General features: G+C 38.4%; 2 protein-coding genes across 5 annotated transcripts; one reads left to right on the forward strand and one right to left on the reverse strand.

The window, feature by feature from the left end:
- The first annotated feature begins 7,843 nt into the window (after window positions 1-7,843).
- Window positions 7,844-101,251, forward strand: SNX24 (sorting nexin 24). Of its 4 annotated transcripts, XM_071802169.1 has the most exons (8): window positions 7,865-8,057; window positions 41,445-41,625; window positions 55,290-55,373; window positions 61,406-61,514; window positions 93,434-93,524; window positions 94,707-94,739; window positions 95,650-95,714; window positions 100,277-101,251. In XM_071802169.1, exons 3-8 carry the CDS (start codon window positions 55,311-55,313, stop codon window positions 100,345-100,347), a joined length of 432 nt encoding a protein of 143 aa, XP_071658270.1. In that variant the 5' UTR covers window positions 7,865-8,057; window positions 41,445-41,625; window positions 55,290-55,310; the 3' UTR covers window positions 100,348-101,251. The 4 variants fall into 4 exon arrangements, with proteins under 4 accessions (XP_071658269.1, XP_065716892.1, XP_071658270.1 ...); XM_071802168.1 differs by lacking the exons at window positions 41,445-41,625; window positions 100,277-101,251 and adding an exon at window positions 96,616-100,269 and having other exon boundaries at window positions 7,844-8,057; XM_065860819.2 differs by lacking the exon at window positions 41,445-41,625.
- Window positions 101,252-102,825: 1,574 nt separating this feature from the next.
- PPIC (peptidylprolyl isomerase C) lies at window positions 102,826-112,094 on the reverse strand. Its single transcript, XM_065860574.2, has 5 exons — window positions 111,912-112,094; window positions 106,634-106,747; window positions 106,051-106,144; window positions 104,283-104,467; window positions 102,826-103,405 (listed from the first exon to the last, which is right to left on the reverse strand). Exons 1-5 carry the CDS (start codon window positions 112,077-112,079, stop codon window positions 103,277-103,279), a joined length of 690 nt encoding a protein of 229 aa, XP_065716646.1. The 5' UTR covers window positions 112,080-112,094; the 3' UTR covers window positions 102,826-103,276.
- Window positions 112,095-139,600: the final 27,506 nt, after the last annotated feature.

Raw genomic sequence — 139,600 nt, forward strand, 5'->3', positions numbered from 1 at the left:
CTACTTGGATTTTCTTGAGTAGAAAATACATTTGCATTCTGTAAGAAATCAGAGCAGCTAAACATTTTTCTGAAATACACAATATAAACATGGGACGTGCTGCCCTGTCGTTTTAGTAACATCCTGAGTTTGTCAATGGCATGTATTAACGGAGGGTATGAACAAATTTTAGAAAAATGCTAATCATAGAAAACACAAAAGAAGCTGCAGGATAAGCCCATGAATTTGTGTTATTTGTGGTCAAGCATAAAGAAGCACTCAATATTGTTTCTGAACAGAATGGAAACCTAAATTCAGCTGTAAAATCATACAATCTGATTTGTGCAACAAAATTAGTGTAAACCTTCCAGATTAGTGTCTCCTATTGTTCCTGTACAGAGCTGCATTGACTCAGTATTTCTAGGAATTTTCAAGGAAAATTCGTACAGAAACTGTTATTAAAAAAAAAAAAAATATTTATCAAGCTTTTATCAAGTATCTTTTTAAATAGTGAAATGCTAAAACCTTAAGCTTGTTACCTTGTGCATCAGTGTACATTGAGTAATTTATCTTGTAACTGCTTTTTGAACAGCTCAAGTATACATCAGGTTTACAATAAAGAAATTGATATAGGCATAACACTCTACTAAGTGTTATGATATATTTGACTTTGGCTTGCTCAGTGCTAATGAAAATTGACCAACAGCTCAACATTAAACTTCAAATTTGTTCCAGTGAGAATGAAACTGGATACTTGCAGAATTAAATACTCCATTTGGACACACAGAGCTCAAAATGGATAAAGATACTGTCATGATCCTTTAAGTGGTTTAAACAACATTCTTAACTCCTGATTTTTTTTTTTTATTTTGCATCTATCAGGATTAGAATTCAGTTGAATTATAGATCAGATTTCTTCTCTGATAAAAGAATTAAAAAAACTTTCACATTAGTCTCCAAGCAGGGATTAGTGTGACTCTCTTTGTCTATACTGGACAACTGAAAATGAGTTCTGTAGGTTTTCTTAAAACCAGAAGCCTGTTAGAGAGCAAAAGGATAATAGGATTTCTGGAGTTCACTGTCACAGAATGTTGCTAATACAAAAAAGTTGTATCCTGGTGTGCTGGTTTGACTGAAAATGAATTAATTTTCCTTCATGCAGTTAGGAACCTTTATTTTTCATATCTAGCTTGGTCATTTGGATGTAGTTTGAGAACAAGAGGATAACACCCTGGGACAGAGTTAAAGCTTTTAATTGTTGTTGTTTGAGAACCAAGGTCTTTCAGAGCGCTCTGCCTGCTCGTGTGAGGCAGCTGGGAAGGGGGGCATGGATGGGGCAGAGCTTGACTGACATCCAGACTGATCAGTAAGAATGTTCCATGCCATTAGCATCATGCTTTATATTTAAGGAGAGTCGGTATCTTCCAGATTATTACTGGCTATGTCAGAGCCAGGATGGAGCCTTGTATGGGAGAGTTCTGATTGGGACTTTCTTTAGTTTGGCCTTTTGCCATCCTGCAATTTTGCAGAGGCCTCTGGGTTTTTCTGCCTTTTTCTCTCTTCTCTCTCTGGGATCAGCTGTTTGGGACCAAGGTGGTGCTGCCTTGGACTGGCTGCTCGGTGCAGACGGAGTTCATGAGGAATTGCATTGAGTGCCTTTTATTTCATATTCTATTTACATTTTATATATATTAGTAGCAGTATATTAGTGTTATTTTGTTTACTTTATTAAACTGTTTATCTCAATCCATGAGTTTCTCCCTTTCCTTTTGATTCTGTTGTGGGGTGGGAGGTGTGGAGGGGCGAGCAAGCAGTTGTCATGGTTATATTGCTAGCTTGGGTTAAACCACCACACCTGGGCTGCATCAAAAGAACCATGTCCAGCAGGTCAACAGAAGTCATTCTCCCTCTACTCAGCTCTTGTGAGACCCTACTTGGAGTACTGTGTCCAGCTCTGGAGCTCCCGACGTAAGAAGGACACAGACCTGTTGGAGCGAGTCCAGAGGAGGCATGAGGATGATCAGAGGGCTGGAGCACCTCTGCTATGAGGAAAGGCTGAGAGAGTTGGGGTTGTTCAGCCTGGAGAAGGGAAGGCTCCATGGAGACCTTATTGTGGCATTTCAGTACCTAGAGGAGACCTATAGTAAAGCTGGAGAGGGACTTTCTCAAGGGTATGTGGTGACAGGACAAGGGGTAATGGCTTTGAAATGAAAGAGTGTAGATTTAGATTAGATATAAGGAAGAAATTCTTTACTATGAGTGTGGTGAGGCACTGGAACGGGTTGTCCAGAGAAATCGTAGATGCCCCATCCCTGGGAGTGTTCAAGGCCAGGCTGGACAGGGCTTTGAGCAACCTGGTCTAGAGGAAGGTGTCCCTGTACATGGCAGTGGGGTTGGAACTACATGATCTTTGAAAGTCCCTTCCAACTCAAACCATTCTATGATCGCAAGGTTAATTTGAGCAGAAGACCCAGATCAGCTGTCACATTTGCCTATCATAAAACTCTTGTTGTTTCAAGAATCTTATTTATTTTATGTTCCCCTACATTATGGAGATAGAAGGTTTGCTTGTTGTCTTTCCTAGTATGATTAACATCTGTATTAGCAGATATTTCTCAAACCAAGTGGAGGTGGTGTTGAACTATTTTCTCTGTGGAGTTCCCTACAGGAACTTGTACTAAATTTGTGTTGCTTCCCTGAAACTCCAAGCCAGTGAACCAGTGAAGAATCACTAGCATGAAGAAAATGAATATTTGCAAAATGGCCAGATACATTTTTAATGTTGTATAAAAGACAAGGTGCTACTGAAGTCTAGTTTACTTTTTAGGTTAAAATAAACACTGTAGGTGTTTACAACAATTTTAAATCATCCCCATTCTTGTATCTATCACATCCACGGTGCTTTTTGAATTAAAAATATATAATGTGATGTGGCTCAAATTGAAGATATTTTTACCTTTTTCTTAAATGGACGTTCAGACTACAATGTCTCTGATTCTTTAGTCACTGTCCCTTTTAAAATGGCATATTCTGCTTCCCTATCAATTATTCCCACTGAAAGCCTAATATGGCAGTTCATGTTTCTGTGTCTCAGGAGTTCATGCCCCAAATATGTCAGTTTCTTTCAAATTATGGTGGATATGAGCTTCTGGCTAGTATATCCTGTGCACTTAACAAAACAGCCAACATCCACTAAAATTATGTGTACAGTGAAATGACTGTCTTAAAAAGAAAAAAAACAAACAACAACAACAACAGCAAAACAAACCTTACATTTTTTTTTCAGTCCTCCCACTTCAGAGTGGAACAAGCTGTGTAATACTTCAAATCTCTGGCAAAATATGAGTCTATTACAACCATATAATAAAAAAAAATCAATATTAAAACCTATAAGGAGCTGAAGTTTCAAGTTGTTAAAAATCTTGCTTGTTATCTGCTAAGGGGATTCTTCCTTTTTTTAGAAATTCTTCTCTTCCATAGCTGAGCTTGCTAAAAAGTAAAATAACAAATAACTCTTGACTTCACTGCTAAAACACTACCATTTTGTTGGGGTTTTTTTCCTCCAGATCAGTGGGAAAATTACTAGCATAGGGAAGGGATATAAAATAATCAACACCTGTTTTCTGTCATTAAGAAAATATGTCATGAAGAAAGACGATTTCAGAAGAGTATGCAAAACAGCTTAGCCAGAATCCTTCTTGCAGGATATTTGTATGAAAACTAAAGTAAAAGAAATATGCAATGAAAATGGAACAGCAAGAAAAGACTTTCAGATAAACCATATATCTGTTGTTTACAGAGATCAAGATAAGAGGAGCACAAGGAAGGAAGGTAGCACAAGTCATGAGAGAAGAAATGTTTTATCTTTGCCTCATATCTGATGTGGAACTTCCAGGGTGTGCTGGTTTGACTGAAAATTAGTTAATTTTCTTCATGCAGTTAGAAACCTTTCTTTTTCATAGCTAGCACAGTCATTATTTGGACTTAGTTTGAGAACAAGAGATAACACGCCAGCACAGAGTTAATGTTTTTAATTGCTGTGATCTGTGAGCCAAGGATACTCTGAACGCTCTGCCCACAGGTGTGAGGGAGCGCGGAAGGGGGGCATGGATGAGGCAAAACTTGACTGACATCCAGATTACAGTATTCCATCCATTAGCATCATGCTTCATATTAAATGAGAACTGGGATCTTTCAGTCTCTCGATCCTTCTCTTCGCTCTCGGAGACCTGTTTGGGTGAGTTCTGTTTAGGACATTTAGTTCGGCCTTTTGCCATTTTGCAGAGGTCTCTGGACCTTTCTGCCTTTTTTCCTTTTTTTCTGTGTGATCAGCTGTTTGGGATCACATGCAGTTTCCTGGGACTCGCTGTTCAGTGTGGACGGAGTTTGTGAGGAATTGCATTGAGTATCTTTTATTTTCTATTCTATTTTATATATATTTTTACTAGTAGTGTATTGGTATTTTGTTATTTTATTAAACTGTTTTTATCTCAACGCAAGTTTCTCCCTTCCCTGTCGATTCTCTCCCCTATTTGGGTGGGGGGGTGGGAGGTGAGCAAGCGGCTATTGTGGTTACGTTGCTAACTCAGGTTAAACCACGACACGGGGTAGAGGAGCACTTCATTGTAAGAAAATCTGCAGTTATCTTACATTGTACTAACACATTGACTTTTCCACCCTGACCCACCCACTCGTGCACTAACACATGTGTGCACACACTCCAGGTGTACAGAAAATTACCTCCTCACCAGCTCCAAATATTATAGCTGTTAGAAGAAGTACTGTCTGTGAACTGTAGAAAACTGACTGACCTTTCTGAAGTTGTGATTCTGCCTGTCCAAGTGGTCTTTTTTTGTACTCACTGGCTGATGAAAGTGCTTCATGATGTTTTGCAAACAACTACAGTACTTTGAAAAAAATGTAGCCACATCTTTAGAGGAGGAACACATGGACCCATTAAAAATAAAATGTTGTAAAATTTTATCAAATATGTTGAATTTTGCTACTTTTATGAGACCAGTATCTGTACCAGTATAGTGAGGTAGAAGTTTACTTAAAACCAGTCTGTCTGGTTGCAACTAAAAAAATTAGCAAACTGAGTTTATGACATTATTAAGGACTATCTTTTTTTAATCTGGCCTCTTGCTTTGGTGTGTACTTTACTTATCACTTCGATTAGAGTTTTTAGATGCATTTTCTTTACCTACTTCTGTTCTGGAAACTAGCCATTCAGGAAGTCCTTGAATCATGATAATTACTTAGTGGAAACTGATCTTTCAGAGCTGCTTGCGTTTGTTCCTTTTCCTCTCCCATGAATCACTCTAGCATGATGAATACTGAATCTCCCCATAGGAGGAATTGCACAGAGTCAACTTTGGAAAAAAAACAAAACCAGAAGTGGCCAGTAAAGAGGGAGTTTGGTTTTGTTTTCAAAATTATATTGCATTTTTGGATAGTCTGAAAGCTTGATTGTGAAAATGCCGCAATCTGATTTAACTATTTTTAGGTGTGGCATGCTTCACTGATTGGTCCTGATTTGAAACAGTGATGATTTGTAGTTTCTGTGATCATGGAAGGTTAAGCTGGAGTCTAATGTCAGGTAACAGTTAAAACTGGAGTATATTTATTCCTACCTTTTACATTCTGGATCAAGTTAATTTAAGAATAAACCCTGATATATGAAGACAAACACCCACAGTTCCTAGAGGATCTTCTGGGGCCTATTCAAGAGATGAACTTGAAGGCAAACTATGTAATTGTTACTGGTAAAGCTCAAGCCTTTTACAGTTTTGCTTTTAAGATACTAACATGATTTTAATGCAACAGTTCAAATCAAGCCACATTTAAAGTACATTCTCTTTGCTTTGTTGTTTATGGGAATCATTGTATCATTTGTGCCATTAGCTTTCAAAACCAATAATTTTGGATGGTTTTTCATGCATGGTGATAGCATTTTATGAATTACTGTTTCTTAAATTTTTGCTCCTCAGTGTATGAGACAGAAAGACAATCCTTGGTCAGTCAGCCATGTGGAGAAATCCTATTTTTTCTTTAGATGTAACTTTAAAGATTAGCAAACTAATGATGATATATTGTGCAAATTAAGTATTTAACATTCCAAAACATATTGATGTATTTGAATTCAGCTCACCATGTAATCTTCCTTGTTCCTCTTGGCTGATGCACAGTCAAAAGTTCCATTATGTACTATTGAATTTGAAACCAGATTAATGTCTCAAACCTTCCTTTGTTAATAAGTTATATGATGTTAGGAAGAAAACTAGCTTTTTGCAATTATTGGTTATTAGATTGCAAACAACCACAAATAGTGCCCCTACAAAACTCCTCTACTTGCTTCTCATCAGTATAAATGCATTACAGCATAAATGGTGTAATAAGACTTGTCCATCCATTTCGTATTAGGGGAAGAAGGGAAACTAAGCTTAAAGACTGGAGGCTTAACAGAAACTAGGGCATCATAATTATGCTCTAGCATTCTCACATTTACTAGACTGATGGGCTGCCTTTCCCTGGGATATTTGTAACATAGAGTATGCTTTGGGTAAAAATCAAAATCCTTATTCACACCCTTGAATTATCACTCTCTTCTCAAGACTTGGTTCCTGCAGCGAGAGTACATGGGAACTCAAAACCTGTTCACACTGGTCACCACGACCACAGAGCAGTACTGGGACTGTTCTGCTGGTCATTGGCACTTGAGGACACTGACACAGGATCAGCACTGTGCACAGGGGAATGACCGAAGACTATTTTGCTTTGATTTCAGGTCATTTTTTTATTATGTATGGTTGTTACTTTGCTTTAGTTTAGCAAAATGAACTAGTGTTAGTTGCCTTTAGTGCCCTTGTTTTTAGTCAAAAGCCTTCTATTTTGTAATGAACTCTTCACGTCACAGGTCTTTGCTTAGAGCAGAATGAAATTAAATTTAGAAACACTGACAAAGAATAACCACAGTTGTCAAATAAAAGTAATCACTTGGTTTGTGTCCATTTTTGAGGTATGTTTTTGCATTTGACTCTGCTTATGTGAAATCAAACCCTGCATATGCATGAACGTACAGGGTAGCTACTCTGTAAAAGATCAGTGAGAGATGGTGAAGTTGCAGATCTTATTATCATTCAGCCTCTGAGACTCTCCAGCATCTATAAAACCTTACATGGTGAGTTTCAAGTTACAGCCATCTAATACAGCTGCAGTTTCTTGTCATTTTGCAGTGCTTCCAAAAGGTCTGAAGCTTAAGGTTAGCAAGTGCACGCGAAGTGTGATACCCTGTGCAACAGCACTGCCTACTAAATGCAACTGAAGATGGTGAAGTAACGAAGAGGCACCTTCCAAGGAACAGCCACAATATATGCCACTTTCCTCAGCGCTGATTTTTCCCCCCTTTATTTCAGGTATCAGTTCAAAAGAGGCATTACAAAAGGCGCTGTATTTGTACAGCTCTCCGGAGTTTGTTGACCAGGCGGGCAAGGGAATTGGTTTGAGCCGTGGTGTCAGTTCAGGGCTAGACAAATTCACCCCTTTGGAAGTTAACTCTTTTTCTCCCCGTTTTTCTCGAGTCCAGAGCAACACTGCTGCCCTGGCATATTAAAGCAGGTGCTCTCAATCGTTGTTTTTGAAAATACGCTGTTTTCAGAGAAACCTCCGTTCTCCTCACGCCACTCCCAGAGCCGGGCAAATCTACCCCAGAGCCGTGACGCCAGCGCAGCCGCCCTGCCAACCAGCCCCGTACCCACCCCGGGGAAAGGCGGCTGGGCCAGGCGGGGCGGCGGCCTCGCCGCCATCTCTCCACAGGCGTTTCCAGCGGGCTGTCCCGGCCGGGGCCCGAACAGACACGCCGTGGCGGCCGAAGCTCAACGGCCGGGCCGCGCACCCCGCCCCGCCCCGCGTCACGTGCGCGGCGTCACGTGCCGCGTGCAGATGGCTGCGGCGGCACCGCTGGGCGGGAGCACGCGGGCCTGAGGGGGAGCCGGCGCCCCCGGCCCGGCCTCGCCGCCATGGAGGTGTACATCCCCTCCTTCCGCTACGAGGAGAGCGAGCTGGAGCGGGGCTACACGGTGAGGGGCGGCAGGGCGGGACACCCCCGCGCCTCGGGGGGGCGATGTGGCGGCGGCGAGTGGGGTCTGCGCGGGGGGCCAGGCCGCCGTGCAGGTGCCCGCGTGAGGGCCCCGAGGCGCGGGGCCGCCCTGCTCTGCCGTGAGCCCCTCGGCGCAAGAGCGGTGGCCTCGGCCCGGCTGGCATCTCCTGCCCAGCGCCCGCTTCGTGATCTGGAGCGATGGCGGTAGCGACAGTGGGTGATGCAGCGTGGCCAGCGGGTGCAGAGAGGCAGCGCTGCCCCGGTGCGCGGCCCTGCGGAGCGGGGCCCCTCTGCGCGCTGGGTCGGGGTCTGGGCTTCTCAGCACAGAGGCTGGAGCAAGTCCAGTGCGGGGCTAAACGTGATGAAGGAACTGAGCATCTCTTGTGTGAGGAATGCTGAGAGAGGTGGGACTATTCAGCCTGGAGAAGAGAAGGCTCGGAAGGATATTATCACTGTGTACAAATTACCTGAATGGAGGAAATGAGGAATAGAGAGCTAGACTCTTGTCATTGGAGCACAGTGAAGGAACAAGTGTCAGTAGGCACAAATGAAAATAAAAAAGAATACCTTTTAGACATAAGACGAAATTGTTTTGTCACCATGATGGTGGTCCAGCACTGGCACAGGTTGCACTGAGAACTCTGAAGTTTCCATCCTCTGATGTTCTCAAAACCTGACTGGACCTGATCCTGGGCAGCCTGCTTAAGCTGACCCTGCCTAAGCAGAGGAGATAGTCTACACAATTTTAAGACCTCAGTGGTTTTCTCATCCTATGGAGCTGTTTGGCTGTAACACTTTTCCATATGTTGCATGGGTGGAGGCAGTGATTGCTCTGGTGGATGCCCAAGGTGTCTGACTGAAGGTGGATGTTTGAAGCTAGTATCTTTAGTACATCTATTCATTCAGTAGTTCTGAGCTTTTAAGAAATACCAGTAAAAAAATCTGGTCTTCTTGCATTGCTAGAAGATTGGTCCATGTAGGCATAATTACATGAAGTGCATCTATCTGATGCTAATGCTGTATATTCTTTGGTCCTCAGTACTGGCAAGTATTTACAAGCCTTGTAAACCACTTTAGATACATTAATGTGGGAGTGTAACTGCATTAATATTTCTGCCTCTTAATTGAACGTAAATGTAAGAGGTACTCTACAACATGACTGCATGATTTTGGGTAGTGAAACTGGCTTTAGAACATTCTGACTGAGTGTGGTTACAATAGCACAGACTGATCCCAACGTGTCCCAGTTGGGCAGGTTAGTTGAAGTGACAGTGATTTCTAAGATGTGCATATCACACAAATAGGATTTTTCATAACAGTATATATTTTTAGTATTTGTTTTTAGTGTGTTTCTTATTTCTTTAGTAGTACTTCTCTCAGTGAATCCTGCTATCTAGAGGATTTGTGTTTGTTTGGTTTGTGTTTGTTTTTGTTTTGTTTTTTTAATTTCATAAACATTAAGCTGTCTAAGCTTCAAAGAAATCAGAAATGAAACTGCATCTTTCTAGAAGTCTTTCAAGAAAATGATCTTGGAAGTGAAATTGTGTGATTATGACAGCAACTGTTGGTTATTACAGCACTGTTCCTCTCAGGTCACTACTGATGAATTGAACTCAAGTGTCTGAAACTTGCTGTAGCTCAATAGTTTGGTAGTTATTCCTGTGTGATTACTTTGCCTCTTCAATCAGATGATGGGGGGTTCTGTACAACTTCCCATACAAAAATTGTCATGCCATCAGATGCATCAGTTCAAGGATTTCCCTGACCATGAAACTGTACTAGAAGTCATAGCTAAAGTTCTGTGGGTTAGTCATGCTTGTGCAAGAGCATATGGAAGTCTGTTCTGATAATAACATGGTGTATTCCATTTATGCCTTAAAGAGCTTATGGACTATGCATGAGCAAGGCTTGTTCTAATGTAATTGTCAGTTTGTTACGTTGCTAAATAATTTGTGTAAGTATTCTTCCAAGCATAGACATTCATGGCCAGTGCAAATGAGTACACTGTAATCTCTCCCTCCAGCAAAACTGAGGTTAGTGAGAGTTTACCATTCCTCTGTACTAGTTAGGCATATACTTTGTAGGCAGAGATATTTACCTAAGAAAAAACAGAAACATAGCAAGTGATTTTCATTGAGCAAAAAGTGATTTCACTTGGAATGTTGAAGCTTATGAATGTTTCCATGTCCAGATAACCTTATCTCTCATTCTTTTAAACCTCATTATGTGGGGCTTAACAGTCAAAAGCCATGGAGTTGGTAGATATTGCGATAAAACATCAGTGTTGCAGGGTGTCAAAGACTTCGTGTTAAGTAGATATTTCACCACTTCTGTGCTACCTGAATCTGATTAATTAGAAAAGTTAAGTGGAGGAAGTGATGCTGTGAAGTATAGAATCTCTTTGAAATGTAATGTTCAAATTAAAGGGAATGGGTGCAATCCTGGACTAGTGCCATGTATCTGAGTAAAGTATGTTTTTTATGTGAAATTATGTAGGTAATTCAATTTCAATTATTTTGCATCATCAGGCATATTTATCTGTTGAGGGTTTAGATTGCAGGGTGACGATAAAACCCTGGCAGATGTATTGTTAGCCTCCTCTCCTCCCCACTTGCCCCTTTTGCCCCTCCCTCTCCCCTCTTCCTACTAAGGACAGGCAATCGGGAGGAAAAGAAGGACAGAGAGGGAGGAGTTGGGAAAATTAAAAATGTTTTACTAATGCTACTAATAAGAATGGAGAAAATAATATAAAATATACAAAACCAATCTTGAAAGTCTCAACAGCTGCAGAGCCGGCACCCAAAGTCCTGGATTGGACTCTGCAGCCAGCCGGAGCTGGATTCAGTCTCTCATTAGGCCTCAGTTCGCAGGGACAGCTAGCAAGGTCCTCTCCTAATGTCGGCCACAAGGAGAAGGGATGGAAAAGGCAAAGAGAATGAGATCATCGTGATCTCCCACTTTTATATGAAGTATTCACATGAATGGAATGTTATACACAGTTGGTCAGTTTCTTGGTTACCTGTTTCTCGTTGCCCCTCTCACAAGATGTGAATCTGTCCTTATCAATAAGTTAGCATTCCATTGCTATGTTTACTAAAACATGTATCTGGTTCTCCAGGAAAATGCAGCTAATATGAAGGCTTTAGCTGACAGGCAAATTCACTAAAAGAGAAACTTGTTTTTTAACAAAACCAGGACAGTATAGTATTCACATTTAAAGCAGTATGATCAAAGAAGGTGTACCCCTCTCCTGATGAACATGACTGGCAAACTGGTATAAATGAATTAGGAGAAGGCTGAGGTACTCAACAAGTCTTCTTATCTTGGTCTTTACTGGCTTTTTCTCTTCCCACACATCTCAAGTGGATAAAGGTCAAGGAAGGGACTACCGGAGCAAAGTCCTTCCAACTGTTTGTATTAAAGATTGTTTCTATAGATCCGTTCTCAACAAAAGGAGGGTTAAGGTGAATCTCCACCCTCTGGTGAATGCAGGCAGAAACATTTGACAGAGGAGGAGGAAAAGGCTGAGGTACTAAGTGCCTTCTTTCCCTCAGTCTTTAAGTCATACCAGTTGTACTCCAGGTACCCAGCTCCCTGAGGCAGAAGACGGGGATGGGGAGCAAAATGAAGCCCAGATAATACAAGGGGAAATGGTTAGTGACCTACTACACTATTTAGACATGCACAAGTCTATGGGGCCGGATGCGATCCACTCAAGGGTTCTAAGGGAGCAGGCGGACATGCTCACCAAGCCACTTTCCATCATTTGTGAACAGTCATGGTGAACCAGGTAGGTCCCGGTTGACTGCAGGTTATCAAACGCAATGCTGATCTACAGGAAGGGCTAGAGGATCTGGGGGATTACAGGCCTGTCAGTCTGACCTCAGTGCTGGGAAATGTATGGAACAGAACATTCTGAGTGCCATCACACAGCACATACAAGACAACCAAGTGATCAGGCCCAGTCAGCATGGGTTTGTGAAAGGCAGGTCCTGCTTGACCAACCCGATCTCCTACAACAAGGTGACCCACTTAGTAGATGGGGGAATGGCTGTGGATATTGTGTACCTAGACTTTAGTAAAGCCTTTGACACCATCTCCCACAGATTTTTCCTAGAGAAGCTGGCACCTCATGGCCATCCAGGGTGTAATCTGCAAGGAATAAAGAACTGGCTGGATGGCTTGGGCCAAAGAATTGTGGTAAACAGAGTCAAATCCAGTTGGTGGCCAGTCATGAGTGGTGTTTACCAGGGCTCAGTATTGGGGCCAGTTCTGTTTAATCTCTCTATCAATGATTGAGTGTACCCTTAGTAAGTTTGCAGCCAGCAGCAGGTTGTGTGGAAGTGTTGATCTGCTTGAGGGCAGGAATGCTCTACAGAGGGATCTGAACCGGCTGGATTGATGGGCTGAGGCCAGTTGTGTGGCACAGACAAGTGCTGAGTCCTCCACCTGTGTAACAGCAACCCCAGGCAATACTGCAGGTGTGGGGAAGACCTAGGGGTGTTGGTTGACAGCTGGCTGAACATGAGCCAGCAGTGTGCCCAAGTGGCCAAGAAGGCCACCAGCATCCTGGCTTATATGAGAAATTGTGTGGCCAGCAGGACAGGAGAAGTGATCATTCCCCTGTACTTATGCTGGTGAGGCCCCACCTTAAACCCTGTGTTCAGTTTTGAACCCCTCACTATAAGGACACTGAGGTGCTGGAGCAAGTTCAGAGAAGGACAGTGAAGCTGGTGAGGGGCCTGGAGCACAAGTCTGTTGAGGGGTGGCTGAGGGAAGTGCAGTTTTTTAACCTGGAGAAGGTAGGCTGAGGGGAGACCTTATTGCTGTCTTCAACTGCCTGAAAGGAGGTTGTAGCATGGAGGGTGTTGGTCTCTTCTCCCAAGTAGCAAGTGACAGGACAAGAGGAAATGACCTCAAGTTGTAACAGGAGAGATTTAGTTTGGGTATTAGGAAAAACTCCATAGAAAGGTTTCTTGAGCACTGGAATGCTGCCCAGGAAAGTGGTTGAGTCACCATGCATGGAGGTATTTTAAAGATGTGTAGATGAGGTTCTTAGGGACATGGTTTAGTGGTGGACTTGGCGATCTTAACCAGATTAATGATTGGACTTGGCCTTGAAGGTATTGTCCAACCAAAATGAACCTAAGAAAAGATCCATTTCATGACCAGCTGAGTAACCTGGACGTGCATAAATCTGCGGTACCTGATGAGATACATCCCAGAGGCCTGAAGGAACTATAACTGATATTTTGCTGCTTTTTTTTTTTTCTCTTTCCCACAAGTGCTAACTTGCTCAGAATTCAAATGTTTTGTTGGAATAGCTGAAACAAGGAACTATCAGAGGTAATATAGTTGGTAGCAGAAACAGATGATGAAGCTTGGGGTAAGCAGAAGATTGCTCACATGCTGGCTTTCCACCAGCCCAGTAACTTGTTGGAGCTTACAGAGAGTGTCTTCTGCACTGTGACTGTCACGGCTGTTGCAGAGAAAGAGGGCTGAAGAAGGGTTTTTTGACAAGTGTGGTGATGGTTGTCCTAGTTTCTTCGCTTGTAACAGTAATAATGATGACCTCCTACATGAAGTGAGAGACTGGAAGGAGACTCCTTCCTCTCTGCAATGGCTCTGCAAGACTACCAAAACACGCTTTCCTGATATCACTGGGTTTCTGGTTCCTTACCTTGAGAAGAACAGCATCCAGGTCCTCTTTGATTCAACTTACCACTGTGTATTCTCACTGCCTGGAAGGGAAAGACAGGAAAAGAGTGTTGTCTTTTTCTTTAAAGAAGCTCACTGCCAACTTACTGGTTTGGTTTCAGCTTGCTTTCCCTCAAATCTGTTGTTCGAGATTTTCTTTTGCTTCTTAGTGTGGCTAGGTAGCACAGGGAAAGGGGGAAGGGCAGAGACTTATCAAACACTGGCTAGCTTTAGAAGCAGAATTCAGTTCTGGGAAAAGGGTGGAAGTGACTTGCCACAGAAACTAGAAACTTCTCCCTAGCTTCAGAGGAAAAACTGCAGAGAAATTAAGAAATAGGAGGGGTTATGTCTTGACCACTGAAAGATCAGTTGAGAGAAAGAAAAGATTATAAAGAAAAAAAGAGCAAAAAGTCTATAATGCAACACTTGAAATATATCTCTGTCAACAAAGTATTAATAAGTGGGAAACATGCTCCCTTCAGTCTTTATTTCAGAAGCTCAGCTTTACAGAAACACTCTTCCTTTGATATAAAACCTTGAAAGCCTTTTGTCCACCATCATCATCCCCTCAAGAAAAATACGGAGTAAACTTGCACTTGTTCCGGTTCTGTTTGGGGTATACAGAAAATGATGACAAATGGAATAAGGAAAATGTCTATTTTCCTTGTGGACAACTAGATTTCATTGTCAGTTTAAATTGATGACACTAGCTTCCAAACTATTGAGCCTGTGCTAATAAATGCAACAGTTGTTCATAATTTGGCAGTGAATGACCTTTAAATGTAGAGGCTTACTAAGGATGTCCCTAGGGAACAATTCAACTTCAAAATGACACCCATGTGTTCTTGTTATCATTTAAATATGCTCCCTTTGTCAATAACAGAATAACAAATACTAGTCAGATTTCTAATGTTGATTCAGATGCTAGGAAACTTACTGAATAAATTAGTGTACATTTGATTTATATTGACCAAAAAATTTTACAGTGGTACATGGCAGGTCAAGGTGACATACATTTATATGTGTGGTAGAGCAGAGGTCATACTTGACTGACATATGTGCTTACTATATTTTTAATTAATTTAATTTCAATACTACTGCCCAAATTGCTCCTGGAGTTGCTAATGTTGTGTAAGTAAGATATGACATGTAGGGTCTTGAAGTACTGTGGATTTTTTGAAAGTCCATAGACTTTGCCTCCATAGAAGAAGCGGTTTAGTTACTACGCTATACTGTTGCTTATGGAAGTATAAAACTACAGGGACTTAAAGTTTGGTATAGCTTTTGTATTTCAGCATTCTTTACTGTCAAAGCAAATGTGCATGGAATCAAAAGAGGAAGTTGTTACATGTTCTTCCATATGAAACTTAAGAGTAACCCACAATAGCAAGTGATACATGTGAAAGATAAAGGTGGTATATTTATAAGTATTCTAGTTTAAAAGTATGGAAGGAGTAATATGTGAATGATTTTATGTAAAAACACTTTCAAGTATTACTATTCTAACCCTTTCACTGAGTCTTTGGACTGTGTGAACTTGGTAGTTTGTGGAAAATCCAAAGAGGCTCTGTATACCTTGAGTATGAAATCTATCAGTAGGAAGACTTGCTTACCAGTGTGGCTTGTACAAGCTTACCACATATTACCTTGTGTCACAAGTCTTACTGAAATCAGTAACAGACCAGTTACTCCAGGTTCAAGGTAGTTAAACAGAAATATTAAATCAATTAGATCAGTTATACTATTTTTATTGTCTTAGTGTCTTCATAAAGAATTTTTAAATGTCCTGGTTACTCCACAAGGGAGTCAGAGTGGGTCTGTACAGATGCTTTTCTCTCCTACATGGGAAGATGAGGATAAATATAATTGAACAGGTGCCAGTGATTCTGTAATGTCAGAAAAAAAGCTATTTTTACCAGTTTCTTTCAGTTCCAATGAAGGAACCTGTATTAATGGAAGAAATAGATCTGAAAATTTAGGCCAAAGAGTGATATTACTGAATAAACTTTATTCTTTTTTAATTTGTACATTTGTGAGCAGTCGTGATTAAATTTCTTTCCTCCAGTCAGTTTTCCTGTTGACAGATTTTAAATCAGTGATATGAAACTGCTTGCTTGATATCTAACAGGAACTTCAAGAGTATGAAGTTAGACACAGAAAATGTTGCAGTGCATGTGAAGGCAGCTAAGACAGAAACTGGAAAAACTTGAAGACAAAGTGAAAAACTGAGTGCATACACAACAATCAGTTAAAGCCATTTCATTCTTGTGTGTTTAATCTGATTTGGGATGTAGACAGGTTACACAGAGACCTATAGCTCCAGTAGTCTCTAATTGTTGTGCAATTGCTCAAAACTCGCCTGATTTACAGTCATGAAATCCTAGTGGAAAGGGCCATGTAAGATTTCTCTGAGCAAGAAATCACTTTTGATGTATTCCTGAGGGGGGTCAGCAGTGGGATAAAGAAACAGAAGCATGATTGCCTATATCAATTTACCATCTGAAAGACAAGAAGTTGACATATTCTGTCAGTAAACCATAACTGCAAAACATCAGTTACCCAGTTCTCTCCCAAGATGTGCTGATTTGTGGTTTTGACGAGGAAGTTACATTTTCAGAAAGATAGGGGATAGCAGAGCATTCGAACATGTATCACAATAAAGATATATTTGAGTTCCATTGAATCTTTGAGAGAAAGAGCAAAACTTTGTTAATAATATAACACTACCAATGGAATTATTTCATGAGATTATTAATGCTTGGCTGCTTCTGCTGGTGTTTGCTGTCTGTTTAGTATCAAGTTGTGATACTTGTAAAATCTCGTCAACAAAGATAGTGGTAAGCATAGGTACATTTTTTTGCTTCCCAGGAATGAGAACACAACAGGCTTTCAAACACAGCATGAGGGAAGATGTAATAGGTCTCTCCCTTTTTTTTTTATTGCTGTAACATACATTTTAACTGATCTTTGAATTTTTAATGATTGATATAATTCACTGAAGGTTTAATTGTTAATTAGTCATCGTTGTCATGGCATTTATGAAGTTATCTTGGCATTTCAGTATATGATACCATTTTTATGTTAGGTGACTGGTGAGTCCTGAAGAAGCCAAAGATGTGTTTTTCATCTACAGCAGTGACTAGGTTATTAGTTTATATTAATAAAGTTCGTATTACAGAAGGATTTTTAGAAAGCTGTCTTTTTTAATAATAGGTATTTACTTTTAGAATAACTGGAAACTTTAAATGACAATTCTTCAAACCACTACAGTTTGAAATTATCCGTTGGAAAATACCCACTTATAGATTTTCATTTTTACAGTCTTTGTGAAGAATGTTGTCTTTGCTGATAATTTACATGAACACATTCTTCTTGCCCTTATCTATCGCTCTTTTTCAGTTCCTTCATGAATTTTTTATATTGAGGAATTTGAAGGATTGCTTATATGGGGGCTGAATATGTGTAAATCTTGGTGGTTCTTGTAATTATTATCTTTGAATTCACAAGAAATAGGAAAGAAATCAATGAGACTTTATACTACAGCTTAGTGACCTAATTGTATTTCTTATGCAATAGGCCACTGAAGACAAAATTTAGCCAGTCTTGACCGAGCTCTGCCAAGGTGGATAGAGGTTTTCCTTGTGCACTGGCAGTGAGGAGAACATAGGGAAGACAGACTTGCATGGCAGAGCACTTGGTAGTCAAATTTCAGTGCTACATTTGGGTACAGTGATGTACTTACATGAGGTATGCACTATGAAGTGTGCTAGTGGAGGCTTTATAGCTGCTGCATTTTGAATGCTCTCATTGTGAGCAATCATTATTTCTCCTCTTCACAGGAATTATATGAAGACTTATATCAACTCTTTGGTTTTGGTTTTCTATAAGCCTGTACTTTGTGTGGCTTGCAGAGGGCTACAATAGCATTTTGTAGAGCATTTTGGAATGAGATTTTGATGACAAAGCAGAGGTATCATCATTGCCTTTGAAAGTGGCATTGTATTTTTAATGGGAAATGAAAGGGGAAGTGTGTGTAGTCTGTTAACAAATTTTTTATTCTTAGATGTCCTGATGATAAAGATCTTGTAGCCAGAACATGGATACTCTCTTACCAGGAGCAGACTAATAACAACAACAACGACGATAATATTTCAACCTATTTATCATATTATAAACATTTCACAGTTCATAAACCAATAAGCACTGTGTGGTTGGGATTTTTGTTTTGTTTTGTTTGTTGTTTTATTTTGTTGTTGATTTGGTTGGTTTGTTTGTTTTTAAATGAAGTATTTGGGGCACAACAGCAATGCTTGAATACTTTTAGGCATTAAAATAAATGAAACAGAAAGAGCATACTGTGAGAAAGGAGCAGCATGTCCATTCCAGGTTCTAAACAAAATATGACTCCTCTCATTCCTCCACTGCTTGTGCAGTGAGAGCTCCACCTCCTGTTCAAAACAACTGTCAGCTCTAAGAATGTATGAATAGGAAATCTGAGAAGATGCTTTAGGATTTTGAAGCTGCCATCAGTGTAGCTAGAGTAAGTAATTCATAAGAAATAGCAGCCAAACCTCCACTGCATCTTCCATTTAGTATGTATAAATATTTATATGTCACACTGTTTGTGGGTACCTGTTAAGACCAGGGCCTGTAGGTTAAATTAGTTGCTGAGTTGTGTACATCATACAAAAGAGTTTCAAAAATCAGTCCTGAAAGGGATGGATTACATTTGGTAGTAGTTGTTTGTGTGGTGAGATGCTGTGAGAAGTAGTGTCTATCCAAACATTGTCTGACTACTTAATTCTTTAATATACTGGAAATTATATATAACTTCTGTGAAAGTATTTTCTCCCACTGGTCTACCTCAAGAACTATGAGATAAGAATCATCTTCATTATTTTGTTTTTTATATTACTTGTTTCTTCCTGGGGTGCATTAGGAAAAGTGTGCCCAGCAGGTTGAGGGAGGTTCTCTTGCCCCTCTACTCTGCCCTGCGGAGGCTGCATCTGGAGTACTGTGTCCAGTTCTGGGCTCCCCAATTTAAGAAGGACAAGGAATTACTGAAGGGAGTCCAGTTGAGGGTTACGAAGATGATTAGGAGCCTAGAGCACCTTTCTTATGAGGAGAGACAGAGAGCTGGGTCTGTTCAACCAGGAGAAGAGAAGGCTTTATGTGTTTATAAATATCTCCAGGGTGGGTGTCAAGAGATTGGGACCAGACTCTTTTCAGTGGTGCCCAACGATAGGATGAGGGTCAACAGGCACAGACTGAAACACAGAAGCTTCCAGCTGAATATGAGGAGAAACTTCTTCACGTTGAGGGAGCATTGGAACAGGCTGCACAGCAAGGCTGTGGAGTCTCCTTCTCTGGGGACATTCAAAGCCCATCTGGACACATTCCTGTGCGATGTGCTCTGGGTGAACCTGCTTTAGCAGGTGGGTTGGCCTAAATGATCTCCAGAGGTCCTTTCCAACCCCAACCATTCTGTGATTCCTTTAGTTGATTAACTTTTAAAAAATGGGTTCCCTTTTTATTCCAGGGCAGGAGGTATTTATATGCTGCAGTATCTCCAAATTGGAAAATAATGAAATCTGAGGCTCTCCTATCATCTTTTACATCAGGACAAATGAATAATTTTGATTATGTGGTGAAGCAGTCAATTGTTCAACAGCAAGTTTGTATTGATTACAATTAACTGCTTTCATGAAAAGTGACCATATATACTAAAGCTAACTTCCTTCTGGTCTTGCACAGGACTCCGTTTCTTTGCATATAGATTCCATGCCATTCTCTTTACTTAGTAATCAAGTTCTTTCCAGGAATATGACTCCCTGGACATGTGTCTTACTTGCAGCCAATCTGTCGTGGTGATTACAATCTAGCTATCTTGTTTTGTTGATATGTGGGAACATAAGGAACGTGTCTTCAGTTTAATCAAAAAATGAATGGATTTCTAGTAATGTCAGGGAATGTTATAGAAATATTTACTTTGCTTGGAATATGTGAAGAAATGGATATTCAATAAAAAAATGGCAAATGAAATTTGGAGTTGAATGCTATGCTGTTATGGGATCAGAATATATATTAGCCTCTTGCTTTTCTCTTTCTTGAAATTCTAAGAAAAATCATATTCCCCGATGACAGATGCTACACAAAAATCCAAACCACTCCATTCTTAAAAACAAGCCAGAGAACATTTAAAAGCTAGGTTTTAATTGAAGATCCGTGCTCTTTCTAAAAGCCTAAGCCTTAACTTCTGTTTTCACATTGTGGTGAGGGAGCATAAGAAGTCAGTAATTACCGAAAACATCTATTTTTGGTACTGAATAGAAAATGTCAGAGGCCTTTCCTTTTGCTGAGCACTCAGAATGTGGATATGGATGTGTGACTGGTAGCAGTACGATCTTTGCACTATTTCCTCTGCGTGTTTTAAAAATTCCTCTCCAACACATAGATTACAAAACTCAAGTAGATTCTGAAATATGGCTGAGTATGCTTTAAAGAAAAAAATAAAATAATAATTCCATATTTCTCTTCTGTGTCAAAATCTGTTCCTTTGGTTGTTTCAGTTTTACCTTCCCTTGGCAGAGATGTTACGATGTCAGACTTGTGTTGCCATAATTTTTTAGTGCCAGTTGGGAAGAAGGAAAACATACTTTTAGATGTGTTGTAAAACAACTTGGTAAGAATTTGTTGATAGTGCTAGTGAGGACAGTAATTGCCTCCTGTCAAATAAGGCAACCCTTACACTGGCCTGAATTAGAGACAAAGTAGGGGAATAGACTCTGAGTTCAGCACTTGTAGCTAAGAAGTCCTTTAACGTTTTCTCTGTACTTTTTGGTGCCTACTTCCTGCTATATATTTATCTGGAAAATAAACATAAGGAGAACACATTAATGGGGGAATCAGAAACAGTTTTAAAGTACTTGGTATAATTGTTTTCTCTATGTGCATTTAGTCTTCCTATTTGCATTCTTCCTTTACTATCCAATGGTTTGTATTAACTGCAGCTTTAGAAAACCTCTAAGCATAGTTTTAAGGCTGAAAAAAATGCTACCATCTGGTTTGTAATATGGAACTCTAAAGTAAAAGCCTAATTTTTTCCTAGACCATGGGAGGAAGAAGGGAATTTCTTCTGAAAGAATAAATTGTTCTATACACTAAGAAAAGATTACTAGAACTTAGTTCCTTAAACCACAAAAGCCACTGCTTTTTCTTCAGCTTTCTAATTTTTTTTTTTTTTAATTTAAAGTGTGAATGTTTTTAGTGTCATAACTCTTTTTAAATTTAGTGCCCGGGATAATACCATTAACAGTGAACTTTCCTAACTGCCTAGGTTTTTAATGCAGTTACTTTAGTTTTGAAGTGTTTGGTGTCTGGGAAAGAGCTGGCAACATGCTGCACATTCAAAACTATTTTTTGCTACTGACCAACTAAATTGTCAAAAATTGCTGATTTGAAAGGGGTAAAAACTTGCTCAAAGTAATCACAGATATAACTGTTATCTGTTACGGACTAAGAACTTAACGCCCCATTTCTCAAATGAGTTTTTACAATAACAAGATATCTGTATCACAGTCATAAGTGAAAAGCTCATGAACTTGCCTGCATGGCTATTTCCAACCTCTGCGCTTCTAACAAGTTGTTGCTTATAAAAGTGGAAAATGGACCTGATAAAAATGTTTAGTCTGCAGGCCTGTGTTTTATTTATCATATCACAAAAGAGCAATGTTTTGTTGCATCATGGTCAAAATAGAAGCGACCTTGCTTGTTCATGAGTGCTCGAAGCCTAGAGATAAGAGGTAAAATAATAGAGTACAATAGAAAGAGTGTAGTGTAATTATTTGTGGCTTGTCAAGTGAAGCCCTCTCAGGCCCCAAGTGATTCAAATCTGGGAACTCTGCACAATTCTGTACACTAACTGTAGCCAGCATCAGAGAAATCTCAGCCAGCTTCTCCGACAGTACTGAAATTGCATCAGTTTGTCATGCACTGAGCACGCCAGCTTCACACAATATCATTTGCTTGCAAATGGGCCTGGCCCCAACGCCCTGAGACACATTCTTTGGTATCTGACTCTTGGCCTGTGATTTGTCATGTCTCTAGTGCTATCGGCGTAAAGTAATTTTAATAGATTCTGATGGTTTGCTTGTGGAAGGTAAAGAATGCACTACAGATTGTGTCAGGTAGCTTTCTATGGCATGTAGCATGGTAGAGGCCCTCATGATGGTGATAGCCAAACAAAGAGTATGGAGAAATGAGAACCCTATTTTGAGTGGTATTTAGCGCTCCCCCTCTCAACAGCCTGCTGTGGACATCCTTGCTAACTCAGCAGGTTCAAGAACTCAGCAGAACAACAAAGCAGTGTTATTTGTGCATAAAAATGGAACATATAGTTAAAAGTCAGTGGCTTTGTTTCTCCCTATTCAAAAAGGAAAGTGTGTAGGACGCCTAAAAATGTTAGTGAATTTTCAGGGACTAAATTGCATGTCTTTTTTTCTTGGTGTTTAACTCTCTATTAATTGTTTGGAGTTTTAAGTATTCTCTAAATAAAATCACTGTTTTTTTAGCAAGTATGTTCTTTAAAAATGTAAAACAAAAAAAGCTTGTATAACTTATACTGAAATGTATCTTGCATGGTATTATATAAATATGGTCTAGAATATAGATTCCTGAATAACTTCTTCAGAGGTTTTAATTGCAATAGTTATTTGACAATCATTGGGTTACTGAAGCTTTGTTTGGAATAGTTTTATTGCATTATGAAGGAAGTATGTGGCATTTTTTTACTCTTGCTTTGACACCATTGAGATGAGATTATTTTGCCATTGACAACTCTGATCTTTGCATCAATTTTTTCAGCTGACTTCCTTAATTGATTACTGCTTTGGTGTTGGAGCCTGCAGCATAGCTTTCCAGAATTCTGCTGACACCAATCGATTAACATGAAGGTGTTAATGTTAGTGATTTCATCTCAGAAACATTCAAAACCATGTCAGTAATCTGTTCTTAGAAACTGCCAGATCATTGAATCATATTATTTTGAACATGTTAGTTTGGGTTAATAAGGATATCTCTGGAGAGCCAAAAAAATATTTTAGCGAATCCTGTCGGCAGAACTGATGTTTATTCAATTGTTGTACTTTAGTATAGCATACAAGCACATGCCTTAATATTTAACGGACTGTTTTAAAATATGTTCTTATTAATATTTATGGTATCTCTGAGGAATTTAAAAAAATGCTTGGCCACAAAGTTTTTCTTTTTAGTTTCACCTAGGGAATTTCTGACAGCAGTGTAACTCTGAGCACCCCGCTAGCAAGTCTGTGCAAGTCTGCCACTTTCTTTCCCACTGTACCTTCCACATTTGCATAGCTAAGCAAAATTTTAAAATGAGCCTGCATTTTTTCCTTTTCTGTTCTAAATATATTCAGAAAAATACTGTTATGTTATACAGTTCCTCAGAGAAATTCCAGGTTAGGATCAGAACTCACTGTTCAATATTGCACATAAAAAGAAAAAGGGAAAGTTTCCATTTTAAGCTTAATGCAGACCAACTTTTAAAATATTTTCTCTTTTATTTCTTGGTGGAGTTTTCTGTAGAATGACTTCTTATAACAATGTGCTAGCTTATGTGTATGTTATTTGTGCATTAGTACAAACAGCTGTGTCACATTTCCTAGTTAAAAATATGTGTTTGGTTGTGGAAAGTACAAATTAGTTGGATTCAGTGAGCATGCTGTTAACACAAGTTTTATTTGTACTGAAGGCACGCTGAATCAGTTGCCACTAAGCAAACATCAAAACCAACAATGTACTGTGGTCAGTGTAATCTCCTTATATTCAGATAGGGTCAGAACACAGACATGCCATGCACACACTTGTGATTGTACATACGTGGGTACAGGTACGCAGAAGCATATGCATATGTCAACAATGGATAGATTGATTGAGTGTGTTTGAGGTCCTGTATGAGCTGGTGTTTTAGTGACTTGGATGATAGAATAAGAGTGTCCTTATTTAGATTTGCCATCAATGCCAAGGTGGAACTGTGAACAAGCTGGAGAACAGGAGTAGAATTAAAAATAATTGTGATGAATTTGAAAGATCATTTAAGAAAAGGAATTGGGGCACCAATTCAGTAGGAACTGGTGCCAAGTGCTGTATTTATCAGAAATACCAGTAGAACAGAGTAAGATCCAACAGACGAGGTCACAGATATTCCTGAAAGGATGTGGGGCTTATTGAGCATTGCATAGTGGCCATGTCACTCATGTCATGCTGTTGGAGAAAAGGCAAATGCATGTTGGAGTTTCAGAAGATGAATCTAAACAAAAGTCAATGATGAGAAGTGTACACTAAGCAAGGAGTACCACATCTGCTTTCAGGAATGTGAGTGTATGGGAAAGAGCACCCACAGGAGAACGCAGTGTAGGAGGAAGTATGACGTATTACACTGCTTTCTGGATCTCTGATCAGAGCGAAGAATGGCATACACCAGGGGCTGTTTAGATTGGAAAGAAAACACTGAGCACCAACTCCATAACAATTTTCAGTAATATAAAAGGCTGAAAAAAGAAAGGAGGGGATCGGTCTGTGGATGCTAGATACAAACCCCTGGTATTTCACTGCTGTTCTTGGCATTAGCAGAATGTCTGATGCTAATTGATTAAAAAATCCCTAGTATGCAAGGAACATGGTCACTAACAAGGACTATGATTACAGTGAAAAATTTTTGTTCTTCATGGCTCAGGCAGACAATTCCTGTATTTCTTAAGGTGGTAGTAGTGTGAGATAATGGTGGGCAGTGTGATAATTAGGGAACAAGGGTCAACATTTACGCAGTCCCGAGTTAAAAACGTCATTTTTACCTTCGTCATTACAACAGTTCTTAATTTCTAGTTTGTAGTAAAACATTATTCCATTTACAGATCATGAACAGACTTGCAGAAGAGCATTGGAGACTAATTTATCGTTCCCCAGGGAAGGCAAGATAGTAGCAGGGTAACTTGTCTCATAGCTGGCATACACTGATTGTCAGCCTTTTGAAAGCCACTGTGCTGGATCACCCAAGCACTGGAGACAGAAAATTTAACTGTGATTACTGGCTAAGGTCCAGGACTCATGACTGGTTTTAACCTGAGAGCTCAGTGTGTCCACAGACTGCCCAGCCACTAGCGGGGGGCAGTAGAGACAAGGTACCATGAGAGCATATTCTGAGAAGGAGCTGAGTGTGAAAAGCCCCAAATCAGCCAAATATGCTCTTACACTCATGCAGTCACAGTGTGGCTTTGCAGTGCTGCACAGAGATCAGGGCTTTGAAAGTAATACAGATAAAAAAACTGTAATTTGATCAGAGCAGCCTAGGGAAGTAGTAGTAGGTCTGGTACTGAAGCTGGCTTGGTACGAGCTTTGGCGTTGCGCTACTTTGTGTACTACGACAGAGAGGAAATTTTAGTTTCTAGTGGACATAGGTCCCTTTTCTTGGTGTAGACAGCTTGTAAATGTAAAATGTCCCCTTTCATAGAATCATAGAACAGTTTGGGTTGAAAGGGACCTTTAAAAATCATTTAGACCAACCCTCTGCCGTGGGCAGGGACAGCATTCAGTAGACCAGGTTGCTGATTAGGTCCAACGTGGTTTTTAGCACTTCCAGTGATGAGATGCCCACAACTTCTCTGGACAACCCATTCCATTGTCTTACCCCCCTCATAATAAAATTTTCTTCCTTAAGTCCAGTCTAGATCTCCCCTCATTCAGTTTAAAAATTTTGCCCCTTGTCCTGTCACTACAGTCCCCAACAAAAATCTCTCTCCATCTTTTTTTATAGGCACCTTTTAAGTACTGAAATGTGCCTATAAAAAGTGCAGTCTCCCCAAAGCCATCTCTTCTCTGGGCTGAATAACCCCCAACTCTCTCAACCTGTCCTTATAGGAGAGATGTTCCAGTCCTCTGATTATCTTTGTGACCACCTCTGGATTTGCTCCAACAGGTCCGTGTTCTTCTTATTTTGGGGGCTCCAGAGCCAGGTGTAGTACTGCAGATGGGGTCTCACCAGAGTGGAGCAGAGGGGCAGAATCAGGTCCCTTAACCTGCTGGCCACACTCGTTTTCATGCAGCCCAGGATGTGATTTGCTTTCTAGGCTGCAAGTGCACATTGCCAGCTCATGTCCAGTTTTTCATCCACCAGTACCCCCAAGTCCTTCTCCACAGGGCTGTTCTCAGTCTGTTCTCAAACCTGTATTGAGACTGTGGGTTGCCCCAACCCAGGTGCAGGACTTTGCACTCGGCCTCTTTGAACTTCATGAGATTCACATGGGCCCACTCCCCAAGCTTGTCAAGGCCCCTCTGAATGGCATCTCTTTTTTCAATCAAATCAGCTGAATCACTCAGCTTGGTGTTTGGTTCAGTTCTGTGTTTAGATGGCACTTAACAGGCCTGAGATCAAACATGAGCAAGACTGATCACAAAAATGCTAGAATGCCTGCTCACTGAATAATGCCAAGATCTTCAGAAATAATTTTTTAATTATCTCTTGAGGCATTAAGCCCGAAGGGATTGATTGTGATAAGCATGATTAGTATTATTTCTTGAATTCCCTGACTTTGGGGTGCTTGACTTTTAACCTCAGTGTTCTTTTGTTGTATTTTTCTTTCTGACATAATGATATCTAAATTTATACTTTTACAGTGGATATTGTAGTACTTTGTATTTCAGTGAAAACAATAGCAAAGTTTACTGTATAGTTTTGAAAAAAGAAAAAAAAAAAGCCAAGTTACAGGCTTCTTAAATGTTTTATAGCATGTTACTGTTGTGTTATTTTTTTTCTTTTATTCTCATCTGTGTAATGTTCTAAATATTTAAATATGTCTCCCAAAAATAAAATCTCTATAAAATGTTGAGCTCCTGTTGAAGGCTCTAGGGATTTGGTGTGCGAAGTTAGAACTGGTTGAATGCATTTTAAAAATAACTTTCAGCTGTAATTGTTTGCTCCAACAACTTTCACTAGTGGTCAGAAGTAAGAGGCAGAGTGGAGGCCAGCCTGCTGGTGACCACTGAGGAGCTCTCAGGTCCACTTTCTGTCTCCAGGTTCCAGCTAGCCCTGAGCAGCTGAGACAAGGGATGTCTTTGGTAAACTCCCTGTATGAACACATGTTGAGCAACCATGGACTGACTTGGTTTAGATGCAGTGGAAACTTGCAATCGCTGCAGAGCATTTTTAATTTGCAGGGATTTTGAAGCAGAGAGAGAAGACTGGACTTCAGTTTCTGTTGCTTAAGCTTTCTAAGCACAGGTTTATTTCAGGAGTGGGAATTAGCACTGCTTACTCTTAATAGGTTCTTGGAATTAATCCTGACCAAAATAAAGTGAGAGGCAAATGTTTGTTTGGTCAATCTCCTGCACACTTTATGTTACAATCATATTAAAAAGCCAAATAGTCAAAGAAATGCACTTAGGATTCACACTTAGCATAAGCTTTGATGTTTTCTAGTTGCTTTTGATCCTGATTGGGTACTGATTTCATACATAAGGGTGTGTATGTGTGTCTAATATTGGTATTTATAAAAAATAAGAAAACATTTGGCATTTCAAATAGACAGACATACTCTTTTATTAATCTGTGAGTGTAGTCATATTGATGTTAACATCTTGAACTGCTTTTGCTACAACATCGTTAAATTAATAGAATTGTGTATTAGGTGACAAAGCCTGTGTATTACAGAGCACATTATTGGTTACCTGGGATATTAGTTAGTTGTATATTAAAGCAGACAGTATTAAGACACATAATTAGATATTTTTATGGCCTTACTTTTTATGTATAGAAGAGCAGCAAACACAGTCTGATTCTTGGGGGCTTATTGTTGTAAGTGCTATTCATGTTTTGTTGGGAAAGTACAGGAAGTATACATTTTTATCATTTAAAACCTCTAGTAGACTTATTTCTTCTGGGTGTTTTTTAAGAAAATTTTTGGGAAAAATTGAAACTCTTCATTATAATGTGGATCTCAGCTATAGATACTGATACGTGGTAAGTGTGCTTTACAAGCCATTCACTTGATTATTTTATTATTTATAATAACAAGAAGAATTAATGTTTAGAAATCCATAGAAAGCACTGGAGTATGTTTGCCTTTATTGAGTCATTAGTAGTAGTCATTCTGTAATTTGAATAAGGTGTGCATTCTCTCTATCTGAGGATTGTCCATGTGATTTAGCTCAGGTTGACTCTTTGGATTGATGTTTTTTGTTGGTTTCTGTCTCTGCTGGGGTGCCAGGCAGACCAGTAGGGGTCACTCGAGGCATTGAATTTAGGAAATAAGTAAGTAATTTTAATTACTTTTTTTTAGTTGAAAATAATAAGTCCTAGAGAATAATTGTACTCATTATTTTTTTATATTATTCTATGGTCTTTGAGTTGGGAGTATCTATACAAAACACATAGGACAGTTAAAATTTTATAAGGTAACTGCAAGGCGTGGAGGTCAGAGACTGGATGTCTAAAGATACAGTTTCAGAATGTTCTGACTTTGAGAGTCTTTACAGCTTGCTGAAAAAATGAGTGTGCTGAAAAGAAAATGTTTTTGGTTGGATCTGCCATATTTCCATGTCCTGATACAATAAAAGAGACTGGAAAGTCTAGTCAGGCAGGTTAATGGGCCACGTAAGTGCTTCAGTATTTTCTTCCATTTCACTCAAAAACAAATTTTAAGACCATTTTAACAAGCCTAGAAGAATAATACCAAGCATGTTTTTCCTTCTAAAATACACATCTATTGAATGAAATAGGTGGCTGATAATATCCTGCTCCTTCTAAGTCAGGCAGTTAATCATGCAACTAGTTGATAATGTGGTCACTGTGAATATAAGATCCATCTGTTTCCAGTTTTTCTGTAGTGGCAATGTTGTGAAATATCTCTTTCCCTCCTGCTCGCTCCTTAAATCTGTGTCTTAGGATTTGAAATATTTTCTATATAAAGTTGAAGAAGGATGAAGGGACATGAGCATCTTAATTCTTCCTTAAATGAGACATTTATCTGGTTTTATATTAAATACGAAAACTGGGATTTATTGTTTGTAATACTTTAGTTACTGAGCATTCTTGATGGGGGATGTGTTGTATATAATGAGATGGAACTAGCTATGCTGTTTATTTTCATATCCTTCCCATGATCTCCTCTTTCACACTTACTGTAGTAGTTTCTGTACATGCGTTATTCTGTGCCACAGCTGTGCCTTCAGGAGCTCACACACAGATCTTGAGCCTTATTTCAAAATATTTTGAAGCCACTGGGAACCTTCAGTGTAAGTGGTTTGTGGAGGAAGCCCTGTTTTTCAGGAAAAAACACCGCAGTCTGGTGCCTTAGCCGAGATCCAGGACCTGAGACTTTAGTTTCTGATTGAGGCAAGTCACAGAGGTCTGGTAGTTTGCTTCAGAAAAGCATGGACAATCATGTGGAGTCAGGTGAAGCTGAGAAAGAGAGTAAGAGCATATTTGTAATACTCATAGTCTTTGCTTCAGAGGTTGCCTGTGAGGATAAAGTCATTAATTTCTGTAATACTGGTACAAGAGCAGATGGGAGCTGAAAAAGGTAGTAACAAGATAGTAGACAACAGCATTGCTTGGTTTTCTGTGCCTGCTGAGATTTGCTTAATTTGATTGATGGGCAGTATTTGAAAACTTGTGGTGATCACTTTTGCACACATTCCACTCAGACAAGTGAATCAGCGATTTGGACAAGTGTATCTTTCTCCCTGTTTTCAGTGAATTGGTTGAAATTCTGGTTATATTGGTAATCTGTGCATTGTAGTAAAGAATATCTTTGTTCCTTCCTTTCCTTAATGATTATCTGTTTACTAAGATTTGTCTAACACAGGAGAGGGGATGGTGGAGAAACAACTGGTGGAAAAGAGTATCAATCTTTTGCTTGTATTCTTATTTTATAAAATAGATAATTTTGCTTGATTTAGTAGTCTAGAAAGTGATCTACAAGCAGAGAAGCGTCTTCAAATGACTATGATATGTTTTTGATTGGAAGAGAAAAATCTAGTAATCCTGCAACAAAAAGCTATGAGCGTATTTTAAGCAAATGATACTTCAATTAGCAACATTCCTTCAGCTTCAGTGTATTTTTTTAGTGTAGCATGAGACTTCTTTTTCCTTCTTCTAGTGTTTTTTGTATCTCCAGTGAAACCATTGTAGCCTAAGTGAATCACAAGCTTTTCTTGATTCTCTTTGCCCACAGATATACTAGTTTTTCCAGTCATCCAGGCCTAACACACAACACCTTTATATTTAGCCTTTATTTCTTCAGAACTAATCTTTGAAACAAAAGCTTGGTCTCCTTTTCATTGCAAGCACACTTTTGTCTTTTATTATGCTTATAAAATCTCTAAAAGATTGAACATGAATATTCCCACCTCTTCAATTGATGAGTATATAGTAAAAATATGCATTGGCTCAAGTTAGTGGTATGTTGCTGACATGGTAGCGATTGAGATTATTAGTTTCAGTTGGGTAGAACTAAAGTTACCATGGCACGTGTTACTTAATGTGGCCTATGTATGATTTATTCTGATGGCTAATGATAAATAAGTACTGATAATTGGGAGATTATACTATGTTTCTTTTAAAAGGGGTATTTGGTTAGGGCAAATGATTGTTGTATTACTCAGTGATCAATGGTATTATGTTTTTCAATTTTTTCTTCATAAAGCTATCCCTTCTGAGGTAGATTGAAATAAGGCTTTCCAGGAGAGTTCAGAGGTTTGATATGAATTAGGAATATGACAAAATGTCAGCACACTGAACTACACTTTCAAACAGCAACTTGGTAAACAAGATACCAGAAAAAAAAATCCATTTGCTTCTTCATCCATGGGGGAAACATACACTTGTCTCTCTTCAGAATATGTCCAAAGAATGGTTATTGGAGTATGTTGACAAGATCACCACATTTGTATGTTCAGACCAAATAAAGAGAACAGGTTACAGGATCTGAGAAAATAATAAGTCTTTATCACTGTATTGACTGAAGCAATGTTTCTCAGGTTTTGAATGAGCGTATGATTCTTTTTTTTTCTTCATGTGCTGCTTTTCTGTACACACATTATAAATTTTGATTCTGTTGAGGCTTTTTTTCTTAAATCACAGATGTAGTAATTTACCTTTTCTAAACTCAAACTCATTTTCAGGTGTACTTAACATAAAAAAAAAAAAGTTAAAACTTAACTTAAAAATTTAAAAATTAGTTTAACAAAAAAAAAAAAACAAACAGAAAAAGAAAGAAATACAGTTCACAGGCCCAGACAGTAATATGACTGAAAGTTGATAACATTCCAGCCACCTAGGCAGGGTGAAAAGACTCGTAACATTGTACGGCAGTAAATGTCATACTGGTTTTGGAAGTTACTGCTTGTACACTGAACTTGGTAGAGAACACAAATCAGTCATTTTGCAAGAGAAGAGTAAAGGAAACTGAAGCTGGAGGAGGGACCAAAAAATGACATGGAAGTGCACTGCAGACATTAACATAGATCCTCAGTCTGGGACCCTTGTGAGTGATGTGCCTTCAATGCAAAGAGGAACCTCTGCTCAGAGGAACCCTCTTAATTCATGTGTTTTTCGGTGAAAAGATCTGGTTATGTGATGCAGGTTGTTGTGTCTCATGCTTTGGGATTCAAGGTAGTGGAGAAGGAACTATACATTACTACAAATTAGTAAACATTGTGTTTGCGACTACGTGCATTTTTCTTAGTCTTTCAGGGTTCCTTTAAAAACGTTAGCTTCTTCTTTTATTGTAAACCTTTTATAAGACAGCCTATGGCACTAAAATCTATACTTACCCACTAACAAAGAAAGATGCCTCTAATGCATAATGAATCAAAATATTAGTTTTTCTTTTGACTTTGACTTTAACTCCATTGAGTTTAACTAGGAAATCAGACAAGTCATTGCTTCAGCTTAATGTGCCTGTCTAGAAAGAAGCAATGATACTGCTACAGGCATGCTTTGAGCAATGGGTTGGGAATTTACTAGGTTCGTATATCCCTGTCATAACGAGTCAGTTTCTGTTCTTTTGAAGTCAGATGCAGTGATGTAGGCTTTCTGTGAATTATTCACAGAAAAGAAAAAGTCTTCTGTCTCTTCTAAACCAGAAGGAAATGCCTGTGATGTACATTTTCCTGTCGTGAAATAAAGGAATGCTAAAATGATGCTGTAAGTATGAGCAAAGTAATTAGTAATTTAAGATTTTTGCATGTTACGGTTAGGATCTGTTTCAGGAACATGAAAGCTGAATCTAAAAGGAATTACATAGTAACATTATCAGATGTGGAAGTCATTTTTGTTATCTAAAGATTGGAATACCAAAGTGTGTTTATGATAATTCACTTTCAAATTCTGTGCATCCTCTATGCATCCATATGTCAGCAGGTGCTCAGAGAGTCTCTATTTCTAGTCCTCTTAGCTCCTGTTTTATTACAGTGGAAATGTGTGGCTTCTTGCTTTTCCTGAGAGAACCCACTCAAAGGTATGTCCATGAAAATTTGAGAATGATTAATACTGAGTAGTGTATCCTTGATTTTTAAGGGTGACTCAAAACAGATCAGTTTCACTGAATGAAGAGAGATGTTTCTTGTGCTTTGGATGGATACCTTGCACTACAAATAAAGCAAACAGTTCTAGATCCAGGGTTCATTTAAAAGTAGGTTTCCTTGGGTTTGTTGTTTGTTTTGTTTCATTTTTTTTCATAATTGGTTATGAATTGCTGCCATCATCAGTATTGACATCAAGGCTTTGTGCCCAGATATTTATGCATATCAGACAACTGAGATGAAGAGAATTTCCTGTTTTCTGTATAAGCACAAAGTATGAGAACCAGACTTGGAAAGGACAAAATGTAATTTGTCTGTAACTTCTTGTCTAAAGATAGTCCTCTTGATAATTTTGAGTTCTTACAAATAAAAGCTTCTGTAGAAAAGGATTTTATGGCAGAATACAGAAGACTTATTTGTCTTCATTTTCTTTGTTTAAAAAAAGAAAGTAGTTCTAAAGTAAGTTTCTTAAATATACATAAAATAGCATGCTATCTATACTGTCCATTGTCTGGAGTACTTCCTCTTCCCACTAACTTCAAGACGATTAGAGAGAGTTTGCTTTTCAGACATTTGGCATCACATATATTGAATGTCTGACTTTTTTTTATTTCCTGTTTTCCCCTTAAATCTGTACATATTAAATATGCATGTTTTTGTGTATGTGCAAACAAATGCTGACAGCTGACCATAGTATCTTAGATGACACAGTTTCTGTTAGTTGTGTAGCAAGGTAGATGTGGAAAAATATTGAAGATATATTTGAAAGCCATTTGGTAAGATTAAGTCCTTGGTTTCATTATTCTCAATCATTGTAAATAAAATATTGGCTTCTGGACTGAGATTTTCCATCATAAGTAATTAGTACACATTGAAATTCTGAAGTTTCAGTAAGATCAATTAATCAGCTTCTGATTTAAAAAACAAACAAACAAAAACCCCACACGCACCAAAAAGAAAAGGGAAACAAGAAGTGTTTTGCCAGGGTTAATAAACTAATCAGGCTTGTAACTTTGTGCTGCTTTTTTTTTTTTTTTTTTTTTGTCGTTTGGAGCAGAAATTGGGAGGTTTTATTACAATGGGAAAAGTGCTTTGTACCTGAAACCTGATCCAAACTTACCCAGATGACCTCTTAATATCTCGGTTTACCCCATGTTCTTTTGCAGTCTGAAAGCAAAATTCTTCTAGATTTTTTGCAGCAAGTGCTTTGCAAAAACATCAGGAAAAGAACAAGATGCTTCTAACAGTTATTGTTTTTGTCTGAAAGAAGTTTCAATGATAAAACTAAACTGAAAATAGCAAGACTGCTGTCATCTTTTTCCTCCATTGTTAGTAAGCTTTAGGCAGTCCATTTTGTTTCTACTGAGAAATAGCAAAATATGTACTCTGCTTGCTTAAGACATTATCCCCTTGTATTTCTCTGTTATTTTTAAAGCTTGGATTTTGCTAGTTATGTAGGACTTGGATTTAGTCAACCTCTCATGCTGCTTGTATAAGTGAAGAGATAGGAAATGCCTTCTCTGAGAACTGAGTCTTTTATCTCTTTCCGCTTGAAATGGAAAGAACTTTCTGAGTGACCGAGGTGGCCAATAGTTTTTATTTGAATTCAAAAACTGTTTTCAATTATAAGTAGTTAACCTGAATACAAAGCTTAACTTAGAGAGGCTGAGGAACACTTACCCATTGTGAAGACTGACTTTTGGACCATCGGCATCTTTTTTCCCCTCTGTATTTTTTCTTTGAAACAAAGACTTACTGCTTCTGTCTGCTGTAGGATATAGAATGGAGAACAAGTTCTTCTGAGGTCTGTGCTGTGATCAGTGTACCCCTAGAAGTTTCATTATTTCAAGTTGTTCAGGTACTTGTTGTAACAGGCTGGCTTTTTTGAATCACTGCCGTTTACTTTGTGCTAAAACTGCTTTGAGTTTTCCAGTTGGACTACTTGTGCAGAGAGATTCTGTAAGGAATGTTTGTATACTGTAATTATATCCTTACAAGTTACTCTGTAAAATGAATTTATGTTGACGTGGTTTTCTATTCAAGATAACAAAAAGAAGAAACTAAAAAATGATAAAATGAATATTTTAGCTGCAGGACAGTTCAACCTCTACCTAAGAACTTTTCAGCATTTACATCAATACAGTTTGAAAGACTCTCATACAAGTTGATACAATAACCTCTGAAATACTAATGATGAGTTATTGCTTCCATTGGGAAACTGTACCAGTCCCAAGCATAAAAATGGTCATTTGAAATGTCTTTACTAAGCAGCACAGAAGTCTGCAGAACTAAATCTCAAGTAGTTCTGGCTCCCTAAATGGTAATTCCATCTTTTTTTAAAAGGTCAACTCAATTAGATTTTGGCAAGATTGAGTCTTCAGTGTCTCTTAGTATATTCATCAGGACACATTGGCTGGTAGTTTGCAAGTGTCCGTGCGCAGAACAGGTTAGTAATACATTGGTACCAGTACAAATAGATTGTCCTCATCACCGCTTACACAAAACACTCATGAGAACCGTGCAATTCTTTAAGCACTAGTGGCATGATATAATGAAGTTGTATTCCATTAAGCACTTGTATACAAGGGAGCAAAATGTCATCACCTGAGTATGGCTGCATTTCTGTGATACAACCTCATCTGCTCCGTCAACTAGTTTTGCTCTGATCAATAAGCAGTTTTCTGTGGCCTTTCACTACTGTCAGATGTCATTGAATGATGTAAATACACGTCAGAAACTAGAAACTTGACAGCTCACCTAGACTGAAGAGAGAAGTGTGGGAGTACTGCCTGGATAGAAAGAAATGACAGCTGATGTCTGCTGTGTATAAATGATTTGATATTGCTACAGACCAGATTTTTCATTTTCTGTAAGCATACAGCAAAATGACTGTGGCTTGTACAAGTCAAATAATTCAAAAAGAATGAAGAGAAAAAAAAGACTCTTTATATTACAGAACAGCACTGAACACAATGTTTTAAATGGCCCACTTACAGGTTACCTTGTCTTTTATTCTTGTCTTTTGATACTAGGTCTTGAGTCCTACTTACTGTTAAGGAAGATTAAATCAATATTGAAAATGTTCTCCTAGGTGGTGTACGATGGATAAAAAGTCTATTCACACTAGCATGTCTATTCATGCTACTCTTTTGAAACATCAGAGAACTCCTTCTATATTCATCACAGAATCAAAACATGGAGGCGTTTGGATTGATTGGTTTTTTTTTTTTAGTTATGAAGAAGATTTTAAAACTTTCAAAAATAGGGGAATAAAGAAGAAAATAGCTGTGTTTCTTAGTGGGGAATTGTAGATGAAATGTACAATACTTTCCCCATTTGACTTTTGTTATACTTTATTATTTCAATGCGGACCAACTGCCATAGGAGTTAGAACAAAGAGCAGAGAGCGTAGTACTGTTTATTATTTCATTTACAGTTACTATGTTATGGGTCTTACACTCTGCAACAGACTCTTGCTCCAGTTTTACCATAAAGAGTTTACAAGTTCCAGACCACAATTGTCTGGGAGGTTTCTGTAATAGGGGTTTGAGCTAGATAAACGTTTAAGCTGTTTGAGCAGGAACATAGTAATTGGCTTCTTGTCTTGAGGGCTGGTTGAATCCTTCCTATACAGCATAAACATCTTTACTGTATTGGCTACTGCATAAGAAGGAAAACGTGGAAGTTGTGATTTTGAAGAGAAAGTAAATATGTTAGTAAGATGAAATCAGTTTCTAAAAAATGTGTGGTTTTAGTAATCTAAAGTAACACCTGCTTGTGTATTAACAGGTAGAACTGTATTCTGGCCTACCTGTGATAGCAATCTCACTGCTACCAGGTTGCCCTCCACGCTGCTCTCCTGGCCACTGGCAAAACTGCTGAAAAGACAGGGCTGTTATCTTTGTGTGTCAGTGTGTGCATGTGTATACATGTGTGTAATGAAGCTACCTGTCTATCAGATCCAGCTGAGTCTTTCGTACCTTAATAATATTATTAAGCTTTAATGTTTGCTCTGTTACACTGAAGCATGATGTATATGAAGAAAAGCTCAAGAGCCCTCAAGTTCGGGACTACGCTTCCACTGTGACAGGCTTTGGTCAGTGCTTATGTACTGGAGCTTTGATCTTCACTGATCACTCACTGTACGGCCTGTGTATAACAGGATGTTTCAGCTGAGAGTCTTGATGTCAGAGCAGGAGTCACGATTCCTACTGATTTCTGGATTCCTCAGTTCAGGCTCTGGAATTACCATCTCCTCTACATCTCTAAGAGGTTTTTTACAGGGCGCTCAAATAATAGTTATCTGCAGCTGTAAAACTTAGGCCAGGTTTCTTGTGAGGGACATGCATCTTTGTTAAGAATAGCCAAGGAAAACCACTCTAAATTAACTGTATTCCATATTTTCTCAGACATCCAGTCTTACCTCTATGTTTCCCTTATAATTTGGTGGGGCTTGCCTTTGTGTCATATATAAGAAATGGCTCGGTGTTCATGTGTTGTTATAAATTTGTGATGAGTACAGTGGGAAGTGAAGTAGGCGATGCTAATTCATTAATTGCTACTCTGCTAACATACTTAAATGATTTACTGTGTAATGAACTATTGTGATGAAAGGGAGGCTGCTGGAAAGCTCTGTGTAGGCTGATGTTTATTTAAAAGCAGAAGATTATTTTGAGTTCATTTTCAATTTGGCTTATGAACTCACCCAGAGCCGTTATTATTGCTTTGCAAATAAGAAATGTTGTCACTCTTTCTGATATGCAAAATGACAAAAATTATTTTACAACAGTATCATTGTGTGAATAATTGTCACAAAGAGTGTTGTGAAGATGTAGCTCCTGAGTGGGACTGTTGTTGCTGACTTCATTGTGGCCAAGTTATTACCCACTTTTTTGTGGGTGAGAAAGGGAGGTGATTGACCTCTGGGGTTGAAGAAATAATTACATAGGAGGAAAATACTCTAGCTGCAGTCTTGTTTGTCTGTACTCAAACACCTTGAGAATGGTTATTGAAATTCCTTAGAAGGTAGCAAGAGGCTCTGCTGCAACTCAGTGTTTTTCTGGGCTTTAGGATGCTTTTTGGGTTTAAAGCAATCTACTATATATTTTATGCCTATTAGTTATTATTTTTTACTAAATCACCTTTATTTTACTTCAAATATTTGGTTGCTAGTACTGGCAAGTGAGATTAGATATCTCGTAGTCCAGTATAACCACTTCAAATGCTGTAGCTTCTAGAATACATTGAAAAACCCCACAATTCCACTCTTGATTTGATATTTAAAAAATTATTTCTAGAGCTATTTCTGCTGCAGTCAGGAAATACACTTACAATCCTAAGTACACTCCACAGCGGTACAAAGATTAAAACTCATTTGTGATAACAGGAAGTTGTGTTGTCTCCCCAAACATATACTGATCATAGCAATTTTCCTTACCGTTCTGGGCTTTCTCTCTGTGTGTTGTATATATTAAACACATGGCCAGGTGGGTTTTTTTGTTTGTTTTTTGGTGGTATTTTACGGATTTTGCAGTGTGTGTCACTTCAACTTCTTGTTCCTTATTAAGACTTCAGAGATACAAACCAGTAGCTCAGTAATTGCTTTCTTGAATCTGCCTTTAATAATTACATTTAGTAAAGCTGTATCGAAAATTAGAAAGGCAGAGACTAATGGAAAACTAGATTTTTCACTGAATTAGAAAGCAAGACAATCCATATATTGACAACATTTCAAGTTGAAGCAGATCAGGAAAACTGTTTTGGACTGTCTGTGCAAAGAGGCAAACACAGGCCTGATGTGCAGTGGCATCTGCATTTTATACAGGCAGAGAAACTATAAGAGATTTCATGTAAATAGGTGTCTTGAGAGGGGACAGTACAAATCTGATTTGGAAGCAAGTCACTTGAGGTTTTTTTTTTTAGACAGAGAACTTCTTTTTCTTGGCATTAACAAAAAGTCTAGAAAGTATAACTTTTCAGTCATTAAGCTACCTTGAAATGGGAGGTGGGGGAAAGAGGAAGCATGTTTTAAGTTCTTATTTTAGACTGGACCATAATCTATGGCAGAATGTTTGTTGAGGTTGGTATGATAGCACTGTGAGCAAGCTTGTATGAAGTGCATAGAAGAAAGAAGGTACTGTGTCATTGTTTACGCATTACTGGGACTTTTCATCAAAAAATTAAGGTATTTGAATTCCCATGTTAAGAACAAGCAAAACCATGAAATCTATCTTCAGACTTCTATTCCTGATATGTTAAATGTTTTAAATGCCTTTTATTACAAGCAGGCAATGTATGTATGTATGTATGTATGTATTTATTTATTTATTAAGCACAGTGTCTTCATTAATAAATGGATGCTTTATGCTTACTGATACCTTAACTTAGTAATTAAAACAACTTTAAAACATATACAGATCTTGCAAAGTAAATCAGTCATCTCACAGTTATGTATTGTTAGTTGACTATAAAAGCTTGTAGTTACAAAATTTGTATTTTAAAGCAAGTTTATTTACTGTTCTATTTCCACATGCTTCCCATTTTCATGTTGTAACTGAGCTGTTTTGTTGATGAAGATAATTTGGGTGTCTTTTTGTCTTCTGTACTGTTTTGAGGTTGGCCCTTGCTTCACTTATTCTCTTAAATAGACACCATGCTAACAAACGTTATTTTAATATCTTCAGCATTTTTGGAGACCCTTACTTTTACTTAACAGTACATGCCACTTACATGCTACACATTTAATAGTAGTTTACTTTGACTTCATAATGCTTTCTTCTGCTGCATTTTAGGACATATTTACAGAATAGGGCATGTCTTCCCTGAGTCGTCATGAGATCTGGATAGATGTGCATCAGTAGAGTACAGGTTCTGTGATTTTATGACACCATGAAAAAATTTCAATAAGCATGGAAAAACAGAGTTTTGCTTATGTAAATTTACACAGTTTATTCATTGGGTATTAAATTCATTTTACTTTAAATTTCACTTAACATAGGTTGATGATTTGAAGTTTTCCAAAGATTGAAAAGCATTGTTCTCTTACTGGAAACTTCACCTTAAATCCTAAACACATAAGACCGATTTGAAATAGTAGCTTTCATTGTGTTGTATACATGTATGAATCAGTATGTAATCTTAAGTGCATGATTAATAAATGTTGATAATCTGATAAACTTCACCATTAATCCAGCAATTCATGTGACATATGGAGAGCTCCAGTTTAGTTTTTGAACATCTGTTGAGGCAGAGTGCTATACTGTTCAGTGATAACAATGAAGGTGACACTTTCAGATCAGCAGCAATCTGAGAAATTTCTCTCTTGTTTGTAGAACCCGTAAAAGCTAATATTATCCTTCTTTGGAATGGAAGTAGAGAATACATAAGAATCCACTGCTAGAATCACAGAACCTCACCACAAAAGTGAGGCATGCTTGGGATTCCCTTCTGACTCTGTGGAATGGCTGTTCGAGCAAACCAGCGTTACTTTTAATTTAGGAAGGAGTTTTTCAATTGTGAGTAAATGTCACTGTTTGACTGGTGGCTTTTGGACCTGACTGTTTTTTTCCCACTATCTGGTGGGAATGATGAAAGACTCTTAAGAAGAGAAAAAGCTTAAAGCTAATAGAAATATCTGTTGTCTCCCATCCCACCCACCTTCTTCAAAATTTTGTAGCAGGATCTTCACAGAAACAACAGGTTCAGAATATCATTTCATAAGTCAGAATAAATCTAACTTGTCAAGGTAGTTACTCTGCAAAGCTGAAGGGCAAGTTGCTGCTCAATAATGTAGAACTGTACAAATTTGTAACAGAGCAAACATCTTCCAACTGTCTTCCCAAAAATGAGCACGTAAAACAAAGCAATGTTTTTCACCTTTTTAACTCCTCCACCTGACTTGGAAGGAACTTCCATAGGATCCTAATAGAGTCCTTTAGGTTGGCAGTGGTCCCTGGAGGTCCAGGCACCCCCACCCCTGCTCAGAGCAGGGCCAACATAGATCAGATTGCACAGTCGTGTCCTGTCATGTTTTGACTTTCTGCAGTACCTCTCTGTGCCTCTGCTCCAGTGTTTATCTAATGTAGACTTTCTGATGAAACTATTAAATAGGCCAGATTTGGCTCTGGATCTGGTGATAGTCTTATTTTTCTAGAAACACTAGGTGAGCTTTGCATGCAGTAATTTTTCATTGGTTATTTTAAAAAAATGATAGGAGATTTCATTGAGAATGATATTTTCAGTGCAAAGAAAGATCTGAGAGTAGACTCATACATTTTACAGTATTTCTATTTCTGATGGGTAGAATTTTACAAGCTATTTATTTTTTGGATTGATGGGGTGACACATCTTTAGGGAAGACTTTCTTGAAACCCAACATATTGGGTAATATGTACATAGAGCAACAACTGTCCAAAAGCATTCAAGTCCTGGTATTTTCTGAAATTATATCTATCATCTTATCACTGTAAACTACAGTAATGCTTCATATCTTTTAAGATTATTACAAATCCTATTAGTCTCTACTGTCGGAAATGTTATGTTCACTTTTACTAGGGTGTTACACTTGAATAGAGAATTAATGGTCAAGATCTTACGAAACTGGCATATAATACAGAAATAAGAAAATGTCACCCTTTTAACACTAGCAGTTTTTTCCCTACACATTATAATGAATTGGTTTACTCTGTTTTCTGTGGTCTTAAAGAATAGTTAGAGGAGTTTGTTTTACTTAAAAATCCTTCACTGGTTTCATTCAGTATTTGTTAGTAACTGCAGTGATTAAGAAGTTCTGAGGAAGGATAACTTTTTTCCTTTTATGTATTTCAAGAATACCTGAAGTATGAATACTATTTGGTGATTTTTCAGTTATGTAGTGTTGACATATGCAAAGAACGCTGGCTATAAGAAAATTCTTCAGTGGTTCATGGTTTTGCAGGTTATTGTCTTTTTTGAGACTTTTATTCTCTCATGAGGTAGAGGAGCAAAGACATATTTTTTGACTAAGAGCCTCTTTCCTCCAGTAGGAAAATCAATACTGCATTTTGTGGAATAGCTTTTCTATTTCCTCCTCCAGCTACTTAATATACCGTGGAAGGAGAAGCTGAGAAATGCTGGATCTGCGTGTAGAACAACAGTGATCTCTGCAACAATACAACTTCTTATGTTAAATGAGCTAGATACCAGCACCACCAGTGCATGGAGGAGCTGACTATGGCAGATGTTTGGGCTTGCGTGTGCACTCGCCAGGTTTAGTGGTGAGTTTTTTTGATTCCCCTCCTCCCCCCATTTTATGTGCAGTCCTTATTAGAAAGCCGTTCTTGACAAAATCAGGAGGAAACAAGTGTCAGTGTTATTTTTTCATGTCCTAAAATAGGGGCCTGTACATCTCTGCCCTGCATCCACTGTGTCTCAGAGGGCTTGGGTTTTTAACCTTTGGCCTCTGACTTATGCCCAAGTGGGGTGTTCTAAGTAGGTTTTTCTAGGAAAAAGCATAAAATAAGTTGTTCAGCATTGCACAAGTTCTTCGATTTTAGATCTAAACGTTACAAAGTGACAGTGTTGTGATGACGTGCCTTAATCTGAAGGCCATACTTTCCATGTATATGGTTTTCCTGCCTTTTAAAATGTGTTTTGGTTTTGTCTTTTGTTTGTTTGTTTGGTTTGATTTTTTGTTTGCTTGTTTGTTTGTTTGTTTGTTTGCGGGTTTTTTTAGTTCTTAAATGGAAAGAGCCCCTAAGAACGTTGTCCCTTGCTCATTTGTTCCCATGACACTGTCAGTCCTGTATGCTGATCTGAGCAGACCAAGTGAGGAAAAGTAGTGTGTGCCTGGTGGCTGCAAGCATTTGCAGGGATACTGGGTTGCATTGTGTGGAAAGGTTAAATGAAAATACGAGTACTTAAATTCACAACCCTTGTTTCTTAATGGTTTTCCCTTTTCCTGCTTTTTAAACTTGAGCAGGCAACTGAGAATGAAGGGAAGGGGATATATAATTTGAATAGGTATTGCCCCAGCTCTATGACCTGTGGACATGGAGCTTTTAGGTTCCTAGTATAGACCTCTGGACTAAGAGGTGCCTGAGTTTTTATCATCCAGCTGCCTCACCAGCAGTGGACAGAGGGGGAAGTATACCGTGTGTTAGCAATGGGTTTTCACAGCAAGCAGATGCAGTGACATACATTTCTGATTCATACATTATGAAATTGGTTGTTGACCTCAAGGTTACAGGAGCTGGAGTATTTCAGGCTAAAAGCCCCTTCTCCTGCTCTTCCTTGGCCTGCTTATTTTAATGGTAACATGGTATGGTCTTTTCAGGTGGTGTTCCCCTGTGCCAAAGTGTAGATTCCTGTCCAGCATCTCTTTCTCACCAAAACTTAGAAGCATTCTCCGACCTTTTTTCTGCTTCTTAACATCATAGAAGTTCCTGAACTGTAGAAAAGGATTCTCTAGGCCTGAAATTTGCCCTGACTTTGTGGAGATGCTATAAACTTTCAGCCTGAATGGACACGTTGTGAAAATAACAGACCACCAGCAGTGCTGATACCATTGGAACCTCTATATTGTGCACATAGTCTGTGCAAAGTTTTGTTAGGAGTCAGGTTTTTTTCCAGAAGTTTATGGGTTAGCCAGATTTGCCTCCCAGCTGTCTTTCTGGTCTTCATGTCCATATCTTGGGGGTATTTGTATGAAATGGTTTGGGTTTCGTTTTGGGTTGGGTTTTGAGTTTTTGATTGGGTTTTTTGGCATGGGTAAAGTAAAATGTATTTTTCTTTAAGTATGTATTTGGACTGTCTCAGCTGTAACTTTCTGAAAATATTTTCTGAATCACATGCCTAGTATGGAAAATCTAAGCCCAAAAATTAAAGACTGGCAAAACTGTAAGTAACTCAGAACAGTCTTGCAATGGAAAATATTAGATTCTTCTAATTGCTCCTAGCACTGCCATTAAGGCCTAGAATATATTTTATTAAATTAACCGCATCTCAGGGCCTCCTGAAATGTTATTGAGAATTAAAATTAGCAGTAGGGTGTGTGAGCTGCAGCACGAAAAAGGAAGGTGCAAGGTGAATGTCCCTTCTATACCGCTTCAGTTTTTGTACCTGTGAAAAACATATATGGATGAAACAAAAAGTAAGTAGGGACGAAGTATGGGAAAATGAGCAGTTGCTTGCTGAGGCAGTTGGGAGATAAGATGACACCTCATACACACATAGGGTAAAGTAAGTTGCATTTTATCTGCCTTGTAAATAGAGAAGTTGCACTTTCTGTAAATATGTAGAATCAACTTTTACTGCAACTGAGAACTTAAAGTAAGCTAAGCAATGTTTGCATTCCTTCTGCAGGGAGGCGATGGAGACTCACAACAACAGAGCCTTTATAACAAAAAATATTTGAAGAAGTTATATATGGCAGTGTTTTGCGTGAATGGAAATGGCAAAAAAATTTCTATTGAGTACAAAAAGTGAGAATTGGGAAAGTCACTGAGGTCTGCATAGTGGAGTGAAGTTTTCACTAAGTTCATAATAAGGCAAAAATAAAATTTGAAACCTTAGAATTAGAGGAGTGACAGTATCGCATTGTGTTTGTGATCACTTCTTATTGTTATCTGTCCTTATTTTTTTTTCTTGATAGTACTTTTGAATTTGTCCAACTGAATTTAGGGGTTTAAGTCCTTATGGATTTCATCAGGGATCTTGGTTGGTATCTGCAGGTGATGAACGTGCAGAGTTTTCAAGTACAGTAAATGAAGATTTCTTTTACACCCAAGAACCAGGACATAAAAATGTGACTCTCAAATTTCAGTTAAAAATTAGTATATAAATACTATTTCCTCATAGTGCTGTGTTTAGGAATCTACTAGCTTTTATTACTGAATTGCTCAAGCCAGATGAGCTCTTCAGTAGTCTGTGCTTGGCTGTGTCTTTAGTATTTTTTTCTTTGAGGAGAAGGTAGTCACAGATTTTTACACCTGTGAATTATGCTTTCTGACTCTGATACTTCTAGTTAACACACAGAGAGATTGGCATATTGTGTTATCTTCATTTCAAGCAACACTCATCAATTAAACACTTAGCACAATTTTCAATCATCCATTGCCTGTCACTTTGTTTGCAGCATGGAGGGTTTTATATCCATGTTTGCAGAATCAGAATAATTTTATAATTTATTTAAAATCTTTCTGAAATGTGTTGGATAAATAGTGCTTTATCTGGCTGAATACATGTGCAGGCATGTAATTACTCAGTTTGCCTCACTATCTTCCAAGTGATTGAGAGACCAGTTGCAAATTTACATAATTCTCACTGAATCAATTTTCATTGTCTTTGAAATGATAAATATTTAATTGTACAACCAGTGTTGTCTGGTAGGTTATTCAATCTTGTATTGCAAAATTGCTAATAGGATACCTTAATTACATATATCATCCTGCATATTGGTTTATATTAGTATTTCTACTGATTTTGAACCTATAAACTAAGAAACTTAAAAACTTAAATCTTCGTTTAGGCACAATATTTTATTATTTTGGGGTACTGTTTTGGATAGCTGCTCGTTCAGTTCCTTCAGTAGTTGAGCTGAGTTTGTGGCTTCCATTCTCTCCACCTTTTTGACACATGAAGAATCATCTGGTTTTCTCTAGTTGGATGTATCAATAACTGCATCCTGGTAACCTGCTTCAGGTCTTGTTTCAGTCACAACAGGTTTAGTCCAGCAGGAAATGAAACTGGTTTATAGCTCTTTGAGCTTATTTCTTTGTCCCATTTTGAATTACCATTCCAAAGACATTAACCTGATGGGAACATTTGGTGAGCAGGATGGCATTCTCTGATAAATTTATACAATGACTGTTACTTGCAGAAATGAGTGGTGATGTTTGAAATAGTGCTGATAGTTGCATGTAAGAGTAAGGCAGATGGCAGGCAATAGCAGAGGTAATTATGTTTGCATCTTGGAAGGCAAACCAATGCTGGTTTAGTGAAAGTTTCAATGGATTAAGTCCTTGAAAAAAAAGTGCCTGAGAATGTTGCATCCATCCTGATTGCTCATCTTCGTTATTAACAGAATAGTATTTGAATCCTCTGTTGTGGGCTTGAAGACAGACTAATCTCAGTATTTAAATGTAATATGTGAAGGAGCTTTGCTGTTCTGAACAGACATTTAGAAAAGCAACCTTCTTTGACTACTGCTTTTGAAAAATTATTTGGGTGAACTACTTATGTTTACAGGTAAAGGGGAGCAGAGACTTAATTGTTTTGCTGCAGAAACCCTAATAAAAAAAGGTGCTAGGTGGATATACAGTATTTCTTTCCTCTGGTATTTACCATTAAGAGTGTGGAGCTGATTTTTCATAGCTTGTGTGTACTGTAAATTGACTAAATAATGTTGTGTTTCCTGTTCATGTGTGTTTATTAGCCACTAGCAGAGGAAAAGGCTAAATTCATCCAGTATGAGACAGTGTAATGGCAGCTTCTTTGAACTCTAATGCTCATCACCTCACTGTGTGTATATTTTTTTTAGTATGTCCTTTGACACCGTTTGGCTGTTTTGGTTTGTAAACAAAATATCTGTGGTTTGGAGGTCTTAGGTGATCTGGGTGTTCTCCAGACTGTAAATACAAGTGTAAGCAAAGTAACACAGACTTAATGTTTCTAGAAAAAACTTGTGCTTAGCTTCTTGTATAAAGAAGTTTCTTGCAGTTAGTTGGCTGCAATATGGGCACATTTTCATTTTGATTAGGAGTTGCGTTCTGCCTTGAGAAGTTAGAGGATTTTTTATAGTTTCTTCATATAAAATAGCAAAGGATTTTGTGACAAAGTAGAAGAGTGCTTATATTTCATCCAACTTAGAATTCATCTGTTTCATGTAAATATGCTTTTGCCATCGGTTATTTTTTGCAGTATTCAAGTATTTTATCCCAATGTACTGCTTCTATTGGAAAGTTCATATTTTCCATTAAAATACTCGTGGTGGTTCTATTACTGTTACTTGAACAATTACTATTGTAATTGGTTGTCCTGTTATTTCTGGTAAGAGACACTGAGATAATCCAGATAGACAAATAGAGCAGAGCAGGCTATTTTTTTTTTTTGTCTGTGTAGCTGTAGGCATTAAGATGTGTTATGAACTTTTCCTTTTTCAGTAAAAGATCAACACATTTTTCAATAAGTTTGCTTGTAAGGAAGTTAGCCAAATAGGTGACCACAGTGACAATGGGATTTTAAAAGGATGTCATCTGTGTAACAGTTGTGCTCTTCAGGGCTAATAAAGAAAAATATCAGAAGCAAGTCAGATCTTGCAGCTTCTTGGTTCGGTTACAAATTAGATTTCCATAGTCAGTGTTTCACTGGCAAGGGAGAAGCTTTTTAGCTTGGAAAGTCAAGTAAGTTATTTTTCAGGAAACGACAGTGAAGTTCCTATGGGATTTTATGAACCATGTGTTTGGAAAAGATTGGTTTAAGGAGAGTTGAAAAAAATCAAAAAACTAGTTACTCTTATATGTCAGCTGCTCTTTCATTCAACAGTGACAGCTCTGTGGAAGCCTCTCTTGAGCTTCCCATGTTGTAGGAATTACAAAACTGTCTGACTGGGTTGCAGTTCAAATTGCTTTACTACCTCTTCATCTAAATCCTAAGAAATAAGGCATATGCTTCTCAAAGGCCATCTTCAGAAACAATACTGTCTAGTCCTACGCATGACTTTTGCACACAATTCCTACCAACACTATGCCATTTTATGAGTGGAGGAGGCACACACTGCAAAAAAGTGTAGGAGGGGGAATACCCTTAATTATAATAATTATCAATGTATTAATTATATTGGTGGGAAAGACAAACTGTGTGACTGTGGTTTAACCCCAGCGACCAGCTAAGCCGCTGCAGCTGCTCACTCATTGCCTCTGTGGTGTGATGGGGGAGAGAATCAGAAGAGTGAAACTGGGAAAACTCATGGGTTGAGATACAGACAGTATGATAGGTAAAGCTAAAGCTCTACATGCAAGCAGAGCAAAACAGCAGATTCACTCACCACTTCCCATGGGCAGGCAGGTGTTCAGCTGTCTCCAGGAAAGCCAGGCTTCATCACATGTAACAGTTACTTGGGAAGACAAACACCACCACTCCAGACACACCCCCTTGCTTCTTCTTTCCCCAATTTTATATACTGAGCATGATGCCATATGGTATGGAATATCCCTTTGGTCAGTTGAGATCAGCTGTCCCAGCTGTGTCCCCTCCCAGCTTCTTGTGCACCCCCAACCTGATCACTGGTAGAGTGGTGTAAGGAGCCAAAAAAACCTTGACTTTGTTCAAGCACTGCTCAGACGTAAGCTAAAACATGCCTGTGTTATGACACTGTTTCCAGCACAAATCCAAAAAATAGCTCCATATAGCCACTATGAAGAAAATTAACTCTATCGCAGACAAAACCAGGACATGCATGCTGAAAGGTTCTTGAGTAGACTGTAGTCTGGTTTACATAGGTACTGGTACCACTAACACTGGTAAATGTTAGTGAAGAGACAGATTTTTCAGTAAATAAATGGCTGAAGGTTACAAAAAGTTATTAAGGAGACGAAGAAGGAACCATGTTTTAAGAACATGTGCTTTTGGTTGTTCTTAGGTACACTTTTTTTTTTTTTAAATGAATGTCCAGGTTGGATTACAGTAACATGACATTTAACAGGATGAGTCAATGAAACAACATAGTTGTCCTCTCAATGGGTTTGTGTCATAGTAGAAAATGTATTTATTGCATTATAAAAATAGTAAGGCTGCCTCTTCAGGCCAAGAGGGATCAGGTAACTGCTTCACACAGACTGGAGCTGATGGGAATGCTCTCTGGAAATCCTGCAGTGAACCTTTAACTTCTCTGACGTGGTCTTTCTCCTTCACAAGCTCTGGACAAGGCAACGTCATAATCGCATAATGTTAAGCCTTGTTTTCTGTAGTTAGTGAAAGTACGTTATTTCTTTCTTGTTCTGTAACTTAATATTGTACATTGAAATTAGGACTAAGTGAAACAGCCTGATTTCAGATAACAGACATGACAGTGCTTGAGGTTGGGAAAGGGGCTCTTTGTGGGTCCAACCCAATTTTTGAGCTGGTTTTAGGTAAGATAAGTGTATCTTATGATGGATAATGTAATGGATCTGAATCTCTTTGGGGTCCTTCAGTGAAACTGGTTTCACTTGTTTTGAGTACAGCTGTGCGGCTGGAGGTTGAAGCACAGACACAACATGCAGTTGCTTGAGTCAGCGAGGACGTGGAGGTAGCTGTGGGCCCACTGCCTACCTGTGAGGATCAGTGTTCCAAACATCTGCACTAGCTGAGCTGCCCATCTGCAGCTACTGCTTTCTGTCTGCTCTAATGGCCATCAGTAAAAACCGTTCAGCACATGTGAGGACTGCTGCTAGGAAGAACAGCTCTCTCCCTGTTCATCCTTGCCCCCTAATACTGATTACTTCCAGTTTCTAATACCTGATTTTTGGCTTCTCTTGCTTTACTGCCTCTTACAACCATTTTCATCCCTTCTTAGAGCCCCAGCAAAACCAAAAGGAGCAAACTGAGATATTCAGGGCTCTTCTGCTTCTTTCTTTACAGTGCCTCAATTTGTTTCCCAGTTCTGCAGCAGGAAGGGGCCTTTTAATAAAAGGAACACCACGCTGGAGCTTTTGTAGGGGCTGGCTGTGTAGGGTGAGTAGAGCATTTACTACAGGGAGGAGGCAAAGATGTGACTATGAGCAGCCTACCTAAGGCACAGAAGGTCTTAAGTCTTAGCAAGTGGACACGGTGGGCATAACCCAAAGTAAACAGTGCATGTAAGACAGGGGAGTACCATAACTCTATAACTGGGGAGAGAAAAAGGGAGATTACCCTCGCTTCATTCCTCCATGACCTGTCAGCCTGTCTCTGTGCCCTTGAGCTGCCTTGTGCCCACTACAGAACTGAGTTTTGCTGCCTTCCATTCCAAAGGATGAAGTCAGAATAAGTTAATTTGTTTTCATTTGGAGGATAGCAAGATTGAGTTTTGTCAAGGCTACTATGAAGTTTGAGTTGGCTCTGAGCTGTCCTCGTCTCTGCCTCTGCTGTGGAGGGCATTCAGAAATATGGAGTGTTGCCACTAGGCTTTTAGACCCTGAGATACCGAACTGCTGCTGCAGCTACATACAGCTCTGGCTACTGCCACCACTCACTTGCTCTTATTGGTTCTGTAGACTATCATTTTTCCCCAGATCAGTTGAATGGGAATAGGTTTAAAGTCATCTTTTGATCTCTACTAAATGCTGTGGTCTTGTTCTACTCATAGCACAACTGAGACAGAAAATGTGTCATTGTCTGAATGATAATGAAACATTAGGCTTGTGGAAATCCTATTAGTGTTTTGTGGACCATAGTTGTCATTTCATTTGCTCTGGAATTCCTTCCGTATGGCCATGACAAAAGTTTGAGGTTGAGTTTCTTGACACTGTGAATTCATTAACTGTTCCTCAGACAAAACTCTGTCAAGTATACTGAGGCATCTAAAAGGATGTATTTACTTCTGTAAGTAATATGTTAAATAGAATTAGTGTTGGTAAGCTTGTTCTTGAGAGAGAAAAGCACAGTAGTAGAATTTTGAGGGGTTTCCTCTCCTGGTGAATGTTAGAAGTGTATCTGTTTTTCGTAAACTTATCTTTTTCTGCTTCTGGTTTTTGTATCTCCTCGTTCTAAATGATGCTGCCACAAATCTCTTTCTCAAGTGTAATTTTTCAGACATTTATATACTTTGCAATTAATTTTTCCGTGTATAAATATATGCAATATGATAGTATTAATTTACCATAGTTATAAACACTGTAGTTAATGTAATTACCATGAGTTAATATAAAAGTCCCATCTGTGTATTTCTCATTTAATAGAAAGCCTAGCCAAGAAGTTACTGTTCTTGTTAGTTTTCCTCCCTACTCTTGGTCTTGTTTGTTGTTTGTCATTTTTATCTGTGTTTTTTTGTTAAACTGATCGTTCTGGGTTTTTTGAGACTAATTTACTGCAGCTGCATGGTTTTGCATCGAATGATCAGATAAAAGATGTCCTGTTGTACCTAGTGTAAGCATTTGACATAGGTAAGAACTGAAGGAGGGCAGTACCTGGGTTATTTACCATGCAGTTCTCAATGTGCACTTACAACACTGGTGGGCTTACAGGAAGGCATGGATCATTCTTTTTGATTCCTGTTTTCTTCCATTTATGCTATCTTGGAAATTCACAGTGATACAATGCCAGTTGTTTGCCCATATATAATCCAATGTAGTTATTACATAGTACTGTCTAATTTCTGCACCGAGAAATGTCAGTATTCTTCTTGAAAGAAGTGAAAATAGTGGATCATTCTGTTAGAGGTTTGCTAACAATCAGAAACAGATAAATTCAGGAAAATGGTAAAATTAGGCATATGTGCTAATAATAAGAACTTTTAAAATGGTTTCAAAGTTCTGAATACGATCTATATCATTGGAAAAAAGTGGAGAAAAAAAAAAAAAGAAACAAATGTTTTTAAACATATGTAAATCTGTTTTGCAGTTGGACCTGAACGCTTTTACTATCTTATTAACAAAGTCCTTAAGAATTCTTCTTGAAGGGTTTCCTTCACAGGTGTTAAGGAAGTTCCCTAGGTTTCCCAAAGCAGAGACTAGGGCATGGATTCTAGAACTTCTTCTTAAATAAATGATTTATTTATAAGGCACAACACAGAGCACCTCCAGCTGGGTGCCACCAGAAGAAGGACCTCAAGCAAAAAAAGCCCTGGGCAATTACACCCTTGCAATCTGAGTTTCCCATCCTATGCATGTCTGTTCAGGCCAATTATAAAGTTAGAGTCAGGGCTCTCCTCATTTTTCATTGGATCCCTTCATTTTCATTCAGGTGGGCCATTTCTTTGTGAGTAGTCATTTGATTTTCACCAACCAGAATAGACATTAGTCTAAGTCCTGTCCTTCAGTTGTTATTTTGCAGCTGCAGCTAGAAAGAAAAATAAGTCTTCAGCATAGCCAAAATATTAATAAGTTATTACATTCTGCTGTTTCTCATCTTCTTTAAAACATGCTGTTGTGTTCCTTTACTTATTTCTAGGGACGCAGCTCCTACCAGCAATCAAAAGCTCCCTTTATCTTCTAGCTTTAACTGACTCTGAGGCCCTTCTTTGCTTGATTACGCAGAAAGTTCAAAAGTTCACAGCTTGTGGCCTAATCAAACATAGTTACTTATGCCAAGCAAGTTATGCTAAGCAAATTCTATACAAGCAGTATACCAAATAGTTCAATAAGCTAAGGCAGTCTGTTCCCTAACAGTAGGTTTGATGGTTATGAACTATAGTGGCAGATCCACAATTCTGCTTGGTAAAGGATCAACATTATTCATAATGATATCCAGTCCAAACGTGTTTGTCCCATATATCATTTATGTGGGTTAAGTTCTGTTGGAAGAATGTTCTTAATGGATAAAGGTGTTCTGACTTTGTGCAAACATCGTTGGTAACTCTTGTGGTAGTAACCCAGAAAGGCGAGTCATTTCTGGTTTCATAGTACTCATAAAGAGTTTTCTAATTGGTGTCTTCGTATGTATGGTCCCGTGTGTCCTGGTCAGGATGAACTGCAGATCTTTCAGTGCAGTATAATTTCTGTTATTTCAATCACTATGGGAAAAGCATTTTGCTTATCTTATTCAGTGATTAATTATTGCATTTTTCGTTTAACTAACTGTCACTTATAAAGAGTCTTATGTCTTTTCAGGGTTATCTGTTCAGAGAACATGAACATTTTTACAAGTAAAGTAATTTCCTTGCAGTGTTGCATTTTTCCCCCCATAGTTCTTCCGTCTTTATTTTGGCACTTTTGTCTATGTTCACTAGTTTCCGTACATTGTTTTTATGTCAGGGCCTGCAGTTGCTCAGTTAAATTTGTGTGAGATTTGTCTATAGCTATTTTGAATCCATGAAGAGTTCCTGTCTCTCTTATAAGCTAATATATCTTTTTGTCTTTCACACAAAGCCATGTTGTTGTATGAAATAGTGGCACAGAAACTCACTTCTATATTTTTAGTTTGCTCTTTTGAATTGTGATCTAGTAAACAGTGAGGAATCAAACCTGGAATTTATGCTGTCTAAATAAAGTTATTTAATAATGTGAAGTTCATAAGCACAGTGTGTGTTATTTTACGTACTTACATTTCTGCTTTATAAGTTACTTTGTAAATCAATTTAATATTTAGATGTGCATTAAACAAAAACATGTACAGATTGTCCACTCATTTATCACAGATTGTTTTCTATTACTGAAATTCAGGTGCCACAATGAGTAATTTAGAAAAACCATTTGCAGGGCTTTGCTTTCAAACAGTGATTTTCAACCTCACGCATAGCAGATCTGTTGTACAGCTTTGTAAATTTTAGATGGCTACTGAAGCTAGATATGAGGACTCTGGATAGCTGGAGGCAGAGGTAAAGCCTCTATACTGGTACAGCCAGTTGAAGGTGTAAAGGTAGCAGATAGTGTGGGTTTGGAAATGACATCATTGTGCTGTGGTTCTCTCTTCTCATGTCATCTGTGAAAATGACCAGCAAATATACTCTTCAGTGTCATTTTGTTAGCAAAAAATATGCAAACAGTAATTAAAACCTTGATAAGATTAAAAAAGAGGCTAAATAAATGCTTCATACTTTTTGGTGTTCTAAAGCCGTTTCTGTAATTCCTTAACCAGTGATGAAACACGGAACAAAATAGGTACATGCTTTGAAAATAAGGTCCACAGAGGGATTTATATTTCCTTTCTTCCCCACATTCCAACTATTTTCCCTTATGAAATGACAGGTTTATAGACTTCAGAGGGAAATATGTTTCTCGAAGTTGCACATATATGACTAAAGCCAAAATGGGACTGCACAAGCCAAGCCATGATTCATGAGCGAGTTACCTGTCAAGCAAGTGCTTATAGCTGAGGCAGGAGCCCCTTCAACTTCTCCAAATTGTTTGGCAAACCCTGTAGCCAACAAAAGGGCTAATCTAACAGTGACTGAGGTGTAAGTAGATGTTCTCAGTTCCTTGTAGTTGCTGGAGATCTAATATCAGGTTAATTCAAAACAGTTGCAACACCTTAACTAGTGACTCATGGTCACTTCTAATTTAACTAGGTTCATATTTTTTTATCCATTCTTCCTACTAAGTTATCCTTGAAATTCCTTTGAAGCAGTGGCTTTCCTCTGCGATCAATTTTCTTCCTCACAAAACTACTTCTTTCATACACTGTGTAGAATATAAGATGTAAATAATGTTTTCCTCTCATATAATTAGGATGTTAAGTCTCAACTAAAGAAAAAAGCCTACATTGATTTTTCTTTGCATGTGATGCTCTTTACAACTCTGAACTTAGGATTTATTCCTAAGGGTGCCTTGGAGTTTTTTCACTTGTAGAGGAAAATTTTTTAATAGCCAATAGCTGTTCTCCCAAAATAGTCTAAAATAGATGGGGGTGGACGGAAATCAATGCACCCAAATAAGGTCATCTGCTCGCAGTGATTAGAACACAGAAACAGTCCTCTTCAAAGAGGTAGCATATAGCCCAAGTTATTTTGATGGATTACAATGATCTGAACTAATTTTGGTTATGTAAACATTGGTGTGAAATGACTGCAATCCCATCCATACTGCATTCAAACAAAGGTAGACACATTTCAGTCTGGATTAAATAAAATGGTATCTGTTCCTAATGTGCTTTGTCTAGCCAGGGAAAGTATAGCATTTTGACCTGTTTGAAAGGCAGGTTCGAGTGGACAATATAAAGTGTTTATCCAGCATGGTTTCTGTGTGTTTGCTCTGATCAGTGCTAGCTGGTTATGTTGTGACAGAAACTCCTTTTTTTTCCTCCATTCAAGCATAACAACTTTTTGCAAATTTATTTAAAATAACTATTTATTTGACCTAAGTCTTGGGTCTTGATGTAATCATCTGTCCTGAACTTCATCACTTATTGTCCTGGAAATAATTATTTCCAGCATTTTCTGGGCAAAACAGAAAACAAAGAACTCCTAGATAGACCAGGCACCCTTTCTGTATTCCTTTTCTGCTGAGATTGTCTTCATTTAAATGACCATGCTTTCTTGAGTACTTCAAAATATTTCTCATCACTTGACCTCAGAACTGACCCAGTGACCTGAGAATCAAGAAGATGTCATGTTAGTGACTACTAATTAGTAGATCCAGAGAGCTTCTTCTCCTGGACTTTCAACCTTCCAGAAGCAGAAACAAAAGCTGTCACTTGCATCATACAAAGAAAACAAGCATTTGCTATGTGGGTTTTTTTGTTGTTGTTGTTGTTGTTTTGGTTTGGTTTGTTTTCCTAGGGCATAGGTGGTAGCAAAAGCTCAGCTGAGACTGCAGATGAATTTGTAGGCTGGGAGGAAATTCACCTACAATATAGTGTTTGCATTTATTTATCCTTTTCCATGCATATCATACTGTATCTGTTATCCAGTTCTTACTGAACAAGTGTGTGTGTGTTAGTATGCTGTATTGTTAGAGGGAAAAATAATTAATCTTTATTTCTTTTCTCCTTTTTTTTTTTGTTCTTACCATCCTTTTAAAAAAATATTTTTATCTACTTCAAAATATATTAAATCTTTCTGAAAGGGAATATTTTAGTGCTTAGTTCTTAATGTACAGTAGACAGTCCAAGCTTAACTTAGCTTTTTCTATGCTTGTTGAACAAACTTGTTAACAGAAGATTCAGCTGTACTTCACCTTATTTGTTGTTGTATTTCTGCACCTCATGAGTTATCATGGACTTTTTGGGACCACCTACAGGAACCTCCATAGTAAAATATACACAGTCATATCACAGAGCTGTTTGTGCAAGTAATATTAATCTCTTTTTTATTACTTACAATTTTCAGGTCTTTAAAATAGAGGTGCTAATGAGTGGAAGGAAACATTTTGTGGAGAAGAGGTATAGTGAATTCCATGCACTTCATAAAAAGGTAGTGATCTCTTTCTTTATAAGATGTAACTTTGGTTTTCCCGTAGTTGTGATGTTTCCCTTTCTCTTGAAATTGTTACTATACATGGTTTATCTTAACTACATCTTGTGATTCATGTCTCTAGAAACGAGTTCCCAACTTACTCAGGTTCTTTTCTATTTTGTGGAAGGGGATGATGACTTCTTAGATTTTATTAACTGGTTTTTTCTTTTTGATTATTGTTTACATGCTGTATTCCTGAAATACTGTCAGTAGTATGGTTTTTTTTTTCTTCTTGTAAAATCACAGAATGAGACACATTCCTATAATAAATACATTTTTTGGTTTTATCCAATTAGGCAAATAATTTGTTAGTACTGTAAACTGTATTGCTAACCTGCTGTATGTAAAGCTGAGGAAACAAGTTGTATACACTAGGAAACTAGACATAAAAAAGACTGAGTAGACCAACTCAGTCTGCTACTCTTCATATAATGAAATTTAAATTGTTTTGTTCACTGTTAAAGTATGATTTCTCCTCTCCAGGCTGAAGTGGATGCTGCTATACGGTTATGCAGCTGAAAGGCAAGTTTTACATTTTTACTGCCTTATGGAGGCTAAGTACTGTGAAGCAGAATTCTGAAAAAGCATTGCAGCCTATCGCCAGTGGTGGGGCTGCAACTGAAGAGCTTCAGTCCTTCATTCCTAGGACCTGGCTCAACTTAATGTTTATTGGTTTGCAGCTCTCAGTGGCAGTGGAATATGTGCACGCTCAACTCAGCTGCTTTGACTGGTGCTGCTAGCCTTCCATATGGACAAGTTTTCTCTACAAATGGCAGAGAGGAGTGTGAGTATTTACAGCTCCTGCCACTGCAGTCTCAGAGGAGCTTACCCACACCAGCATGTTTGCTGGTGGCCCTGAGTCAGCTTAGGAATCATCTCATTCAGGGAAAAAGCATTACTCTAGTGGTAGAAAGGATGGATTTTGCCGGCATTATATGGTACATGGATATAAGCAAACTTGGGTCAATGAAGGGCATCTATTGAGCCATCTGTGTGGTGACCCTCAAAGTCCAAAGAACAAGAATGTATTTTGCTTTACTGCACCATAATTAAGATATGCTAGGATTTCTTGCTTTATTGCTTCTTGGCCCAGTTGTGGTATCAGCTGCCGCTTTTTAATACTGATTTCCTTGTTTATTGTTGTAATTCAGATATGCCTCAGATATTTTGCTTCTTATGTTCGCATAGCTCTTGTGGCATCATATTCAACAGTGTTAGAATCAGTAGCAGCTCACACCAAGCCTTGCAATACATGTGTTTTATGTTACCTATGACAATAATCCTGCAATTGAAAGTAAAGCAGGTGAGTAGAGATTATATAACTAGATAAGTTAGGAAGCATTATGAGGGGAAAATCAGGATTTATATGCTTCAAATGCACCCTACCCAAGTAGATCATCTCCTGTAGGTGAGATGGCATGGCATGGCATGGCATGGCCTGGCATAGGATAGGATAGGATAGGATAGGATAGGATAGGATAGGATAGGATAGGATAGGATAGGATAGGATAGGATAGAATAGAATAGAATAGAATAGAATAGAATAGAATAGAATAGAATAGAATAGAATAGAATAGAATAGAATAGAATAGAATAGAATAGAATAGAATAGAATAGAATAGAATAGAATAGAATAGAATATTTTAGTTGGAAGGGACCTAGAACAATCATCTAGTCCAGCTGCATGACCCCTTCAGGCCTGGCCTGGAATTAAAGTGTATTATTACTATTATCACCTCTCCAAGAAGCCATTTCCCTCCCTCTCAGTAAATAAATGTTTCCTAATGTCTGACACAGCTTTGAACCATTCCCAGTCATCCTATCACTGGGTACCAGGGAGAAGAGCTCAGCACTTTCCTCTCTACACCCCATCCTGGGAAAGCTGTAGAGAGCAGTGAGTGTACCCTTCAGCCTCCTTTTCTCTGAACTAGACAAGCCCAAAGGACTCAGCCACTCCTCACAGGACATGCCTTCCAGCCCTTTCAGCAGCTTTGTTGCCCTCCTCTGTATGCATTCAAGGACCTTCACATCCTTTTTAAATTGCTGGGTGCAGAACTGTACACAGCACTCTTGGTGAGGCCACACCAAGGCTTAATCCAGGGACAAGCCCCTCTTCTGAGCACTGGCTGTGCTGTGTTTAATGCCCCCCAGGATGGAGTTTGCCTCTGGGCTGCCTGGGCACACACTACTGACTCACGCTAAGCTGCTGTCAGCCAGCAAGACATTTGGTAAATGACCAGAGGGGTCCTGCCCATAACACCTGCTGACTCCTTCAGTATCGTGTGATGAATCGCATCATAGACTTGTGAACATTCAGCTTATGCAGCTGGTCCCTTACAAATTCAGTGTATATAAATGGAAAGTCACTGTTCCTGCAACCATTCCCCTCCAACTCAGGGGACCAGGCAGCCCAAGGCCTCTCTGTAGTATTAAAGACTGGGGCAAAAAAAGCACTGAATGCCTCCATTTTTTGTTCTTTTGTTGTTGTCTAATTTCACTGTAATTTCTGGTATTGTACAATTACTTCACACAAAACTTAAGAATGACTGCAGTCTCACTCTCAGGTTTATCTCCTTGAACATTGCTTCCTCTGCAGTAACTCCCTTTATAGAGATTTCTCCATGGAACACCAGAAAAAACATAAATGATTGTCCATTTCTCTCTCTGCAGAAATAGCAGCAAAATAGACAAACCTGAAAAACAGATGTTCTAACCAGACACCGTGCACCACTCTTCAGTTTGTTTCATCTTACTCCTCATCTACTTACTGTCTGTTTATGTTACTCTGCAAGATTGATAGTGGCTTTTTCTTGTTTGTTCCCTGTACAAATGCAAAGCACTTTGCATATTTTGGCAACAATATACTTCTTGGGTCTTACTTTTGAAGTTGTAGTAAAATTTCAGTAAACATGGTTGAACAGCTCATGCCCTGAACCTTTCTTAGTGCTTTCAGTGTTACAGAAATCCTGGAGAAAGCATTCTCTAGTAATACAGTATGCGGTTTCACCCCTTTTTCTCTCTTTTGTGTTAGAGCAGAAAATCTCAACACCCTTAAAAAATCAGGGTGTGTATTTGAACAGTTTTTACTGGAGAAGAGTATTTTGAACTTGCACCTCAATTGTTCTTTGTGAACAATTTGTTCTCATCCTATGACACCATTTGTACTCAGGTCCAGCTACCAGTTTGCTTTCAGCATGCCAATAGGGTATTCATTTTTTGTTCCTCTCTTCCCCTTTAATTTAAAATTTAAGTTTCACTCTAAATTGCTGTGAGTACAGGGCAAGCAGAAAGGTACCTTTAGACTTACTGCATATTCAAAGTGCCTTTAGTGCTGGAGATGTCTGTAGTGAAGAGAAGAAACAAAGCTTCTGTAGAGAGCGACTGTGGTAGAAAATGGGGGATTGTGTCTTTTACCAGAGAAGGACATGCTTCACTGGCGTCACATGGAGGAAGGAGGGACTGAGTTGCTCATAGAGGACATTATTTGTTCATCAAAATGCCAATTAATGTTTTGATTAACTTGTTGTTGGGGGTTTTTTGTTTGTTTGTTTGTTTTTAAACAAAGGCATTTCCAAGAATGTGGCTGGATTTATCTTCTTCCAGGGTTCAGCCTTTCTTACATTCCAGTTGTATAAAAAAAAAAAAAGCTCCACTCCTTGTGCAATCTAGCTGTAGTGGAAACAGTTTAAAATCTTTTCAAGACTGACATGCTACACCAGGAGTGCAAATTCAGGAGTGCTAGTTATTCCCTTGACAGAAAACATCCACTACTGTTGGATTTTTTTAAAATAATTTGCATAGACTATTATATTTTGTCATGGTTGTGAGCAACAAACCAGGCCTTTCAGATTGTGTACCATTCACATCACAGTATTGTATTATTAATTACTTTATTATTCTAATATGGCAAGGTTTGTAGAAAGAATTAAATTATTTCTATCTGTAGAACAATTAAAAATACAACCATTTATTGATATTTATTCTCAAATGCCATTTTATTATACCTTTTTCCCTTTACTTTTGGAAATACTGGTAGTACTTTTTAAGCACCAGAATGCTAGAAGGTGACAGTGTTACCACTACTGCAGTGAAATCTACAAAAATCTTAAATTCTCTATATCTTGGTTTGTAAGTAATTTATGATTTTTGAATTATTGGTGTCTGCTTTAAATCATTTTGACTTTTCACACTTGGGCAAATAATTTTTTGCTTGATAATTTGAGCCATCTTTCAGTTTTGCAGAAAATAGAGACTACAGTATGGTAAATAGGCGTCAGGTCAGTTTGTGATAGGAAAGTATTACAGCCAGTAGTTGTCCTCAGATAAATATTTCTTGTGTAGGGACAGGTATGAAGCAATATAACTAAAACACATACATAGATTTGCTTCATGTTCTTTGACATTGTAATCGTTATTTGTTGCAATATATTATTGGATTATTGTAAGGATAAGAAAGTGGGCTGATCATTTATTCTTTGTACATCTGTATGGCTTGTGCTTTGTACCTACACCTAGTGCCTGTGCTTGCACATTTAAGCAACTGTTTAGTGGATGCTTTATGTAACACAGAGCACAATAAAATTGTTAATCATCAGCTGAGGCAGTAGCGACAGAGTATCTCATAAGCAGCTAGACCTTGGTGGACACTTGTATTGTTTCAGATTTGTATCCCCTCATCTGGAGCATTCTCCTCATTTGTTACTCATCTGCAGGTGCTGTCATAGTTTGCAACAGCTGTGACCGTATCTTCTTCAACATTCTTGACCAATTTAGAGGAAAAAAAATGGAGTTTATATCCTGGCTTTAAGACAGTCAGTAAAAGTACATGGGTTTGGGATTTTGTTTTGGTGGGTTGCTTTTCTCACTTCATGTTTAATTTTAATTTAGCACTGTGAAGAAATAAGGAAGTTGCAAAATGTTTCCAGTGCAATTGAGGTTTCCTTTCTGCAGCTTCGTTACTTGTGATTGTAGAGACGTTGATATGTTGGCACTGCTTTTTCCTGAAGTGACATCTCAGCAAGCTCAAAGATGAAATGTAAATTCTCAGTCTCCCATGGGCATGCATGTCAAAGTCAATTTTGAGTTTCCTTCCGTTCATTCCTTGCCTCTGATTTACTCAGAGGCAATATCCAACAGAAAGAATGTGTAATATTGCCTTCTATTAAAATGCAATGGAGTCTATTCCAGTTATTATTTTTGCTCTGTAATTTTGAGAAAAATGTTAATTTTTTTTTGTTTTGTAAAAATATGTTGCTCCAATGAGAGAATTCTTAGTGTTGTCAGAATTTATGTTTGTGTATATCTATATACACTCATATGTATGCATGTACACATTTCCATATATATCTATAAAAGTTTTCCTGTGCAAATCTTTAGAGCAATAGTTATGGAGCTCTCTTGGAAATATATTCAGTGGCAATCTTGCTATTAATATTTCTATATATAAGATATTAAACACAACTGTCAATCTCTTGTTGCAGTTTGAGCACACAAATGTTTTGCTCTCTTGATTGCCAGCTCTTGACAGAAATTGTTAGATCTTCTCCCTGTACTTCTGCCATCTGCTCATAGTTGCCTAAATCCAGAGTTAGAAATTCCTGCGTTGTTTTGTCACCTCACTTAGCAAGCTCATAACTTGGTACACTGCAGTGAAATTGTGAGGTATCGTTCTAGGCTGACTAACATGGAACTCATTTCAAGTATTCTTCTGTAGTTCTTGCCATTTTGTTTTAAGGCTGTTAGTTACAAGAAATTATTAGTAGCATTCCTCTTCACTGTACAGGGCTGCTAGACATGGAGATTTTTATCTGCAACCTGTAGGTATGAAGTCTGCTGGTACTTCACTGAGCTGATGGTGAGTGACTTCATTGTCATGCTGTTGTCCTTTATGCATTATCTTACCTGTACTGCCTCATCTCTAACATAAAGATGTTCACTTTAGATCAACATTGTTGTGCTTTGTTTCTGTATGTGTTTCTTTTCATTTGCAGCTCAAGAAGTTCATAAGAACTCCAGAGATCCCTTCAAAGCACGTGAGAAACTGGGTTCCCAAGGTTCTGGAGCAGCGACGGCAAGGCTTAGAGTTGTATTTGCAGGCAAGTCTCCTCTCACCCCTGTGACAGTAAAAGTGGCATCTATTTTCAGAGTAGTAGTATCCAAAGCATTTGAAGATACAGCAGATATGAAGAAGGGTGTTTTACTTCATTTTACTGTGCCTAAAATGAGGAAAATAATGTTATTCTTTCCAAAGTTGTTCTGACTGTGCCAATCAAAAGTGTTACAGAAGAGATACTAGGAGGCTTTATTTGCTAGTAATTCACCTGTATTTAGACAGACTAGGGATGAATCAGCTCATCAAATTCATATCCCTCTACTGTACATGCCTATATCTGAATTGTTCATCTAGCTGAAATAGGCATCTGTCATCCCATATTTGAAACTTACATTAAAAGTCCCAGACTCTACCTGTTTGGGTTCTGGTTTGCTACAGACTGTGAAGAGAGTTTTCAGCATCAGCTCACATGTATAGACACAATATAACACTGACAAATCCCAGCCTTTTTTAATAAATGGCATTTCTGCTCTCACCATGATTGCTTTAAAAGTGCCCTGTGGTGTACTTTCACAGCCATTTCTCTGGAGACAAAGCCAGATTAAGGTGTTCCTCTAGGCATGTTCCCAGTTCACTGTACCCTTCGGCTGTACTGATGCAAGTGCTACTTTTTGAAGGAGATCATAGAAGTTATCTGAGTCAAAAGATAATTGGTTTGGGAAGAAGGCAAGAGTGAGAGTATTCTATTTTTGCTCAGATCAAAGTACAAACATTTCAGAGACCTGATTTATGTCATCATCCCCTGTTGCAGTGGCACAACTGGAAGAACGGTGAACGGCAACATAATGGACAGTGAGCAGCATTCATAAAAAATAGATGGTAACATGTACTGTTCAGGAACCTCCCTGATTCTCAGGAAGGTTTGTAAAAGAAAATGGCTTTAGGAGGAGAATAGAATTATAGTGTGACATGAGACAGTATTACTTCTGACCTTAAACTTCTAAAAAGAAATTTGGAAATAAGGAGGAAAACACAGCTGAGATTTTGTTCTAAGATACAGAGAGTGTGTTTATTATTTTATTTTTATAATATTTAGTGGTACTAACATGAAAAAATAATGCTTTTTTTTCTTTCTCTGTGGTATTGTTGCATCTTTGGTAACTAAAGGCTACGTTTATTGTATGGGTGAAAAAAAAAAGTGCTGTTGCAGACACTTTGGCTTTAAAAAGGAATAGGGCCTTTTTGGGTTTGATGGCTGTCAACACCGCTTTCTCCATCATCAGTACGTTTTTCTCTTACAGCCATTTGCTGTAAATTTTGTGTATTTTTCTGATTTTCATACAACTACCTTTTGGATAGTATCACTACTAAGGCACATGCACTTATTTCTCTTACGAGGTTGATTTTGTTAAAGAGAGAGAAGTGTAAATTGTTTAACACTTTTTAGTTGCTGATAAACTTTAAAAGAACATCTCCCCCTACTGGAAGAGTTAGTCATCTCGTGTTCAGTCTTTTACATGTAATTCACTTTTCCCCTCTTCTGACACCATTTGCTGTCATATGAATATGCAGTGGTTTAGGTTGGAAGGGACTGCTGGATGTCATCTGATTAAAAAATGACAAGCCTCTAAGTTATATCCACAGTAATGTGCATACTAAACTAAATCAAGAACAAAAATCATAAATGCTTTTCTCAAAGTCATTAATTTCTGTTTCTGCTGACAGAAAGCAGAACTAATTATCAGTGAAATTTTAACTGTTAAAATAAAGAGAGCATGATTTTAGACAATTAAAAGTTCATATTAAGACACTTAAGTTATCACAAGAATTTTAATAGTGCCAAGCATTTTCCAAGACACCGTGTAGGAACGTACTGCAATTTCAGAAGACATGATCAGTTTTAGTTTAACACCATGCATATAAAATATTTCAAACATATTTTCAGTTGATACTAGTGAGAGTTAATCTGTAAGAGCAGTTTGGCTGCTACCATTGCTTGTCTATGGTGGTACTAGTAGCCAGTTATTTGTACAGCTGGTAAAGTCTTCTGGAGTCATGGTAGTTGTTAACTGTTCTTTCAAAACCAGCCAGAATGTCATGCAGAGATTTAGCTTTTACACAGATGTTAAATTCAAATAACTTGTTTTATGCAATCACAGAATCACAGAATGTTAGGGATTGGAAGGGACCTCAAAAGATCATCTAGTTCAATCCTCCCGCCGGAGCAGGAACACTTAGATGAGGCTACACAGGAATGTGTCCAGGTGGGTTCCAGGTTGAACCCATTACCCCTTCATTACTCATGATTGCACTTTGCATCTCGGAAACCTGTACAGGCAAGAAATAGCATGACATGCAAATGGCTGTCAAGTACAGACCTGTATCTGACATGGTCTAATCATATTGATTTCTTAATATATTTTTAATTAAGTAGTCTTCTATAGTTTAACGCCAATTAAAATAATGGTATGAAATTAGAAAAGCAGAACCAGTCTCTATCAAGTAGTAAAGAAAGCAAGATGTTCCCCTGCCTGAGCCAGAAGGTGCTGCAGTTGCCAATGCCTTATTACTTCTTTGTGACCTTTTAATGATGAAAGCACCCTCTTACACCCTTTCCACACAAATTGTTTGTTTCTTGGAGTGGATGGATTTGAGCTCAAAATAATTTCATTGTATCTTGCTGAAGAATATCAAAATTATGAATAAGCCAAATATTATTAAATTGTCAGATACTGATATTAATTTTCTTAAATTTATCAGTATAAGCTGTCAGCTAACATTCATGAGATGACTTATTTTTCTCATTTTTTAAATGCTGAGTGGGACTATTTTTCTTGTTATAATAGACCAGTTTTCATGGCATTGTGAAAGAATGGTATATCTATAGTAACTTTCATACTTTACAAGTTTGAATGGAATTTACAACTTTTGTTTTCAATACAATGGAACAATTGAGTAGTCAGCACTAGTAGGTGTAGTAGTTCCACCTACATGTATAATAATAATAATGCAGAATCCTTGTGAATACTGAGAGCAGTCGACTGACGAGAGGAAAAGAGATTGTGTTTAATTTATTAATGATGAAACACATGCAAAGATTAAATGAATGATGAGCTGTGGCCCCAAATATTCAAGCAAATTAGTATGAAGCAGTAAGCTATTGCTACTCTGCTGATCAGTGGTAACTGTCCCTGTGCATGATCTTAATGCAGGACTTGAGTTGATTCAGTCTTCACTGAATAAGAAAATACCTGTTACTGATGGTGGAAGAGGATTAAACCTGCTCTAATTGCCTTGTGGTGGCTACCAGCTAAGAGTTACCATAAATCAATGAGTGTGTGATATAAACTGTGACTTCCTACTTACTTGTATATCTGAGCTTGTATCTTGTAATACAGCAGCGATGATAATCCAGGTGGGTTTGATTTACAATTTCAATAGTAAATCATTAGATTACACTATAACTGACAAAAATCTCTCTGATAGTAGTTTTAGATTGCACCAAGATTTGAAGTTAGCTATGATTTGTTTATGGTTACAAAATATCTTCTTATGACATGCTTCCTGAGGAGTTTGGTGTTGAAAAAAGGTAAAAAAAATCAGATTTGAAGTAGCTGGTTGTGTAGAGAGCCTCTAATTTGAGAGCCAGCTGGACCTGCATTGGAAGTGTGTGACTCCTGTTAGTCTGTTTTTGAGCCTGAAAAAATATGTTTGCTTAAATGTACTAGAAGGTAAAGGTAACTGTGGAAGATGATACAGCAGACTGTTAATCAGCATTGTAGCTTCTGGGTGGTGGTTGTTTGGGTTTTGGGGTTTTGTTGTTGTTGTTTTAAATCTACTCCATAGTATCAGACTGATGTTTATCACAGGAATGTGGTCTGCTTTGGGAGTGTGTTTAAACGAGATATAGATCACTTGAAATGCTGCCTTTTGCACGATTATTGTTGTGTGTGAGTTCAGTAAGTCCTTTTGTGTAATGGACCAACTGAATAGGTAGTTGAGGTTTTATTTTAGACATTGAAAACTTTGTTGGGAATCCTGAGGGCAGCACTGAAGGACCTTATCTAATTGGTTATTGAAGCAGCTGCAACTGTGTCATCAATCCAATGAGTATTTGTTACAAATAGATTTTATATGATGTCCTCTTAGATGAGCATTTTTTATGGAGTTTATTTCCAGTTAACTGGTAGTGAGGAAAAATTTAATCTAGCCACTTGCTCTCTACTGATTTTGAGGTAGGTCACATCCATGTCCCAGTAAGATGACACTGGATGTTACTGCCATCCAGTCTGTCTGCCCCAGAGACAAGCCCTTTGACGGGTCTGCCTTTTAAAGTTCAATGCAATAGATATTTTCCAACCCCCTTGGGCAGAGGAAGTATCATTATTTGCTGACATCATCAGTCCAACAATATGACGGGTATCCTTAGTGGAATTCACTGTGAAGTGGCACCCATACCTCACCACAAGACTGTGTAGCTGCTGCTAGTCTTCACTAAAATTGTTTGATTATGGAGAGAGATTTTGGAGGAGGCCCCTATTTTTGATGAGCTAAATGTTACTAACTCATTTCTTGTGGTCTGGGTGACCTGAAGAAATTCTTCTTGTGACTGGCAAGACTCTAATGTAAAACAGAGGGCTGTAAACCTTCTGAACTGTTCTCTATGTATGTAGGATCTGTATGTACATATGTCTTTAACGAGACTTAATATGTAGAGCTAATATTTCTCTCTTGGCTGAGGTCAAGAAAACATACTTGCCTCTTATTTAGTCTTGAACTTTTTACAAAGAGAACAGTCCTGATTCCTGGAGATAAGATTGGTTAAAGTGCTGCTTGGCTGTGAGACTTGAAGACTTGATGAACTTCAACATTCCAGCAGTTTCAGGAATCCAAATCTTCAAAATGAATTATGGGGTTTGTGAAACTGGACTAGAGATTTGTTTTCCATATAAGGAAATAATCTGGAGTTCTGAGAAACACTTTGACCTATATTTCAGTATTCTTTAAATGTAATTATCTTTAATAATATTTTAACTACCAATCCTTCCTGAAAAAGATAAATAAAATCATATCTATTATGTTTTCGCTCTTAAGAAAGCAGAATCCAATCCCATACTCCTTAGCTGTCTTAGTTTCCAGCAGGGTGGATTTAGGAAAACAGTGGATTGGAGTGATGAATAACGTGTAGTTGCTTTTTGAGTAAGTTCATCAGAAATATAAAGAAGAAAAATCACTTATTATATTGTCGTTTTTTACTCTTTTGGGGGCAACAGTTGAAGAGCAACAGTGAAAAAAATGAAGAGTAATGAGCTTTCTGTAGTTAGTGACTGCAGAAGAACTGTCTTACAGAAAATTTGGCCCAAGGTGCCATTTCTTCACAGGCTGTGATAATTTTCTGTGATGACTTCAATAAGTGTTGATACTAAATTCCTTGTGGTAAAGTTTAAATAAATAAATAGCCTTTTCTGACTGGACAGTGAGTATGAACAAATCAATAAATCTGGATGGAAAGATAAAATAACCTTCCTTAGCCCCAGGGGAAACAAACAAAAAACCACACACACACAAACAACAACAACAAACCTCTGATTTTAGTCATCAATCCAAATTGGATTCTAAAGCTTTTGGACTGTCTTCTTTTAAGTTGCTCTAGTTGTGTGCTGTTGCTTCATGAAAGTTTTAGATTCAGTTAAGAGAATTAAAATATGGAAGGGATCTTTTTGTTGATTTGGAAACTCTGTTGCAGACCATTCCAGAGCAAATACAGTGTTTTATATTGCAACCGAGGATAAGAGTCTTCTCTTTTCTTTGAGTGTCAGTCATTTCCCCTTTTTGTATCATTTTAAGGTGTGAGATAATTTGATTTCTCAGGGGTTTTTCTCCAATTGTGAAGAAAAAGTTTTCCATCACCAAGTTCGAAGTTTTGTTAGTTCTTCACTGCCTAAGTGATTCAATTTCTGTTGGCCTCTTGCTGTTGTAACAAGAAGGAATGCAAACTCAGTCATTTATAACCTTGTCCATCCTCAAGAAAACTGGAGAGGTCTCTGCTCTAAGAAAAGCTGTCTAGACTCCTGATGCCAGTCTGCAAGTAGTTCACATGGTGCATTGTCTAGAGCTTTGCCTTTCAGTAGCTACATACTCGTCCTCTGTAACTGTAGCTGAAATACTGCTTTGGAGCCATCTTGGCTGGAGTAGGATCAGAAAGGGAGGAAAACAAACCCTTGCTAATGCACTGGATTTTCCACTGTTTTCTCTTTTTGAAGTAGAGAAAAAAATGTCCCATGGTATTAATAGTACATAAAAGTCAGCCTGAGTTCTGCTAGGCAGAACAAAAGCTAGGATTTCATATAAAGGCAGGGAGATCTCGGTTTGTGGGCTGCTTGAAGCTGACATAGTTCTCTAGGATCAGAAGCAATCAGTAAGTGATTTCTAAGCGAAAGAGTTCTTTACATTCCATTATTAATATTAAAGAAGAAAAAAAATGTAATGTCTCTAGAGGTTCTTGAACCAGGGTAGTTGGAGCTGTTTAGAAATATTGAGATCTCTGCATGTGATACGTGCACTTCTATGACACGTTAGTTTGCTTTTGCCCCATAAAAATGAATTAAGTTTGTTACTATTTAGTTCTGAAAATGTAAGGACAAAATGATCTTAAAAGTATTCAATGATGATTCAGCTATTCGAATTTTATTTCCGTGCAGTTCAGATTAATCCACTCTGTTAGTATTCTTTACAATTGTTTTTCCTTTAAATTCTCAGAAATGAATTCTGTATCAAGTATTTAGCTATTCCTGTGTAGCTGTGTGTCTTTGCCAAAGGGTGTTGGGAATGCAAAATTTAAAATTGGTTCAATGGAGGACTGGAAGGGTTCATGGAAGAGAAGTTTATGCCAAGCATAGATCCTCAAGCTGGAAATGACCTTCAAGGCTGCTGGAGTATTGAAGGAAAAGGTCTCATATGTTAGTCTTGATCATTTTTAGTCTTCCTTGGTATCCATATAGCCATTTTTGGAGATAGGATGCAATACTAAATGGACTTTGGACTGAACGATTATGACCTTTCTTATATAGTCCTTAAAGTAATTAAACACATTCTTGTGTTTCAGCTTGTTATTAAATTTGATTAAACATTAATGTGTTTTCATGAACTGAGCCCTGTATGTATCACAAACAATATTCTTAAATAAAGAATATTGAATCATATGATTGAGAAGACATGGTGAATCATATTGATGTAATGAAGAGGTATGCAGGTCAGATACCACTGTGCAAAGCCTCTTGTAAATGCAAACACCTTTCAAGACAAAGAACTTCACAAATGGGAGGTAACTGGCTATATATTTAAAAGCTAAACTAGGAGGGAGAAATTTTAAGCTATAAAACTTCTGTGCAAAATTTTGGCCATTTTTTGTTCTTCTTCACTGCATTCTGTGCATGGCTGACCTGTGCTTTTTTCCCCACTGGGCTTCTGTTTGACCATTCCCTATATCTGAGAGCAGGAGCTGGACAGAATTCGCTTTTACTTCCTTCATTCATTAGCAACCACAAAGATTTCTGCAGAGGCAATCCTTCCCTTTTTCCTATGTACAAATTTACTATTGGGATCTATTTCTAACTAATTTAAGACCAAATTGGCTTATTTGCAGAAAAAAAAGGTCCAGAACAGATGCTTATCTTCCTGATTGCTGTTTCTGGAAACCAGTTTTGTTTTAAATGCAGGTGAATACTTTGGGAGGAATGAGTCTAGCATTAGAAAGTTACAAGCAAAAGTTGGATTCAGCAAAATAAGATTTAACTGATGTTTTGCTGGTAAGTGTGTTGAATCACCACACCTATTAATCACATTGAAAATTCTCTCCATTATCCAAATTTATTCAGTGTCTTCCTTCTCTGACTCCACTTAGCTTGCAGTAGTCAAGGGTAAACTGTACCTGTGAGGAGCTCTAAAAGCAAAGGTATGATAAGTATAAAAAGACAAAATGTTCTTTGTCCTCATTAAAGATTGTGAGCAGAGAGTTAAATAATATTAATGGCTGGGATTGTCAGTACTTAACAGTACTTTCCTAGTACAAGTGATTTTATTGATCGATACAGTCTCAATGTAACAAGGCAGATTATTCTACTGATTTTATCGAAACCTTAACTAAGTTTGTTAGTGTACCACATATCTTTAAATAGATCTAGATGATGATGTAGATTAAGAAAAGCAGACCACCATCCATCTTTTTTTGATCGGTTAATAACTTAAATCCATCATTGCTGTGACCAGCTCTCTTAAGATTCTGTTGTGCATACGTGTTTCTTCAGTGGTACAGATACATAGCTGGTTTTAGATGGCTGTGGATTTTAAAGAAGTGTGGTTGGCATGTGCAGGATTGCATATTTTTTAAGAGGAGATGGAAAGCAAAAGAAAATGGGAAAGCAAAATAATTCTATAGATAATTTAAAGGGGAGGCATTTATTAAGACTGTCCGTTTGCAGAGCTATTTCCTGCAGAAATATTCCAAGCATTTTTCAAGTATGCTACCTGGTTTATGTTTTAAGAGTTACATTTTTTTGCTTTTCAAGTGGTGCTAAATTGTGGTTTATGCTTCATATTTTTTCTTCATCTTAAATAATCTCTTTGCTTTTGCTGTATAGAATTGTACTGTATGAAATTCTCTCTCATTTCCCTCTTATATGTTAAAACTGATTGAAATAAATTTTACACAGTTAAAAGCAGAATTTACATTAGAAGTCACTACAGTTTCAAACCCATTCATTATACTGTATATCAATAGTATTGTATCACATACTTTCACCCAAGTTAAAATGAACATCAAATGGTAATAATTATGCATTTATATACAGTGAGAAATGGTCTCTGTCATGACCTGCATATGCTCAGAATAACTGCTAAGTTATTTTAAGAGGTGGGAGAAAGAAATTAAGTTCTTTGCCTAAGATGTCACAGCCTGCTAAAGCAGAACTAGGGATATTAAAATTCAAGGGCTGGTGCACTGCTGCAGTCTCTGTAGTCTGCTAATGGCCAGTTATTCTAATAGCCATGATCCCTTCTAGAGCAACACAAAGTGTGAGATACTTATTTCATTTAGCCATGATGGAAGAAAAAAAAATAGTCACCTTCCTTATCCTGAAGGCAACTCCTCATTTGACATACAGGCATTAAATTTTCTTTTCCCTTAATAAATAAATATTTTGTGTGAGCTTCTTTGAGGGAGAGATGGGGAAGATCAACCTGTTTTTTTCCATTATAGGGAAGCAAGGGAAGAAGGAAGAAGCTGTAAGTCTTGAAAAAAGTCTTTATTATCACCACCTGAAGTACAGTAGAAATACTCTGTTTCTTCGATCTTTTTAATCAATCTACAGCATTTTAAACACATTTTCATTTCCTACTCTGTGTTGTTTTACATAAGCTAATTCTTTTGCATGTGTGTCTACAAATGCCTATTGCTTTTTGAAACTGGACTTTAAAGGCAAGTTAAGTCTTAAGGACTTTTTCTTCGAAATTAATCTGTAAAGTTACTTAATTAATTGTCAATGAAGGAAAAAACTAATATTCTAGTGAAAGAGTATTTTGTTATCACCTGTGTAGTGCAACACATTGTGTTCTGTTATGGTTGTTCAGTAGTGTACAGCATTAAATTAGCATGTAGTTTCGACCAAGGTCTGCCAAATCATGGCCTTTATGCAGTCTGATAGTATTCTTTTGCCTACACTCTTTGTGTGACCGAAGACCAATCATTAATATTCTTTGGACATTTATAAATGGCACATGAGGGCTGGGGAAAATACTTCATGAAGAAGTGAATAATTCAGTCTTTATAGCAGAATTTGAATTTGCATAAAAGACATGGGTCACATTTTTAAGTGGAAGTAAAGAAAATATTGAATATATGCTGAATAACTGAATATCATCCATTCTGTACTTTGGATGAAGAACTGATTCTGGGAGGAAGAAGTGGTATTGGGATCACGTAAGCAACATTAAGTAAATCTTTACACATAAGGAAGCTTAAATAAAGTTTGATGAACTTAACCTGACAATTCTTCACTTTGAAGTGTACCATAATATCTTTAATGTTTTCATCTAACATTGTTTGTATCCGTTAGTGTAGACTATTCTAAAGGGAAAAAAAAACAGCACCTGTGGAACTCATCAAAGGTTTTTACCAGAAACATACTGACTTAAATATGTAGTAATTCTTGAACTTCGGCTTTATAGATATTGCAGGGAAAGAACACAGGAACAGAAAAATTCTTTGCAAGAAGGGCTGCTTAAGCAAGAAGTAGGAGCTAGTCCTTCAGTAGCTAGGAGAAGTGAGCAAGAAGAGATGGCTAGTCTTCGTCAGATAGGTTGTGGGAAGGTGGTCAGTGAGCCTTCTTCTTTGGTCCTGCAGTAAATTGGACTCCTCTGTTAGATACAATTCCCTTGTGTGTTTTCCCATTTCTTGGCTTTTGTGCAATCTTGCATGTCTCCTTTCTGCAGGATATGTTGAAGGATTTCAGAGTGAGATAAGGGGAGGAGGTCCTGTGCTCATGGGTAACCTAGGAGAATAACAATTGTGTTTTAAGTGCTTCTGACATTGTCCATCTCCATACACCTCAGCATTGCTTGCCTTTATTTTTCTTTTCACCTGCTTATTGTCTCTAATCAGAATATAATAAGGATTTAGTTAAGTATAAACCCCTTCATTTTACTGCAGCTGTTGATTGTAGAGTGCCTTGACTCAGCCAGACTTAAATTTAAATGCATGTACATTTACAAACAAATATACATTACTGAATGATGCCTAAATTTAGAATTCTGATATGGATTTTTCATGTTGACTTTTAAAACATGAACATTAAAATAAACTTTCATAGAGTTTCTTACTGTGATGAATACTATGAATTATATAATGGAAGATTTTCAAGAAGTATTGAGATAAAAATTGAGTTTTGCGATGCAGTTTCTTCTTTTTAATTTCTTATGACTATCATTGTCTTTAATATACATTTTCTTCTGCAGATGAAAAAAAGTTTGCAGAAACAAAGCATGAAGTAGAAGTAGAACCTTTAATTTCATTAGGCACATTGTAACTGGTTAAGATTAATGTATATATCTCTTGCTAATTCTTTTCAATTACTCAGTTCATATAAATTCCCAAACCTTGTTAATTATGCTGAAGTCAAGTGGTAATTTTTAACAGTATTTCCACAGCAAGGGAATTTTCCTGGTCTAACCTTGCCCTCTGGTAGAAACTCTCAGCAGATTAGGCATTCTGACTCTACTCCATTCATTTTCAGCACAAGCCTAATTGCTGCCGACTGCCTGCCACAGGTACCCTGGTTATCGTACATTTAAGGGATGCAGGTTCTTCTGAGAACAAATAAGGAAAGATTAATTGTTTGCTTTGTTTCATCCCAAGAGAAATGTGGGAGCTTAATCAAGAAAAATAATTTCTTCTGTTGATTTGGCTTATTTGTGGAAAGGGATAATTGTATAGAGGCAAGCATAGAGCTATGCATTTTGAAAGAAATTTTGCCATTTACCTACTTGGGAAGCAAAGATACAGCAAAATGAATGTAACACAGCATTGGAATTGATGGGGATGGTTCACATTTCTCATAGTAAGTAATTTGGCTGCTGGGCTTTTATTTGAACCAATATTGCTAGGTGGTATCGTCATTTGTTTTGTCTGCTCCTTGGAAATCTAATCAAGAAGACAATAGTAAGGGGAAAAACACATTTCCAAATTGTCCTTAATTGCTGGAGCACGAAGTGAGCTAAACACTCTGGTATTTCCAATTAAAGAACTTGTTCCCAGCAAGCACCATTAAATCTATCTTTCCCAATCTGATAAATAAGCTATCAAAGAGTGGAACAGATTAATTGAGAGCAATTAGTTCAAAGCTTGGTATAACAGTCAGAGTAAACCAATGTTATCAATGAATGCAAATTTTACATAAAGCAATGAGAAGTATTGATGCAACAAAATAGAGTTGAGAGTAACAAGTAAGCATGAAGGAAAATTTTATCTGTGATACAGAAATTAGTCTGGTTTCTTTCTCCTTGCAACAAAAGCATTGAAAGCTGTTTCTTTTCAAGACCTCTGTTACAGGAATGTCTAATTGTATTCAACAGCTTTGCGGCGTACATGTATCCTTCAACACGTTGCGGGAAATAACAGACATAGGAAAATCCAGATATTACAATTCAGAGCCAATGACAAGATTTATTCCAATTGCATCTAAAGCTCAAGAAAGCCCTGTTTATACTACAGCATGTTTGTTACTGTCTGGTAGACCTAGCAATCTCTTAAGTATGGTTTCCTATGTTAATGACCAGTAACATTTTCAATGGGTGTTCCTTTCTTCCAGCTATCTGTGTATCCCGAATGGTATTGAGGCACATGGTGTAAGTGTTATTCTGCACATGGGTCCTCTGGATATTTCCCTTAATGACAAACCGTTGGAGAACCACCTCGATGCTGGCCTAAAGTGCCAGCTGCTCACCGTTTGAGAGTGAGTGCATCAGCATGAGGAGAAAGCCTCTCTTTCGCCTTAGATGTTTGAAATAAATTTATAGGCTCTGAGTATTAGTATGTTGAAAGAAAGTATAGCGTGTTGCTTCAGTTGTTGTTATTTGTTGTGTTTATAAGCTTTGGAGTAATGGTCTCCATTCAGAAGAAGGCAGGAGAGGATACAGGTGTTCCATTACACACTAAACAGATTAATTTTCAAGTCACTTACAGAATTACCTTGGCTAGGTAAGTTGTATCACTGCTTTGTGTGTTGGCATCATTCATGTGAACTGACAGCACAAATACACCAGCTGCCACAGCTTTTGAAGCTTCTTAGAATAGCAGTTTGCATGGTACATCCTTGGCCTTTACAGTGGTGATGTGGCTGGAGTCTGCTTTTGTAGAATTACAGTTTTAAAATGGTTGGATAAAAATCTTATTTCTTATGCTGTTGCAACCAACTGGGTATGTCTATTCTAGGAAAACGAAAAGGTCAGTGATAACCTTCCCAATAAAATGTTCTGAGAAAATGTCATTCCAGTTATGTGTATCTGAATGGGGGAGTTCATCCTCCATTTTTTTGAGCGTCTTATTTTTTATTTCCAGAATATCATTATTGGTAGGCAAATGTGGTATTAATAACTGATAGTATGGCATCATATCAGCTAATGAACTGATGATAACAAACATGCTGCAACAGACATTACACTTGGAATACAAGTCATTTACTGTATTTTTTGTTATGTCCTTCCTGACAAGTCTCTAGGAGATAAGAGTTGTATTCTGAATAAGTGTGGTTTTCTGAGCAGCTTCCTTGTAATGTTAGCTTCTGGAAGATGTTCAGGGTGTCCCCAAGAAATTATAAGGAAGTTAGGCATGTGAAACCTCCCCCAGTTTCTCCAGATGACAGCACATCCAGATCTCCAAGTGTGCTTTTCAGCATGGGACCCAGCTCTCACACCTGATTCAGTGGGGAAGATGCCTAATGTAGCATTTCAAAAGCATTCATAAAGCAACGAGAGATTACAGAGGAACAAAGACCATGCACAGGAATCACAGTCAACATTCTTGCAGCCACTGGCTTCTAAGTAGCTGTCTCTACATTATCCCATCAAATGTTTGTGTGTGTATTTGGACTCAGTCAAGGTCATGCAGTGATACATGCTAATAGTTTTGAACAGCAGTAGTTGTGGATTAGGAAGCAGTTTGCTTTTGTGTAATGACATTGTATTTATATGCCATGCAATAGTGTTTACTTGCTTTACAGGTGATTTTTTTTTTTTTTTTAATAATTAAATTCAGGCAAGTTTAATCATGCAACCTGAATTAGTTATCCAACTTTAAATGCCAGGATGATGAAGATGTACTGCAAGAGTACGTTACCATAGGATACAGGGGTCTTTTTGTAGTATTGGAAATAAAGGTTAGCAGCGTTTGTGATGAATTTGTGGTCTAGTGATGCAGGAGGCTGTTGAGAACTGTGATCTAATGCAGATACTCAAGAACAGTGTTATTAATGTAAAAGTACAGACAGTATTTCATTGAAGAGGTTTAGCAGCCAGGCTTGGCATTTTGAAAAAAACTAAATGTGGCCAACAACAACAAAAATCCCAATTGCTCTAGTTTGATTGATTATTTTTGCCCAATTTTAGAAAGTGGTGATATTCACCAAGGAATTCAGAGGGACGTCCACCATTGGACCATTGATTGATGCTGAGATACAGGACAGGCAGAAAAGCTGGGCTTGTTGGTGTGTGGATGAAGACATCTAGATTATTTTCCCTGTAGTATATTTACCAGTTATAACCAACATTATCATTTTTATATCTATATGTTATCTCAACCAGCAGTTTATAATTTTTATATCTATAGCAGATTCTTTTAATTTCATATGTCACTAACCAACTTTCCACCTTTTCTCAGTTTGTTAGGTTTGTTTGTTTGTTGTTTTCGTTTTTGTTTGGTTTGTTTTGTTTTCCCTGTTTTTAACAGAAATCCATATAGCTATGCTACTTCTGCTAGGTAACTAACTTGCAATCTTGTTTCTCATTTCGGGAGAAGTCACCCCTCTTTTAATAACAAGAACGTGGAGAGTTTTAGCCAAATCAGAACGTTATCTGCAGAACTGTTATGCTGTGATAAATGCAGCCCTCCAACTGATGCTGCTTGCCTGCCATCAGCACAGAAGAAGTAAATAAGCATTTGCTGACCAAGTTGGGATGGTCTCTTTTCACAAGTAATTGCATTGTTCCTCACCTTTATCAAGGACTCTCTTGCTAGAGAGTTTTGGGAAGGACAAGTGTCAAGGAACAGAACCATAATGAAGTACCTGCAATTGAGCAAGGATTGCATTGCTCTGTTAATTCTGTAAAAACTTGTCAGTTTGCCGCCCAAATAAATGCCTAGAGTGCGTAAAACATGGAGCAGAGTGACCTCTAGAAGAAAAATCAATGGCAATTCATATTTCATATGTCTATAATTGCTTGTGAGAGCATGGCAGCAGTTTGTTTATAGAGAAGCTCATTCTACCAGGTATTGTTTCCTGACTTTTTCTTCTTTTGCAGTGGTGATGCCTCTCATGGACTGTGAATCACAGCCAGACATAGCAATAGACAAGTGTTATTGGTGGTGATTTTTTATTATTGTTTCCACATTACTGTCTTCAGAATTGCTGCATTGTGCTGTGTTTGAACTAGTGTACTAATCTATAGTCACGACTAAATCGTGTTCACAATTGTTTCAGTGGAAGACTCCTTAAGCTGTTTTTTCCTTTCTTTTTAGCAGGCAAGGCTTTATTCTCTGTGTCCATTTGGTAGTATTCTAACCACCAAACTGAAAACATTGTGTGGCCTTCATTTGTAAGCTGTTTGTCAGAGAGGCAAGGAATTCTCACAGTCTGCTAATTTAAAGACAGAATTTTGAAAATATTTTTTTTCCTCCCAGTTTGCTTTGCTTTGTTTTTCTCATTTTTTTAAGAAGCTGTTGTAAGATTTGTATCCCCACTGAGGACTGAGATGTCATAGGGATAGAGAAAATGCTGCTCACTTTATGGATTACTGTTAGGTCAACAAAACTTTGGCAGCATTGATTAACTTGACAGTGAGTACAGCAGTACATTTATCACTTATGGCTGTGCTGTAGAAAATCTAATAAGAGGCAAACAATTCCCTTTAGAGCAGTAACAGGTTCACTGTGGCTAACGGTGCATGCACTGGAAATTTCTGACTTTAAATTATACCCTTGCTACTAGTTGGGTCATTGACTCAAAGCTACTGCACTTTCACTACTATGTTCTGTGTTACTAATTTGATCAAAATTGTTTTGGCTTCCATAAATCTGATCAAATTGTGTATTGGAGTTCATTTAAACTCATAAGCATTTTTGAAGAAGGCATGCAGAAGGAGCTTGATCCAAGTTTTGTTATGTAGAAGGGGCAGCTGCCTGTTATAACTACAAATATTTGGGGTGTTACAAGGTTATAAAAGAAAAATTTTGAACTGTTGCTTACAAATATGCCTCTGGTTCACAGATTTGAATAAGCCCCAAACCTATCTTACATTTAATAAGTTTCATTGGTTGGTCAGAAGGACTTTTTTCATATGTTGAAATGTGTGCTTTATTAATTACCAGCAATTACCTTAAAAATTCTGTACAAGTTGATCTATAGATATGTTCTTCCAGTTGTCTTGTTTTTGTAAGAATTATGAGAATTGAACAAGAGATTTTGTCTGTCCTGTGTATTAGTGCTACTGCTTGACTGCAAGTTAGTGTTTGGTTCTAATCTGATTGTGAAATTATTTTTTATTCAGTATTGCTTGTTTTCATTTTAATAGATCTTTCTGGAAGTCCGTTACCAGTATATTGGGAAGTGTCTTTGCATTGCAAATATAGAGAAAATCAAGGGTTTTGGGTTTGTTTTTGTTTTTGTTTTTTTTTTTTAAAGTCTTGCACCCAGTAGTTCTCTTAAATGGAAGCCATGCATAATATATTCTTTTACAGAAGTGTATCAAGCTTTGTTTCAGTTCAAATAACCAAAAAGTAAGTAAAGGCCACATACCTGATTACTTGCATTTCTAGGTACGTGCACGAAAGAACAATGAAGAAGATGCAGTATTAAGTGCAGATCAGAACACAGAGGTTGCAACTGAATTTGTGGCTTTATCTTTGTAATACAATCTGAAAAATTGCTGTTTAAATGAGACTACTTTTGGTTTTGGTGTTTGGTTTGTTTTTTTTTTTTAATATTAGGATATATGGCTCACTAGAGTAGAGAGCCTTTGTGAGTAGCAACAATTATTTCAAGTATTTTGTGTTATTTTGGGAAACTGTTTAAATTGGAAGTTTTGTTCTGCAATATCTGTAAAAATGATGTAGTTTTCTTTGTCGGCAGAGAAGTATTCTACTTGAATCAATTGTCAGGAGGCTTAATGTAATAAGGCAGTTTGTGGTCTGACTAAAAGAAACACTGTGCGAAAGAAATTCCCATAGCAGTTTGGTTTTAACAGAAAAACTGAGTTCACCTGAAACATAAATACATTGAAAACCAAGACTTAATAAGGTAGAGCAGCTTTAGAAAGAAACAGAGTGGGTTGCTGTCCAAAATATGTCTTCTAATGGCTGTGATTTAACCAAATATCTGTGTTAATGATAGTATAACTCTACCAACAGCCTTACAGCAGATTCCCTGTAACAAATGATCAGGCAAGCTGACATTAAGTACCCTTTGCATGGTGAGGGAAAAAAATACAATTAAAATAGTGCTTCCTGTTTCGTTCTCTTTTTTTTTTTTTTTTATTTGCAGATTGAAGTTGTATTTCTCACTCTCTTACTGTGTTTTAGAGGCAACAAGACACATTTCCACACTTCTTCCTGGGTTCATACAATAAAGGAGTTACCCTACTGCCTGCCTTACTGAACAGAGACCTGATATTGATTAACTATCACACTGGCATCAGAACTACTCTTAGGATTCAATTTTTTTGTTGTTTTGCATATTTTATTGATCAAAAGTGGTAAATGAGCATCAAGCGTGCAAGAAGACGATGAATTGTTTACTTGCATAAAATAACCTTTCAATAAGGGAAGATGCATTGCTCACACTTTTGGTGCTGTTCTGCTGCCCGAAGCAGATGGCATTCAGCTGCTATTGATTTGCTCCTATAGTTACAGAGCAGCATGTAACAAGCCATGCTCATTTCTCTGAAAGAGAGGTGAGGGTTTTTTGCCGGGGTAGCGGGAATGAAAAAGGAAGGACAGGGGGTTTGGGGAATTGTTTTAGGGTTGGGGTTTTTTGCAAGAAAATACAGGGAAGACCTTGCAATTTCTGTTAGCAGCTCTGTGCAAACAAAGTGGGGTTTGTATGGTTGCAGGGAAAGGACTTTGTCTAGTTCTAGCACTTCTGGTAACATTAATTCCCACTGCAGATTGAATCTATGAGCAAGCAAGTCCTTAAGATTGTAAAGAGCATCCAGAATTTAGCATCACAGACTCTATGCCCTACCTCTTAACTGCTCTAGTTTTTATTTATACACATTTTTTCTTACTTGTGTAAAGACTTGTAAACTCCTCAGCCAGACAAAATTATACTGTAATATACTGGGTTTGATTCTGCAAACAGTTAATTTCCCTAATGGGTAAAGAATGTAATAATTCACTATTAGATCTCTCTTGTAATGGGTGGGAGGAACAGAGAGGGACAAAGAGAGCTTTCTCTGAGAGTTTATCTGAAAGGTTATTTAATACAGAATTTTGGCACAAAAATCTTTAATTGTATGTCAGATTTTAATGAAATGTAGTTTTATGATAGAAGAGTGTTTCAGTAAAGGATAGGAATGTTTTTTCCAAGACAAACCAGATAATTTAAAGTCTTGTTTCTGGAAGAGTAGTATGGTGGGTGGTACTGAGAGGCAGGGTGCAGTCCTCGTTCAATCTGTTTTAACACAGAAATAACCCATATGTCATATGTGTGGTGGTACGAGAGTTAATAAACTCAGCCTCTTAATGACTAAACTGGACCAGTTAAATATTTTGACAACATGATTGTCACATATTAAAGTCTTCTTTGCCCATCTGACTGTTCTGTGGTGACTCCTACTGCTGCAAGTGCTTACGGTTGAATTTTTTTAACAGTCTTGAGCACCTTCCTGCTCTGATGTTGTTTAGGAAAATAAAATAATCTACTCTGTTATGACTGCCCTAATCTCCTTCCATGTCATTTATATTGCCTTCCTTTTTAATGAAAATAATCCATGAATTATGGCCCTTGATAAAATATTCTCACAGCATAGCTAGTAGCTAGTTATTTATCAAGAATGTAACTTAAACTTAGATATTAGCATCTGTTAAGAAATGTCCTACTTCATCTCTTGGAAATTCTGCTCTCTGACTTAGATTCCAACTTGCTTGTGTAATTTATGAAATGCTGTCTAAGCTTTTTTAATATTCGTATGGTTAGATGTCACTACAGCTCTACCATTTGATGTGCTGCTTCTGCAGCTAAGAAGTGGGGCGTAGAGTCTGCAATGCTGAATTCTGGATGCTCCTTACAGTCTTAAGGACTTGCTTGCTCATGGATTCAATCTGCGGGAAGAAATAATGTTACCAGAGTGCTAGAAGTAGACAAAATCCTTTCCCAGCAATCATACAAACCCAACCTTTTGTTTGCACAGAGCTGCAAACAAAAGGTCTTTGTAAGGTCTTCCATGTTTTGTCTCGCAAAAGAAACCTGGAAAAGTACACGTTTTTAAACACAGTTTTTTCTGTTACAGTGTTTCTACGGGAAAACCAATTTCTTTCACAGATTAAAACAAATACATTTATATTATTGTTCTATTCCTGTGGTGTCTATTTATACTGTTATGACTGACTCTGGTTTTCCTCAGTTCCCTTATCTCTCTTATTTCTGAGTTTGTTAATGGTCAAAATTTACTTGGTGCTTTTTTGCTCTTTTGTAAGCAACCACCTCATTAACTACAGAATTAAGATATCAGAATAAATTGTTACTGTATTAATAAGTCAGGGGAAGAAAAAAGAAAAAAAAAAAATTTTGCTTTTGCTACTTAAGGTAAGTAAATATCCTGCAAATGCAACATGTATTTTCTTTTTAAACTGATTAAAATTTAATGTGAGCTGCAGAGCTTTTAAAATTAATCTTGCTGATTTCCTTGCGGTTACTCTTCTAACATTGCAAAATAGCCTAGAGTCCTCATTCAACACCACATTTTGTGCTGAAAGTACTACCAGCACTCAAAACTAAAAACAAAATCACCACCATATAAATCTAAATATATTTGGTCTCCCTTCTTTACCTCTGCAAAAATGACACAATGAGTTCATTAACCCCAGGTGCAGTGAATTCCCTGTGCTTTCTGTATTCTCCTATTTGGACTTTGGAGTGGGTACCTGCTGCTTAGTCTAATTAGTTTCAAAGGGAATGTTGAGTCATTTCTCGAGAGTTTACTCTGACCCAAAACCTCCGACAAGAAAATATCAGGGAGACAAAATAAGAAGTTATTGTAGAGTTGAATAGCTTTCTTCTTACAGTACCTTGTGGAAACAATGTAGACAAATAGATGATCTTCAGAATTTTTTTTTTTTTTGATATGACATTTGCATGAATTGTCGTTCTTGTGAAGAGCAAGGCTTTGTTTTCATAGGTAACTTCCTCAGTCTTCATCAACCACCTGACCCTTCCCAGCAAAACCAGCAGAATGAGTTAGAGTTGGGGGACTTTTCTTAGGAAACAAAAAATAAGTGAAAATGCTGTTTCAGGGCTGGTCTTAAATGTTTCAGTGTTTTTGTGGGCTTTTTCAGTTATTTCAAAGCTGTGTTATTTGACCAAAACCACATTATCTGACCAAAAAGTCCAACATCCAATCCAACACCTTAACAGAGTAGTCTGTGACGTTATCCAGAGTGCGGTTTTCTTGGGATCAAGAGGCGGCCAGTCATGCTGCAGAGCTACTCCTGTTTCTCTGACTGCTGAGGTATAATTCTGTTGCATTTGACTCTGAAAAATGGAGTACAGCTTCGTACTGTAGTCGCAGCCTTTTCTTCAGGCTTGTTCGTAGCTTTCTTTCTTAGAAAGGACTAATTACAAACATAGTGAATATAGCAAATAGCAAACATGGCTGTCAGTAAAAAATAGTAAACCTATTCTGTGCAAAAATAGGTGACAATTTTTTCAAGATCCTGTTAGAAATGAAATGAAATGAAACATAGTAACAGGAGAAAATTTTTTTAATATATTTTAAAATGTCAAAAAATAAACATGAAAATACAAACATGCAGCTAGAACTGTATTGTGTATCGAAGTGTTTTTAATGAAGTGTGAATTACTTCAATGTATCTCCCAGCCTGTCTACATAAAACTCCTAGTGAATTGAAATAATAGTCATTTTACATTAAGAAATGTATTTTCTCTGAGATAGTTTTTATTCAATACAGGTAAAACAAAGCAAGCAATATTTTGTTGCGTTGTTTTACCTGTATTTACCTGCCTTGCCAAGTGATGTTTTCAGTTTTCTTAAAAAATTTGTTGTGTTCCAGTAACTCTTTTCTGTTTTATATTCATTTTAACCTAATATTATTTGGCTTTGCGAATCTTTAAGTAACATTTGTATTTCTAAAATAAAACTTCTCACAGTTGAGAGCAAGAAAGAAGTGTTGAATTATCGTTCTTGCATCACCCCTTCTTCACTGCCTGCACATGGATATGCTGACTGCCCACTGGATCAGCCTCCAGCTCAGTCCTCTGTCCCCAGCAGTCTTGCCACAAAGCAGAACAGAGAGCTCCCATGTCCCCTCAGCAAATCTCCACACACACGGATGCTGGGAGAGGATGGAGGTAGAGGGACTATGGTCACATAAAAGCTTTCATGGTGGGGACTGGCTGGTGTGAACAGCCTCTTCCAGTCACCTAAATGGAACAAAGGATGAGTGAAGGGAGGAGAAAGTCAGTTGTCCATCTTCCAGCCATGCTCCATCTTCCTTCTCTGGGAGAGCCATCTGCCACTGTTGACTAGTACAATTAACCCTGTAACTCAGCTGACACAGCATAAAATAATGGTCGAAGCAGATTAGACCAGAGGTTTCTCTGGGAGAGTAGCCTGCCTGTGTTGGTGCTCAAAGGAGGTACAAGAGGGAGATCAGAGGGAACATGCTTTGATAATTTCTGCCTGATACACTCTTCATTTCAATGCATTTTCAGTTCAATTAATTCCTCTTTCATCAGTCTACTGAGGCTCTCTTTAAACACATGTAAATTTTCACCATCTCCAGTGTGATTTGGCCCATGGCTCAACTACCTGTTCCATGAAGAATTGCCTCCTTCCATCTAAAGCCCCTCCTTTTTATGATAATAATATATAATAATTTATAATACTGTATTGATTCCTTCTCTAATTGTTTCTAACAAACATTTTATTTCCTTTTTTTAATGGCTGATGAGTAGCGAGCTAATCTTTTGAGGGATACATTGTAGCCCCCAGCATCCTAATCCTCTGATCATTAATGGTCAGTCTAAAGTCTGTCACTGTTATTTTTTTCCAATATCAGTCACTCTGGGCTCTGTTCTCCTGACCTATCTTTCAGAACTTGTAAATACTTATTTATCATTGCAAGGATCATTGCTGCTAGGTTTGCTTTAAAGCCTTTGCTGGAGGTCTTTGTCAAAAGCCTTTTCCAAATGACGTAGGCTGTATCAACAGGGCCACATTTATTTGTGCTTCTTGATCCTTTCAGGGGTAGCAGTACATTTTGAAACAGGGCCTCCCTTAACAGCAGCCCTGTGATTCCGTTCCATCCGGATATATTTATCCATGTGCCCACTAATTCTACTCCTTACTGTAGTTGTTACTAACTACCATGATACAAGCATACCAGTTTATAAATCCCCAATTCTCTTATGGTACGCTTTTTTTTAAAAAAATATGCTTGTTATTTTATTAGTGTTCCAGTTCTAAAGCAGCTATAAATGGTGTGGTGTACACCAGTGTTAATTCAGAAAATTAATAAACTAGTTCCCTTAGGCCCTTTAGAGGAATACTGCATGATGATGCTGACTTATTACTGTAGGTAGCAAATGCTCTTATGTGTATTTTATGACCTCCTTTAGAGACATTTTTTATAAGAATTGAAAAAAAACAAAAAACAAACCTAAAAGTATGTTCTGAGGCTTCAGTGTTTAAATCTGGCAGTGATGAATGCTCATGGCTTGATGATGGCTGCCTATGGCTCAGACAGGCATGCTCTTCACTGAGTAAGGAACTGTCTGGATGGCAAGGCCTGAAGAGTTGTTGTGAATGGAGTTAAATCCAGTTGGTGGCTGGTCTTAAGTTGTGTTCCCCAGGGCTCAGTATTGGGGCCAGTTCTGTTTAGTCTCTTTATCAGTGACCTTTCTGTAGCTTGGAGGAGACTCAGGGGTGACCTTATTAATGTTTATAAATATGTAAAGGGTGAGTGTCACAATGATGGAACCAGGCTCTTCTCAGTGACAACCAATGATAGGACAAGGGACAGTGGGTACAAACTGGAACACAGGAGGTTCCATTTAAATATGAGAAGAAACTTCTTCTCAGTGAGGGTGACAGAACACTGGAACAGGCTGCCTGAGGAGATTGTGGTTCCTTCTTCTCTGGAGACATTCAAAACCCACCTGGACACATTCCTGTGTAACCTCATCTAGGTGTTCCTTCACCAGCGCGGGGATTGGACTAGATGGTCTTTTGAGGTCCCTTCCAATACCTAACATTCTGTGATTCTGTGACCTGGACAAGGGGATTGAGTGCACCCTCCATAAGTTTGCAGATGACACCAAATTGTATGGGAGTGTTGATCTGCTGGAGGGTAGGAAGTCCATACAGAGGGATCTGGACCAGCTGGATCATTGGGCTGAGGCCAATAGTATGAGGCTCAATGAGGACACATGCAAGGTCCTGCACTTGGGTCACAACAACCCCAGGCAGTGCTACAGGCTCGGGGAAGAGTGGCTGGAAAGCTGCCTGGTGGGAAAAGGACTTGAGTGTGTTTGGTCAACAGCTGGCTGAACATGAGCCAGCAGTGTGTCCAGGTGGCCAAAAAGGCCAACAGCATCCTGGGTTGTATCAGGAATAGTGTGGCCAGCAGGACTAGAGAAGTGATTGTGTCACTGTACTTGGCACTGATGAGGCCCCACTTTGAACACTGTGTTCAGTTTTAGGCCCCTCATCATAAGAAAGATACTGTGGTGCTGGAGAGTGTTCAGAGGAGAACAATGAAACTGGTGGAGGGTATGGAGCACAAGTCTTATGAGGAGCAGTTGAGGGAACTGGGGCTGTTCAGCCTGGAGAAAAGGAGGCTGAGTGGAGACCTATCGCTCTCTACAACTACCTGAAAAGAGGTTGTATCATGGAGGGTGTTGGTCTCTTCTCCTAAGTAGCAAGTGAGAAGAAATGGTGGTGAGAAGAAATGGCCTCAAGTTGTGCCAGGGAGGTTGCAGATTGGACATTACGAAAATTTTTTTCATGGAAAGAGTTGTCAGGAATTTAATCAGGCTGCCCAGGGAAGTAGTGGAATTGTCATCCCTGGAGCCGTTTAAAAGATGTGTAAATGTGGCATAAAGGGACATGGATTAGAGGTGGAGTTAGCAGTGTTATGTTTATGGTTGAACTCAATGATCTTAGTAGTCTTTTCCCACCTAAATGATTCTGTGATTCTAAGAAAATGTTACACATACTAAGAAGACAGGAACATGCACTAAACCCCTATATTTAGAGGAATAGCCTTGGGAGTGAAGAAAAACTTGCAAATTTGGAAAAATTTAGAACTGACATTTTCAGTACCAGCTTTATTTGCTGTAGTACACATATTTATAATAGTCTTTAATTACCTGATCAGATACTGTTGCAGGTTTTTGCCTTTTTTTTTTCCATCCAACCTCCTTCTCAGTGCACAAGTATCAATGTAGAAGGAGAACAGCATCTGACTGTGACAACCCCCAAAAAAACAGTTTTCAAACTTTCCAGGTGACATAGTTTGCAAACTGAATGTTGGTTTTTTTTGTTATAGCATGTTTGTATTTAGTTCCTTTAATCTTTCAGGAAACAGTACTGCAAACTGAAAACTTCTTCCACTTTACCCATTGCTGTATTCTGGATTGTAAATGTGGTTGCTCTTTTCCAAGCCTTCTTCCCTGTACTCTCGAGATGACTTTTCTAAGCGTAACTATCTAATTTCATTATTGTCCTAGATGTATATTTTCTGGATCTACTGATTGATATATATCTTATTGTCAAAAGTATTCCTGTACCTGTTTGTTATCAGCAGCATTATTGACATGGTCTTAATTACATGCTAATTGTCCATTGTCTTAGTGGTCCACTGACTTTTAAAAAACACTTCAATTCGACCATTTTAAAGTCTACGTTTATTTTGGTGTCTGTGTTATTACTGGATCTGCTTACTCTCTGAACTAATTTTTCCTGTTACTTATTTTTTAAAACCTTTCTTGTTCCTGCTAACTTTTTTTTTTTTTTATATTGTTAACTCATCCTGCCCTTCTGCTTCTTTTCCTTTTGCTCTTTTGATTTCTTTACTTCTCATCCAGCTTTGTCTTAACCTCCAATCCTTTGAGCAGTGTCTCAGGAAATTATATTGACTGCTTCCTTTCATTTTTCTTTTTCAAAGGAACTGTAGTCTGTTGCACTTTGTTTCTAATCTTTCCAGGGCTACTCTGCTGCTATTTTGGTGCAGAGAGATTAACTTTTTGCTCCCACTACGTTATGTTCTCAGTTTAAAAAAAAAAATATTCAGTGTTGTATTTTTCATATCAAATGGGTAATACTTGTACACTTGGCCTCAAGTCAATCTGCTCTACACTTAGTTAAAAATTAGTTGGAACTGTAAATGTGTAATTTACTACCTTTCCAGCTAAAGTACTCACTACTTTAAAACTTACTTGGTAGTATTTTTGATCAAAATTAGTGAAGTACTTTAAAGTTAGGTTAGGTAAGTCTTAGGTGAAAAACATTAATAGCTTATATACACTGTCATTTATTTCTGCATGCATATTTTCAGTGATGATCCAGCAGTCATTGAACCTAAGTGGCTTCCCTTCCATCTAGTTCACTTATCCTCTGTAGCTTGAGAATGCTGTGATAGATGGATTTGTCACTCAGGAGATACCTTGTGAGTTTTAAGCTCACTGGAAGTGTAACAAATTGATCTGAAAGTTGGTGCAGGAATTTTTCTGCTCTTCAGTCCAGAGGTTCAGAGATCCAATTCCCTTCTGCACCTCTTTTTTTTATTATTTTCTTTTTCTTCACTCTTGTGACTTTACATTAACTTTCAGATAATAACTTATAGATCGTTGTTGGAAGTATTTTGGCATGTAATACATACAGTCAATATCTTGTTCACTTTCAAGCTCCACTGTGTTGATGGCACTTTTACTTGGACTTTCGTTTGACATGGAGCCTGGGAGTGTTAGCTAACCAATAGTTCGTATGGAGCGTCACCTCTGTCTCACTCTATGTGTGTTTGCATGCTTCTTGCATCTTTATACAGAGTATTAAGCATGTTTGATAACCTTTTTGTGTTCTTACTGCCCATCGGTAAATGTTTGTCATAGTAATGAAAAGTGGGGAGTCCTTACCATGAGAGCTTAATGACAACTTATTTGGAAATAATTATTTTTTATAATGTATAATGACATCCTTACTGAAGAAGGGAGTGTGTTTCTTCATAGTTCTTCGTAACAGGTAATAAAAACCATGATTCTATCAGCTATTACTTTAAAAAGGTGAAAGCTTTGTCTTAGAAGTCTGGATCCTTCATCTACTTGGTTTTTAGTTAATATGTTCTTTTGGTAACCTTTTTATCATTTCATCGGACTGTGTAAAGCAGTTCAGGAAAAGCAGGTTAAGAATATAGACTCTAAAGTGTTCTGAAAGATGTGGGTTGTGGTCCCAGTGGAGACTGACACTCCAGCCTACTTACTGTAGCTGGAATGTATTGATTTTCTTCTCCCCCATTTTAGCTGCACCACTGAATTAGGTATTGTGAAGCATCTTTCCCTGTGAAGAGAGGAAAAACTGTCATGAACTTTTTCACCCTAGCAGTACAGCACTTCAAACTAAACCCGATTGAATGGAAAAGTCTGAAAGGACTCTTAAAAACCTTGTAACTCAGCTCCCAACTCTCATCTCTCCCCTTCCAACAGTTGTTCCAGCAACCTTGAGAAAGTATGATAGATGATTTTAAGAAATTACTTTATAAATATCTTTTCATTAAGAATAATAATAATCTGTGAAAACAATGCATTCCTGTGGCACAATGTCCTAAGGTTAGCAAAGTGGGTTTGTTCAGGTTTTCAGCAAGATGTTCAGTTACTGTTATAATTGGCTGATGAGTAGATTTGAACCTAACTAGAATGCCAGTGTTCGATTTTGCAGTGTCCTCTGTGAAGATATGTCACCATTTACCCGGGCTTTAGTGACAATTTTCTAAAAAGGAAACTCATGGGAAATCATTATGCTGTTTATATGTCTCCCTTCTGGGAGAGCATTATCCTGTGATATTTTAGCACTGTTTTCCACTGCATGATGGCATCTAGCTAAGGTTAAGGCAGAACAAGTCCCTTTGGAATTTTGTGACTATATTTTACTTGCTGAAGGAGAAAAGATAACCGACAATTAAGTATTTCAGATGTCACTGAAAGAACATGTGCAACTAATCAATGACATCCTTAGGGAACATGATTTTATGAAACTGATAAGGTAGAAAAATTGGGATTTTTGTGATTTGTGTTACATAATAATAATTGCACCCTTTCAATGAAAAAGACATTTCTGCTGATGTAAACATCAGGCTTTGCCTTGTGGTTTAGATTTTTGGGATTTTTTGTTTTGTGGTTTGTTTTTTTTTTGTTGTTGTTTTCCTGAAGCATAGAGTAGTTCATTAAAGCATGACAGTAACAGATAAACACTCTTTACGATTTTCTAAGAAAATATGGTGCTTATACTCTTAGTTCAGCTGAAATCAATGAGTTTGAAAAATGTATTTCTGGAGTCACTTCCCAAATCACTTGCCAGAAGCTGTGTTAGGTGTTTTAGTTTGGAGGGGGAGTTATTTATTTTAGGAAGGAAATACACATGCTATGTTTTTCTTAAATTAGTCTACTTAGCACTCTTGCTCATTGCTATGATCTTGCTAGAATTTGGATGTATTAGAAATTGCTAACAAACTAATTGTGAGGTTCGGTTTCTTTAAGAATATGTATCTTTAAGTTTCTGGTTGTAGAGCAAACAAGGTAATAGTAATGTTTACAAGCCAATATATTCACTTGAACAAAGGCTAGGGTTCAGCATGTTACATCACAATTATAGACAATTGTTTAGCGACTTTGCCTACTGATTCATTTTCTGCTCAGCTATTATTTAAGGTAGAAATCATCAAGTAGATCATCAAGTTTGAAAAAAATATATTCGTTGCAAGTTTTCAGTCAGAAGGAAAAAATCCATTGTGTTATGGGTTGTTCCAGGTAAATTAAGCCAATTATGATAACATTTCTTTCCGATCTAAGAGTATTTTTTAATAAACTTAAATAGGAAGTTGAGAATGCTTACGTTTTTCTCTGAATGTTCACTTAGCTTCACCGCCAGAGGTAGAAAATGCAGCTAGACAGACACACCAGTGTGGTTGGCTTTTTTTATTCTTGTTTTACTCCCCCTTTTTTTTCTTTTAGCCTTTGGTTGCTATGATGTATATTAAATGGCTGGATTTTATGCTGGCCATTTTTTTTATCAAAGCCAATGAAATCAATCCAGAAGATAATTTGCCTCTTTCTTAGTATAATTAGCTTGTACCGTCCTTTATTTTTAATTTCCTTAAAATGTATGTCATGTTAAATCAGTTAAAAAATCCTCCTTTGTCCAGTACAGCCATTCCTACCTTCATAAAATTACGGAAATGACAAAATTCCCAATCAACAGAGGCAGGGTCCAAAATATGGTGCAGTGGAAAATTCCGTTTGCTTCTCTGCAAATTCTACATTTTCAAGTTTATTGTTCACCAAAGCAGAGTTATTGACAGTTAACAAACTATATAGAAGTCCTGGTTTTGGCTAGGATAGAATTTATTTTCTTCCTAATAGCTAGTATAGTGCTGTGTTTTGGATTTAGTATGAGAAGAATGTGGGTAATACACTGTTTTAGTTGTTGCCGGGTAGTCAAGGACTTTGCAGCTTCCCATGCTCTATCAGGTGCAGTAGAAGATGGGAGGGAGCAGAGCCAGGACAGCTGACCCAGGCTGGCCAGAGGACCATTCCTTACTGTATAAAGTCATGCTCAGTATAGAAACTGGAATTGGCTGGGAACCGCTGCTTGGGAACAAATAGGCAGAAAAGGATCTGGGGATGTTGATTGACAGCCAGCTGAATGCAAGCCAGCAGTGTGGCCAAAAAGGCCACCAGCATCCTGGCTTGTATCAGGAATAGTGTGGCCAGCAGGACTAGAGAAGTGATTGTGTCACTGTCCTTGGCACTGGTGAGGCCCCACCTTGAATCCTGTGTTCAGTTTTGGGCCCCTCATCATCAGAAGGACATTGAGGGACTAGAGAGAGTGCAGAGGAGGCGACGAAGCTGGTGAGGGGCCTGCAGAGCAAGTCATGTGAGGAGCAGTTGAGGGAGCTGGGGCTGTTTAGCTGGGAGAAAAGGAGGCTGAGAAGAGACCTTATCACTCTCTACAGCTACCTGAAAGGAGGTTGTAGCATGAAGAGTGTTGGTCTCTTTTCCCCAGTAACAAGTGATAGGATGAGAGGAAATGGCCTCAAGTTGCATCAGGGGAGGTTTAGTTTGGATATTCAGAAAAACTTCTTCACAGAAAGGGTGGTCAGGCATTGAAACAGGGTGTCCAGGGAAGTGGTGGAGTCACCATCCCTGAAGGTGTTTAAAAGGCATTTAGATGAGGTTCTTAGGAACATGGTGTACTGCTGGAGTTAGATTATGGTTGGACTCCATGATCCTGAGGGTCTCTTCCAACCAAGAAGATTCTGTAATTCTGTTGGTGTCGTGGATGGTGAGCAATTGCATTGTCAATCACTTGTTTTGTAAATTCTGTTATTATTATTATTATTATTATTATTATTATTATTAATAATAGTAAATAATAACATTGCTAGTATTGTCGTTTTCTCTTGCTTTGCTGTCCTGTTAAACTCTTCTTTTCTCAACTCATGAGTGTTTTTTTTTGTTGTTTCCGATTCTCTCCTCAGTGCCACTTGGAGGGGCGTGGAGAATGAGTGAGCAGTTGCATGGTCTTAGTTGCCAGCTGGGGTTAAACCGCAGCAGTGGATTAACACTCTAAAACAGATGCTATTTTCTTAAATCTTTTTGTGAAATATATTTGGTCAGGGCAGTGTTAGAAGGGTTTGAGTTGATTTGATGCAGGTTGTGATAAATACCTAAAAGAAATCGAATTATATACTAATCTGGAGTGAGGGGAAGTAGAAACAAATAGGTTTGTAAGAGCTATCTGGAGTTTTCCTTCTACAGTGATGTAGCCTTCTCTTCTTCCCTGGAAATCACTGTTCTGTTCAGCAGCCAGGTCAACTGTTGGAATAAGCTGTCAGAAAATCTGAGGTTGCACTTAAGCATTGGATGCCCTTAAACATCTTTATACAAGTTTTTGCATTTATTCATTGCGTATAATTAGCAAGATGATTTTATTTTACCAAATCTTAGACATTATTATGCAGTTCACACACCCTCTGAATATGCATCCACATCCACCCCTCCTTCTGTGCATAACCTGAATGCAGAACAGGATAAATTTTGCAGCAGCAGAGTGCTGATCTTGCAATATGCAAATTAAGTGGCATTTTTTAATGCAGCGTCTTCATGTAGAGGTGAACTGAAAGGCTTAACACTTGCCAACATTTCAGACGTCCCTGCTTGCTACAACTATTAAAATCTAGAACAGAAAAGTTCATTTTTCCCTGTGCTTTTTTTCAAACTCATCAGTGATGGCATCAGCTGTTAAAGAAATGTAGACTCTGAATTCAGATTGGTAAGTGTAACATAAAAAAAGAACCAGTTATCAAATAAATTTGTTTTCAAATGTGTTTATCTTTTTAAGTCTATGCACATCTTAAATAATTTTTACACTTACTGGGTTTTAATTACACGGATAACCAAACTGTTTTCTATAAAATCTGGATGACTTCTAGATGTCTCTTCCAACTTAACTTTTTTTTGTGATCCTTTATCCTCTACATACCATTGCATCTCCCTAGTGATACTGTAGTGTGAGAGATACACACACAGAAATAAGTTAGCTCCGGAATGTAAACAGAGTGATGTTTCTTCCCATCACCAGTCTTGTTTCGTCTCTAGGTTTTGTTTCTCCTAACACAGGTTGCGAACATGAACAGGATGAATGTGGATAGCTTTACTGGTACAAGTCATTTTATTTATAAATCTGGTGAGGTTTCTTCCATGTAAGTATTTACTCCAAATCCAGGCCTTTATGAAGAAAAGCTCTTCAGGGAAGAGCTTGTGATCTTCATTTGCGTGTGAAGTACATATGTTATCAGAATGTATGGCATTATGAGCAGTAAATAAATAGGGGCTTAATCTTTCAGGTGAGACACTGGTTGAATTTATGAACTGGTTTGTTTGTCCTATGAGGATTAAAGTTCAACAATTATTTTTGGTCTACTTCTATGAAACTCTCAGAGATTTATTATTTCCTTTAAAAATCATTCTTTCATGATGAACATGCACCTAAGCATCTCATGTATTTGCTATGTATTTTTAAGTGTACTTGTAGTTAATTTATTAAAAATTGTAAATCATCTTATCAATGGAAAAACTAAGGAGGATGGAGTCCGGCCATTATGCCGTTGTGGAGGAAAGTGCAGGTCTAGCCAGCAGCTCTTTAGTCAGTGCTTTGTCATTAGAAATCGCAGAGCAGATATAAGGAGTACATTGTAAGCTGATCTGTCAAGCCAAGCAAAGAGTTTCCCTTGTTAGTGTTTATTAAGGCATGGATTAATAAAACTGCACAAAGTAGAGACCTCCTTTTTCGACTGATCTGGCAGACAGGAGTGTTCGGTGAGGTGAATGCAAAATCATTGAGCTGTAGCTGTTTGATTTTATATTTTAAATAAACAATTTTATTCACAAATGAGTGTGCCAGTAAGTTAGTTCCAGAATCAGACATGTCTGCTTGAGAGGCATCTAGCTTGGCATCAGTGATGGCAGGTGAAAAAGAATGTAGCAGCATAAGCTGAATGCATTTGTATGTGATTCATTTAGAACTGTGGTTTTCCTATTGAAATGAAGCACTCTCCAATAAGTGATAAAAAATGGAGAATTGAAAAGTGTTGCAAGTGGGAAATGTTTTGGTAGCTTGAATAAAAGTGTGCAGTATCCAAAATATTAAAAAATTTTGGGCTTCTATTGAGCTTTTTTTTTTCCACAGACAGTCATTTTAGAAAATGAAGAGCTCCCTAAAATATTTCTTGATTTTCTCAATGTTCGCCATGTACCTGCCTTGCCAAAAGCAGAAAGCTGTGGGTAAGTTCACTTTTACTGAAAAATATGTGGAGGCCGAAAGGCCCAAATCCACTCGGTGCTGATGCAATTCCTTTGACTTAAAATGGCCTTGCTGCCAACTCTTAACACTGTAAAATAAATGGGCATTAGGTTCATGTTAAGTATGTTTATATATCCCCAAAAGGTGGTAAAATAAATCCAGCCTGTTCAAAGACAGAGGTGAGGTTTAATGTAGTATTCTTGGAAAGCAAAGAGGAGTTTAAATGAGAAAAAATAAGATTTTCTCATAGATCTTGGAAGTATCCACTGAAATGAATTTCATAAGATATTCATAAACTCTCACTAAAGTTGCATGGAAGCCTTTGCATGTGTTTTATGGCCATAGTATCTGGACAACATAGAAGTTCATTCTGTGATCATATATGATCTCCCTCTGTGTGTTTGAAGATGGGGTCGTTCACCTTTCTGATGACATCTACCCCACTAGCCCCAATGCCTTTCCACAGGAAGTGTTCTTGATCAGGGTGGGAGAAAGGAATTTCAGCATGATTATCATGAGTGTAGAAACTGCAGAAATACCCGAAAGACAACAGAAATACCCAAAACAATGTAACTGGAAGTTCTGTTACCATCTGCAGCTGTAAGATTTGTAGGGAGAGCAGTTTCTTTTGCTGTGCAAGCTGTTGTAGTTGGAAAGTCCAGCAGTGTTAACCAGAACAAACTACCCAGAAAGCTATGTGGTGCTTTCCCACTTTTGGGGAGGCTGTGTGGATCTGCAGCGGAGAGAAGGCAAGTTGAAAACAGTGGAGGTAATTTTGAGACCCTGTTACACTTGGAGGGTTCTGTGGCCCAGAGTGGTCTCCAGAGTGAATTGGAAGCTAACAGACTTGCAGTTTTCACTTAACGACGTCAGCCAATGCCCTCCATGGGAGTGTACCCCATCACTTCACAGATAGACAGACAGGTAGATAGACAAATAGACAGACAGATAGATATGTTTGTGAATGTTAGAGAAAAACTGATGCTGTCATTTCCAAGTAGTGGTTGTTGTGTAATGATACTATCTCCTACACTCATTTCATCACACTACATTTTGCAGCTACTGATGAGAAGTTGGTAGCTCCCTTTGATGGTTCTTAAAGAATTTGGAGTTTTTGTACTTGTAATTTTATTGTAACAAGTTTCCTCTCACTTTGCTTGCAGCTCTTTTGATGAAACAGAATCCGAAGAATCAAGGTGAGCTTGTTTCCTACTCTTTCTAGGACACCAAATTAAAAAAATACTTTAAATTATTGTTGTTTATTGTATTTGTTCCTTGCAGCTGATAAAATAGCAGTAGTTTAGCATTAAAATGAGATGTGTTTGTTAAATGTTTTGGTTAGTTTCATCAGTTGTGTTATATTTATCCATTTGTAGTGTGGATTGAGCATCCTTATGCATGTATTGAGAAATTCCTCACAAAACCCTGATAAAATACTGCTACCTCTGAAATATTTCTGGGAATGTTTTTTACCCATTGAAGTGTATTTTTTGTAGTGAGAATATTTAGCAGAATGAACTAGAGATTTGGGTTCTCCCCCGTGCCTTTGGTAGTGCTTTGTATATATCTGGTTGCACTACTTGCCATGTGTATGTATAGAGCAGAGTGGAGAGGGCTGGTGCAGGCTGTGAGACGACGTCTGTACCTTGACCGGGGTGGGAGGCAGCCCTGTGAGGCCCTTCAAGGACTTTCTCTCCATGGGTGAGGTGTACAGCAATTGCTCTGGGGCTGTAAGACCAGGGAGAAATGTTGAGGTTTTTTGGAGGCTGAAGAGAGTGTACACCATGGAGCCTGGTTGTAGGTGATCTTGTAGCCTACAGTTACACCATGTACCAGGGAGCAGAGCAATCTGAAGGGACTCAAAGCTGCCCCTGGATGCAGCCCGTTCACCTCCAACTTCACGCTTATGGTTTCACTGTGTGGCTGAGGAACGGCAAGCTTTGCTCCCAGGAGATGGAGCCTGCCCTTTTGGGGCAGTGCTGGCGTGCAGAAACGCACCAGTGTGGTTCCTGCGTGGCTCCACCACCTCACTGTATCAAAGCTAGTTTGTAGAATATTCTGTTTGCTGTCCCTTGATACTGACATGCCTGTTCTTGACCTTTCCAGCAAACTGTCCCACCAGCCTGTGCTGCTGTTCCTAAGGGATCCATATGTCTTGCCTAAAGCAAACGGTAATCAAACCTGTCATCTGTTAACAGCGCTTTACTAATCTGACCCTGCACCGCATAAACTGCATTATTATTAATACCTGCCTAGTCGAATGACACTGGTCCAAAATCTAATAACCTGCCAATAAAACGATAGTTCTTGTGTAAGAAACCATTAGAACACTAAGTGGGGTGGGTCATTTATAAAAGGGTGGAATTTTCTACCGCAGTTATTCTCTCAGACAAACATACTGAGAGTTCAAATGAAAAGATGAAGAGCATTGCGTTTCTTGTTGACCCTTTGAGCTGTTTTGCCTGAAACATTTGAACTTAGACGCCAAGTCCTTTCCAAGTGCTTTTTCCCTAAACACCAGTCAATCTAGTGTGAGCATGTTTGTATTTCCATTTGGATTATTATTATTTCTTATCATTTATAACCTCTAGAGTTCTTGGAGGGTGTGGGGGTGGGAAACAATATCTACTTTAAGTATAACTGATATGTTTCACAAGACATTTACATTAGCCTTCATCTCTTAATACATGGTTCAAAGGAGTGTTTGAAGTAGCTTGTTATAAACCTTTTTTTTTTTTTTTAAATAAAAAGTTACTTGTATTATTAATTCATAGAACCTTCTGCCTTAAATTAAACGTGTGCAGGAAAAAACAGCATTTTTAGTAGTGTGTTCCTCCTTGTTTTGTCATTTTACTTGTTTGAGCTGTTACTTGTACTGAATTTTGTATTAAAAATGTGCTACACTTTCAAGGCAGAATTTTGTCCCAGAACTGCAAATTAAGTTATTTTTTTTTTAGTGTGGCATTTTGTTTTTACAAAATGCTGTGTTGAAATCAAGAGTGAGGTTCTTGAGATGCCTTGAAAATAATGAAATTTTTAAGAGTAAATTTAGGAAAAAACACTTGTTTGCAGTTTCTTAGCCAATGAAGTGTACTTCCTTGAGATTTTCTCAAGATGTATGTAAATGCCTGAAGGGAAGCTGTAAAGAAGACAAAGCCAGGCTATTTTTACTGGTGCCCAGTGGCAGGACGAGAACAATCGGAACCACTCTGTCACTCTGAGGGTGACTGAGCACTGGTACAGGTTGCTCAGAATGGTGGTGGAGTCTCCATCCTTCGACATATTCAGAAGCTGTCTGGACATCATCCTGGGCAACTGGCTCTAGGTGACCCTGCTTCAGCAGAGTTTGGACCGGATGACCACCATCTCTTCCAGCTGCAACATTTCTGTGATTCTGTTGTTTTTTCAAGCCGTTTTGAAAATCATAGGGACTAGGCTCATGTATTTCGAGAGGGTTAAATAGTCTCTCTTGCAGACAGTGTCCAGTGTAGCTAGTAATGTGGCCCAACTGTATTGATCCTATAGAGTCTTACTGAACTTAAAGTTGTAGGTCTACAGTGAAACAGCGAGGGCAGAGGTCATGTATGACCAAGGTCCACATGTTACAGGGTCACTTAGTTTTTACTTTGACTTAGCACTAATCTGGCCACGTAGACTGAAGGCCCATTTGAGGCTGGAGTGCAAATCACAAAAATTATGAACTGAAGCACAGTAAGGGAGAGATGGTCACTTCAGAAGGTCACTCCTGACCCAAGTTACCACAGTAATGCAGAGGCACCCAGAGAGTTACCTCTGTCCGAAAGCTAGTCCAGATGGTGCATATACTAATATTTAGAGTGAGCCTCATTGCATGTCTTAATCTTACTACTTAATGCTCCTCTTAATTGCCAATTGCCTGAAAAATGAAGACAGTGTTTAATATTTGCAGCTCGCATGTCAGGTTTTGTTGTAAGACCTCAAGATCTTGCAGTTCTGTGATGGTATTTATCTTCCTTCCCTAATGGGTACTCTGAGTAAGGCTAAGCTTCCTTTTCTTGAACTCATTAGGAACTTTTTACCAAATTTTCTAATTACTCTTTTAAGTAATGCTTTGCTTGGGTTAATGTAAAAGCCTCTTCTAATGTGTGATATGTTTAAATATTAATTAGGCCTCATTGATGACATCTGAAACTTCTCAGGCTTTTCCCAAGGCGTTTTTCTGACTTGACACGCAATATTTAGAACTTCTTATGGCAAGTGAATATTCTTTGTATTTGAAGATACAAAACCATCAAATTCATTTGCAGGGTATTCTTTAACTTAATGAATTAAACCACAAATCTGCAAGTGAGTTTTATTTTAAAAAAGAAGAAAACCAAGCCGTAAGTCTAGAGGCTCTAGCTGTTGACTCAAATCTAGATAGGAAGAATCTACTCTTTAATTCTTCTTCTTTTTATTTACTTTGCAGCACAGATAAAATACAGATGAGCTTTCTAAAATTTTCTCTCTTAGATCAGTTCATACTTGGATAGACTATTCATTTGTAAAAATCAGTCGAGGCTGTTCAAACGATGATCAAAAGTAAATGTCCATTAGCAAATAACTATTCATTATTCATTGTATGTACTCTTTGAAGAAGGTGAACTGTGACAGCTGTTTGGATCAGAAGCAGAGTTAGTATTTTCCTGATACAGGAATGCCTGTGTTAACATCTTCCCATAAAACAGGAAATGATGTATTTGTGGGTTTTTAATGAAATAAGTAGCTGGTTTTGGAACATAATACTGAAAGAATGATTTTTTTTTTTTTCATTGCACTGTCTGTATAAAATATAGTCTTGCCATTATTTTAATGACTGGACTTCAGGTATTGTTGAGCTGCAAGACAACTTTCCAAAAATGAGATTTATAGTTACAAACCTCATTGATTTTCAGACTTTTTCATGGTGTGTCTAACACAGTCTGAGAGCATGAGCACATAACTTTTTGTGTAAGGTGGCCACTTCTTTTTGAGGAGGTGGGTAGAGAATATTTCATGCTATTTTGAAGAAAAATGAAGGAACAATCTAAAATGCTGTAAATCCAAAATGGCACCTCGAAGTCTAAAAAACAGAATCTCAGATTTACTGTGACTTGTTTTAGAATTGTTCTGACAATTCTTTAAGCCCTGTAAGTATCAGATCTGCAAAGACTGTGCTTTGGTGTATTTATACATTTAAATTAATATGCTTGACTTTTTTGAAGCAACAAAGCCTTACAGTAAATCTGATGCTGAAATTTGTATCATTTTTTTAATCAATTCTCATTGTCCTACATATGCTGAATGTTACAGAAGAACCAGTAAAAACTTGTTTCTGGAACTGCAGCATTTAATTTACAAGGAAAGCATCAGATTGCCCTTACAAGTGTATTTTTAATAACATTAATGGCAACAGCATTGGGTTATTCTACTAGGGTGATTTGGGACAGCTGAGCTTGCAGGACTTGGGGAGTCATTATTGGATTTGAAATATTAATAAGTAATTTATAATGATGACTTAATATGAGAAGTTGGGAAGAATTATGCATATGTTGTTTATGGTGGAGGCTGCAATTCATTGAAACATCCTATAATATCTCTGTTGGTAACATCTATAATACACTGGAATCACCTTATTAATACCTATGACATAACACCTTTCAGCTAATAAGGATTTTTTTTCTTACCAAGTCAAAATCTACTTTCGCTCAGTCTTTTTACCTCCAAAATTATTTCAGCAAAATAATTAGGGGCAAAACCTAATTCCCACCCATATTAGGCAATCTAATTTAGCAAGTATCTAATCATTTTTATAAAAATTGAGTCTCCCCTTTTGGAGTATCCTGTAGGCTGGTAGGTGAAGGAAGTTAGGTGTGGAAAGTTCTGTATCAGAATAGTCTGTTCTTCCAGGCAAACCCATTTCTGAGTGTAATAGCAATATTAAGATCCTAAGATGTGATCAGAATTTTTTATTCTTAATACCCCATGATTTAAGTAAACCCTTCATTGAAAAATACAGAAGTTGGTGCATTTGAAAAACATTTTCACTACAGTAATGTACATCCTGCCATTTCTCTGTGTGGATGTGTTACTGTGTTCTATCAGGTAATTCTTTCATGCTAAATTTAACATGAAAATTAAGTGCTAGTTTCCTCTACATCTGGGGTAAGGACATAGTGTGTTTTTTTCTTTCAGTTATTGTAGGTTGACTTTTTGTAACACGTTGACATTTTATGTTGATTAGACAGCCCGAAATTTTCCTGCCTCAAATAATCATCTCTGATTGTATAGGCATCCTCAAGTCTTCTCTGTCTAAACATTGCTGTAAACCACAATGGAAAAACAGCTTTGAAGTATTCCCAGTAGCAATCTTGGAATTCCTTCAAGTATATTGAGATTTTGTTAGAAATTGAATTGCCAGTGTAATCCATCTTCCTTGTGAGAAAAGATTCAGATAAAGAGCTGGAGCCTAGCACCATTAAGTATTAGAACATCCCTTTAAATCAATAAGCTACAAATCTGGCAGCGCAGTCATGCAATGCCCAGTGCTACACTGAAGTGGCTTTAGTGCTGAAACAGCATTATAATAGCACATCCCCAACACGGATAAGCAGTTGAGTGATGCAGTAACCCAAATTATATGAGGCCTTACCTAGTTACGTTTCATAAAAACATTTATATTGTACTGTCATAGATAAGAAAGCAAGGTTTTTTTCTTTTTTTTTTTTTTTTCCAGATGACTTTCCAAACGTGGTTATAGAAGGCACTCTACATGGAATATTTTATCCCCATTTACTGCCCAGGTAGAAGTGATGTGTGGCTAGAAGAAGCTGAAGCAAGTGTCTTAAGTCATGTTCAATGGAATTAACAGGAATAAAATTCTGCGATGTGAAAATTATGCTCAGAAGCAAAAGACACAACCTCAGTTTAAGTTCAAGCATTTTATCTTTTTAAATTAAATCAATATCACTACAATTGCTGCTTTTTAAAAAAGAAGATATGGAAACAACTGTATTGAAGTTATTTATACCGTATATATATTGACATGCTCTAACTATTTAACACTAAAATCTGAAAGTCAGACACTGAATTACACTAACCTTTGAAAATAATTGAAAGCTTTACTAATTATTTCTATAATTTCTAACCTAAATTACACTAAACCATTTTGCACCAGGATTTTTCCCAGCACGTTACCCATTGCTGGCAGTGGATAGATTAAAAGTGCTGGCGCCGAAGAGAGTGAGAGATTGCCAAAAAAAAGGGGGGGAGGGACAAGAAGAAATTGAAAGCAACTTAAAATTATTTTGTTCATTTTTCTTAAGTTATTTTTAATCTGCTCTTTAACATCAGGTTGGAAAAGAACCATGTAGGTGTATGGAGAATTTATATTGGTAAACATACTTCCACATTATGAAATAACATAGCTTGCTCTCAGGAAATTTTTTAGATTTCAGTTGAAATTATTTTATCTGCCAGGACATTTTACATGGCATTTATGCATTTCCATTTGGTTATATCTAATCTGTGTGTATGTTTACTCTCCAAGTAAACTGTATTCCATATCTTAACATTTTATGTGTCATGGAGCAGTAAAATGATAAAACTAAAACTGATACATATATATACTTATATAAATATTTGTTCAGACTTAACTGGAAATTTGTATGTGTGCTACTGAACGTTATGAAATACATTACTAGAACATAAATGTACTGCTTCAGTGTATTTTTTGTACGTTTCTATTGAAAGACATTTCTTTGAGCGTGTGTCATCATAGATGGGTTTCACAGATATCTTCACATGAAGCATGAGAAAATACCTGGGTTATCTGCTTGCTTAAAACTCTCAGCACTGTGCTGAACTTGCTATGCTTAAAAAAGTGTATGTCTTGAGGAAAAAAAACATCAGTGTAATTGAACAGCCAGTAAATCATAGGGCCCATCAGGGGAAGGGAATGTTTCACAGCAGCAATGACAAAGGTAGACACAAACAGAAGCCTGGTCCTGGAGATGCATGGGTTGCCTCTGGCTGACCACTAGATCTGTTTTAAAGCTGCTGGGGAATGGTGAAAAGCTGGGACTTGTGTAAAAGGCTGGCCTGTGGCTGCAGCACTTGTTCAGGTTGCAGAATTCTTGACACTGTTTGCGGGATCTGCCTCCGGGAAAACTTTCAGCTGCTAGCCAAAAGCTATTCAGCTGAGGGAGTCGGAAGTATTCTTGCTCTTACTTCCTAACACAGTGCTGCTTTTCAGAGAATTTTACTTTAAACAGCTAGTAGGAAGAAATACGAACAGGGGTAAAATGGAAGTCTGATTGCCTAGTACTAGGCAAATTTAGAAGCCCTCAATATGTTCTCCTCTAGCCCTGTTTTAACAAGGACAGTAATTTTTTCACAGGTCTCTGAAAAAAAGTGTCAGTATTTACCCTCAGGAGAGGCCCCAGGACTCTGCAGACACACATCTGTTAACTACCAGTGTCATTAATTACCTGAGGTATGTCCCTGCCTACAGCATTTTCGTGTTTCTTTGCGAGTGGGGTGCCTGTAGGTACCCACAAGCTCTGTGCTGTAGCACTTGCTCTTCCCCTGCACCACTCCAAGTCTGGGAGCCTCCTGTGGGCTCCAGGACACCTCAGGAAACAAGTCACTACAAAGATGAGTGGTGTGCTCCCTGCTGTATGGGTGGATAAATCCTTCATCAGATCTTGGCATCATCTTCTGTATTCAGCTCTGAAATACCAGGAACTCGAGGAAAAAAAGTCACATCTCTTTCCTGTGGAGTACTATGTAACCATTAAAGAACCTGATGAACACTACTGTCTGTAAGTGGTACCTTACGCTGACCATGTTTAAAAACTAGCAGTCAAGTTGTCAAGAGTTATTTAAGAAGCATTCAAAAAATAATTAACCTGGAGTTGCACCTCTGACAAACAGCAAAACTGCAAGAAAGATTATTTGAGCTTTATCATAAGTAAGATTAGCAAGGTGTTCTAAAATTCAGTGTACTGTAAAACACGGACTCTGCTGTTTTAATCAGTTTCTAACTGATTTTATTTAACAATAGAGCTGCTTTTCCTTGATTAGAGGATTGTATCATCTGAATACTCTGGATTTTTGAAAGACAGACTTCATCTGACACATTAAGATTAGAGAAATTTACCATCCCTGCTCTAACCTTACAACTTTATTTCCTGGAAAGCACTACCCCCTGCATATATTGCAGAATCAACTGCAATGAGAAAAAAGCCTTTTCAAGGGGAAATAAATAAAGCTCTTCAGTAAGTATTTATTTCAAATCAAAGTTTATTTAGTTATAACATTTCTGTATTTTACTTTTTTTTTTTCATTTTTAGAAGTGCTGATACATGCTGTAACAGACAGAAAATAGTATTTTTTGTTGAAAAGGTGGAAACAGATATTGCAAAAATTTCCAAATAGAACAAAATTACTGTATTTCAAACCATGAAAAAACAGAAGTACTTTGGAAATTTTTCATTAAATACTTTTTCTGTGACATCTAGAATTTAGTGGGATATGTCTTGAATTTCAAGGAGTGACAGCTCTATCAAGTTTTACAGAAATGGTCATATCTTTTATATATTTGGCAAATCATACGTATTATCTAAATATAGCCTCATATGCTTTGAGGAGAAAACTCAATGGACAGTTGAGATCAGTCCAAAATAGGCCTTAGAGAAAAATGGTTAAGTTTTACTTTGCATTCTGACTGTTGGTCTCACCAGTCACCTACTTCAACTACAAATGGTTCTTTTACAGCTATTTTGCCACTGTTCACAATCACACAGTCCTGAAGGGGCCGGTCATGTTCATCCGTCTGCTGGAGTTCTATCGAATGCACCACGGACTGTTGAAATAAAAAAAAAAAAGAAAGAAAAAGAAGACTTCAGTTTAGCCAAGGAAACCCCAGTGGCTCAAGTCTGGTACCAGGCAAACAACTAAGAGCTCCTGGCATTACTATTTATTAAAACAACTTCTGAATAAAGACCTTTACCCCATTGTGTTCCCACATGCTTTTTTTTTTTTTTTTTCCACATTAGTAGTTGTGCCACTCTATAACCCAGACACAGTTGACAGAAGCACAAGGAAGGCTGTTTGCCCTCCCATAAAAATTGAAAAACAAAATCACACACAAAAAGAAGCAGCTGAAATTATCCTTTCAGCTGATCGACGTAGCACATGTAGGGTCTACCTTTGTCTATGAGTAGAAAGTGAATCCAGAGATCATGAAGGATAAGCAAGAACTATTTTTCTAATAGTACAGCATAGCTGTGTTTCAAGAAATCTGATGACTTTTACCTTTAGTGTAACATACACACACAAACAGTAACAGTAACAGTGAAAATGTTAACTAGCACATGCTACAAAATTACATTTTAGCTTGCAGAAATACAATTATTTCATTTCATGACTAACAGCATTAGTGAAAGGCGGACCCGAACTTATTCCATTTGTAATCTGCAAAGGTGTCAGTGTTGAATTCAGTCGTTAGTGGTCAGAAACAAGAGCTGCGCAAGCCACAGACCTGATTTAAGTTTCCATTTCTACAGTCAGCATTTGCTATTTAAGTTCTAACTTGTCCAGCTTCAGGATCTTCACAATTGCTTTCTACATACCAGATAAACACTCAATAATTCTGAACCACAACGGTGTAAGTTACACTAACACAGCTAACAATTTGTCCAGATTTTCTTGTATTGATCTTGCCACTACTTCCAGCTTACCATTCCATCAAGGACTTTGCCAAATACTACATGTTTTCCATCTAACCAGGAAGGCTTTGTCACACTGATGAAGAACTGGGATCCATTGGTGTCTGGGCCAGAATTAGCCATGCTAACCCATCCAATTCCATAGTGTTTGAGCTTGAAGTTCTCATCTGGAAACCTTTCTCCATAGATGCTTCTTCCTGTGACACAAAATAAGAAAGCAAACTTTTAACAACATCAAAGAAACTGGTTTTGTTCAGAAATGAGAAGAACAAAGTATAAATTCAGGACCTGAAGACTCCTGGTTTGAGGAAGCACAGCAACATCACTGCTCCATCATGAGTGATTCCATAACTAAAAGCATCTTGTGTGTAAAGAAAAAGATAAGGTAAAGCACCACATATAAGGAGAGAAAATTTAAAGCTGATGATGCTTTATCCTTTGAATTTAACAAGCAAGCCGAGTACCTTCAAATGTCCTGTTTACATACACCACTGAACAATAGTATATTTCACCCTGTTCAACAAATTTAGATGATTTAATTATGGGACTAAAAACAAGGTTGCTGTGTTTTGTCACAATTTTAGTCTTTACTTTTACAATTTTTTCCTCCTGGTGAGAAAATGCTTTAGATCTGTTTAGAAATATATGAACACCAAACAGAAGTTAGCCAAAAAGACTCGGTGGGGATTTGCACAAGCATTACCTAAGGATTTTGATGTTTCTGAAATAGTTTAGAAAACATTTGAGTCATGTTTAAACCACCATCACTTTGAAAAGAGAGGGTTGTCTCTCTCATTCTTTAATTATACAGCACCTATCACAATGGAGACACTACTCCCAACACACTGTCAGATACTATCCCAATAAACAGTATTAACAGGCAAACACTGCCTACCTTTAATTCTAAAACTTGTGTCTTTGGTATTTTAGCCTTCCCCATTGTTTGCTGCAAGGAAAAGGAATGTGTTTTCCATTCTGTCCCGGCGGGGAAATCACTAACATTTTATGCAGATAGTTCAAAACGCAGCACGTGAAGAATGTGCATGTAAAGGAAGAGAAGAAATCAGAAGCCAGAATGCATGCAATGCAAGAGACTGCACTGGGATTGCCCTCCTTAGTGGACTGAACTGGTCTTCTGGAGGCTCAGGAGAGAGAAGTTACAACAGACAGCCAGAACTCAGACCAGCAGCAAGATTGCAGTTTTATATTTAGTAAGAGGGGAAAAAAGTGAGAGGGTGTGACCCTGACTTTGTAATTCCTCTACCCGTTTTGAAATTCCCACCCATAGCACATTGCAAAGGGTTCCACCAAACTGGCTGAGCTCAGGGCAGAGAGGACAGCCCACTGCTTCCCCACCTGCCTTCCCTCTATGTGCTTTCACTGAGTGCCTCAGGAAAGGAGTGCTGTCACAAAGTCAGAGCAGGGGAAGGGCGCAGACATCCACCTTTTGGAGACAGTATGGTGTAGGATCAGCAGAGCTGGTCATGTGGCTCCAGCCACCACACAAAGCCATGCATCTTGACTGGGAACAGGTCACAGTCAGAAAAGAGCTATCTGCAAAAGCTGAGGACAAAGGAAGCTCTACACATACATATAATCAGGTAATCCAAATAATTGCAGCTTATGTTCCGAGATGCTTGGAAAAGTACTAGCTGCTCTAGAACATTTTTTTTGTTTGTTTATATGGCCTGAAATAATGAGGGAATATGCTGTTTTGCCTGTATTTTCAGTAGACGTTGGAAGAACAGAAAGGGAACCTGGAAGATACCAAGCATGTTACCTCCTGATCCATCTCCAGCTGTAAAGTCTCCTCCTTGAATCATGAAGTCTTTGATCACACGATGAAATTTACTTCCTTTGTATCCATATCCTCTCTAAGAAAATAAAATAACTCTGTAAATGAATATAACATCCAGTTCTTTACAGTCATATGGAAATACTCATGTAGTGAATGGCCAGATTTCACAGAATATACCACCACCAACGACAAATACTGGCAAGACAAACATTAAACTGAGATGCAGTTGAATGCATTTGGGCTGCACTGCCACAAAGCAGGTATTATTCAGGTGATCAAAGCCATTGTCTTTATTTGACTGGCAACCAGCCAAGGTACCTCTACATGCTAGGTCTGCCTGGCAGAGACAGATTGAGGTGGTGATATCCAGCATCTCATAATTACATCTTGTGAACCAAGCCTCAAGGACGTGAGAAGACAGACACCAGTGCACAGCCTTGGTGATGGCGCTCTTGCACAGGCTCCACTGAATTAAGATGGAGAGCTCACAACTGAAACAGCACTAAACAATATTTACTTCTCAGTCCAAATTTCAGTACACAATGGAAGAAAACCACAAACTTACTTCTCCAGTTGCCAGCACAATGAAGTTCTCCACCGTCTTTGGGACAACTTTTCCAAACAATCCAATTACAATTCTGCCAATGTCTTTGTCTCCAATCTTCACATCAAAGAATACCTGAACATTTTTGTGAAGAGAACAAAAGTGACACAAGCATGAGCAAAACATAAAGACCAAGCTTTTGAAAACATAAGGTAGTAAGAAACTGCTTCTGGCTGGTCTACATTAATATTAGGTTGTTGCAAAAGTAACTGCAGTTTTGGACCATGAACTTTAAATCATTATAACTAGTCTGAAACACATCTTTATTAATCAAAATAGGAACACAACAATCAACACAGTTTTGCCAATGAGAAGTAAGTTTGTTTACACCTGTAGGGTAAAATTCTGTGCTTCAGAATTCAGAGAACCCTTAGTAAGTATTTTCTGCATCCTGCTGGTTGTGGAAGCGTTTTCCCTGAGAAAAAGTTGTCAAAATGCTTGAAGAAGCAGTAGTCAGTTAGCGAGAGGTTAGGTGAATATGGCAGATGAGGCAAAACTTTGTAGCCCAATTTGTTCAGCTTTTGAAGCGCTGGTTGTGCAATGTGCAGTCGGGCGTTGTTGTGGAGAAGAATTTGGTCCTTTCTCATGATCGATGCTGGCTGCAGGCACTGCAGTTTTTAGGGTATTTCATTGATTCACTGAGCGTATTTCTCAGATGGAATGGTTTCACCGGGATTCAGAAAGCTCTAGTGGACCACCAAGCAGTGACTGCGGCCTTTTCTTGGTGCAAGTTTGGCTTTGGGAAGTGCTTTGGAGATTCTTTGTGATCCAAACACTGAGCTGGTCATCGCTGGTTGTCATACAGAATCCACTTTTTGACGCATATCACAATCAGATTAAGAAATGATTTGTTGTTGTTGTTGTGTAGAATAAGACGACACTTCAAAACTATGATTTTTTTTATTTTCAGTCAGTTCATGAGGCACTCACTTATCGAGCTTTTCCACCTTTCCAATTTGCTTCAAATGCCGAACAACTGTATAATGGTCAATACTGAGTTCTTCAGCAACTTCTCATGTAGTTGTAAGAGGATCAGCTTCCATGATTGCTCTCAACTGGTTGTTGCCAACTTCTGATGGCCACTACTACGCTCCTCATCTTCCAGGCTCTCATCTCCTTTGTGAAACTTCTTGAACCATCACTGCACTGTACATTTGTGAGCAGTTCCTGGGCCAAATGCATTGATGTTGTGAGTTATCTCTGCTGCGTTACAACCCATTTTGAACTTGAATAAGAAAATGGCTCAGATTTGCTTTTTGTCTAACATCATTTCCATAGTCTAAAATACTAAAATATAAAATAAACACCAAGTGATAAGTCAGTAGCAAAAAAAAATGAAGCAAGAAAAGCAAATTATAATTATGTATAACATAACCATATTTTTTAGAGAGTATGTTCCAATATCAAACAGCAAATTTCAACAATGCAAAAACTGCAATTCCTTTTGCACCAACCTATAGTATCCTTCAATTCCTGAGGGTGCTGTTTAAGAAAAATCCTTTCAGAGCTACCAAAATGCAGAAAACTGTTTGAAAACTAGTGACTATACATCTTGATTCTTATTGCTTTTATGGGTTTAGTGCGCCTGCTGTATCACAAGTTTGAAGGTAGTGTTCAAGAAGATTGTTCCCAGACGTGTGTATAGAAAAGCTGTATTGAAAAGATGAAATATGAAAATAAGGAAGAGCAATGATTCTGTTCCAGTGTAGTGAACAATAAGGAACTATAGTACCAATAATTCCCACAAACAATGGTTTGCTATCCAGTCATAATCTTTGCTGTTCTAGGTATTAGTGTGTATGTGATTGAGTCTGGGTGAAAGCTGAGATTTCATTAAATCGACAAACAGTGGGGAGAAAATCCTACAGCTCAAGAAAGGAGTCACTTTCCAAAATATAAATTCAAACATTATAGAGAAATAACCAGACTGCATCATTCAGCTGATTGCCTAAAAGTATCAATGTAGATGCTGCTACAAAGCAACTTCAAAAAGGCAAATGATTTTTAAAGCATTTTAATATAGTTCAGAATATATGAATGAATATTTGAACATTCAAAAATGTTCCAACAATTACTGAAAATAGGAACAGCTGTCAGGAAATGAGGCATTTTGAAGTTCTGAAAAAGTTACATAAAGACTGTTAAAACTTCTAGGAAACAGCAATGTGCATTCCTATAATGTGGTATTTGCTGTTCCATGTGGCACTCAACCAACTATTACTCGTCCGCAATGCTAGGAAATTAGTTCAATAATGATAATAAATGACCACAGTCTCTCCAATGTGAATGCCTCTTTCACGCTCTCCCACTAAACATTTCTACCATTTCTTGATCTTCCATGTGGTTTTGACTGCTGAACTTTTGGCTAATGCTATAAAAGCTCTGTAAAGAACATAAAATTCCTTTTGATACACCTCATTCGTTTCTTTGGCAGTTGGCACTAAATAACATGCTTCTTAGATGTGTGGCTCCCAAAGTACTAACAGCACACTTTCACTAACTCCTTAACATTTTAATAAACACACTTCTCTGAATCTTGCTGCCAGGTTTACCTAGGTAAGGGGTACTGCCTGCCTATGTTCTCTAAACGCAGCTTATTTTGCCTGGAAATATTGTCCTAGTAGAAGGACTGCCTGAAATATATAAGCATATACAAGTAACACAACTGAGGCTACCAAGCAATAACCCCAGATAGGAGTAACGTCAAACACTTTCACAGAGCACACAGAAACAGGTCCATCATATATTGTAAACCTAAATTGGGAAGAAGGCTTCATGCGTGGCAGAGCTACTCACCTAACCAGCAAGCCAAATACTTCCAAAAAAATGTTGCTTCAGCGTATTCCGCATTTGTGAACAAACAGTAAGTTCCTGGCACATACCCGTGCTATATGCTTGGTGATTTCTGGAAAGCTCTGCACTTCCTAAGTATATACCACATAATGTGTCTGTGCATTTCTGACCAGGAAATCAAATATGGAAATATTTGGTAGCCCTAGATGCCATTTTTGCATAGAGAAGCCACGTTCTCTTAAGCATATTTCCTCAACTTCTCTGGAAAGTCAGTAAGCATGCAGACACTAGTGAGGTGGCCAACACAGCAGTCTCAAATATCAAAAAACATCTGGCCAGATTCTTCACCAAAACTCTTAAAGAAAATTATAAATTTTCGATCTTATTAAAATTTATAAAAATATTAGGCTTACTTATAATTTGCTGTTAGTAATTCAAAACTAAAAAAAAAAGTGTCTAGCATTAAGAATGGCTAGTTCTCATTAACATTTATGTATAATTTACACAAGATGGTTTATATCAAAACGAAAAAATGGCCAACAGTATTCGGTTCTTCAGGGGAAAAAAAAAAAGCTGACTGTTAAAAGATGACCTCATGATCATTAGAGACCGGTTAATACAATGATACAGGAATTTCTGATAAATGTAAAGTACTGCATGTGGAAGAGGACTGCACAGTCACAACAAGATGTCCTAAATTAGACTCCACTCAGAAAAGACAGCTAGAGCCATTCTGAGCAGTCTGATGAAAAGTTTGGCTCTAGGCTTGTAAAGGTCAGAGAAGGAAAGTGAATGTTAGAAATAATTAAAAATGGATAAGGACAAGAGATGGGCATAATTATGCCATGGTATACATCTGTACTGTGTGTTCATACCTTGAGCATTGGATGGAATTCTGGCTTCTCTATTGCAGAACAATAAAGCCAACTTAAGGAAGGTAGAGAAAAGGGCAGCACAGATGGTCAAAGACCTGGAATATTTTTTATATGAAAACTACACAAGCTGCAAGTGAGAAAACCAGTGTGATTTTATGAGCTCTGTACAGTTATGAGTGCCTCAGACAAGGAAAATTAGCAGCTGCAATTTTCTATGTCCCAGAACCTAAGAATCAGAAAAGGGCATAAAATGAAATCCTAGGCAGAAGGTCTGAAGAAGCAAAGTACTTCATGCATAACTAAACTGGAATATATTGCCAGGTGATTTGGAGGTGAAAGCATATGAGATTTACACTCCCCTCCCCCAAAAAAATCAAATCCAATGGTGTGTAACAGTGAAACTGTAGACAGTTGTAGGCAATGGTGGCAGTTACGTTCAGAGGCACCTCTGCCTCTGCTCTTCCCTGCCATGATTTCATGAGTGCAGGCGTCTTTCACCAGGAACAAGGCACTCGCTCGTGAGTGTCGGTGGAGAGGTACTTGGGGGCAGAAACATCCAGTCCCTACTTTATCCAAAGCCGAACTAGACATCTCACCTTCTGTACCAGCAAAAACTTTTCAGAAAGAGATGCTGGCATGTTGCGATAATCAAGTGCATCCCCAGCCTGCTGCCAGGTGGCACAGCCTGTTAGTCCATCTCTGTCGCTACCACAGGTGCCTCCACTGCAAAACGCGTCCTGCCCACGGTGGAGACCGGCAGCACCCCGACGTGCCAAACCCCAGCCCGCAGCTCCACTAGCAGCACGCTCTGAAGGGTGATGTGGCGGGGCTCAGGTTTTCAGCCACACCAGGTGCCCCAGCCTGTTGTGGGTAGGAATGACGAGGGAGCGGGAAACCAGGGGGTAATAAAATGACAGCTCACAGCAGCAAGAGTTTCAGCAAGGAACGAGATGGGGGGCCAAGGGGGGTGGGAAAAAATTAAATACAGCACAACTAAGCCCCAGAGTGGTTAAAACCCCGCTGCTCAGTGCGCTGCAGACACCAGCACACAGCCCCCAACTGCCCATGGCGACAGCAGAGACCGCAGACGTGAGGATGTAATTACAAACTTTAAAGTTACCATTTCTGTGAGGCAGAGGCACGATCAGATAACTGAAAGTTTGAGGCGTGCCAGCGCCTACAGAAAAGAGCCATACCTAAAGGGGTTAAAACAAAACAAAACAAAACACAACCCAAACCACCTATGAAAGGGGAAAGTTACGGCATTTGTCCAAGTTCTCCCCAAACCCGATGGCTGCAGAGGCCTCCCTTCCGCCCGGAACCCGGCCCAGGAACGGGCGAGCCGGCGAGGGACCAACTTTTCACTGTAAAACCAGGGTAAAAGGCAGCCAGGCGGTCCCCACCCTCTCAGTACGGGCGGGAAACAGCCGCGGAGCTGGCAGCAACTGCACCCCCATGGGGCCCGCTGAGGAGACGCCGTGGCCCCTTCACGACCGACCGATCCCGACTCGCCTCAGGCCGACGGCCGGGGAGGCTTCCCGGTAGGCGAAGCCGCCGCGGCCACGAGTCACCTTGGCTGTCACGCTGGGTCCCCTCTTCTTGAAACCCTCAGCCGCCGGGGCCAGGAAGCAGAAGCAAGCGACAACGCCGAGGAGCGCCGCCGGCCTCCCGCGGGCCATGGCGCTGAGGCAAGAGCTGCGGCGCCTGCGCCTGCCGCCGGGCGGCCCCTCCTGCGCCATGTGGCGGAGTGGCTGGCGGGGGCGCGGCGGGCCCGTCACCGTGGGGCGGTCACCCGGCCGGGCTGAGGCCGGGACTGGCCCAGCTTAGCTTTGAAGGGGTTGGGGGCGAGGAGCCTGTGAGGAGCGGGGCAGCTGGGCACCCCGCCTGGGCTGAGGTGGGCGCTGAGAGGGGGGTGGTGGCGGCCGCCTGCCTTTGGAGCCCCGGGTGCATTCACAGAATCACAGTGATTTTGGTTGGGAGAGACCCTCAAGATCATCGAACCCAGCCGTTAACACCAGCACTGTCACTAAACCGTGTCGAGAACCTCATCTATACACCTTTTAAACCCTTCCAGGGATGCTGACTCAGCCACTTCCCTGGGCAGCACGGTCCAGTGCACAACAACCTTTTCCATGAAGAAATTTTTCCAAATATTAAATTTAAAACTCCCCTGGTGCAACTTGAGGCCATTTCCTCTCATCCTATCACTTGCTACTTGGGAGAAGAGACCAACACCCTTCATGCTACAACCTCCTTTCAGGCAGTTGTAGACAGCAATAAGGTCTCTCCTCAGCCTCCTTTTCTCCAGGCTAAACAGCCTCAGTTCCCTCAGCCCCTCCTTGTGCCCTAGTTAATTACTTAAATTCACAAAAGGTTTATGTGCAAATTCAAGTATCCATTACACTAGACCCCTGAACAGATTTCCTGCTTCTTGCCTACCGGGGTGCTGCCATGGGGAGCCCCGCATGCCTGGCAGTGTTTGAAGTGATTACAAACACTGGGGTGATCATGGTGCTAGTTCCTCGTGGGGATGGGAAGCCGTGTGGCCTCCTTGGGGGCTCAGCCTTGCCAAAGAGCAGCTGGAGATACCTGCGAGGGGCTGAGCAGCCCAGCTCTTTACTTCATATAGTCTGTGTGCACAGGAGGGTTCCGTGAAGATCCCACAAGTGGGTGAAGCAGCCAAAGTAGCAGATGTTCTGGGGATGTTGAAAGTGGATTGTTGGGCTTTCATCTTTGGCATATTTAATGTGCTGAGTAGAAACACAAGCCTCTAAAGCACTTGTAATGCTTCTAGTTTCCTTTGTGGTAGCAGGAGAGGGGCACTGCTTGGCCCCCATGCTAGCACTCGTGGCTTTGAACAGTAAGGAGCTGCACCACATGAACTCATCAAACACAAATGTCTTTCCTAAGCCATTACCTACCATGACAGGGAAGAGTGATCCCTGTCTATCAAATTACCTTTCGCACTGACCTGCTACCTTCTCTGCTGAAAAATCTTCTGCATTCAGGACCTGTCCCAAACGGTGTTGCTGCTACAGCCCTTAGAAAATTTAAAAATTCTAACACACAGTGAAACACGTGGCCTTCCAAGTGTAAGCGTACAAAAGAAGAATAATTAGTAGATACTGATATACTGCAAGCAGGACTCTGACAATGGCTGCTGTAAATGTACTCGGGATTAAATGTGCCAGCGCTGTGTTTCTGGGTATAGGGCACAGGACCTCAGCAGAGAGCTTGGTGCTGGCTGCAGAGCCAGGTCAAGGATGGGGTGGCACGCCTGATGGAGAAGAAGCTCTGCACTGCCACATCTACACTGTGATTGCTACTGAGCCTCTCAGCTTGAGACTGTGCCCCAGTTAGCAAGTGGTAGACACAACAGGTGGTGCTGAAAAGTTGATGTCTGCGCTGTGTGCTTTTCAGGTGGTGTATCCAGCTGACCAGATGCCCACTAGCAGTTGAAGAGTGCTGGGCATGCTCCTGGAACACGTCTTCTGGTTTAGCTTTGTCAGACAGGAATCTGGTTTGTGCATGGCAAGACCTCTGTGCATTGAGAACCGAAGCACGTTAAGTGGGTATGTTGGAAAGATCCACTTCAAAAGTGCACTCTTGAGCCAAACTAAAATGTGCCATAGACATAACCTAATGCATGCCTTTGACTATAGATTGGTCATAGACTGGTTTTAGCAGGGAATGTCACTTTCCTGTTTTCCATTTAGCCCCACATGCTGCCTACACCAGTGCGTCTGACTGCAATGAAATTTCTCATCAGGTGACCATCATAAAAACCCATTTCCCAGGCACAGCAGAGAGCGGTGGTTACTGATTCCACACTACATAGCACTTGAGCAGGAACACCAAATGATCTTGCCTAATTAATGACTGACACAAATAGATTCCTTTTCCTGAACAGGTGTAAAATATCTGCGATTGTAACTGCTCAGCCAAAGAACCACCTGAACTAACCTACGGTTTAACTTTGGCACCTGACCTCTGTGGTGGCATTTTGTAAAACTGAGGGCCTTTTCTGAAGCCCTGCTGTGGGGACTCACTGTCAAGACTGGGGGCTTTGGGGCTTCAGAGCATGGTTCAAGACATTTACCCAGTTTCCCTGTAACTAATTACATCTGTTTGTCTGAAACAAAACCAGTTCATGCATGTATAGGTGGTTAAAGTGCTTCTTTGATCCCGTTGTTAGTGGTTAATTTATTTCATGCTCACATTCTTCTTTAAATATCAGAGCAGGCCCAACACTTTACTGTCTCTTATGCTAGATTCTTCAATGTGCCAGTGCACTTCCAGCAAGTATAATATATGAGTATGGGAGAGTAAACTGAATATGTGTTTATTTTCTCTGCCGACTTGATAAGGTACTGAGGATTTAAAATTATTGTTAGATTGCCTTCCTTGCATTGCATCACCACATAGTAAAGGTGTTTGACTATTTCTGGAGTTAAGATATACTGCAGAAATACAAAAATTCAAAGATATACTGATTTGTTCCAGTAGTTTGGGGAGGACTGTATTATTTTACAAATATGTTAGAAAATATTAAAAGATTTTAACTAAATTCTCAGAGAAACCTCTTGCAGTCCATGTGTCCTAATCACATAAATTTCAATAGTTAAAATCAAGAAGATGAAAACTTACTATTTCCATCTCTATTTATCACTACAATCTATCTTTATTACAGCTACCTATTCAGTATTTCTTTGTGCTGAAGTTGGAGTCCTTATGCTTACACTTAACAAGAAATATTACAGACTGTGGGGTATTCAGAGGATTATGATGAAAATGGAAAAATGTCCCTCTTGGAGCATATTGAGGGTATGTTAAAATTGTTCAGCACTCTGAAGGCAGTATTTTTAGGTCTGGGATGAATGGGAAGAGACCTGTGTGAGACAGAGCATTTTTGATACTCCAGATGCGTGCAAGTCCCAAGGTGAATATTAACAGAAATGTATGAAAAGGTGGAGCCCTACCTAATTCTAAGTTTTGAATCTGAAATAAGACAAATACTAGCTGATGATACCATATTTTCTCAAAGCAAGTCAGTCACAGTAGTACACTGGTTCGAATCACGAGGTGCAGAGAAATGAGCAATGAGCTGGGAAGACAAGAAAAGATGGTCTGGCTGAATAGCTCCTTAATTTAATACTCTCAATACAGAAGGGCCTGTTCAGTGCAGGTGTTATGAACAACACTATCCACAGTACTCCCCAAATTCCCTTTCTCAATAAAAATTTTGCTCTTTGCGAGGATTACTTCTCTCTTTATTGGAGTGTAAATATGTTTAATCCATGTACAAGAAGACAGTATGAGACAGGAAGAATGAAATGAGGAGTTAAGGGCACTGAAGACATTTTAAAACAGCAAGATGAAACAGGATCTGGTTTACATTATCTTGGAAAGTTTACACGCATTGGTGATGCCACTAAATAATTTTTGGAAAAAGATAAAAGAATGTTTAATGTGGAAATCTCAAGAAGAGGCAAATACTTAGTATGTTCAGTGAAAACTCAATTTTACATGGAAAATCTCTTCCTGACACTGAAAGAAGTGCATGTACTTTTTGTAGGAATTTCATGTCATGACTATCAAACTGAAAGTGCACAGAAGCCAGACAAACAGTAGGCTTAATACTAACTGAAAATAAATAAATACTTACAATAAAACTAGGGAATAATATGTAAAAATCTGTTATGACCACTTTAGTTTTCTGCTTTAATTTTGCATAACTATCTTGAAAATTTTGGAGGTCTCCACAAGCTCCTTACACAGACAAACTGAGTACAGTCTGCTGAGAACTACACTGAATTTACTGTGGCTTTGCACAGGGACAGTTTCTCCATACTAAAAAAAAAAGTGAAAAATCAGGAGAGGGCCTACAACAGAAGACCATTCTTTCCTGTCCCATCCTCCCTAGCCATGAACAATGTGTTCACCTCTTCAGTGCAGCTGATTTGAAGACTGTTATTATATCTCCCTTCAGTTTTCTTTTCTGTAGACTAAACATCCCCAATTCCCCCAATTCCTTCAATCTTTACACATGGGTCAAATATTAAAGCAGGCGTCATCTGGCTGTGTAGCTTTTAGTTGAAATATTACCTTTATCCTTAAATGTGAGTAGGAGAAGTTACAGATAAGCACATTTTGTCATCTCTTGCGTTTTTTTTCCTTTTTTAATTGATCAAGTGACATGAGAATATTGTGAACAAAATTACATAGCCCACTAAAAGAATATGTTCAAATTATCTTGTGTTTGTATTATGGTACACAAGACATTTTACATTTTAGAGCTAGCAGACATGCATTATTTTGGTGCTTCTTGTCTTCTGAAGTAATCAAGCCTTCAAAATAATAATTTGCTACTGTTTGACAGTCTTCAATTTAAGTAATAGTATCTGTAATGAGGTGTTTCATTGCTTTTGATGGGCTCGTTACAATTAAAAATGGATACAGAAAAGAGATACATTAAGCATATAGCATCTGACAGGTTTTGATTTCTAGTAGTACTAGCATTAGCAGTATTTCTGGCACTTCCTTTCAGCACTATGACATTTTAGTGAGCTATGATTTATTGTAGTGATATAGAAATATTTCATATCCAAATTGCTCTAGTATATCATGTTATACAGGTAAAAAGAATTCTGGGCATGACGAACATCATAATAATGCTTTATGGTTCTATAGGCACTTTCGTCAATGTTAACTGCTTGACAGCTGCAAGGATAAAACTTGGAGTAAGGACTGTGTTCTGTAAGGCTGCTGTAACAGAGCTTTTGTTTTCATTTCCTCACTTTGAAATGGGTTTTTCATTCTCAGACCTGCATCCCTGAAAGTGTGTCATCTTTGCTGAACTTGATCTTTGTCCATATTGTTTCACAATGTCATTGTATTACTTGTCTTAGGTTTTCAAGGTATCACTGGCACAGTAAAGTCTTATGTTTAAAGTAAACATTTAATCCCATGAAGAATAAGAAATGACAGCACTTCATCTTCTACATTGTCTGTATTATAAAATGGTTAAAAGCTATAAAACACCAGGACCATTGTGATGGCCTATAATTCTGAGAGACCACTGTTCAAAAAAACCAACTTTAAGTCCAAGAATTGTTAGTCTCTATATATGGCATTAATGAATAATGAAGAAGGAGGTTTATGGGGAGTTATGTTTGTGTTTTTGTATTTTCCTTTATGTGACTTCAGAAAGATGGAGTGTATCATATATGCTGTCTCTTCTCTTAAATCACTTGTAAAACGGCTTAGACTTCTCCTGTCATCTGGTGCACTTATGCAAAACTAATGTGTCCTATGCTCCGGATAAGTGTCTTCCTTTCGGTGAATAGTTTTTAAGCCTTTTAGATTTTGTATCCAAACATGATTTGAAGTGTCACCCTTTCCACTCTAATGGTCAAAGCATTAATTTAGGTGATACCAGCAACGTGTTTTCAAAATAGTGCAGCTGGAGCCAGAATCATTTTTGCTTTGAGCACATTTGTTTACAGGATATCAGAGCTATCTGTAACTGCACATCTCACTGCAGTGAGCATTTAGCACATAGTCAGTCATTTGAATTCTGTTTTTCATAATGTCTGCAGTTGCATAAGATTCCTTAGGGGAAAAGAAAAAAATAGCCATAAAGCCTAGCTGGAAGGAAGTGTACATTCAGATTTCTTTGGTTTTGGAGGCAATAAAAGCTAAAACTTAACTTTTTTTTTAAAAAAAAAAAAAAAAAGCTTAAACTTCATAACATCTAAAAATTATCTGGTTTTTTATTTCTCTGATTATTACTTACAATAAAGATTCTAGTTCTCCAAACACTTCTGCACATCCCTTAACTATGGCTGTGGTCTCTCTTCCATGGAACTACTCACATCTGAAGGTAAGTACCTGGGTGTTTGTAAAATATGCCTTTGTCAATAACTTTAAGTTCCAGTAATCAATATTGCTTGTCTGATAATGCTCAGAGGTGCAAATCAGGAAGTACAGCCTGTGGCTCTGTGCTCTTAAGGAAAAGGAGAATTCCTACCTTAAAAACAGAAATGAGAAGTTGAAAAACTTGTGAAGCGACATCGTGTCACATAATTATGGTGAAGAATTGATCCAGCTGTGCTCTTTTCATGTCTTATTTTAAATTATTATGAATATAGTTGGAGCCAGGGGGGTGAGGAGGAAGGGTTGAGCAAGGGGAAGATAGGGGAAGAAGGGGACAAGAAGAGTGAAACAGAGAAAGCTGATTAGTTGTTTAGGAGGTAATAATCAGAAGGCATGAAAATTATATTGGTGTCCACCTTCCAAATATCAGAGAAGCTTGCAGTAGTCAAGAGGGAAAGCAGGGCTTGCAACTGTTGGAGAAGAAAGTGACTATGATTCTATGATTCTAATGATATTTCCCTCTTTAACTCACTCTGGAGCCTGCTATGCTGACAGAAGTACAAAGTTAGCTTTATTAGTACAGGAAATACAGCTTAGAAGATACAGAGAAAACAGCTACGTGTAATTTCAGTGTCCCTGAAGTTCAGCATTGTTATTACCACACTAAAAGTAGTGTCTGATCAAAGACCCCATGTATCTAGGATGTTTCTAATCAGTAAGATACAGTGTTACTGAAAAGATGAATTCATTTAATATCTTACAAAGTGTGCTATGTAAGAAAGATACTTTAAGCTACCTACCAAGATTTGGGGTTGGTTCTTCACTTGCATACTTCCTCTTAACTTTGAAAGAGATTTCATACTTATGCATGTGCAATTATCTGCATACATTTGACTTAGATACCACTCTATTTGTTGCATGCTATATTTTTGTGCATTAAATGTGTGCAGTAGCTGAAGGAACTCTACCAGGATTACCAAAGAATCTAAGAAAGGCTGCTAGTGCTGCTTACAGGATGAGCAGTGAATGCTCAGCTGTAGGCAAGTATTGATGGCTGGTCTTTTTCTTTAGTGTCTTTTGTTTGAACAGTGTTATGGCCAGTCATATGTAAACTCCTGTACAGTGATCCTTGTTAATAATTTCTGTGTCACAGTATCTAGGAAAGTATAATGGTTTCTCAGGCTTGAAAAAAAGCAGTATCCTGTCTAGCATGATACAATAACTCTGCATGTATTGACATTTTAGTTGTGTTTGCGTGGGCTTTGCAACATTCAAATGAATGCCACTGAAGCTATTCTTCTTTCCCTCTCCTTTACCTATTCTAACTTGATTCTCTCTATTCTAAGTGATTTTTTTATAAAAATCCCTTTCTTGAGTGCTTTGTAAATTCTACATTATATGCCCATTAAGTTGTTAGAGCAATCATCATGTCTCCTCTTCCTGTCTCAGCATTTATTGCTGAGCAGATGTCATATGGTGTGGAATATTCCTTCGGTCAGTTTGGGTCAGCTGTCCCAGCTTTGTCTCCTCCCAATCTCTTGTCCACTCCCAGCCTGCTGGTGAGTGGAAATGTTGGAGAGACAGCACTGATGCTGTGCCAGCACTGCACAGCAGTAGCCAAAATACTGGTGTGTTGTCACCACTTTTCTAGTCACCAATAGAAAGCACAGTGGACTGCTATGGGGAAGATTAGCTTCACCTCAGCAAGACCAAATGCACTTTTATATTTACAAGTCAGATGTTCCAAGGTGCCTGAAGGATCTCAGCATGGAGTTTCCCTTATCCAAAGAGGAACCAAGAGGCCTGACATAAAAAACTGGGGATTTTAGACACCTTGTTGATGTTTGAGAAAGGAGATTTTAGCCACTGGGGAAGTTTTCAATATTGTTTTTAGACTTCACAGGGTTAAGAGAGTGGAAAAGGGTAGTGTTTTAAAGGTTTTTTTTAAATGTCAGCAACCTTCCTAAACCCTGAAGACTACACAAAGCATTTTAAAACAAGAACTTCTTACAAAATACATAGAATATACATAATGCATGGAAATGTAATTGTGTGGAATGACAATTTGCTCACACTGCTGCCACTTCTCAATTTTTAATTCATCAGAAAATGATGCTGATGATGTTTTCCACTTGACATTTGTGTTCTCTGTATTTGCTGTGAAGGAAGACTGCTAAGCCTTAACTGTAAGTATTTGTTCTTACTGCATTGCCGTTAAATGTTTTAGTGCTTTTTGTTTTTATCACACATTGATATGAAGCACAGTAACATGTCAGAAAAAGTGGAAACAGTCTGGGAAATTTAAATTGGTCTGAATAAACAGCGCGAGTCTCTGAGCAGCCAGATCTGGTTGAAGATGTCCCAGCTCATTGCAGGGGGGTTGGACTAGCTGACCTTTGAAGGTCCCTTCCAACGCCAAACTACTCTATGATTTTGAGGAAATGAACCTGGGATAAAACGCTGAAGATCAAATGTGTTAGTATCATTTTACTGGGGAATGCTTTCAGAAATATGACTTCACAATGTGTTTTATATGCTGAAATGCTTGGTGTAATTATAACACAATTGAAACTTTTGTTATTTATTTAGTCTTTAGATTGCTTATACTTTACTAGATGTCATATTTTTTCTATGTCTGGAAGCCTACCTTAATTACATAATGTCTTTGATGGCACATCTCACAGAGTTCTGGTTGACAAAGTAATGAATTGGATGGTGAAACAGATTGCAGCATCCCATTTATATTATTTAATCCATCAAATTCTAGATAATCATTGTTAGAGGACCAAAAGCCTTACAATTATTATTGGTTTTTCAGTTCAAAATAAAATCCCACAAATGCTACCTGGAAGCTGATTTATTTTAATGTCAGGTTTTACATATCTTAAAATATGGCCCTGGTTTCTAGCAGAAGCAGCAGCAGAGTAGAAACAGAGCAGATGTTTCTCTGATAGTATCTAGGAATATGTCAATGATATTCTTAGAAATAGAGAAATTTTGGCTTGGCAAACTACTGGTGGCATTTTTCTCCTCATTAAAACATCAGATTGATAAAGTCCATGTACTGCTGTGTTCCAAAATGTTCGGGCTTCTTTAAACATTAGCATTCTTATGATTTCATTGGCACTGCAAGCTTCTAGGGAGCTCACTTTTTACAGATCTCTTCTTTCACATCTTTCCTTCCATCAACCTGACAAGTGAGGAAAAAAAGTCACCCCTAAGATTGCCAGCTGTGGCTGCTGCTGAAGGCAAGGCATTGCAGTGAATGCTTAAAATTCAGTTCCAGGAAAGCTTTTTCCTTTTTGGGGCTATGCCCTGTCTTTCTCCCAGTTGACAGAAAAGCTAGCAGTTTCTTAGATTTAGCAATGTTCTGTGTCAAAATTCTCTGACTTCAAACAGCATAGCCAGGTGAAGTGACAGCTTTATATGTATCCCTTTTTAGAAGATCTCAGCAGTGTTGTAAATCCAGAGTTTATTCACAACTGTTGTGCTCGTACATTGCTGTAAAGCAGACTGATATATCATGTGATGTGCAAACTACTGTTTTCACACTTAGGACACCAATCTGTAAATTTGAACCAGTAAATCTTCTTAAACATGGAGACAAAATTGGTGCTCATTTCATAAACACATTGGCTATGTATATTATGTCTAATGCAGCAAATGTTCCCCAAGAGGATAAACAATGTCATCCACAGCTAAAGTGTTGTCTTTTAATGACGTGGTTCATAAATTACAATGTCATTAGGAAATCAGATTCAAAGCATTTAGAAAAGCAAAATGAGTGTTTGAAATGTAAATTAGAACTTGGATCTCTTTTTCTGCCCCTTTAGCATCAGTGTAAACTCAGTTCTTACAAAGTGGTGTTTGCCTCTGTCAAAGCAGGATACTCGAGAGCACACAAATGGCCCGTTGGTGAAGACTTCCAGCAGGAGTGTCCTTTTTGGCTCACTTTCTCTTCTCCCTGTGTTCTGTCTGTGATGCTTCCCCATTAATTACATTTTCTGTCTGAGCAGGATTTTTACATTTGGTAGTGTAGGTTTTGTACACTTGGCAGCCTGTGAAGATCAGCTTGCCTAAGGACATTTTTCCAGTGACAGTAAGAGTGTCCACATGTGGTCTTTTCTGACAGAAGTTATGAGTGGTAGAAGAGACATTTCACAGCTATGATCTGATTAAATTAAGCTTATCCATAGTTGTGTCTGAACCTCTTATCTGTTCAAAGATAGAGGCATGATTTATGCCTCTTTCTTCAGACCTATAATAGGTCTGCATGACTACAGATAATATCACAAGTCGTATTTCAGCCATGACCTGAATGAGCAAAATTGTCAGATGTCCCAATCCTGATTTCTAGAGGAAAATAAGATGACCATGGCTTTCAGATCAATTCATTAGAAACAGCGCCTCTGTGAAAACTGTGACAAGAGCAGGTCATCTGCAAAGGACAACTGAGAAAACAGGCACGAGTTCATAGTGTGGCAGGCTGGAATAAACACGAAGTTAAGGCTTTAGGTTTCCTTCCCATCTCTTCCTTTCCCACTGACTTCTTCAGAGTTTTAGCTCATCTGCCTGCGCAGTGACTTACACCGCTACCTCGTTGCTACACAGAGATCAGTGGCTCAGTTGCAGGTCTCATCTCTATTTTTTCAAAAGTTACACAGGGAGAGGTAAGTAACGAGTGCTTGCTGAGGCAGCTTCCAGCAATATGGCAACTGTGTCTCTGTCTTCCAGTGGATACTATTACCTCTGCTATTAAGACATCATGATGCTGACAAGAAGTCAAGTTCAAGTAGCTCATCCTAAATCACAGCAAGGTCAGAATTGTACTGTGAGGTGATACTTTGACTATCTCTGAGATAACTGTTTCCAGCAGTATCTAGACCTCTGTGTTACTCCATGAATCCTTGACATCCTGTCTGAAATTCACTAACCAGGTAGCATCAGTATCTACAAATGCCTTTTTTAACATTTAGCTCACCTGAGAACTTCATCTCTCCCTGCTGGGCAAGGACCTGATAGAGCAAAGAGTGAATTTTTTTGAGATCTTGAACAAATCTCAGCTGCTTCAATTGAAACTGGCTGGCTGAGGCCGTTAGGAGCCCATCGGTCACTGAGCTCCTTTCCAGCTTTTCATCTACTTTTCCAACAGAATCATCCTCAAAGTCATGAATTGTACAAGTGGATTGAATGACGTAGAAGGGATTTGTCCTTCCCTAAATCCGTGCTGGTGTTGCCTTTCTGTATCTACCTAGCAGTAATACCAGCAAGACAAGCAAATTTAACAGAAAGTATATTTTCAAAGGATCTTCACAGGCATTCAAAGCTACGGAAGCTAAAGTAATGCCTTGGAGGAAAGAAAACAAACAAACAAACAAAACCCAAACAAACAAACAAGGCAAGCTGTCAGCATGAGTAATCCCAGCTATCCCATCTGCTGTCAGTAATATCATGCAGGTAACTGCTATAAGACTGAGCACACACACTCAGGATTCTGGATACATGCTTGAAATTAGGTAAATTACTTGTTTGATTCTAAAATTGTAGTCCATTAACCAGTTACAAATTATCTGTATTTTGTTTTCTGAATAACAGATGTGTTTGGAGGGTGTTGTGTTTCAGAAAAATAGAATTGGTTTTTAACAGAACTCTGGGCTTCCCAAGGAATTGTTTTTCAGAATTGGCTTGGGGTGGGAAGAAGAGGTCTATTAGATACTCCAGTGTCTTTCCAAATTATACAGCTACAGCTTCTTTCTCAGGGAACTGAGAGATGATCAGGTATTATTATAGATAAGTATAGATTATGAGCTGTGTGCTGTTTCATTAGGAACATTATCCCTACAAACTTTAAATGGTAGCAGCTACCAGACCTGGAGCAGGAGAAATTGGTATAATCCAGGTAAGAGGACTCTGTGACTGAGAAGGAGGAAAAAGGCTTTGCACGCTGTCACAGCCATCTCTTACCCAGACCCAACTAGTTATAAAAGCTCAGAAACTGCAGTGGCAGTTCCATTTCTTTCATAAAAATATTGGCAGTTGAAAAGAGAGTTGGGTATTTTGTGGGTTTGTTTGTCATAACCAACTCAGAATTTTATGTATCAGCCCGGAAAGTGCTGCAAGAAACTCTGAAAGAAATTGTCTAATAAAAGTAGCCAAAAAATGCTCATGGGACTAGATTAAGTGGCCTAAGAGAAGTGGTGAGTGCCAGGTGTCATCAAAGCTGCTGTTGACTTCAGGGGGGCTTAAATCAGGCCTCAAGCGGTGCCAAGGAATGTTCAGATTGGATATTAGGAAACATTTCTTCATGGAAAGAGTTGTCAGGCATTGGAACAGGCTGCCCGGGGAAGTGGTGGAGTCACCATCTCTAGAGATGTTTAAAATATGTATAGATGAGGCTCTTAGGGACATGTTTTAGTGCTAGAGTTAAGCTACAGCTGGAGTCGATGATCCTGAGGGTCTCTTCCAACCTAAATTATTCTATGATTCTAAAAGTCTGATGTCAAGAGCTGTGTGGTGACCTAATTCAGACCAATATCACCACAACACCAGGAAATACTATGTTCAACTACATCAAATCTTAGGTACTTAGAGGCTACACGTCACTTGTAGCTCCATCTTATGATCAGTGTGATGAATTCAGTGAGGTGTGGAGAGCAGAATTTAGTTTATCCTGGAAATAATGGTATCATTATGAAGAGAAGAATCAGTGAAAAAAACAAGGAGTTCATGTTTATTTGGTATGCCTTTCACCCCCTCGCCCCACCCCAAGAAACCCCAAGAGCAGAAAAATAAAAAGACAGACTGAAGAAATTAATGAGAACAAGGCCAATTTCCACTCAGACATACATATTTTTAGTCCTGCCTTTTACTTCCTTTTTTCACTCAAAGGCTAAAGAAAAGTGTTATTAAAATTTCCCAGCAACAGCACATAGCCCTGCTGGCTATTACCATTGACTCTGAAAGAAGTAAGGGTTACGCGGGATGTCATAAAATGCAGCCTTTACTCAAATTCTACTTGACAGGATATAGCTGAGGTACTTTGTTTTAGGAAAAAACAGATTCAAAAAGTTTTGAGGATGAATATTCTTTTTATTTTCAAGAATTATTGGTAAGAATATTTTAGGTATAACATTTTTGTGAATATAATTATAGATTGCATATTTCCATTATTTTATTTTCTATTTCATTCAGTTTTTCTGCCTTGGTTCAACCACAAAGGAAATAGGAGCAGCAATATTGGACTTCAAGAAAAATGTAAAGAAATATGGAGAAATCACTTTGATTAGACTGGAATCCTCTTTGGAGACCAAAGGATTTTTTTCTCCAGAAGTACTGGAGTAGGTGTTTCAGAAGGTGCTGGTCAAGAGACACCTGAAAACTAGTAGCAGAGCTATCTTGCTTTTCTCTCAGCATGGCAGAACAGTCACCTGGGACATGAGTACTGTAGATAGGGAGCTGATTTTGGAGTTCAGCTGCTTTCACTGACCCTTTTTTCCCTTCCTGAGTGTAATGTCTAGAGGCCAAAAACTGTGATTGTTTGGCAAGAGGGAGTTCCCAAAAGTTTTCATGGTTTCATCAGCCCAACGTGTAACTTTAGCGTATTTGCAGTTGTGAGGCTGTCACTATAGCAACACATCCAGAAGTCGTCAAAACAGCATTTCCTATTGAATGGCAGGGAAAGAAGTGTTGAATCAAGACCTTTTCTGTTTACTCATAATTACTGAGAAAACTTTACAAAATAAAATCTCTGCAGCAGATAGAATTGGAGAGGAAAAAGTAACAAGTCTGAGTGCTCACTCACTAATTACAATATTAGCCTCCCATTTTATATTAGGCTCCTGCATGTTACTCTATGTTATTGAGGATTAGGCAATTGATGAGAAGATTAGCCTCTTTCTCCATAACTGATGCTACTTGTACACTCCTTAATCTGCCTTTTTCAAGGCCTTTTCCCCAGTTATTGAAAAGGTAACCTGATACATATGTGAGAACCAGAGATAGCAGAGGGCCTGGTACATATTCCATGAGATGCTACTATCCATGAGAAGTCTGACTGTGGGAAGGCAGGGTCTGTGATGTGGTTTAGAAAAATCCAAACTGATGGGAATCCTTATGGGTGCAACAGGACGAGCCAGATTCAGAAACATTATTTGTTGCACTGTGAGGACACCCTTTTGTGTTGCACCTAATCTGACTTAGTTGTGGGCTGTTGCCAAAAAGAGGTGATCCCATTCTTTCTTGTCTCTTCCTGTGCATCTCAAGTAACAAGCTCTATCTGGTTCTTTATGCCATACAAAATAATCGTACAGCTGTGCAGCGAGTCAAATGAACATGCTGATCTGATAGAGAATGTAACCTTCTTTTTGTAGATTAGTTATCTGGTGGATCAGTGAACCAGAACATACCACTCTCAAGTCTCATAACTGAAAGAGACCCAGTTTTACATTGGTGAAGAAATGACAAAGAGTAGAAAAGTACGTTACTGAGAGATGCCTGCGGTTATGTAAGATTAAACAGAACATGTAGATGCACCCCCAAAAATAGCAGGTAGCTATCTAGGAAAGTTTCAATTCTAGGATCTTATAGTCTATTGGACCTTTCTGTATCTATTTGCTTTCCACTCAACAGATACTTAAAGGCTTTTGTATTTTTCTTCCCAAAGCATTGTGAAGACACTTGACTAATTAAAACACACAGTTTCTCTCAGGATTTCTTCTAGATTCTGCTGCTGACTTGCCCATGTTGTGCTCCCATGCTGGTGCCAGCTCCCTTTTGCTTGCTTTGATACCACTTTTGGTGTCTTGTTAGGCCTACGGAACAGGGCTGACTGCAGTGGGCTTTTTGAGTGGAAAAAGCGTGAATTCCTCTTCCTCACATAACTGAGGACTGAGACAAAAAGGTTAAGAATTTTCTAGGTGGTAAATGATGCTGTTGGTTTTGTTCTGGTCAAAACATTCATGTGGTTGAGCTAAAGCATGCAGCTGTGCTCACACATGCACGATTATTGCTAACAGCTTTCTTGCTGCTCTGCTTTATTTCCTCAGAAATCTTCTGTGTAGTATCACTGAAAGTTACATAAGTAATCTCAATTAGTAATTAATGTGCCAAATCCTGAAAACTAGTTAATATTTGGCATAATGTTAATTTTTAAAGTTTTTATTTAATGCATTTATAATACTGGAGTGGGTTATTGGACCCCATTTTAGGACTCCCCAGTAAAAGAGATATGGACATACTGGAGAGGGTCCAGCGAAAAGCCACAAAGATGATGAAGGGACTGGAGCATCTTTCCTGTGAAGAAAAGCTGAGAGAGCTGGGACTGCTCAGCCTGAAGCAGAGAAGGCTCAGGGGGAACTCATCGATGTGTATACGTACCTCAAGGGAGAGTGCGAAGAGGATGGGGCCAGGCTGCTTTCAGTGGTGCCCAGTGACAGGACCAGAGGCGATGGGAACAGACTGAAACACAGAAGGCTTCCGCTGAACATCAGGAAACACTTTCTCACTGTGAAGGTGACCAAGCGCTGAAAAGGGTTGCGCAGAGAGGGGGTGGAGTCCCTCTCCTATGAGTTATTCAGAAGTTACCTGGCCACGGTCCTGAGCAGCTGCCTGTAAGTGTCCCTGCTTGAGCAGGGTGTTGGACCAGATGACCTTCAGCTGTGTTTTCCAATCTCAAGTGGTCCATGATTCTATTAATTGTTTTTACTGAGAGTTTGGACTTCTATCACTTACTGCTTATGACCCTTGCTGATTATATTAATAAAATACACAGTAATATGATTTCCCAATGTGTCCGACTGTTCTGTATGATTCATCCACAAGAAGAAATACCACAATTGCTGCCATATGCATTCTGTCTTTAATCTTACAAAAATAAACACTGAAGCTGTTGAGGGTGAAGCAAATTGCTCAGTTTCCTAAAACAGAACAAACAGCAATATTATCCTCTTCTTCATCACACAAATGTAACTGAAGAATTCTCTGCTAGTAATTAATATGGAAAAAGCATAAGAGAAACAAGGCGAACCCTATATGAATGTGGAGGTAATTTAGGAAAGATTTTGCAATATGTAGTTAAGCTCCCAAATCTTAAATGTCCCATTCTCAGAGTTAGCTCCAAGAACAACATTGTACTTCGTGACCTAGCTGCCACAAATAGGACTTTCAGTAGCTTTACCAAAGGCTCTGTTCATCAAATTTAAGGGCATAGGCAAAGTAAATTGATCCATTTCAGGACCACCCTGTACTGAATGATTTTCCGCAGTGAAATTCATAAAATAAACAGTCTGAATGCTGCAGTACTGTGGCTACTACCAGTTGCAATTGGGTAAGGCCACTGCAGAGTTTTTCTCAGGCTTTCAGACAAAGTTGTGGTCCTTGTGCTCCATCCTGTCTAGGTGAATGTCAGTAGTTCATTATGAATTGTTATTGCATGTACACACTACATACATCATCAAGTAGGAATAGCTGAAAAATATCTAGTACTCTTGGATCTTGTTTCCCAGACTTGTGCCCCTTGTGATAGATAGACACTCTTACTGCATTGGAACAATTTTGGATATGTCTTGTGATGGTGTATTGACTGCTGTCTGAATTTGTTTTCCAGGTTTTCTTACTATTTCATTACCATTTTAGAAACAGGGCTATAGCTGAAGCACAGAATCAAAATCACTGTGAATGTTAAACTTACAGGTTGTACAGTATCTTCTGACAGCACCCAGTTCCTCTGCAGAACATACCTCCAAGGCTTTCTGTATGCTAGGTCAGATCATCTGTCCTTGTGAGACCTCCTGAAAGATCACGAGGTGTTTGGGGCAGACATGTCATAGAAGATGCAGACATGGAATAAAGTAAATCCATTTTCCTGTGTCGTCAGTCTGCCTCAGTCCTGCACTATCAGCAATGGTGTCATTTTAAGGCATTGCACTAACTTCTTTCCTGCTCATGTTTCTTGTCTAGGCAGTAGCCTACTTCTCATGTGGTGCAGGAACCTTGTCTCCATGTCTTCTGTAGGGCAGGTTAACTTTCTTGTTATTTCTCCCTCACCTTATTATTGAGCTCATTTCAGATGCTCTTACAGCACGTCTGTTGACATCAGTTAGGCAACTTTTGAGACAGACTACTTGAAGGAAAACAATATAAATAAAGCTGTTATGAAGTAAGTTGTCACCTCAGAAGTGACAAAGGTGTGGACGGTGCTTCATAAAGACATCTGTTCTTCAGCTGCTGGGAATGAAATATGACAGTGCAATCTCTATTTGCGGTTGGCTGTAAAAGGCAGAGGCAGTGGGAATGGGAGATTCCAGTGTCCTAATTCTGTTTTGTAACAATTATGTTTGTGTTGACTAACAAAAGCCCCTCAAATACTGCACATATGTTTAACTGTTCACGTGACATTTGTTCCATTGATTTCAAATGCTATATTTTTATGTATGGAGTATAAGCCCATACTTCCTCCAGGTAGGATCAAGAACTATTCTTTTAACTGACTTGGTTTCTTCACATTATTGATATTGATAACAGGCTTTGTAGATAAATATTTTGAAGGGTGTGATAATTGCCACTCTTTCTTTTTAATTGTTCCTACCATTTAATCTTGGCCCAACTGAAAAAAAAAAAGGTTTGTGATATCTTACCTTTCTATTCATTTTTAGCTGAACTTAACTGTCTGCCAGACAAAACCAGCTTCCTGTTAGACTGCTGATTGCTTCATTGAGTTCCAGATTTTCTCCTAAATAGCTGAACCACCCTTATAATGTCCTAAGGGTATACCGCTTCTGTAGACTTCTTTTTGGCAGATGTACTCGAAAAATGAATATTCTGGGCTGCAAGTTAAATGCTGTTTGAGGACTTCTTGACTGCATGTACACTTACAAGTTTGGACCATATAAATGTGTACAGAGATGTTTTGAAACAAGCCAGATCTGCTTATTATTCCAACTTAATTGCTGAATGGGCAAACTGCCCTACTCTCTTGTAACTTTTTATTACTGGGAAGCTGTCTAATCTGGCTCTTCCTCCATCAACAGAACTTTGTGAACTATTCACATCCCTCTTTGAGAACAAAATTAAGATCATTGTGAGTCAGCTGCCTTCTAATGAAGCTGCCAACACTAACAGTTCTGTGACTCCAAATCTTGAGCCTGTCACAATTCTCAAGCTACAAATACTTTTGGCATTTTATGCTCCAACACCTCAGGGCACTGTCATGTTTTGCCAAATCTTTGTTCTAAACAGTTACAGTTTTTCTTGATTCTCTAATCCCTCTGGGTTCTCACATTGTTAATCTTTCTTTGGTGGTGGAGAAATTCTTAATAATGCTGCAAAATAAAACAATTACCAGTCCAGATTTTAAGAATAAAATCTGTTACCAATAGAAGGTCCAGTGTGTTGCCATCTAGTATTCAATCATAATTATTTTTTAAATTTATTTTTATTTTAGTGATTGTAACACATTGCAAATGGGGCAATATCTTTCAAAGAAGGTCTATTGGCTTCCTCTCAGGCTGGACCCTGTCCTCTGCACTGTGAAACAATATTCTTAAGAGTTTATTTTTGATCTTCATACTCTGACTGATGATGAATGTTTTGCTGCTGCTGCTTGACCTCTCTGTTTCCTTTGGCATTATTTTGATCATAATACAATATTAAGTCTCTTGGCAACCCAGATTGATTTAGCTCTTGTTTTCATTGAGATCTATTATGCGCCTAGTCATTCTGCTTTTCCCCTTCTGTCCCTCTCTCATGCATATATGTTCACAGGCACACACTCTTGAGAGTATCTTTTACATACCAGAGCACAAAGCAGGCAAGCAGAACCAACTTTCTTGGTCAATGTGTGAGTTTATTTGCTGTAATTCAACAGATAGATGTAATACCTAGCACATACACCATTTTTCATCAGAATGTATGAAAGCTTTTTATACAGATGCATAAGAACTAGTATCTCTGCAGAAACACTGTTGGAGTCAGTGAAGTTTGCCTACTGTATTACTGGGGAGAGTAGCCAGTCTGGGAACAGAAAACAATCAATCAGCATATAGTGTCATGAAGAAAGGGGTATCATTACGGAAGTCTCATGGCTTTTCAGCTGTCCTGTCTCAGCCTATCTATATGACATAGTTTTGTGAACATTATTTAGGTTATAAACAGGTTAAGGTCCTGTCTCTTTTAGTCTGTCTGAGGGCAAATCTTGTATGTTGTTTGCAAAATGTTCATTTCCAGTGCTGTCAACAGGGTATTCATTTGTGCAGATGTAGTTTAATGCTCTACAGTCTGGCAGGTCTGCTTAGGTATTCAAGTGTTAGATCACTCCGTTTTGCAGTGCAGTGTCTGTTAGCATGGGTTTTTGCTCAGCTTTTCTTGAAATGTTAAACTGGCATATGAGAAGCTAACTTACTAGTCATCGGTTCCAGAAGGGAATTGCACCTAGTTTCCTTGTTTGCATTTTTTATCAATGCTCAAGCTATTCCTGCCTCATTAATCAAATGTCCTTTTTTACCAACTCTTATCTTAGAGTCAACTCATAGGTATTATTTTCAGCCTTTTTTGTGTTACATTTGGTATTTGTTGTGTTTCTTGAAAAGACTGCCAAAATACCAGTTCATTACTCTTTGTAGATTTTATTATTTTTAATGTTTTATGTAGTCAGGTCCTCTTAATGTCAACATTTATTCTCCAGAATGTTTTGGAATTATCTGGGATATTTCAATAAGTGATCTGACTTTCCTCAAATAGAAAGTGTAATCTTAAAAGGTTAGAAAATGAAATTTTAATTGCATTCTTCTTAGGTCATTGTTTCCAAGATTTGTAAGAATATATGAAATATTACTGGTGTGTTTAATGAAAAAAATTTCAGATGAGTCAAATTATCAAGCACTCAAGGTATCAAGCATTAGTGATTCTATTTGACAGACTTTACATGGCAAAATGCTTAAAATATGCCTTTTAAGTGGCTGTAACTATAGTGTAATGTTGTGTTTTTCATTCTCTCTTAGATTTTTTTGATATTGCATTTGTTCTTTCAAGGGGAAAATCTAACCTGTGTTCTAAAAGTAAATCTGCTTTTTTTCTGATCACACCATATCACAGATAATAAAGATTAAAGAAACTGAGGTTAGCTAATAAATATGCTAATACAAATGGAAAAGTATCTAGCTCATTCTCCCACAGATGTGTTGGTTCTGTACATCCAGGAATTAAAAGTGGTAAAAAATATATTTCAGTCACAGAAAAACAGAAGAAGGAAAAGCCGCTATGCCTCAATGGAAGTAAAGCTGTTGGAAGGTACCATTTTTGTATAGTAATTTCGCTGACCACCGTCAAACTTTGATTTTAGACAGACACAATTGAACCAGTCTTGGTGCAAAAGGCTTAGGAACTGTTTTCAATACAGTGTAAGCTTCTCACTGAATAAGCTGAAGTTAAGTATGCTTAACAATACTTTTTTTTCATGGTATCTTCCATATGCTTATTCAAGCTAGTAGGTGACTACATTTAATTAACTAGTTTTTTTCTCAGGTATATACCTTGGTCATTTTTCAAGTGAAAATATGTTCCAAAATTCTAGTGAATAATAAACAAGGTCTAATAAATTCAGTATCATACTCTGTTTTATGCGGAGTCTACTCCTTTTGACTGAACCCCTATTGCTTTCCAATCTTCTTCTTAATATACAATGGTAACATATTACAGAGCCATCAGATTGATTTCCTGAATTCTGTATCTGTATACATATGCAGATTTTAGCAGAAATTAATTACGTTAAGCTTTCTGTGACTGAAGTTCAAATTGTACTCAGGGAATGCTATATTGCCTACACACACATCAGCATACCATTTCTCTTTCTGGAAAACTCTCATTAAAAATATTACAGAAAATAGCCATTAAGTGTACACCATGAAATATACACTCTGAAAATTGTGTCTTTGAATGTTGACTTGTTCAAAGGTTTTGTAGAAAAAACGAATTCTGCTGAACCTGAAAGAAGTTCTCAAGTTGTTCTGAATTCAGTCTGTGAATGTTATCACCTTTTGTACATGGTTAGGCAAAATTTAAAAGAAGTAATAATGATTCTTTCACTTTTTCAGATCATGTCATTTTGGCTGAGGAGCCATTTTCCATCCAAATCACTATTCATGAGAATTACTGTAGTCTTTAACCATGGAATAAATCAATGTAAACATGATTCTTACTGCTTTTGTCTAAAGTATGTGCTCAAAGCATGCAAATATTCAGTATTTTTTAGCAATGGTAAAGTGGATGATAAGTCATTGATTTAAAAACAGAAGCTTTGTACTCTTGAGTGCCTCATAGTGTTTATTATGGCACTTGTCCAGCTGAAATCAGTGGGGCTTGGGATGTGCTGATGGCTTCAAAATTTGCCCATTCTTACTGTTCTTTATGCTTGATTAACAAAAAACTTAAATAAAAAATAAGAAATTATATAGTAAGGGAGTTTCTCAAAGTGCTTAACATACTTCCTTCCAGCCCTAGTATTTCTGCTTTGAAACTGTTTATATAATCATAAAAGAAATGCTTAAATATAACATTTTTTATGGCCTGTACTGCTTACATTGTTCTGCATGCACTGAAGGGAGTCTAATGTTGCAGTTCTATGTTAAATCTGTAAATCTGACAAAAGAGAAAGTAAACTTAATTTTTTGCTAGAATCAGTCTGAACTTTAAAATTTAGATGGTTAGGACAGGTTGTTGTTTAGATTAGGTTAGATTTGTATGATGAGTCAGTTTGTTTCATCTCTGTAATGAAGCCCACTTGCACCCTAAGTGATTAAATAGTATAAGCTAAATCACCGTTAATGTTTTTATGTTATCAGTGTGTTTTAGGGCATTTTATCTTAAGTAGTGCTGCTGTATTGAAGTGTGTGCCTTGTTTTAATAATCCATGTAGGTGCAGAACAGATAGGGAATTATTCTGAAATGTAGAAGATTTTGAATGTCAGAGGACACTAGGTTAATTGACTGGCCTGACATACATTAAAAGTCTATTCTAACAGAGAAATGGGTGGGTTCGTATCAAAAGTAGTGATAACATTCCGGAATGTTATAAATCCATTTCAGATAAAGAGCACAGTAATCCATACATATTTAAGAACTGTACATTGGGTTTGTATGTCTGAGAAGAAGCAACACAAGTAATGATTAAGTTAACTTTTGAAAAAACTCTATTGAACCGCATATACTGCTTGTCATTTAAGTACCTAATCATCCATTATATTGGCAACATGGCTCTGACTTTTTTAATATTCCCTAGAAATATAGGTGTAATAGGTTGAAAATATTAACATTTGGAAAATTTGAAATCCTAAAGGCTCTGGTGGAAACAATAGTCCTTACCAAAAGCTTTGCAATAAAAGAATAAATCCATGTATATGACTAATTAGCTTAAAATAGGGTAGCAATAATAAAATTTTCAAGTTTAGCACTATGCACATTCTATTTAAGAGACCTTTTGTTAGATAAAGAAATCTTAAAGCTATCCCAAATACCTTTCTGGTAGAGTGGCAGGGCTCATTTTGTGAGTCCCTCCTGGACCCATTTTACGTGGCACAAGTTGTGCATGACACAGCCTTGAGTGTCACATGAAGAGCATACACAGGGAATTTCTTCTCAATGTAGCGGCATATGTGAATAAATTACCAACTGCAGTTTATTTTTATCACCTGACAGCTAAAAATTGCAACATGTTCAGCCACCACAACAAATAGTGTGGGGGGTCCCTTAAATTAAACTGCCTCTGAATGTATTTTGCATTAGTCTGGCTGGTAACAGACTGAATAAGGATGTGATTCCCTTTCCTACTTCTGTCTGAAGATTGCAAGCTTCAGAAAATTTGTGATAAGTTATTTTAGGACAATAGCATCTTATGCTGTAAGAACAAATACCAACGTGAAAGTATAATACTGTGGTTAAGTTACAAAAATATGAAACACCTCTACCTTGCTACTTACACGTTATTCTGTAAATGTCCTGTATAAATCACTGAACCTCTTTCAAAGTGCACTTTCTGATACTGTAAATTAAATAACCAACATAAAAGAACATCAGAAAATCAAATTCCATGTTTTGCAGACTCCAAGACCTTCAGTCTATGCTATTGCAAATGTCTTAACAATGTGTCTTAAGATCTTTGTAGTGGGCTTCTCTCAACGGAATAAAAGCAGCAATGGTAATCCTTTGGGGATTAAGTGAAGGAAGATATCCTATATCTGTTGCTAAAGGAACTGTTTGTGCACCAGAAGTGGAGTATGGGAGGAACAGAATTCCAAGGTTTGTTCTTGGCTTTGGGGAGGAGCTTTTGGAAAGTCTGGTGATCACAGCATCCCTGCAAGGGATGAATCATGTCTAGGTTTGACACTCTTGCAAGTGAATATGGTTTAACCAGTGGCTCTGATATGTATTAAAGGTGAGAGATTTGTCTACAGTGGTCATCACGTAGAAATTTGAATTTTTGTTCATGCTGTTTCTCCCACTCACCCACATGGAGAGCAGTGAATGCCATCTGAGTCCTCACGTTCTGGTCAAGTTCCTTCTACCCCATGTAGCCACTAGCTGTTCTGTAGGCAGTTTGTGCAACAGGGGTCAGATAGCCAATGCCTCAGTCACTGCTGCTTTCCTGCGTATTTCGTTGTCAAGAAGCTAGATGAAGTTTTGTGGCTTGTCATCTCATTCTTAACCCTTCATTTTCCTCAATGGTTATTCCAAACTGCCATCCCAGCTGCTATAGACTGGCTCCCACTTCCTTTGTCCTTTCATTTTACCTATATATGCCATAATGGGGTGATTTGCCTTGTTTTTTCTACTATCTCAATGCACATTTGTGTTCTGATAAATTATCTGTGTTTGTCTGTCTTTCAAGCATCAGGAACCACTATGAGTGCACTAATATCTTGGAGGGTTCTCCATTTTATCTGGTCAAGATTTTCGTATGTTTATGAGATAAAACTGAATATAACATTTTGGTCTAGCTGAACCTTTCCCCGTGGTTACCAGTGGCTCCTGGAAACATTTTTATTTCCTCTGTTCTGTGTGGAGTATTCTCTTTCTGAGGTCCCCTGGGTACTTTCACTTGACCAATTCCTTTCCCAGTACAGAGGCCCATATCATGTCTTGTCTTTCCATTTCTTAACCTGTGGTACATTATATTCTGTATATATGTGTATATATATATATATATATTTACTTTTCTACTGAAAGTCTCAAGTTTCTTATTGTATTTTGGGGGAAAGCAGAAGTAGGGCTCTTACTGCATACAATAGAAATAAATAATTTTTAAAAAACTTTTTTGGACTTAACTGCTATTCCATAGTTGCTTGCAATGGCAGTGCACTGAACTCAGTGACCAAACTGTTGATTTATGGTCAGTGCTTTCTGTATTTTCTTTCTAAATCAAATGAAACCAAAGAATCAGTATTGCATGGCCAGTGTAGCAGAACACCTAACCTATTCCAGCCAAAATGTGAGATAGCTCACAAAATCATGTATCTCTAAGAGCTCTGGGGCTTAGGGTTGTCTTTTTTTATTGTCTGCTCAGCTGGATGGAGTCTAAGTGCCTGTGATGGGATACAGAGGGCCTACTTCTTTTCTCCAAACAAAGGAGTGAGCTCCCAGTGCAGATTTGCACAGATGCACAAGGTGAAATTAGGCCAGTTTGGTTGTCAGAAGGCACACAGGAAACTAGAAAAACTGCTTGCTGTTAGAAGAGTGCAGAATTTCACCATGGGATGCTTAGGCAGGTTTCTAGCCTAAGGTGTGTGGTTGTCCCATATATTTCCATACATCAACTGTTTTGGTTTTCACTCCCTTGCTATGAATAATTCATACTGGAGGATGTCAGAAAGTAAGCCATGCTGTAGAAAATTGCTCTCTGTTGAAAAGCTAATTGTTTTATCTCTGTCTTTGAGCAGCTGTATTTTTGGATTCAATTCTGAAATTCAGTTGCCATGAACGCATAGATCTAGATAACATTATGGGAAGTACTTAACCATGTAAAGAACTGAAACAAACATTTGCTTGGTAAAGCATCAGAAATTGAACTAAAGCAACTATTGTAGAGTGAGAAGAACTCTACTGCAGTTCCTTAGTTATTTAAACTGTTGATTTAGATATGCCTCCTTAAGAGTTCATCCTTATAATCTGTTCAGTTTACCTAGTAGACTTCATTGGTCACGAGGTACTATTTATTAATACTGCTGTAGCAGCTCGAAGTTTTCTACTTAGTGCTAAAGCTATGACCAGACATGTTTTACAATATGCACAGTACATGCCACATAACTCTTCCAAAAGAGCTATTACCCTCTCCCCAGGTCATTTGATACATATGGAAGTTTACTGAAACAGCTACTCCTGAATAATGATATCAGAATGAACATTTTTATTCCAAAATCTGACTTACTGAAGTAAGTTCCACTTATGGGCTTGTTTTAAGCAAAAATATAATCTACCACATGTAGCCCAGCAAAAAAGAAAGAACGCTAGCTGTGCAGGTACTTCAGACATGTTCTTGCAGCCTTTTACCACATGGTACACAAGGTGAAGGAATACACAGTCCCTGCTGCGAACTGTTCTTCCCTGGGGCTGTCAGTCTTTTCCTTTCCCCATCAATAGATTCACTGATCATGTATGAAGTAAAAAGAATGTGGGGGAGCAGGAGGGGAGAAGGAAAAACTAGCAGGGTGAAGGCCTGTAAAAATCTGTTACGGAAGTATATGTTGTGACAAAGCAGTTAAGTGGGAAACGTAAATTGTGAGGTTCTTCTATTTTTTTCTGGTAAAAAATATTGAGTCATGATTATGATGCTAAGCCAAAACTGAAAGACAACCACATAGTCTCCATTTATTTCTGCAAACATGATGGTAAAACTGTGGCATTCCCACAACAATACTAACCATTGAAATGCTACTGTTCTTGAGTTTTGTCCAGACCTTATCATTCTCATGTCACATGCAAACGATCATATTTAATAGATTCCATATTTATGAGAGCTATTTTTAGGTAAAGTACAGGAAAACTCTCTATGGTTTGCTGTTCGAAGTAGCCACCCAGTGGTGCCTAAGAATTCAAAATGTTGAGTCGCTTGGTTTTTGGAAAACTTGACACCAGGGCTTGTGAAAGGAGGTCTACCTTTCGTTTCTGAAACTGTGAGTGAGATACATGCTAATAGTGTGCATTCAGCCAGCCATGCAGGAATCAGAAAGTCACAAAAACTGTGCTTACAGATGTAAGATGTGCTTAAAGTATTCTGTCTATAAACCCAGAGAATGGGTTTCAAATTGTATAATCCTACCTGGAAAGCTGTCTTCATATACTGCATCATAGAGCAAACTGTCTTTGGGTTAACAACAACAAAAACAACAAAAACAAAAACAAACAAAAAAAACCAAACAAACCAAAACCAAAGTAACCAACTATATTTGAGTAGTTAATTTAATTCTCAAATATTGGAGAATACTTTCAGATGAGCTGTGTGTGAAAGTAGGAATGAAATGAACCCAAATTTGACATATTTACGTTCAACTTTATTTATACCCTGACTAGATTTATTTTTCCTTGGCCTTTGCAACTGAGTAGTTCCTTTTCTCATCCCATCTGCAGTGTGCCTTGCTTGGAGCAGAGTTTGTTTTGTTGATGGACATAAATATTTAAATCTGTCTGTGAGGGGGATTTGGTGGCTTGGGGAATTGGTAAGTCTATAGAGCATTTCACCTCAAAGGTCACTAGTTCATATCCGTATCAGGTCAATAGTGGCAGAAAGCCATTATGCATCTGGCTGGCATCTGTTTGGTGGCCATTGCCAAATCATTTCATAACCTCAGTCCTGTTCCATGTGGCCAGGTGCTTTCTGTTTTCCCACAAGCAGTGGCCTGCAGCAGACCTCCTCGGCCACTCTCTTGCTGCCTGCTCCAAAGGGAGCATCTCAATGCCCTTTTGTGAGGGACCACACCCCTCCAGACAGGACTCGGCCAGGGTCCAGCACTTCCCCGGATCTGCCTCACATCACCCCCCCAGAGAGACGGAGGCGGGGGCGCGGCTGCCCCACACCGGGAGCAGCCCCGACCTGACCCCCTGAGCCACTCGGTTGCCGTCCTGACGCGGGTGCTCAGCAGCGGTGGCGCCGGGAGCGACCTCCGGCCCCGCGGCTCCTCTCTCCCGGCTTCGCCCCGCCGGCGGGGGTGCGGGCGCCCCCTGGGGTCCCTCCCGGCCGCTGCAGGGCCCGCGGCCCTGGCGGGGCGCGAGCGCTCACCCCGGCACCTCCAGGCTGGTACCGACCCCGCGGCCGCGTCTCCTCCCGCGGTGGTCTCACCCTTCTGCTCCTGGGCCTTTCTCACGGGGGGAGCCAGTGCAGGCCGCGCTGCGGGGCGTGCTGCGG

This window comes from Patagioenas fasciata, chromosome Z (assembly GCF_037038585.1).
Source record: "Patagioenas fasciata isolate bPatFas1 chromosome Z, bPatFas1.hap1, whole genome shotgun sequence".
NCBI classification, from domain to species: domain Eukaryota; kingdom Metazoa; phylum Chordata; class Aves; order Columbiformes; family Columbidae; genus Patagioenas; species Patagioenas fasciata.

What these genes read in the sequence shown, in the direction of transcription:
- SNX24 (XM_065860819.2), top strand. Translation starts at nt 7,998, where the DNA reads ATGGAGGTGTACATCCCCTCCTTCCGCTACGAGGAGAGCGAGCTGGAG. An exon ending in AGAGTTGTATTTGCAGGCAA is followed by an intron (nt 61,515 to 93,433) that starts GTCTCCTCTCAC and finishes TTCCACAGACAG; the next exon opens with TCATTTTAGAAAATGAAGAG. An exon ending in TGTCTTGCCTAAAGCAAACG is followed by an intron (nt 95,715 to 100,276) that starts GTAATCAAACCT and finishes TTTTTTTTCCAG; the next exon opens with ATGACTTTCCAAACGTGGTT.
- PPIC (XM_065860574.2), bottom strand. Translation starts at nt 112,079, where the DNA reads ATGGCGCAGGAGGGGCCGCCCGGCGGCAGGCGCAGGCGCCGCAGCTCT. An exon ending in GACCCAGCGTGACAGCCAAG is followed by an intron (nt 106,748 to 111,911) that starts GTGACTCGTGGC and finishes AAAAATGTTCAG; the next exon opens with GTATTCTTTGATGTGAAGAT. An exon ending in GCAAAGTCCTTGATGGAATG is followed by an intron (nt 103,406 to 104,282) that starts GTAAGCTGGAAG and finishes TTATTTCAACAG; the next exon opens with TCCGTGGTGCATTCGATAGA.